Source organism: Anabrus simplex, chromosome 14, assembly GCF_040414725.1.
Source record: "Anabrus simplex isolate iqAnaSimp1 chromosome 14, ASM4041472v1, whole genome shotgun sequence".
NCBI lineage: Eukaryota > Metazoa > Arthropoda > Insecta > Orthoptera > Tettigoniidae > Anabrus > Anabrus simplex.
Genome location: NC_090278.1, coordinates 56,820,291 through 56,964,469, shown reverse-complemented (window position 1 = coordinate 56,964,469; position 144,179 = coordinate 56,820,291). Strand labels below are relative to the sequence as shown.

The 144,179-nt window shown below is 39.3% G+C and overlaps 1 protein-coding gene across 1 annotated transcript; it reads right to left on the bottom strand.

Moving 5' to 3' along the window:
• Positions 1-53,095: 53,095 nt before the first annotated feature.
• LOC136885436 (uncharacterized) lies at positions 53,096-110,102 on the bottom strand. Its single transcript, XM_068230282.1, has 5 exons — positions 109,988-110,102; positions 101,393-101,522; positions 95,810-95,905; positions 54,563-54,645; positions 53,096-53,213 (listed from the first exon to the last, which is right to left on the bottom strand). Exons 2-5 carry the CDS (start codon positions 101,456-101,458, stop codon positions 53,096-53,098), a joined length of 363 nt encoding a protein of 120 aa, XP_068086383.1. The 5' UTR covers positions 101,459-101,522; positions 109,988-110,102.
• Positions 110,103-144,179: the final 34,077 nt, after the last annotated feature.

Below are 144,179 nucleotides of genomic sequence, written 5' to 3'. Positions count from 1 at the left end.
TTACCAAGAGATTGAATGATTAGGGAAAAATAGCCGGAACTGGCCCAGGGGCTAATGCGTAAGATGGCCGCCACGTGCTACGACCTCTGACACCTTCAGACAATAGGATGTAGTCATCTTACGGAATATTGTCGAATGAGGCAACTAAAAGAGGCGCCTGACGTGAGAGAGCAAGGGTTAGCCAACTCGGGGTATTTAGCTGAGTCGAGGCGTGATGTGTGTTCTAAGCTGTTGTCTGTTTAACCTCCTTTGATCAACTCTTGTAGGACACTTCATTCTGATGTGGTGGGATTCTACCAGAGTAAAGCTCCTCCAGGAGCACCCTTGTCTTAGGTAGGAGGGAGCAACCTGTGCTGTTGTTGTGTCTGCATTGGTGAATACACGGGGTCTTTAGCTGAGTCTAGAAATGTTGTGTGCTAATCTGTTGTCTACCTAACCTCTTTAGCTAACTCTTGTAGGGGGTACTTCAGTCCTAGAGGGGCAGAGTAAGTACCACTCTGAAGGATTCGAACGAGGAGTTGACATAATTTCAGAACTAAAGATCTTAAGTGCAGTTCAAATATCCTCACCCTGATTGTACGATGAAGGTGTACTGACTACAGTAAATGTGGAGATATTACAAGTCAGTAGAAAAAATGGCTGCGAGCTAGGCTGTATTCCGATCTGGTGTTGTAAAGGAATGCAAGAGTGTGTTATGACGCAAGACACCTGACTTGAGAGAACTCGGAGTCTTCAGCTACAGGTCAAAGCTTGTTAGCGATGACGTTACTACAACTCTTGCAACTATGATGATGTCATTCCACTCAAATCCTTATTTTATGAGGTGGGTTGGAGGGGTAGAATTGCATCAGTGGTATACTACCAGTCGTAAGGGTGACTAAAATGGAGGGCTAACTCAGGGGAGAGCTGTGCTAGGACACAGGGGTAAACTGTCATACACAGGGCCTCATAGAGACATTCCCTAATTTCTTCTTCATCATTTTTTTTCTTTCGGAATCAGCGAGGGATCCTACCTCTACCGCCTTAAGGGTAGTGTCCTGGAGCTAAGACTCTGGGTCGATGGATACAACTGCGGAGGATTACCAGTACCTTGCCCCGCCTGCCCTACGTCTTTACCGCTTGAGACCTAACTGCTGACGTGATTATGGTCAAGACGAGGTGGACGAGAAAGACAGGCCGTGGCACGCACGTCATACATTGAATGTCACGTGACTCGACCAGTCTTACTGTAGAGAATACATCCCAAGGCTCAAGCGAGAGAGACTATCGTAGGGTGGTAAATAAAATACATTTAAGTGCATTTCAACCCACTAAAATAACACTACCAGTACTGAACTACAGATCAAATGAAACATCTCTTACTATCCTTGGTTGAACAAACACTAAAAATCTTACTGAAGTAAAGATATGCTCACCCAATAATGTTAATGGTTAATGTACAAGTAATCCTATATTCGCAATAACATTCATGTAAGAAATATCTTATTGAATCCAGGGTGAATGGTAGGCCTACTGTAAGCTATTTACAAGTCTTACATTTGTTCGACTCCATACCTGGCTTCAGCATCACATCTAATACTTCAATTTTGCTACCTTCCTGAAAGTTATCTTGGGACCACCCTATTCAATTAGAAATTAAATGAAATAGAGTGTATCTTACTAGCCTTGGTTGACAAAATCTTACTGCAGTAACGAGATGCACACTCAGATAAGTCAAATATTACTAATTAAAGTGGTTAATGCACAATTAAGGCTATATTTACAATAACATTCATGTAAGGAATATCTTATTGAATCCAGGGTGGAATGTAGGCCTATTGTAAGCTATTTACAAGTCTTACATTTGTTCCACTCCATACCTGGCTTCAGCATCATATCTAATAGTTAAATTTTGCTACCTTCCTGGAAGTTATCTTGGGACCACCCTATTCAATTAGAAATTAAATGGAGTGTATCTTACAAGCCTTAGTTGATAAAATCTAAAAATCTTACTGCAGTAAAGAGATGCACACTCAGATAAGTCAAATGTTGCTAATGAAAGTGGTTAATGTACAATTAAGCCTATATTTACAATAACATTCATGTAAGGAATATCTTATTGAATCCAGGATCAAAGGTAGGCCTATTGTAAGCTATTTACAATCTGGTATCAGCATCATATTTAATAAATTATGCACCCTTCCTGAAAGTTTTCTTGGAACCACCCTGTTCAGTTAGAAATTAAATGAAATGGAGTGTATCTTACTAGCCTTGGTTAACAAAATCTACAAATCTTACTCCAGAAAAGAGATGCACACTCAGCTAAGTCAAATGTTGCTAATGAAAGTGGTTAATGTACAATTAAGCCTATATTTACAATAACATTCATGTAAGGAATATCTTATTGAATCCAGGGTGGAATGTAGACCTATTGTAAACTATTTACAAGTCTTACATTTGTTCCACTTCATACTTGGCTTCAGCATCATATTTAATACTTATATTTTCATTTTCATATATCTGTAATTAAATAGGATATGAATAATTTACCTCTAAATCCTCAGCACTGGTGTTGTAATTTATCCAACTCGTGTACTGCAGCCCAACATTACTGAATGATGTGAACACCGTTGAGGTTATATACATATTTTTGTAAATAAATACTTACTTACACTACTGCACACAACACTACGAATGTAAGTAACTGTTGCACAACACCAACATATTCACATAAACATAAAATCTCCATTATTTCCTTCCATAATTCACAATAAACTAGCAATAACACCGCAAGAACACATGTAATAACCGGCTTCACTCTACCATTGCTGGGACTGGTCTCGTCACGTGACTATAACGGGCCGTGGCCTGTCTCTCTCGTCGGCCTTGGGTCAAGAGTGCTAGGTTAACCCATGCATATGTTGTCAGGCTTAACTTTACAAGGGCGTTACATTCTCGAGTTTGAGATTCGATCCTACGCTCAACCTAAGTAGACGAATTGAGACATGATCCAAGGACTTTGATGCTGAGATTGGTGGAAGATTACGGCTACACACAGGACAAGGGATATGGTGTAAGGTGTAATACAAATTGCTTTATTCATAAGAGGCGTAATATTGGGAAGCATCTTTGAAGTTCTAAAAACGAAGAGCCAAGCATGCACATATCAGCCAAAAATAACTGCACATGCAAGTTGAATAGCTGTCTGTTTGTCAATAACTTGAAAACTACTAGATATATTTCCACCAGAGAACGGCCAATATTGTTTCTAAATCCCTGAACTGACTGGGGGGAGAGGTTATACAAAAACAAAAACATGATTTTTGCACTCCCACAAAATATACTCAAACTTGATTGAAATCTGCCTGCCTTAATGGAAATCAATTGTTAAACCTTTTTTTCTCATGTGCATCATTTTAATATCAGGATTAATAAGGGAGATATCATTAACAGACCATTTCTTGGTGCAAGTCCCACCGGACTTAACTCAAGAGCGGGTGCAAGTAGGGCGTATTTCTTATAACTTGAAAACTAGTGACGATATTTCAACCAAACTTTATATTTGGTATCCACCTGTCCAAAGGTAGGTTTTAGGGTCCATATCATTTCAAATTCCTGGAATGGTCTGGGAGTTTATAGGGAACCGAAACAGTGTTTTTCCTCTGCCACAATATATACAAGACCAACCTGACTGGAAATCAGCCAAACTTGATGGAAATAAATTTCTAAAACTTTTTTCTCATGGGCATTTTTTGACAGGAGGATCAATAAGTGAGATATCTTGAACAGTCGCTTTTGCAGGCTAAGTTCAGTGGACATAATTAAAAAGGTGTTGTACATGGTGCAGATTACTTATACATATAAATAAAATTGTAATGACCGTGTGTGTGTACATTTACTATTTTGGCCATATTTCCGTACAGTTATCTATTCCAGGTGTAATAATAACCATCTGCATATTTTTTAGCATTAGGTGTCTGTTTGTCTATAACTTGTTAATAATAATAATGTTATTTGCTTTACGTCCCACTAACTACTTTTTAAGGTCTTCGGAGACGCCGAGGTGCCGGAATTTAGTCCCGCAGGACTTCTTTAACGTGCCAGTAAATCTACCGACATGGGGCTGTCGTATTTGAGCACCTTCAAATACCACCGGACTGAGCCAGGATCAAACCTGCCAAGTTGGGGTTAGAAGGCCAGCGCCTTAACCGTCTGAGCCACTCAGCCCGGCTATCTATAACTTGAAAACTACAGGATATATTTCTACCAAACTTCATATTTGGTTTCCACCTGTCCGTGGGTAAGTTTTAGGGCCAAATTTGTTCCTGAATTCCTGATATGACTCGGGATTTCTATGAAAACAAAACTGTGTTTTTGCATCCCCACAAAATACACACAGCTTAACTAAATGAAAATCTCCCTGCCTTAACAGAAATCAATTTCTAAACATGTGCATTATTTTGATATGAGGATTAATAAGGCAGATATCATTAAAGAACCATTTCTCGGTACAAGTCCCACAAGACTTAACTCACGAGCAGGTGAAAATAAGGCGTATTTCTGTTTTTAAGTTGAAAACTTCTAAAGATATTTCAACCATACTTTATATTTACCATCCACCTGTTCAAAGTTAGGTTTTGAGGTCCATACTATTTCAAATTACCAGAAAGGAGTGGGGGTTTATAGGGAACCAAAACAGTGATATCCTCCCACAATGTATACAAGTCCATACTATTTCAAATTACCAGAAAGGAGTGGGGGTTTATAGGGAACCAAAACAGTATTATCCTCCCACAATGTATACAAGACCAGCCAGAGTGGAAACTGACCAACCTGAAATCCACTTCTAAAACTTTTTTTCCTCATGTGCATTTTTTGATGGGAGGATTACTAATTATCATGAATGGTCAGATTTGCAGGCTAAGTTTAGCAGACACAGCCCACAAAGTGTTGTACTATCGTGATCCCAAGAATTCTGGGTGGAAGAAGAAATAAGTAAGGTTAGGGCAAAGATTTTGGCCAACCCTGAGGATGAAGGAGAAGTATCCAAGGCAACGTCACATGTGTTCATCTTCCAGGAGGTGGGGCTTGCAACATTGCACAATCAGAGGTCACTCCCAACTCCATCTTTTTGGGAAATAATTAAGATACTTCTATGGTTATACATTCTGGCTATACTAGCTTTTCCTAATCAAGGAATTCTATTAATTCACAGTAATTTAATAGCGATGAAGTGTTCACGATGTAATCCCACCCCAATACACGGCATTTTATTGTTTGATCAGCGCTGACAATAATTTCATAGGAACGGTTTTCCAAACGCCCTTTCATAACTGATAATTATAATTATTTAATGATAACATTATACTTACTTCTGTTTTTGAGGATAACAACCATTATTATTATTATTATTATTATTATTATTATTATTATTATTATTATTATTATTATCATCACGATTTGAAAGGACCTATATTGACAACAATAAGGTCATTCTTCCTTACAGTGGTTGAGCATGAACCCATTTGATAATGAAGCCATAGCCGTGACCGCTAACATTTCAGAAAAACTCCGCAGACAAGAATTACAAAGAAACTGGGGAATTTGACCCTCAATGAGTTGACATACACATCATGCCTCTTGCCTTGAAGGAGCCATGTGGTTCCTCCCTTCATCCCCTCTGCCTTCAATGTCGAGCCAGTGGGACTTCAGGACAGGCAGAGAAGGAAGTAACGCGTGTGTATGGTTCGTGTTAGATATCCTCGTACTTTGTTTTCTCCACCTTCCCTCACTTTTCATATGTGTGCATGTGTTAACACATCTAATGGATGTGACGTGTAAGCAGGTACTGCATGGTTCTGAAGGCTGTACTGATTTCTTGCCCGAAATGAATATTTCTGGCCATGAGACACTAAAGATTTCCAGTTTACGTAAAGCAGATTCTTTATCTATAGAAATAAAATCGTAATGACCGTGTAACTGTATATTGACTATTTTGCAGAAATTGTTATACAGTAATCCAATTCAGGTGTAATAATGGCTAACCTCAAATTTTTTTAGCTACAGTTTCCTGAAAGCCCCAAATTTTACCTCCCTCCCCTCTCCTAGCCCACAATCAAGATTGCGGCACAATCTGCTAGGTGAGCTAGAAAATAGAAATTAGTCAAAATTATACGTTTTAACCTGTAACTGTTAGAAAACTCCCATGATCTTTAAATTTTTCACTTTTATCCCCGAAGAATATCGAAATATGCAGGCTATTTTAATGACGGAGCAGACAATCGTTTCGAGCCATTTCACGGCTAAACGGAAAGTCCTATCACAAAACAATGGAAGTGTTTCACAGAAGCCCTATGCTCCAGGAGGAGCAACAGGAAGTAAGTCAAGTATCACAAAACGGATGGCACAATCTCTGCTCAATTTGGAGTGATCTACAACTCTGGTCCTATGACATTTCATCGTATCTCTATTCCTTACATGTTACACTTTTCTCAATTTCTCGAATATACCTACATTTACCTCATTGTACACGTACTTCGCAGTTCGAATAACTTAAATGAAAGATAGAACCATCTAATTCAACTCGAACATTGGCTCACCCAGTATCCACATGTGAGCCAAATTCTATATTAGTAGCTGTCACATTAGTACCAAAAGGTGAGAAAGCCTTATCCAAATTTCATCTTATTTAATGTTTCTAACTCAATTTTGCCCATATATAGATGAGAGAGGAGAAAATATCTTAAGACCAAACATTTCAACCACTAAATGAGGTGTCTTATGGTACAATCACTTTGTCAATATGAAGTATTGTACACCAGTAGTTAATCTGTAAATGAAAATTTGCAATATTGTAAACATGCAATCCATCTATATACACTGACTTAGCAAATGTCATGGGATAGTCAACTAATAGCGTGTGGGGCCTCCTCTGGCCCTGCAAACTGCAGTGAGATGCCATGGAAGTGAGTCGACAAGTCCCTGGTAGTCCTCTGAACGCAGCTGACACCAAATAGTTTGCAGAGCGGCCACCAATACTGGTCTGTTTGTGGGTGCGGGATCCATAGCACAGAGCCTGCGTTCCAAGACATCCCAGATATGCATGATAGGGTTCATATCGGGGCTTCTGGGTGGCCATGGCAGTCATTGGACCTACGCTGCATGTTCCTGGAATCATTCACAGGTGATGTGGGAGAAATGGGGCGGCTCGTTATCATCTTGAAACACCGCAGAACCGTCTGGGCGCTGGAAGTCCAAAAATGGGTGGAGATGGTCTCCGAGCAGCTCATCATACCGGCGTACCATTCAAAGTCTCTTCCAGAACAACTAGGGAGCCCATTCCATACCAGAAAAATGCACCCCAGACCATAACAGACACACCAGCGCCCTGGACCACACCTTCGAGGCAGGCAGGATCCATTGCTTCATGTCATCTACGCCATACATGGTGCCTCCCAACAGCATGGTGTAGTTGAAATCATGATTCGTCCGACTATATCACATTATGCCATTGTGCCAGTGTCCATACCTGGTGACTGGCGACAAATGGGCGTCGTCGTGCCTGATGACGTTGGGTTAACGGTGGCACCCGTGTGCGGTGCCAGCTCCCATACCCCATAGAACCAATGTTCCTACGGATTGTCCAATGGGAGACGTGTCTAGCATGGCCTGTGTTAAACTGAGCCATGATCCGTTCCACGGTTGCCCGTCTGTCGCTATTGACAATCTGTCTCAGATGTCGCCGGTCATGGTCATCGAGGGTGGCTGGACGGCCAGTCATTCATCTGTTGTGGACGGTGACACCCGCATTCAACCATTCTCGATACACCCTGGACACGGTTGATCATGCGAAGCCGAATTCCCACACCACTTCCGAAATCGCACTTCCCATCTGTCGGGCACCGACCAGCAGACCCCATTCGAACGGTGTCAGCTCGCGACGACGTTCCATGTTACACCGGTCACATGCACAGCCACTGCTCACAAGGTCTCCTATACAACTGCCGCTGGCACAGGTGCGCAGGCAACACACCTGCGTATTAGTGCTCCGCTATCCCACGACATTTGCTCGGTCAGTGTATATTCATTAACTCGCCAGTCCACGGGTTGCGTCTGTGAGACCCATGCACTGCTATTTCCTAGATTTTCCAATAGACGGTGGGAACTGCATATTTTGGCTTCTGCTACCTTCCTGTTTTCACTGGTGTTGTACTCCTGCAGACAGACAAGGAAGTGATTGCATTAGTACCTGAGCTGTGGCAAGTTGTAGTGTTCTGTGGGCCTGTGAGACGCAATTCGTGAAGTCATGTAAGTTTTTGTATCATAAGCATTTTGGTCTTTCAATTTTAATCGTGTACATAAAGAAGATTTAATGTTAGTTTACAGGGTGATTATATTGTAGTATCTTGACCAAATCTGTGGTGTTGTGGTTAGCTAGCCTGGCCGTCTTTCACCTTAGTTCCTTGGGTTTTTAGTACAAAGGAAAATATTGAACAAGTATCAGAAGTGATAGCTCTGAAAAAAGAAGCCAAGTCAGAGTTAACAGAGCCAGAGTCAACACAGGAAAACTCTCTTGAGGTAATGTACATAATTTAATAAGCCATCGTGAGGTAATGAAAATAGTTAGAAAATGGCTCAACGGATATCAGTGGTTGACCCTTAATTTCATACTTTTTTATGAGATTGACTGTTTACTTAGCTAATTTCCACTTCTTCTTCAAGTTGTTCTGTGTTTTTGCTTTAACCCCTTAACTGGGCATTGCGCCTAAATGCGTCAACAGCTATCACACGAGTATTGGTTTTGACGCCTTTAGGTTTTCTTGTAATTCTAAATGTGTTCTTACCTAGGGTTAGCTGCCCATAGGTGTCTGGCTATTCTTAATCACTTCTGCCATTCGCTATCGTAATTTTAAAAATTCCATTCATATTATATGTGATTATTGTTGTCCTATTCATTTTTATCCGGTCTCACGCCAGCCGGGTAGTTCACGCCTAGGCGGCAGTCCGAAAACTGCTTCGTGTTGCCTCGTACTTTTTCTTCTTCTGTGTGCCCTGCCCAGTCTCCCGGACATTGGCGATCAATGTGGAGAGTGCTTTTCTGTCTTCAGCAACACGGTACAGTTCTTCGGTACTTTCTATGCCTGTCCAGTCTTTAATATTCTTAAGGCATGTTGTTCTCCTTCTGCCTACTGCATGGCGCCTTTCAATTTTGCCTTTCAAAATTAGACGTAGAACTGCATATTTTTCACCATGCAAAACATGCTCTAGGTGTGCAATTTTTACGCATTTGATGGTGGTTACCAGTTCTTTTTTGCTGTTTGCTCTCTGTAGTACTTGTTTATTGGTGGCATGGTCAATCCACGAGACTCTAAGCATTCTTCTATGAAGCCAAAATTTTAAGGCTTCCAGTCTTTTGATGCTGGCCTCTTGTTAATGTCCAAGCTTCAACCCATAAAGGAGAGTAGACAAAATATAACATTTCACCATATGCTGCCGAAGTATTAAATTTAATGCAAACTCAAAGCAACTACTGTACAAATGAAAACGTTTTACCACTACAAAGATGTTATGTAGTGTTGTGTGAAGAACTGTGGGGATAAGAACACCATCAGTGGAGAGTCAGCAGTGCTGCAGTGTACATCTACAGTTTCCGAAGCTCCTTCCTGATCTACTACGAGACCTTCAAATTTCTCACATGGATTCATAAAATCTTGTTGGCACTAAAGGTGTGGGGGAGGAACTGTAATCGGAACCTTACATTCTAATATAAGTTCATTTACTAATAAAAGTGAATGAAAGTATAAATGCCTAGAATATACCGACTTAACCCATTCAACACAGAAGAAAGAGAACAGTAGCCATACTAAGGAAAGGATGAAAAAAGATGCTCAAAACGGAGAGGAAAATAATAATAAAGAGGAAAGAAAAGTTAATTTTTAATGTGCCTTAAATCCCCAAAGTATCAGTGCCTACTAAAGAAAATGTTCTCAGAAATCATGAATTCTAGAGTACTTAGACATGGTTCCCTATGTAACATAGACACTGGCCTGTAATTGCAGAATAAAATGAGCTTATCACTACTCTGCCTTTCTAAATGAATTCAATGTCTGAGCAAAATTTTGACAGAAATTACATTCGAATTTTGAGCTATTTTATCCCTCATATGCCATAGGCAAGTGTGCTCTTTCCTTAACACATATATCTCCCAGCAGATTGTGGATGTGAGGGTAACCCCGAGTAATCACGCCTGTGTTGACATTCTGCTTAGCAGACTGGTATATCCAGTCCCAAAAAACACTGACGAAAGTTTATGATTTATCTCCTTCTACACTAATAATAATTTCGTGTGGCTATTTCTAGCTGAGTGCAGCCCTTGTAAGACAGACCCTCCGATGAGGGTGGGCGGCATCTGCCATGTGTAGATAACTGCGTGTTAATGTCGTGGAGGATAGTGTTATGTGTGGTGTGTGAGTTGCACGGAATGTCCCAGGCGATTGGAATTAACCAATGAAGGTTAAAATCCCTGACCCGGCCGGGAATCAAACCCGGGGCCCTCTGAAATGACGGTCAGTATGCTGACCATTCAGCCAACGAGTCGGACTCTTCTACACTAATTAAGATAGGAGTAATAATTTTTAACAAGTGATGCTAACGGGTGTGTGGTAGTGTTTGTGGATATCACAGTTTTAAAATACTACAATGGGGCAACCATCCACTTATATAATCAGAGTAACCAAAGCAATTTCTATACTGACAGTAACATGTACAGTCTAATCCTACCCCAACATTAACACACTCACTAACAGTTTCCGGTATTGGCACACATTTCATTAACATAATTTTCATATCTGTACAAGTTTGATGCAGTGACATTATAGGAAACATCAAAGCTAAAGTTCATGATCAGTATTGTGCTCATATGTCAGGTTCAAGTTTGACACAGAACATAAAAAGAAAAAAGAAAAGCAGTACACTCACATCTCTGTTATGTTCAGAAACCATTCTCTTCTGTAGCGCATGTAACTTAGAACTAAACAAGCACATATTATTTCTGAGAAGAGTGCACATATATTGCAGAATTTTTGCTTTAAGCAACTTTTGGGCAATATCTCATCTATAAATTAGCAGTTCACTGTATTTGCAATAGATTATTACTGTCAAGTCACAGTTATTCATAGAACATCCATCTTCCAACTTTCAAGTTTTTCAAAGACTCTCAGGTGCCATAATGATGTGCAGGAAGTCACTTTCATGCTGGTATCACTACAGATACGAAGTGTGTTCAAACAAAGACCGAACTTTGTAAATTGCGCGCAAACCGCAACATTGAGCGAGTTGTGACTGTGGCGGCGCTTAGCGGCAACTTCTGACAACAGACCGCTGCTTTCCGCATTCCATTGCCTGCATTATCAGTTGAGTTAGAGCCTCTGAAGTGATTGCGTGTGTCACATGTTCGTCGAAGTCTATAATGAAACAGCTTGAGGAACAACGCGTGTGCGTGAAGTTCTGCTTCAAAGTTGGGAAAACGTTTGAGGAAACATTTGAAATGTTGAAGCTAGCATACGGGGAGGAATGCATGAGTCGTACACAATGCTACGAGTGGTTTAAACGTTTCAAAGAGGGTAGAACGTCTGTCACTGAAGACCCTAGGCCTGGGCGACCTTCCACATCAACAGACGACTGCCATGTCGAGAGAGTTCGTGAAGTGATTCGTGGAAATCGTCGTTTGACAGCCCGAGAGGTTGCTGATCAGGTGTGCATCAGTGTAGGATCATGTCATGCAATTTTAACCGAAAAACTTATGATGCGGCGCGTCAGTGCTAAATTTGTCCCTCGTTTGCTGACTGACGATCAAAAAGAGAACCGAGTCAGCATCAGTCAGGAAATGCTTGCTAACGCAGATGCTGATGAAAACTTCCTGAAGAACATCATCACTGGAGATGAGATGTGGGTGTACGGTTACGATGTCGAAACCAAAAGGCAATCATCACAGTGGGTGGGGAAAGGTTCTCCTCAACCGAAAAAAGCACGAATGAGTCGTTCAAACATCAAGGTGATGCTGATTGTGTTTTTTGATTGGAAAGGCATTGTCCATCACGAGTTTGTACCCCGAGGCCAGACAGTGAACAAAGAACTGTACCAGAATGTTTTAACGCATTTGAGAGATGCTGTGCGCAGGAAGAGGCCTGAACTGTGGGAAAACAAATCCTGGATGTTGCACCATGACAATGCGCCAGCACATGCCTCTCTCTCGGTCCGCAGTTATCTGGCATAACACCAAATTCCTGTTGTGCCCCATCCACCCTATTCTCCCGACTTTGCTCCAGCAGACTTTTTCTTATTCCCCAAATTGAAAACCACCTTGAAAGGACATTGTTTCCAAGACATTGAAGAGATCAAGGAGAATGCGACGAGGCAACTTCGCGCCATCAAAGAAAGTGCATTCCAGGAAGCATTCCAAAAGTGGAAGAAACGTTGGCAACACGCTGTTGATAGTGCAGGGGACTATTTTGAAGGGGACAGTCTGTGAAATGATGTAAGCTACATAATAAAGTTTTTTCTAACCACAGTTCGGTCTTTTTTTTTTTAACACACCTCGTATGTGCTGGGAAAATTCAGCTTCTTCAAATACCTCTAGACCAAACCCGAATCACACTCACCAACATGAAATCAGCAAGTCACCAGTTTAATCTCTGAGCTGTCAAGTGAAGTCACTGAACTGAAAGCCTTACACTCAGAGGATTGCAATGAACTGTGTATATAGTAGGAACAAACAGAGCAAGGAGAGATGATGAAAATATCTCGCTTCTTCTCCTAAATATTCCACTGCATTTATGCCTTCATCAGGGTGTTAGTATTGGGCGAGCTATACTCACAATAAACTGCCAAGGCAGAATTTTATTACGTGCTCATCCAACATTACTAACATTGCAAAAAAGTTTAAATGATGCAAATCTTACCTGGAATTTCCTTTTGAGGAGAAATATATTCACCACGAGAGCCAGGGACCTACTGGCCATAACCTACTTCAATCTAGCACCCACCATTTTCTGTCACCTCAGTAACTACTAGCACTGCAATTGGCTGACATATGATAGGAAATGATGTCAATCACACAAAGATTCCATTACCAAGCCATGCAGAATAAATTCATAACCCTCCAGACATCCATTTCAATAACCACCAGAGGTAATCAATTAACAGACAGTCATAAGTTATGAATTTCATTATGGTACATATTGACAATTAATCACTATCAAAGGGTAAGAAGGGTCCACCTATTCAATACTATTAGCCTCAATGGTATCTGTACCAAGTGCATGTAACTTACGAACAACATAAGGACATTCACCGCCAAATAAATTAAACAATAGATCACTACACTGATGATAAGGAAAACCTCATCAAGGGCTGAATGTTCCACTTAAAGCTACATAAGTTTTTACCCATATTACTATTGAACAAACATGAATATCAATCAAGTAGCTCGTCTACACAGAAAAGGATACCAACTCCTAGATCAACTCGAAAACAATGGCTGCTGTAGAAACAACAAAATAGTTCGCCATCAAACACAAAATTCTTGATGTGTTATTTAGTTTAAAGTGTGGATATGTTATTCACTCTTCATCAATGGTTTAAATTAAGACTATAAATTGTGTCTTATCAGTGTTTATATCATTATTGGTTATATGTGTGCTTATATCTTCCAAATGGAGCTTGGCTGAAAATGACCCAATATATATATAGGGTCGAAACTAATCTGATTTTTATAAGATAATATACAAGCTAATAGTATTCAATAGGTGGACCCTTCCTACCATTTGATAGTAACAAACAGTCAGTCAATGGGTACTTAACACATGAAACGCCCTGAAACCTCTATCTTCAGAAAATGCCTTCACAACTTTGTCACAAGCTGGACCTAACCAAGGTTCCTTCACTATCAAGTCCACAACATTAATTCAGCTTTTTGCCACTACAAAACATATAATGCACTGCCATCTCCCTAGCAAGTGCTACAGGCCTGTTGTCCAATCAGTGGCCCTAATCTGGGGGCTAATGATATCAGAACTTCTTTCCTTGTCCCATGAACAATGCTTTGTCACTAGATGAACCCATAGATGTACATCAACAATATTGTTTATAGTTATTAAGAGTTGGCAGCTTTGTTTAGCATGCTGTGGCGTATTCCCAGACAAAGAAACAAAACACAGACAAACCACCCCTAGAAGCCCATGCAGCAAATGGTGACTGCTGGTGTAAATATTGGGTAAGCTCATAGTAAACTTTGCCCCTGCCAAACTTATACAGCTACTAAGGGTTAAATTCTGATCTCTATAAAGTTATCTGGATCAGACTTACAAGTAATACACTTGTTTCTTCAAGCCAGGCTGGTTCTTCCTTGATGTTCACTTCCAGGTCCATTTCACACTGCAACTGAAGTACTTAGAAGGTACTGGGGTTGATGATTAATTCAGAAGACCCTACAATGAAACACAGGTCAGAAAATATATTACCTTATTGCTGTCATTGCTAATTAGGTAATTTTTTCAATAGACTAAACAACAAGCTTGTAATTTTAAATGGCTGTCAATAATATGATATTAGAGAAAAGACCCAAAATTTTAGGTGACTGATGATATTGTGACCGTACCTATAGGACTTCAAGTTTTCTATGACTGATACTACAATCATAGCTAAAGACTTCCATTTTTACATGACTTACAATACAGTGATCACCCCCATATGATATCTAATGTAACATAATTTCGTTACTGAGATCATAGCCAAAGGATCCCTAGTTTTACATGACACCTTATTATCATATTCAAAGCTATATAAGATACAGTTTTATATGGAACTGATCCACAGCAAGATAACTTTCATTTTCAAAAATCCAACATACATTGATTGTGATCGAAACGAACAAAATTCCTTGAAAATTCAATAACTATTCCATTTGCATATCACTCTGATCACTCAGTTCTGTACCTTTGAATCTTCTTACCATTTTTATCCTCTGCACTTTGCTTCAAAACTAACTGAACAAGTTCACAGTGCCATGAGATTTGTTCTATCAAACTCTTCATTCCTAGGATCAAATTCTCACAAACCATTCTCCTCTCTTCAAGCTGATTCACTATCTCCTTTTCTGAGACATGTTCTAACCATCTGCTCTTCAAAAACTTCCGTTAAGATGGTATTTCAAAGGCTTCAACTCTGCTTTCCTTGGCACCAGTTATTATCCATGTTTCACTTCCATACAGTGCTGTACTCCACACTCTGTGTAAATATAATTTTTAAGTTCTTCAATCCATAGAATCGATATACATGATGAACAAAAGATTGTAGTTTAGGCAGGACTTAGTGATGACATTTTTAGATATTGAGGAGGCATTTGGCAGTGTGTCATAACAAGTTGACAAGTTGTCTTGGATGCATTGATAAAAAAGAAGGCAGGGAGAGAAGAACCATTTATAAAAGAGAAAAAAAATAGTATGAAGACTACGACAGAACAAACAAACTGGTTCAAAATAGAAACAAGAATTCAACAAGGATGTGGATTATCCCCTCTACTCTTCATTACAGTCATAGACGAAATCCACAAGAGTTTACAACAGAAATGGAAACCAAGGAGGCATAGTAAGATGACTTAGTAATATGGGGAGAAGATGAAATAGAAGTACAAGAAAAAGTTACTGTATGGTTTCAGGAAATAGAGGAATATGGAATCAATATAAGTGTGCAGAAGTGTACGATAGTAGTGATGCGCTGCAACGGTACTGAAATGAGCAGACACAAGTAATAACACAGAATGACAACAATAACAGAAATAAAACACCAGGCCCCCTCCCAAAAAGGAAGGAAGGAAGGAAACTTACCCTAAAACCCAGAGAGAGGCATGGAAGGAGTGGATCAGAAAACATACCTATACCATATCAGTCTAATACTCATTAGAAGAAAAATTCCTCTTAAAATTGAACAAAAAAATTGAATACAGGAAAAAAATTATGCTATAAAATTGAATTAGCAGAGAGCAAAATTAGGGTTTCAAATTAAATTAACAGAAAGCAAAATTTAAGGTCATCTTCAATTAAAATGCAAAAAAGTTATAAACAAAAACAAGTTTTAAATGAGAGCAAGATTAACAACTAGGAGACTAACCCTACTTGAAACATGATTGGCCGATGCAAGAGGAAAATAATTTAAACGAAATGTAAATAGTTGAAATGGATATCACATAACTTGTTAGCAAGCTTAAATTTTAGATTTTAAGTTACACCAGAAATAAATTTAAGAAGAAAACAATTTCAAAGATTTCCATGACACAGTTCAAAAGGATAACCACGAAAAGCTGATGTCTTTGTCCAGAAGGATTTTTGAATTGAATGCCAAAACACATCAATATTTAATTCAAAGCATTATTTACAGTTAATGGGACAGCCGTACTACGATACGTAAATCACTCACACATGATAGAGATATGTAGCCGTGCATTCCTGGAAACACAAATTTCCACAATGTAATGCATACCTAAAAATGTTAATGAAGGGAACAACATTGTAATCGTGGTTACAGCTGTGACAAGAGGTAATAGAGAAGGAAGAGGGAATATTGAAGTAAATGGAAGAAAATATGAAGTTGTGGAAAGCTTCAAGTATTCGGGGAATATAACTGCAGAATATGGGAAAATAAACTAAGAATGTGGAAAGAAAATTGAACAAGTCAATGGGTTTTGCCAATGTCTGAAAAGTATAGTCTGGAACCGGGACATTCCACACGAATACATAAAAATATTGCACCCACTGTATTACACACCAATTATGACATATGCAGTGGGCACATGGATAAAAACAAAACATCATGAAGGCAGAATCCAAGAGGCAAAGATAAAATTCCTTAGAGGAATAATAGGGGTGATAAAGGGATAAAATCAGAAACATAGAAATCGAGGAGCGAATTGGATTCCCTAAACTGCAAGAGAGTATAGAGACCAATAAGCTGAAATGGTATGGACACTGGAAGAGGATAGAGTTCTGAAGTGAGTATTTACAGAGAAACTGATAGGAGAAACACATAAGGGAATGCAGAGGAAGAGGTGGATGGATACGGTATAGGAGGGTACAGAGAAGCTAGGTGTAAATGTAGAAAATATATTGGAGGAAAGAAGGGAGTAGTGGAGAGATAGAAAACTGAGGAGGTCCTTGATTCACAACTCTACCCAGAAGACTGGAAATGGTAAATGAAGAAGAATAATCTGTTCAAGTGAAGACTAAAATTTATACAACACTGCCATCAGCTCATTTCATTGAAAAATGCCACCAACCTTTATTTAAGTGTCCTATCTTTACTTGTCTGTGCATGTCATAACTAATGACATAATGAAGGGTTGCTTACCAGACCGCCCCTTGAAGGGAGTACCGTGTAAAACAGTTGCTTTAAATGTTTAGCAGTTTTTATTGTTCCCCAGGTGGTACAAAACTTCTCAGTGTTGCCTGTGGTGCCTCACAGAATTCATTTCAACCAAGAGTAGTGTTTGTTAGTCACTTTGTGATATTCTACTGTAACAGTAAACTTAATGAACTAACAGTGAATACTACAATTCCTTACACATGTAATATGAGCTTCGTTCCTGTCGCCAAATGCATTGATCCTTACTCATTGCCAGGAAACAGATTTCTATGTAAAAACATATCTATTCAGGAAACTATGGTTAATTGTATTTTGTATATGTCAACATAGGGGACACTACTTAAGTGTGCCACGTTTATTATCCGCACACTTTATCTTGGTGCATTTGTGTACGGGGTTGAGGAGTAAGGAGGGAGCTGTCCCGGTATTGACAGTGCTGCCTGATGCTGCCAACTGAATGAAAATGAAATCTGAATTGAATCGAGAATTCAAATTTCTAAACCGTTACCATCTTAAGCCAACAACTATGTCACATACACATTATATAACATTATAAAACATTTCTCGATGCGAATCTTGTTCCTAGCATGAATTCTATACTTTGGCTTTCTTGTCTAAACAACAGTACTAGTACATAAAGTGTACACCAGATGTTGCACAACGATGCTTAAGCGATTCATAGTTTGTGTTTCAAAGGTTGCCAGTACGAATCTCGAAGATCGCTGAGGTCGACCGATTCAGCACTAGGGTGTGAATGCACCAAGATAAAGTGTGTGGATAATACTTGTTCTGGCCATCACTGGTTACTCTGTTAATATAGTGTTGGTTTTACTTTCAAGTAACTGCATTTTATAGTGTCCAGAACCAGAATTTAGTCCTGAAGATTGCCCTAAGATTAGGAAGATTAAGGTTAATTAATGAGAAAATGGGGAAACCATGGCAACGATTTGCAGGGCAGCCGACCATGGAATTCGAACCCATGCCAACTCACATCCATTCGCCCCTGAAGAAGATCTTTTACACATCAATAATTATCAAGAAATATGTTACAAAAGAGAGGCACCCTACTCTTAAGTAAAACATGAGGACTAAATACTTGATATAGTTGTTGTGGCGTAATGATGTGATGCAAAAGAATCTCCATAACAACACTGATAACAAGAATTCTACATATTCAGATAATGTTACAGGTATCCTAAACGGAACAACTCTCAAGATTTAGAATCCTTCTTTTACAGCCTACATTGTAGAGAAAAACTCAACATTCACAGCGTCACTTTTAATTCGCACACAGATGTAAATAACATATTACCGCAATAATTAAAACTGTTCACTACATTTTGTAATTTCTTTCTGATGCTACCATCTAAAAATAACATTTAAGAAAATTAAAAATATTAAATATACTAATTATGTAGGGTAGAATGCTGAAACTGAGAAATCTTAGTGTTATGTCAGTACGGTTCCCAATTGAGACCTACAAGTTTGGCAAAAGCAAATTACTGAAACTTGAACATTACCGACAATATGTTAGATGTTGTGAACACACTGTAAAATGCTGAAAATCACAATTCCTCAATGAAGAAAACCTGTAACACAATTAACAGTTAAGCTGTACAACGCGTCTTACATAACAACATACCCAACACTTCGAAACCAAACCGGATATTTTAATGTAGTTTAATCGCTTAAAACAAACGCGTAAAGAACAAATTAGAATTCTATCATTCCGTAGCACAGGCTGAATTTAGAAAATGTTGTATTACCACTGTCAACAAAGAAGTATTACTCGCGCAAAATTTGGTGAATATCCCACCAATAGGAATAGACCACTCACTCCCATTCAGCAATTGCTTCTGACACTCCGTTTTTATGCTACTGGCTCTTTTCAAATAGTAATTGGAGAATCAAATTGACTGTACAAGAGCACATTTCTTCTTCAAAATTTCAGTATGGCTTCCTACAGAAATACAGTACACTTTCAGTTGCTTTTGACATAGTGTCCCTTATACAGAATGTATTAGATAATAATAAAATAGCAGCTGGACTCTTCATAGATCTTGTAAAGGCATTTGATACAGTTAACCATATCCTGCTACTTAATAAACTAGCAAATGCAGGAATTAGAGGAATAGCCTTTGAGTGGTTTAAAAATTACTTAACTGATAGGAAGCAATATGTCAATATCAATGAAACTAAAGGGCCCATCTACAATGTTATACATGGTCTCCCACAAGGGTCAGTGCTGGGACCGTTACTGTTTCTAATATTGATTAACGATATAGGTTATCTAGAGTTTACTGGTAAGATATTCCTGTTTGCAGATGATATATTTATATTTTATGACAGCAGTTGCGAACAAAATATTAGGGAGTATATGCAAAAAGATCGGGACATACCAACATCCTGGCTGAACAAAATAATCTAGTAATAAGCATCTCTTAAACAAAGTACATTATATTCCATAAACCAACACAAATTATCAATACCTGTAATGTAGTAAAACTTGGCAATGAGCCCATCGCAATAGTAAAGCAGTTTTCATATTTAGGCCTGGCTTTAGACAATAACTTACTGGTAAGTTGAAGTGAGCATATCTCAAATGTAAAGAAACAAATATTAGTGTAATTGGAGTACTAGAAAGATTGAAGGACTATGGAATAAACAACCAACACTTAAGAAACATATACACCTCCCTGATACATTCACACCTAATGTACATGAATATAATGTGGGGAAATTTTACACAGGAAGCTGTAGAGGAACTAGAAACAATCCAAAAGAGAGCTTTAAAAATTATGTACGGATATGATTTACTAAAACCATCTGTGGAAGTTTTTCAGAAAACACACATATTACCAGTACAATGTCAGTTTAAATACTCTCGAGCTTTATTTATGTTCAGGTATTGAAATAATATGATTTCTATTAATACAGAACTACGATACAGCAAAGATATTCACATTCATAACACAAGATCAGCAAACCAGTTTTACAAAGATTCCACAAACACTACCAAATATGGTGTTAAAAGCATTTCTTATTCAGCAAGCACAGTCCTTAACAATCTACATCCAAAATTGAAACAAATCAATAAGTTGTACAAATTTAAAAAGGAAGTACCTGGTACTTCCTTGAACAATATGTTGGAGAATAAATCGATAACCACTGTGAATTTTTACACCAACGTTCAGTTTATTTTGAATATCTTCTTTTTTTCATGTAAAATAATGGTATCATGATGTAAATCAATATTTGTAAAACATTCCTTGTTATATGTCCTTATCTCTTAACTGAAACTGGAAGCTGCCAAGCTGTGATTGTAAAGGGAAGTCTCTCCTTGAGCCACTAACACACTGGGATATTCTATTGTCCCCTTCAAATTTGATGATCCTGAGAATATTTCCAACAATTTAATATTAAAAGTTTTATTGTCTGCTGGGAGCTGTATTTTGTCATTTGGAAAGCAGTCGGCGAGCTGCTCCGAACCAGTTTTTTCTTCATTCAGAGGGGCGATGTATTGATCCAACTTCGACCAAGGGCAAGGTAAATCACGTGACGAGCCCGTGTACTAGCCTGCCACGCGCGAACCGTCTGACTGCCAGCAAGCTACTCGAACAGTCAGAGCCAATTACAAGAGATCCGGTAGCCAATTATCGTCTTCGAAGAGTACACGCCTCCCAAGCCAAGGATATAAAAAGCCATGTTCTGAGTAAATAATTCTCTATGCTGCTCCTCTATTCTGCTCTTTTCTATGCTACTCTTCCTGCGCTACTCTACTCGACGCTAATCTACGTGACCACGTGGGAGAGAACTTTGCAGTACGAGCAGACGCCCGTTCTGCCAAATTTAGTGGAAATTAGTTACTAATTCTTATGGAGTAAAATTCAACCTAGAGAAGCCAAGTTAAGTGTAACTATCCAGGAGAACATTCAGTAATTCTGCGTGCGTGTGTGTGCCTATCTTAATATTTGTCTCTCAGTTACAGCTTACACGTCTGAAACGCGACAGAAGTCATCCCAGAGATCGCAGCACATCAAGATGAATAATTCTTCAATAATGTACACCTCAGCTTCATCGTGGGATGTCTGCTGCCGTGTCTCCATGAATTTGTAAGATGTGAGGCGTATCTGGACAAGAGGAGGTGACTAACCGGGGAAAGGCTGGAATAATTGACTACAACCTGGGATCGAACCTCATCTAAAACTTGAGTACAATTTAAAAGTTTATTTCTTTCTCGTCTTTGTAAAACTAGAGGCCTTTCTTCTTTAAATCGTAGATCTTTTAGTTTTGTTGTAAATAGAAGCATTTCATTTTTCCATTTCTTGATGTGTCATGGTAGTCGAGTTTCATGTGTGTGACTGAAAGTTGGAGCCTATTAGAATAGATGTGTAGTGAGTTCCCATGTATATGAGTTAGATATATCTAAAAATCACTGACCACGCGATAAATTTTATTTATTTGCCTGTGATATTGAAATTAATCGGACTTGAATTTACATGTACAATTTGTGAGATAGGGTCGAACCTAGAGTCATTTTAAGATCACTTGTATTCTTTAGGGTCGAGTCACCTAATTTTACGATTTTTCATGAGGATTGATAGATATAATAATCACTTCAGTAAAAATAAGATCAACTAAAGATCGGGTTAATAATGGAATTAAACAGTCGTGAGCTATAACTTATCTTAGATTCCTTATATGTGAGATTTAATGTGCTCTGTTCATGAAGTGCCTGGAATACGGCAAATCCTGCGGGATGTTAATTATGTAATGGATTATTTGGAGATTTATTTGTGATGTTTGACTTGTTCTTGTGTCTTTGGGAGCACAGTGGAACTTATTGTAAGTGGAGCACGTGTTGTGTATGTATTTCACGGATAGGGAATAATAATAGTGCGATTGAGGCTCATGAACACGATAGTTGCAGCTTGTAACCCACGTGATGGTGGTGATTATGGAATTTTATTGGAATCTTCAATTATATCTCAGAAATTTGGATGAATGTCCATCGTTGTGAGAAGAATATTTCAACCCAAGTGATATCCCTAATTTCGATCACTAGCCACTATTGATAAAGGAGTATTTTACGTACGCGAATTTATTCTCTGTGGAATGTTGACGTGACCATGCTTAAAATTAAAGAATAAATGTATAAGGGCAGGATTCGTTGTAAATAATGTATATATAAGTACGTGTTTCCTTGTATGTGAGTGTGTGTGTGTGTGTGTGTGTGTAAATATGAATATTTTCCATGTATTTTGATTGTTCCATTTGATTTAATCTGGTCGTGCATCTATGGCGACACAGATTATGTTCATCGTTGTGTGCCACCTTGAGAAGTTATTTTTGCGCACCTTAATGAAAAATTTAATAAGTTTTATGTCGAGGAAGACTAGAATAGGATTTTATTTTGTTGATTAATATGATTTAAGGGAAATATCATCTCGTTATTTTCCGCAAAGGCAAGCGATTTGTAAATTATTATTTAATTAGCTCACATGTGGATAAGAAAATTTCCAACACATTTATATTTAAATTTCAAAACATTTGAAATTAATTTGAAAATGTGAGAGCCATGCAAATGTCAGAATTAAATGTTCACAAACGGCATAATTAACTTGAATTCTAGTAATGATGAGTCTTATTAATTAATTGAAGAATAAATATTTTAAAATGTGAATAATAATTGCCATGTGGACAATGCAGTGAGATACACTAATTAGAAAACACGATCGTGTGATAATAAAGGAACATGTTACACAAAAAAGGCTAGAGATTATTACAAATAGTAATAATAATAATAATAATAATAATAATAATAAATTAATTATAAAATTTTGAAGTTAATTTTTATTTTTATTAAGGCTTCTACTGGTGTAATTGACGAATATTATACACTTTAAATGTTGAGATTTATCAGAATTCAGCTTAGACCACGTGTTGAGACTACTGTAAATTCATGGAACCTTTAGCAACTTTTATTGTGAAACCATAAGCAAGACAGCTGTCTAATAATTTTGTAAAAACCTTTATTAAAGTCGTTGAACAGTTTCAGCTAAATATTTTAATTTTAAAGGCAGTAGAGGCCTAACTTTTCTTCGATTTTTATTCCAGAACAGTAAGGCTGGAGGACGAGAAATACATGTGATTCTCAAATACTGCGGATGAATAAAATACTATGAAAGTTCATTGTAAAACAAAAACCATCAAGGATATTTTTTTGTTGTCAAATACTTATGTCAATAAATGTCAGAGTGTTGTTTTAAAAATTTTATTTGCCTGGTCATCAATCCCTTTACCCTTAAATGCCTCTAGAAAACGAAAGCCATGAACGAACGGTCCACCTAGGGATCTCTCGCTCACTGGCTGGGCTTAGCTAGGCAATAATGCGGGCCACTATAACCAATAAATAAATAACTACAACCAAGCTCATGTGGAGACAAGAAACACTGTGGGGAGACAGTATGGGGTGTGAAAAAGGTGGTTTCCTGCGCTATCTTTAGGATTAAGAACAAAAGTAAGAACTGCATCAGCCATCATCGTAGCCACTGGTATTATTAACAATATAGCAATACAAACTAGAGAAGAGCCCCCCCCCCCCGAGGATCAAGAGCTTTGTGAGTATTTGCAAGAGAAAAGAACCCATGACAGAAATTCCCTTATATTTGATGCGGTACCTGTCCCCGCCGTAGATGTTCCCCGTGACGGTGCGCCTGCTGCTGTTCATGAAAGGATTGCCGAAACTCGTTTCCTCTAAGAAAGTATTCCAGTTAAACAAACAAATTCGCAAGTTTTTTAATGAAATGTTCTTACACCATGACATGAACTTATTTTTATTACATTTTAAACCATTTGCTTTCAATTTACTCGCAATTTAAATTGTCTCTACATCAATGTAATTTTTGTTAGTTCACTTTCAGCGATATGTATTTTGTCACATAATTCAAAGATGCAGAAGTATTGTTCTCTAGCGCTTAGAATGATCCCTTGTATGGGACGAGAAAAAAACTAGCGATACTACATTATAAATCAATAATTACTTGTTCAAATACTTGGCAAGTTTTGCTTGCAACACAGATATTTTAAGCTTTTCATTTTCTTCTTTCATGTGTTCAGGTTCTCTCTACATTTCAAGGAACAGCATTTCTGAATCATATTTTTCTTTTAAATTCTTCAACGCTAGGCTGCATAGTTTTCGTCTTTCTTCAGACAGTTCGCAAAGTTTCTCACGGGCTTTGGCAGTTTCGGTCTTTTTCACTTTATTTAAATTGGGCCTATTCCTTGCACCCCACGGATTCCTTGAAGTAGTTGACACTGGTTTCTTTTCTTTTTGCTGTTTGCTTTACGTCGCACCGACACAGATAGGTCTTATGGCGACGATGGGATAGGAAAGGCCTAGGAATTGGAAAGAAGCGGCCGTGGCCTTAATTAAGGTACAGCCCCGGCATTTGCCTGGTGTGAAAATTGGAAACTACGGAAAACCATCTTTAGGGCTGCCGACAGTGGGGCTCGAACCCACTATCTCCCGATTACTGGATACTGGCCGCACTTAAGCGACTGCAGCTATCGAGTTCGGTGACACTGGTTTCGGCTGCGATATCAGTACTTGCTCGGTGGAAACAGCTGACGTCACTGATTCTTCACGAGGTGTGATCTCCAACATAGCAGAGAGGTTATGTGCCGTACTTGTTTCACCTCCACCGCATCGTTCGCAACCGGTGTTTCTATTTGATCTATATAGGAAGCGTCGCAGTCAAACTCGTTAGGAATGGGCTCCACTTGCTCACAGATAATAGATAATAATTGGGAAGAGGCTTCATCTAATGATGAGGTTTCAGCTGCTCCACCTCCTGTTTGATGCATGTTGATCTTATCCAGGACCTTCTGTTGTTTCGACCTGCACTTAAAATTGTCATAAAATGACTTCAGCTGCTTCGTAGATCTTTTTTAACAACATCTCTAGCATTAAACATGTCTGTTAATTGTTCCCAAGATCTTTCCTTCTCTTTTACAGTCACGCCATCAGTTCGCTTATATTCTATTACATCTTTCTTTTCAGCAACAAACCTTACTATTATTGCCTTCTCTTCCTTGAAGATTCTCTCCGCTTTTTAAACGTTTCTTTGGTGTCCATTTTTTCCTTATTTAACTTTCAGATACGAGTTAATTCGATAGAGAAACATTACCTACATAACTCGCGGGAACTGAATTATATTGCTTCCTAACCCTCTTTTGTTTTAGAGCTAATCAGAAAGGTTAACATACATTAATTTGTCATAGAAACCTAAATATTATTCTGATGAATCGTCATATTTGACGATACCTCAAATAAAGCCAATCTGCATTGGTGAAACGCTTCTCATTTTAACGAATCGTCAAGCCTTGATCGAACGTCATATTTAATTTTCATTAAGACATTTTGACGAAGGTTGGTGAAACCGGGCATGAGTCTTCCGTATATAAGTGGAGCAAATTCGAACGTGCAATATTTACTATTTCTTTTGTATACAGTGAAATGTCTCATTGGTTTTCATGAATGAATTAGGCCACATTTTAATGAAAAAACAACTTATCCTGGTATTGTGAAAATCACATTATATTTCGACACTGGGTGTAGCAATCGACATTGTTATTTATGCTCATACTGTATTTTTCCAATGCGGTTTTTAAATATTGCTAGTATAAACGTATAAAATCTGTAGAATGAAGTCACAATTTATAAGCCCACAAGTTGTTTCGTAGCGTACCTGTCTCCCGTTACATTTTATTTGCAATGAACATTTTGTGTTACTGTCCGACTCATCGGGTGAAAGATCAGCGTAGAGGCATTTGATTCCGAGAGTCCCGGGTTCGACTCTTGCTCGGGTCACCTCTGATTAGTTATTTTGGCTCGGGGACTGGGTGTTTGTGTTTGTCTCAGTAATTCATCTTCATATTCAGACAACACACTACACTAGAAATCACCACAGCAACACGCAATATTGATTACATCCTTCCACACAGGGTTGGCGTGGGGAAGGGCATCCTGTTGTAAAACGGGACCAAATCAACATATGCGATAGAGTTCGCACACTCGACCCCACAGGTGTGGGAAAAGTGATAGAAAAATAGGATGAAGGACATTTCAAACTACTGCTGAATATTATAGTAGTTTAAATAGGATAGTTTGGTCGCCACCTCCACTTCTGGCTCTCTTGCTCTTGTTTAGTAAACAAAGCCACGTGCTTTTTTGACAGCTGTCGCCTTAATGGACCCTAACCTCACTTTAAAGGACAATAGAGCGTCGCTAACCTCACTGCTGCCATCTTGACGGCGGTAAACATCAAGGCTGCCACCTTATCCATGTTATAGTGCGGAATTTAAAATCCAAAAACAGAACATTGCTAACCTCACTCTTGCCATATTGATGGGCTTAAACCTTACTGTTGCTACCTTGGTTATACGATTTTGTGTTAGTTTACTGTTAATCGCTAAGCTGTTCGCATCATCTAAGTAGAGAGTAACAAATGTCAAGTAGATTTAAAGAAGAATCTGTTAGCAGAAGATAAAAGTCCGTCATGGAAAAACCTATTTCTAGGTATATTTGCGAAGAGTGTGGAAAAGCATTTTCCCGAAGCTATCACAAGAGACGTCGTGAGATATCATGTAGGACAATTTTTCAATGCAAACATTGTAGAAGAGAGTTCAAGAACGCATACAACGCTCAACGTCATGAAGCCGCATGTAATGTAGCTTCATCGGGAACAAAATACTTAGAGCTCAATCATATTCAAGCGAACACTGATTTATGTTTAAAAAGTACACCTCTGCGAGAGATTTTTAATTCTCCCTTGTTGTCTAGGCCTGCTACAAGTTCTGTTACTAAGCACAAACTTCAAGGTAAAGAGAGGCAAGATCATGATTATGACAATAAGGATAATGATGTTGATCAAAACAGTAGTAAAGGGAAAGTAGAAGAAGAAGAAAATCTTAATGTTTCATTGCCACTACAGCTTGATGATTTCACTTCATTCCCTAAGCCTACTAAACGTTCTGTCACAGTGCAAACATCTCAAGAAGAGATGCAAGGTAAAGAAGAAGGATATTTCAACGCATCGTTGCTATCGAAACAAGTTAAGTTTGTACCTAGAAACGCTACTGCTGAAGCACGTATTACATCAAAACAAGTCCCTACACATCAACTGTCTGCATATAGACTCGAAGTTCGCAACAAGCGTCTGTTACCCTATGTAGATATAAGGTACTGTAAAGACCACAACGTACTCGTAAAACGTTTACAACTGCTAAGAGCCTATCATGATGCTGGTTACACACAGTACAAAGAAGATATTTTTGAAATAGAGCATAAATTACGTCGTGTAGGTATTATTAAGTAAGCGCTTACCCTCACCTAAATCATCCATCTGTAGTATATAGTCGATCGAGTAGCTATATTCGTATAGATTATTTCCCAACATTCTCCCTTCCTTAGGGTGTTAACTTCGCCTCTAGTTGTAGAGCCGGTCTCAAGCCCGGATAAAGAGACGAGAGGCACCCTAGCCCTTTAGCCCATTAGCCCTTTAGGCCTTTTGCCCATTAGCCCTTGAGCCCTTTTGCCCATTAGCCCTTTTGCCTATTAGCCCTACAAGGAATGTGCGGTAATCTAATCTTCTTAGAACAAAGGTATCCTCTGACATGTTCTAAACACATGTTGTATCGAGTACAGCGTTCTATTTTAGTCTTGATCACTTATTTAGTGTTCTAAACACTTCAATCAATGTTCCGATCACATGATAAAGTTAACGGCATAGAGTGCAGTGTTCGATTCTAGTCTTGTTATGTTTCTTTTGTGATTTGCAAGTCTAAACATGCATAATGACGTCATCACTGCAGCACGTGCTTACTCTAGCTATCCCAATGCAGGTTTAAACTTGTTCGATAGAGCTATGCCTTGACATAAGAGGAGGCCTTAACAGCTTATGTATAGCCGCTATTGTTTAAAGATAGCTGCTGTTAAGAAAAAGCACGTCTAATTTTTCAAATTGCCCGCCACCACATTTCAAAGTTATGAGGTTTAGTGCTGTAAAGATACCTGCACGATGCAAAGCTAGCTTTCTTCATCAGAGCAGCCACCATCTTGTGTGAGCACCTCTAGGCCGTATCATAAGGAGCTGTGTATAGTCACCGTCTTGTCGCTGCTATCTTGTGCAAGCACCCCTAGGGCGTCTCATAAGAGCAGCAGCAGCCATCTTGTGCAAGTGCTCTTAAGCTGTCTCATAAGAAGCTATGTATAGCCGCCATCTTGTAGAATTAGATAGCTGCCAATGCCAAAGGGCCTAAGTAGGAATCGAACCGTCGATCTCATCATTAGACTATGTTTTCTTATGCTATCATGTTCCTGATACTGCAAACCTGGGTATTAGGTAGAAAATTTTGTCCGTTTTGCTCTACGATGCACCGTTTCCGAGATATTTAACATTTTGCATTTAAGCCCCAAATTTAATGAATCGAACTAGCATGACACGTTAGCCTCTAAGCTAGCTTTCTTCATAAGAGCAGCAGCCATCTTGCACAAGCACCCTTAAGGCGTCTCATAAGGAGTCGTGTATAGCCGCCATCCTTCGCCCGCCATCTTGCGCAAGCATCCGTAGGGCGTCTCATAAGGAGCCTTGTATAACCACCATCTTGCGTAAGCATCCCAAGGGCGTCTCATAAGAACCTATGTATAGCGGCCATCTTGCATAAGCACCTTTAAGGAGTCATGTATAGCCACCATCTTGTACAATTAGCGTCGAGAGATGGCTGCTGTAGAATTTTTCTTTTTAAATTATCCGCCACCATATTTCAAAGGTATGTACCTAAAGAGTGTAGCACTGAGGTTTGCGATATAAGATGGCGGATGACAGCTGACAAAAAGCGCATGAGTTTGTTTACTAAACAAGAGCACGTGGAATTTTTCAATTTGCCGCCACAATATTTCAAAGGTATCTAGCTAAAGATGGCATCACGGTGCTCTGTGGATTAAAGATGGCGGATGACAGCTGACAAAATTGTCCGCATGACAGCAGCACAGTGCTCTATTGATTAAAGATGGCGGATGACAGCTGTCAAAAAAGCACGTGGCTTTGTTTAGAAACAAGAGCACATAGAATGTTTCAAACTGCCGCCACCACATTTGAAAGGCATCTAGCTAAAGTGTGCAGCACTGAGGTTTGTGATGCAAGATGGCGGATGACAACTGTCAGAAAAAAGCACGTGAGTTTGTTTCCAAACAAGAGTACATGGAATTTACCACCGCCACAAAGAGGGCAGCACGGTGCTCTCTAGATTAAAGATGGCGGATGACAGCTGTTAGAAAAAAAATCATCTAGATTTTAAATTGCTAAGTACTACGATAAAGATAGCAGCACGGTGTTCTGTAGTTTAAAGATGGCTCCTTGTCAAAAAAAATTTTTTCAAATTATCCGCTACCACATTTCAACTAAAGAGTGCAGCACTGAGGTTTGCGATGCAAGATGGCGGTTGACAGCTTGTCAAATAGATTTTTTTTCAAATAGTCCGCCTCAAAGGTAAGTAGCTAAAGAAGGCAGCACTGTTCTCTCTGGATTAAAGATGGCTGCTTGTCAAAAAGATTTTTTCAAATTATCCGCCACCACAAAGAGGGCAGCACGGTGCTCTCTTGATTAAAGATGGTGGATGACAGCTGTCAAAAAAGCACATGGGTTTGTTTCCAAACAAGAGCACGTAGAATTTGCCGCCACCACATTTCAAAGGTAAGTAGCTAGAGAGGGCAGCGCGGTGCTCTCTGGATTAAAGATGGCGGATGATAGCTGTCAAAAAAGCGCATGGGTTTGTTTCCAAACAAGATAATGAAGAATTTTTCAAATTGCCGCCACCATATTTCAAAGGTATCTAGCTAAAGAGTGCAGCACTGAGGTTTGTGATGCAAGATGGCGGAATACAGCTGTCAGAAAAAAGCACGTGAGTTTGTTTCCAAACAAGAGCACGTGGAATTTGCCACCACCACAAAGAGGGCAGCACTGTGCTCAAAGATGGCTGCTGTCACGTGGAATTACCTGCCACCACATTTCAATGGTATCTAGCTAAAGAGGGTAGCACGGTGCACAAAGATGGCTGCTGTCAAAAAGCATTCTTCAAATTATCCGCCACCACATTTCAAAGGTAAGTAGCTAAAGAGGGCAGCACTGTGCTCTATAGATTGAAGATGGCGGATGACAGCTGTCAAAAAAGCACATGGGTTTGTTTCCAAACAAGCGGTGCTCAAAGATGGCTGCTGTCAAAAAGCATTTTTCAAATTATCCACCACCACATTTCAAAGGTAAGTAGCTAAAGAGGGCAGCACTGTGCTCTATAGATTGAAGATGACGGATGACAGCTGTCAAAAAAGCACATGGGTTTGTTTCCAAACAAGAGCACGTAGAATTTGCCGCCACCACACTTCACAGGTAAGTAGCTAAAGAGGGCAGCACGGTGCTCTTTAGATTGAAGATGGTGGATGACAGCTGTCAAAAAAAAGCACGTGGATTTGTTTACCGATTCAAATCTCGCGCTAGTGAGGTTAAGTTGGTAGCACTGAGGTTTAGGCCCGTCAAGATGGCAGCAGTGAGGTTAGCGATGCGTTGTTGTCGATGACAGCTGTCAAAAAGCACGTGGCTTTGTTTACAAATTCAAATCTCGCGCCTAAATTCAAATTTCCCGCGGGAGGTGGAGGCCTCTCCCGAGAGCCAGAGGTGGAGGTGGTGGCCGAACTGTCCTATTTACACTACTTATTATTATGAGAAACTGTCACAATTACTACGTTTGTTTCCATCACTGCTTAATATTACTTAAGGTTTACGCATTAGTACAATTGTATTTTGTCGAAATAGTAGTGTGATATTATGTCATAATCCCAGTAGAAGATTTGATTTGTTTACAATCCATATAATTTGATTAGTTTCAAACAGAGAATCGTATTTTCTGATCGAATTACAGTCGCATTAGAGTATATAACTCCAGGACACTACAGTGAGAGCAAGGACGGCTTGTAAAGAGACCTGGTTATAAACCAAAACGAACTCACATTACAGAACAAATTCGTGCAGCACCTGTTTACGTATCTGCATCGTAGATGTTGCTACTAGTTCCTCGGAATCGATTCCGGAATCGGTTACCCGATTCCCCAGGCATATGGAATCGACTTTTCGCTATTCCAGTCGCAACCCATCACTAGTAATGTGCCGCCATGTCTAGCCCAAAGGATATATATATATATGCAACCTCAGCCTATGTGGTTTTCCCTGACCCTTTATACCAGACCTTAATACCATCTTACCAACACAAATCTCGCCGTGGTAGCGCGTCTAACTCGGAAACCGGCAGATACTCCTTGTATCACTTCCCACTTTTCCCTGCTATCTCTTTTGTTCTTAGAAATTAATAGTATGGCGGAGGCAATGTAGATTGAGCTGATTGCCACGTGGGATGAGCGCCCTTTCGGGTCCCCCGAAAAAATCTCCGGGTATAAACGGACGGAAATACGCAATTTAGACATCGATTGCTTCAGGGGAGAAAAATAATACGAAAGCGGGTCCTTAAGTGGTAACGTATGTGGACAGCCATGGAAGGAGGGATCAACTTACTCAACTTTACGATCCAATTCTTCGTATAACACAAATTACATATTATTATTATTATTATTATTATTATTATTATTATTATTATTGAGAGTGTGATTACCTCATTGGCTTAGGTGCTGACTTCCCACCTGGAAAGCTGAGGATCGAATCTCCGTCGATACTGGGTTGGGATATTCATCTCAAAAATTACACGGCATCTGGCCCTGAAGACTCGGCCTTAGTAGCTCCAGCGACCTCAGTTATAGCCGGGTTAAGCTGAAAAGTTACATATTGTCGGTAATGTTCAGGCCTCAATCACTTACTATACAGAGTAGGTGTACCTTCTTATTTTGCTTCTGCCTCTTCTTGTTTACTGGACGCCAAAGTGCCCGTAACGGAAACTCAGGATTGGCTCTATGATCCAAAGAGTGCTGGTAGGGAGGCAAAAGGGAAGGGAAGACAGGTGGACAAATATCTTAAGATCAAGGAAAACAATAGGTAAGGGTTATCATTAGGGAGTTGGCCCAGGTAAGGTTGGTTCGGGTCACTGCAGGAAGATCAGCAGAAGGAAGTGTTACAGAGGAGCGGTGTGGCAAGAGGAAAGCAAAGTGTAGAGTAATGGGTACGAAGGAAGAAAGACCGGCAGAGGAGGGGATCAAGAGAGCGTGGGATTGAGACTCTGGTCAGGTATGTGGGGGAAAGGGAACCAGAGTGGAGTATTATGGCAGATGTTGAGGAAAATAGAAATGCGGAAGGGGAATAAGGAGAAGGTGGTAATTTCCAACGTAAGGCAAGCAGGAGATTTGTGGGATCTGATTACTGCAGAATGGAAGAAATTTAAGGAAGCAATACCGTGTAGGAGGGATAAAGAGCTAGAATAACACAGAGGGGCTGTATGGCTGACGTCAGCGCTCCCTACTGAAGCAGGTTGATAAAGGGCAGCAATGTTAACGGTTGTCAAAACAAAGCTTGTTGGCGCGGGAACATATATTGAGGTGACAGGGAGATAGTGCATAGCAAATTAATTTCGTAGGTTTTCGTAAGATTTTAGGAGTCAAAAGAGAGATTCTTGCTTTCAAGAATACCAGCCGAATGCTCAGAGTTCGGTTGAACTGATTGGAGTAATAAAACTAAGGATATGTCGTATTTTAATAAGTAGGCAATTGCTGAGTGATAGCCGAGATTACATTTTTGATATTTCTGTTTGCTATTAAATCCATTGTAATGCTTACACAGCGAAAATACTGATAGCCACAGTAATTATTTGTCGAATTATGCTTCATGTTTCCTTTAATGAACGAGGGATTAACTCAACAGTGTGTTGTGAGGACGAAAAGAGGTAAATGGTATCCCACTCTATAAGTCACTTATGCTCTGTACATTAAGTACATGTATGAAGCAAATGACCAATAGCGATTACTGGCAAATGCCGTCCCAACTCTGTTTAATTTTCCTCCTCATTTACAGACAAAGAAAACGGAGCGCCCTCCTCCAAGCGAAACGTGACCACAGAAACTTGCCTGAGATGAGTGGTGAGGAACCCCCTGCTAAACGTGTAACTATATATGGCAGGGACTTTGAAATAATTAAAAATTATTTAATTCTTAATCACTTTCTACTCCTATTTATTATGCAATGTTAAATGTTATTGTGCTGGATGACATTTGCAGAAAATAAAAATTTGGTTTGTGATACTAATTATACTTACTGGTTGGGTACTTCATTACTGGCATAATTTTGTACCTCATCAGTACACACAACCTTCGGTCTTGTAACTCATATGTATGGTAGCTGATAGAGTCACATACTCGAATTAGAGATCCCGATAACCTGACGGGAGAATTTTGAACATTGTGGAATAGTGAACAGCATATTTAAAACCGACTTCTAGCATGCATTTGACTCACCACTCCTTAACAGCCACATTCAAGACCTGTCTTAGAAGTGTATACCTTGATTTTGAACATTTCATACTGAAGATCCATTTTCTGCTCACTCATAGACTTAGTCAGCATCACTTGAAAGTATTTCAAAGTAAGGTTCCACAGTAAAGCATGGCTTGAAACATAAAAAATTCACAGTGTGTGGATACAAAGTTCACAGGAAAACTGGTCCCTTCAGGAACCAGTAATGCATGGTGAAGTATTGTTTAGCGTATGAGTGCAAGAAGACTTTCAGAAAAGAATCTGGAAATTCTTTTCACAGGTAGATTTTGACAGCAACATGCCATTGATATGGCTTCTTTTAGAGTAAGAACATTAAGGTTTAGGTTCACTATATATTTCCTTAGGGAAATTCGGCCCTTAGTATTAAAGTGGCTTCATTAAAGCGTTCGTTAGTTTTAGGTAATCCAGAAGTAAATAAGGTCAGAAAGAGAGAGGACAGATTTTATATCACATCTGAAGTGTGGGACAGACCACTCACATTTGTATTGCTGGGACATAGACAACCAATAATAGCTTAACGAAAATATGATTGTAATTTAAACTTCGGTCCGCCTCTGTGGTGTAGTGGTTAGTGTGATTAGCTGCCACCCTCGGAGGCTCGGTTTCGATTCCCAGCACTGCCACGAAATTTCTAAAGTGTTCAAGGGCTGGAACGGGGTCCACGCAGCCTCGGGACGTCAGCTGAGTAGAGGGGGTTTCCAATCCCTCCTCAGCCATCCTCGAAGTGGTTTTTCGTGGTTTCCCAATTCTCCTCCAGACAGTTGCCGGGATGGTACCAAACTCAAAGCCACTGCCGCTTCCTTCCTCTTCCTTCTCTACCCCTTCCTGTTTTTCCATCCCCCACCAAGGGGATAGAAAGGGCGGCCGCCTGGGCGAGGTACTGGCCATCCTTCCCAGTTGTACCCCGATCCAAACTCTCACGCTCACGCTCCAGAACACTGCCCTTGAGGCGTAGAGGTGGTATCCCTCGCTGAGTCCAATGGAAAAACCGACCCCGTAGGATTAGCGTGTTAAAAATTTTAAAATTTCGAGTCTACTAAAGAAGAAATACAAATACTTGAAAAGAACCTGGCAGACTTTTGAACAGTAATCGTAAACACGGAAGTGTAAAATGAAGTGACAAGTTATCAGAAAATAAAATTTGAGTTTAATTTATACCGAATGAAAGTAGCACATGGGTGGGTGAAAATAAATACGCTAGGCTTGAACACAGATACATGAAAGGAAATCGCAAGGTAAGGGAACACATAGAGTACAATGTGGTAAGTGTGTATATTGATGATGAATACCGGAATGCAGGGGCACCACAAGGGTGAAAGATGTACGGCAGGCAAATCGTCACTCTTCAGTCTGTGGCGACCGGACACTGAACCGAACGGACTTCGAAGAACACAGAGGATATATCATAAGTGAATTAATTCACTGTGAATAATACCGAAATATCTCTTATCTATCGGGATAACTAATAACTGGATACTGTAAAATGTCAATTCTTCGAAGTTATTGCGAACACATATTGAATATTTTAACGCACACATGAACAGGAAATGGCGATTCCCTTCCTTAACGTGGTTTATTTCTCCGTTCACAAACGAACACTCAGATATACATTATTTTGTTCAATTAGGGTATTTGAATTTTACAGGATAAAAATGGACAGAAGTAGTGAAATAAAATCATAAAATCTACAACAGGGTCTGATAACGGATGTCATTAAGATATCACTAAGTAGTGTCGTCAGTATGGAAAATTACGGATGGATAATATAAACATTCAGGAACTCAAAGAGGAAATGTGATGAGTAGTCTACGAGTGAAAAAATACATATGTGTTGGTATCAGTGATAATGGCTGTGGTGGTTCTAAATATCTGAAGAACAATAGTAAGTCCCAATATACTCTAGTACGCATGTGTGAGCATGTGATCGCTTACAACCAATCAGTAACAAGACCCATATCTTGGACTTCTGGTCTGTTGATAAATGTAGGTCTAAAGGCGGGCTAGTGGTTGGGAACACGCCGAAGGCAGCGGTCGGTCAACCTCAGAGGGGAAACGGAGCCACTTCCCAAGCTGTCTAAAATACAGGGAGGACTCTATGTGGATTTGTTTAAAAGTAGATATTTCACCCTTGTTGTGCGGGTTGTCTACCTGAAAGGCGCTACATCGAATCTCAATCCAACCCTGGAACACCTTCCCTTACTCATATCGCATTTTTTCTTTACATTGTCCTTGTTCACAATTTCTTAGTAAATATTTTCTCATCCGCCACATTTAAGATAATTGCTACTAAGTTTGTGAAGCCATCCAATTCACCGCCATGACTCCTTCCACGCAGCTGTTCCTATTGGCTGCTCTGCACCTCTCACTTCCTCGGTACTCTGTTATTGAAAATTATATTCATTTAATATTTAGTAAAAATTCTTAGCACGACCGGGAATCGAACTCCAGTGTTCTGCATTAACACTCCAGTGCCATTCCCGGAGACCAGACTTCACTATCGAGCAATTACACAGAAATCATGGTTAATGAAGTGCAATAAATAAGAGGCTTTCTACATGTAAAATAATGGTGAACTTTGTTTAGCATGTACCGCTCTATACTGTCATTGATACAGTGGCCTAAATGAGATCGAATTGTTTTAAATATAGTAATAAAATCTGCAGCAGCTTATATTAGTACCCTGAATCTTATAACAGTAATTACAGTTTATTGTTTTTATTCCTTTAAGTGAACATTGTCCCCGTTGTTTTAATAATATTTGTGTAACTTCCGAATTGATTGCCATGAACTATGATACTTTCCTCTTACATTTACAAATTCCAAAATTTATACTTCAGGTCATCGTTGATAAATGATGTATGGTTTACGAACTGACACTTTGGTGATAGGAACATATGGGGGACACGTTGTATGGGACAGATTTCTTAATCAATTTGCGACGAATGACATAAATTCCAACTGCACACTTATCAAATATCGTGAACATGTGCCATCGAACAACCAAATTATAAATCCTGGTGTTCTAGTTTGCTCTCTCGTGCACGGTAGGAAACACGTGGAAGACAACGGTGTCGGACCTCATGATCCTCAGCTGTTAAGATTCAAACGTCGTTAGTTCGTATTGAGCTGTTGCTGTGCACCTCTCACTTCGCTGACCCTCTGTTGTTGAAAGTAGTGTCAATTTACTGTTTAGTAAAAACTATGTATCCGATTGTGAATCGAACTCCTGTGTCCAGTACCCACAGTCCAATGCCTTGCCCCGAGACAACACATTCCCGACAAACGGTGATGTTAAGGTCTCGCGTAATAAACTGCAATAAGGAACACATTAAAGTATACGTTTCGTTCAGTAGTACATTACTCTCACTGCTCTGAATTATGTACAACTTTCTTTCTATCTTAGTCAGTTTAACATCAAGTGTTGGTCCTTCCCCCTAACTGAGCGGGAGACCCACCTTTAACGGCAGTTTCCTGGAGAGTGAGACTTTGGGTCAGGGGGATACAACTTGGCAGGAGGACGAGTACTTCGCCCAGGCTGCCTCACCTGCTATGCTGAACAGGGGCTTGTGGGGGGATGGGAAGGTTGTAAGGGATAGGCAAGGAAGATGCCTTAAGTTAGAATACAAGATACACTTAGCAATGTGAAGTAATAATGGGACCCACCTCGGCCCTACAATAAGGCATAACCAGCACCAGAGAATTCAACTTGTTTTCGGCCAGCAACGCTCAACGTCATGAAGCCGCGTGTAATGTAGCTTCATCGAGAGCAAAATACAAACAGCTCAACCGTATTCGAGCGAACACTGATTTAGTTTTAAAAAGTACACCTCTGCGGGAGATTTTTAATTCTCCCTTGTTGTCTAGGCCTGCTACAGGTTCTGTTACTAAGGACACGCTTCAAGATAAAGAGAGGCAAGATCATGATTATGATAATACGGATAATGATGTTGATCAAAACAGTAGTAAACGGAAAGTAGAAGAAGAAGGAAATCTTAATGTTTCATTGCCATTACAGCTTGATGATTTTACTTCATTTCCTAAGCCTACTACACGTTCTGTCGCAGTGCAAACATCTCAAGAAGAGATGCAAGATAAAGAAGAAGAAAATTTCAACGCTTCATTGCTATCGAAACAAGTTTGTACCTAGAAACGCTACTGTCGAAGCACGTATTACATCAAAACAAGTACCTACACATCAACTGTCTGCATATAGACTCAAAGTTCACAACAAGCCCCTGTTACCCTATGCAGATATAAGATACTGTAAAGACCCCAACGTACTCGTAAAACGTTTAAAACTGCTAAGAGCCTATCATGATGCTGGTTACATACAGTGCAAAGCAGATATTTTTGAAACAGAGCATGAATTACGTCGCGTAGGTATTATTACTAATCGCTCTCTCGACAGTACAGCAGCTTAAATGCCTTCCTACAATCCCAGCGCTTACCCTCACCTAAGTAATCCTTCTGTAGTATATAATCGATCGAGTAGCTTTATTCGTATAGATTACTTTCCAACATTCTTCCTTCCTTAGGGTGTTAACTCCGCCTCTAGTTGTAGAGCCGGTCTCAAGCCCGGATAAAGAGAGGAGAGGCACCCTAGCCCATTAGCCCTTTAGCTCATTAGCCCTTTTGCCCATTAGCCCTTTTGCCCATTAGCCCTTTAGCCAATTAGCCTATTAGCCCTACAAGGAATGTGCGGTAATCTAATCCTCTTAGAACCAAGGTATTCCCCTCAGATGTTCTAAATACATGGTGTATAGAATACAGTGTTCTATTTTAGTCTTGATCACTTATTTAGTGTACTGAACACTTCAATCAATGTTCCGATCACACGATGAAGTTAACGACATCGAGTGCAGTGTTCGATTCTAGTCTTGTTATGTTTCAGTCACTTCTTTTGTGACTTGCAAGTCTAAACATGCATAATAATGTTATCACCTCACACACCTGCGTTCGTGATGCAGGTTTAAACTTGTTCGATAGAGCTATGCCTTGACATAAGAGGAGGCCTTAATACCTTATGTATAGCCGCTATTGTTTAAAAATAGCTTCTGTCAAGAAAAAGCACGTAGAATTTTTCAAATTATCCACCACCACATTTCAAATATATGAGGTTAATTGCTGTGAAGATACGTGCACGATGCTCTGTTGATTAAAGATGAGAGCTGTAAAAAAATAGCACGTAGAATTTTACAAACAAGAGCACGTGGAATTTCAAATTGCTCTCCACCCTATGCACAACAGCAGCCGCCATCTTGCGCCGTAGACTCTAAGCTAGCTTTCTTCATAAGAGTAGCCGCTATCTTGTGCGAGCACCCCTAGGCTGTCTCACAAGGAGCTGTGTATAGCCGCCATTTTGTGTCCATCATCTTGCGCAAGCATCCCTAGGGAGTCTCAAGCCATCTTGTGCAAGCACCCTTAAGCTGTCTCATAAGAAGCTATGTATAGCCGCCATCTTGTGGAGTTAGATAGCCGTCAATGTCAAAGGGTCTAAGTAGGAACCGAACCGTTGATCTCATCATTAAACTACTTTCTTCTTATGCTATAATGTGTCTAATACTGCGAATCTAGATATTGGACAGAAAAATTTTGTCCGTTTTGCTCTACGATGCGCCGTTATCGAGATATTTAACATTTTGCATTTAAGCCCCAAATTTAATGAATCGAACTGGCACGGCACGTCATACTCTCTACCATAGCTAGACCTGATCATGTTACAAAAACTTGCTTCAATAAAAGCTAAAACAGAGCAAATGCCAAAGGGCCCAAGTAGGAACCGAACCGTTGATCTAATCATTAGACTATGTTTTTCTTATGCTATCATATTCCTCATACTGCGAACCTGGGTATTGGGCGGAAACATTTTGTCCGTTTTGCTCTACGATGCACCGTTTTCGAGATATTTAACATTCTGCATTTAAGCCCCAAATTTAATGAATCGAACTAGCACGGCACGTTAGCCTCTAAGCTAGCTTTCTTCATAAGAGCAGCGGCCATCTTGTAAAAGCGCCCTTAAGGCGTCTCATAAGGAGCCGTGTATAGCCGCCGTCTTGTGTCCGCCATCTTGCGCAAGCATCCTTAGGGCGTCCCAAGCCATCTTGTGCAAGTACCCTTAAGCCGTCTTATAAGAAAAACCGCCATCTTGCGCAAGCGCCCTTAAGGAGTCTCATAAGGAGCCATGTATAGCCGCCATATTGCGCAAGCATCCTAAGGGTGTCTCATAAGAACCTATGTACAGCAGCCATCTTGCGTAAGCACCCTTAAGGAGTCATGTATAGCCACCATCTTGTGCAATTAGCGTCGAGAGATGGCTGCTGTAGATTTTTGAATTATCCACTACCATATTTCAAAGGCATGTAGCTAAAAAGTGCAGCACTGTTTGTGACGCAAGATGGCGGATGACAGCTGTCAAAAAAAGCACGTGAGTTTGTTCCTAAACAAGAGAATGTGGAATTTTTCAAATTGCCGCCACCACATTTCAAAGGTATGTAGCTAAAGAGGGCAGCACGGTGTTCTCTTTAAAGATGGCGGATGATAGCTAACGGAACTTTTCAAATCGCCCGCTACTACGTGCTTAAGGAAGTAGCCCATAAAAAGGGCGGCACGATGTTCTGTTGATTAAAGATGGCGGATGACAGCTGACGAAATTGCTCGCAAGATAGTAGCACGGTGCTCTGTTGATTAAAGATGGCGGATGACAGCTGTCAAAAAGAGCACATGGGTTTGTTTCCAAACAAAAGCACGTGAAACTTTTCAAATTGCCGCCACCACATTTCGAAGGTATCTAGCAAAAGAGTGCAGCACAGTGCTCTCTTGATGAAAGATTGCTACTGTCACGTGGAATTTGACGCCACCACAATTCAACTAAAGAGTGCAGCACTGCGCTCTCTCGATTGAAGATGGCTGCTGTCAAAAAGCATTTTTCAAATTATCCGCCACCACATTTCAAAGGTATGTAGCTAAAGAAGGCAGCACGGTGCTCTGTTGATTAAAGATGGTGGATGAGAGCTGTCAAAAAAGCTCGTGGCTTTGTTTACCGATTCGAATCTCGCGCTAGTAAGGTTAAGTTGGCAGCACTAAGGTTTAGGCCCGTCAAGATAGCAGCACTGAGGTTAGCGATGCGTTGTTGTCTGTCAAAAAGCATATCTGCATTGCTGCTAAAGCTGAATGTCCAGTTTTGTTATGCAATTTACAGCTTCATCACTGGCCTCGTGAATGTCCTTTATTGTCCCATTGAATCTTCGGAGTGGGCACTCTGTGATATGTCGAACGGTCTCAGGCTGAAATCTAGGAACCCTTCTTGGTTACTAGGAAAGAGGTTAGTCCAAGATGAATTTCATACTAACACTGCCTGACGCAATGGGTGGGCAGCTTCAAACCCTGACAGATTAGGTCTAATTTTGGATCCAGTTGTGCAACCTCCTGGTTTCAACTTACCCAGAAAAATTTGGTCATCACTTAATTGGATCAGAACTCAACATGGCTATAGTAGTAATTGTTGTGTATTTTATTTGGGGTAGAGGTAGGATAAAGTTCTTTAAGCGCAAATGACATTATAGCGAGAGGTAAATAATGACAATCACACCTCGTATTACTCCTGCAGGACGATGTGTCCCCTTCAAATGCCAGGGACCCACTTCAACACGCAAATATTTATATTTACTTTCACAACGTAAGGCAGGTTTGTCTGGCTGACAGACAGCACTGCATACACGATAAGCAGCTGTTAGCCCAGGACATCATCAGCTAGCTGTGTACTCTACCGCACTGCGTAGTATTTCATATAAGGACATCCATAATTAAATGTGTTCAACACAGCGTTTGCACAACATGTTTTGTAATCACCGTGTACTAGAAAAATAAACAATTACTTTAAAGGTTGCCATAAAGTATGAAGTACAATACAAAAGGCTTTTTTGGGTTTTGCATACCGAAGTCTCCTATTAAGAGAGTTATGACGCAGAACAATACCGAGTACTATGCTGCTTCTATATCGTTTCTATAGCAAAACATCATGATTTTATAAAGTGAAACAACGGAGAGCAGAATATGATAAATGTACCATCTCCCCAAGTAACCTATTGATACAAAAGTACACAAATTACTTTGTGAATCCTTACACCATAGCCTATGTTTCAACCATTACTTGTACACCAAAACAGGCATGCGCGTAAGCGCGTCATCCTCCACATTTCCTGCGGCGACTACCACTGCTGTTGGTTCATGCAGTATGACGTCACTTCCAGACACAAACAAAGCCAGATTTAGTTACCAACTACCACAGAAAGAATATTCTAAACAATCTGGGCCAGTGCTTGACAAGACGAGGAGGAGGCGGAGCACTGCTACGGGTATGAAGGTATCGGCCAAAGGAAGACAAGGGCCACAAAGGGCATGAAAATAAAAGACTCTGTAGGCTTCTAGTGCTCTAACACCGTCGGCGTCGGAAAAGAACAAGAGTTGTCCAAAGAAGGTCAGATAGGATAGATGAAAGTGAGGAGCCCAGCACAAGTGGAAGCATTGCTGGGACTCAGCAAAGGGCCCCGTGGTCGCCAACCCACGCTCCATAGTACAGAGCCCTGGGGCCCCACTTAGTCGCCTCTTACGACCCACAGGGGAAGCAGGAATGTTGAGTATTGCATAAACTCACGGTCCTTGGACCCAATAAATTAACCGCCTACCTCGATGCTACCAGGATTCCATCCGGAGTCCTGAGCACAGAAGGCGACATGGTGACCATTCAGCCGGACGGTCGGTGTGTTGATGTCTAAATATGTCTCTTTTTACATTTACTTGGAATTTGCTTAAAGTTTCATAATATTTACGTAGGGTTAGTGTGGTATATGAAATTTTGTTTTGTCTGGTATAATTTGTATATACTAGTACCAACAATTTACAACGTTCTGTGTGGCTTTGTGAATTTGTTCCATTATTTTTAGCTATAATTCGCAAATCTACAATACGTTTGAGCTAAATACAATTTGATATAATAATATGTTATTTGACCCTATTATTCCGGATCTTTAAGCTATTGCGATTTAAAAAGTGTTCAAGAGTCTCAAGTGCCTATCTTTGCGTTTGAGATGCCCTTCTATTCCTTCACCTTGGTAATGACAAGACTGAGATGGCCGATCTTTTAGGATTTCAATGGCACTGGTGATCTTCCCGATATGGCGACTAGCACAAAACTCGGCTTTGGAGTAAACATCGCCATTTATCCATTATTCATACATGCGCTGCAATTGCGAAATCTAACAAGTATAATGAGGGTCTTTTATTCAACATTTGTCTTTATCTAGTAATAACAATGGCGTATGCCTTTTAGTGCTGGGAGTATCCGAGGACAAGTTCCGTAGGCAACCTGCATGTCTTCATCTGGTAACCACTGATAATTTAGTGACTAAAATTTTAAGTTCTTAGAATTATTTTTTGACTATCAATGCGGTTTTCTAAATAAAAAAATATTATGAATGCAATGGTTGATATTTTAATTCAGCTGCAAGATGCCTTAAATAAAGATTATATAGCCATAAGCTTTAATGCAAAAAACTTGATACAGTGAACCAGGAGTTGCTAATGGGATAACTAATCGATATTGGTATATGTGGAACAGTTTTAAGATGGTTTTTAAAACACAGGGCACAATATGTACAACTTTAAAAATTATAAAACTATGAGTGCCCAAGGAATCTCTTCTGGACCAAAACTGTTTCTAATTGTTTTAAACGATATAGGATAATTGGATCCGGGATGTAAGATGACACTAACCTCTTTCGTACCCAGAAAACAGTGAGGTATTTAGAGAATTACATCATGTACGATTCTGGGATTCTTCTTCTTCTTCTATCCTGGTCGTATATGTACCCATAAAATGGACATTGAGCTCACCTAGGGTCGGCTCGTCTGATGCCATGGATTATTTTAATTAATAATAATAGGCCTACTGTTTCTTAGAACTAATAGTTAACAAATTTCTGGAAATCAATCTTTAGATCTGGTAAGATTTCGTGGTGGTGATTATTGTTTTAAGAGGAAGTTCAACTAGGCAACCATTCTATATAGAACACTAATTAGAGGGGGAAAATGTGGACGGGATCCGACATTTAAAAAAAGGAAGACAGCAGCCGATGTAAGACAAAGGCCATGAAGGGTGTGAAAATGAAAAACATTCTAGGCCTCGAGTGCTCCAATATGTTGGGCTCTTAAAGGAAGAAGAATTGAACACAGGAGGTCAGATAGGGTAGGTGAAAGTGAGGAGCCTGGCACAATTGAGTGGAAGCAATGCCGGATTGAGATCAGGACCCCGTGGTTGCCAACCAACGCTCCTAAGTTGAGACCTACTGGGGCTATTTTTAGTCGCATCTGGCAACAGGCAGGGGATGCCGTGGTTGTTACCACAGGTGGATTACATCTGGTAAGAAAATCCACACAAAATTTTGTGTGATCTAAATCCCTTCAAACTTGTAACCGAACAAAGGAAAAGAGCGGGTTGTCCAAATATAGCCTAAAGATGTGCAATTACTTGTACGTGTATAAACAACGGTGGTGAACTGTTCTGTGCCCTGCAGGTCAAACGGCACCATTAAAAGGGCCGTTAGCTCATGGCAGCCTCCTCGCTTCCAGCTTTCCTACCCAACCTTTACTATGTTTCCTGAGATGTCAGGATTTTGTTGCACCGAGGTTCTTCTATCTCTGACGTATGGGACTGGTGGTAGTAGACACTAATCAGAGGATGTCCGCCATTTCCAAGAATGAAGGTGTCGGCAAAACACCCTAGTCCTCGCAAACTGGACACTTTAAACAATTAGCGAATGCGTTGCCATATGGCAACGATTTTCGCACCTTTTTCTTTTAATACTTAGGCAACAAGAAATAATCTGGAACATTGTAGTGTCATCCGACAGTTACAGAAGAGTTTGTAGAATCTAGTAATCACATTTATTTCATTTTAAAATCTATCGTTGAGACACAAAGACTGGTGGACTCTGGGTTATTTTAAAATTCCTGCGAAATGGCAGCCGACTCCACGTACGAAGGATATAAAATCTCTAAGTGAAGTCTTTTTATTCGATTATGTTTACAGTAGTGTTGTACGCACTTCATTATATATGTTGTAAGCATTTGTAACGGTACGGGTGCACAATATCGTAGTAGTGCTTGTTGAATCATTAGCATTGCCATATGGCAATGCTAGGCGTTTATACTCAGTAAAATCGCTGCAGCGGTCAGATCATGCTAGGCTACTTTATACTGAATCGTACATCTTAATTGCAGGAAGGGATTTTCCCTTTTAGAAGCACTGGATATGCTACTGACTGAAGATCTTGATGGTGATATTTATGTGGAACTGCCCTATGTAAATGTACTTACAGATGAGGGCTCCTAATGATGATGGTGGGCTTATTGATAATCTCTATCGACAGTTATGTGTCAGTGCTGAAATGAAGCTTGTAAATAATGAAAGAATCGGGATTAGTTACAATGGTGAAGGTGTGTTACCAGAGGATGAAGTGCCTTTACTGTCTACTGATGCAAGATCTGTTTCAATAACCAATGCTGTGAAGGAAAGAAAATAATACATCAAATAACAAAACCAAGATAGACCTATGGGGCTGATTTGAATATTGGGCGACTGTTGACATTTCTGGAGCCTAATTATAATAAGTGAAAATCCATGACTGTTGTTGACATTTTTGAATTGTTTACATATAACCAGCTGATTGAACAATTAGTTCGAGAGACTAAAACGTATGCAGTGTTTATAAATTGTACGGACCCACAAATAAGCTCTGATGAAATTCGTTGCTTTATCGCCATACTTTTCATTTCTGAATATAAAACTCCAAGCGTTCTTATTGGGACACACAGGATATGAAGACAGTGAAAGATTGATATTCTCTATCTCTGTGGCTAACGCGAAAGTATTACGGGTAGGCTTTTATGTGCCTCTGAAAATATAGACTGCAGGAGTTACTCTATAGTTTGAAACTACATCTGAAGTTCTTTGATTCTTCATATTCTTATATTTGATTTTATTCTATTGTTCCAGTGATTGTTTTATTATGACAGGCAACCAACTGTACATATGTGTCTACGTGCTTTAAACAAATATTTTCTCCTTTGTTCAATAATTCTATTTTTCTTTTTGCTGTGATGTGAATAAAATCAGATATTCTATATTCTTACAATAAATAATGCTAAGATATTTCAACATTGTTATTGCACGAAAAAACACTTTGCAACCTAAATTTGACTTTCAAAACTCATTGTTTACAAATAGGTAGTGCAAGCGCCTAGCATTACCATATGGCAACATCAAATATTCTATGACCTAGCGATTCAAAAATTCTGAAACTAGTTTTATTAGTTTATTTTGGTCTCAAACATGCGGCAAAACACAGTAAGTAAATCTCAGAAAAAAATTAATTCAGGCACTGCTGGGTTAAGTTGGTTCCAATCTCAGCTAAGGGAACAGTGGTCGCTACCTACAGAGTCTTCCAATGCTGGTTGAGGACTGCTGGTACCTGGCAACTCCTTTGCACCAGGACTTGCTATATCTTCCAAGTAAAGCATCGCTCTGAAATTCTTTATTTGAGAGTAACTTTGTGCACAGCGATCTCGCGAAAATTAAGTTCCCTTGCACTGACGTGACCTTCATGAACTGCTAGGGGCAATGAAGTTGAACTTTCAATTTGCATTCAGAACAGGTTGACAGACACAATATTCTCGTACAAGAGCCGAGGGCACAGGTAGAGTTTTGAACTACTGGTCTATTTATAATTAATGGAACACGCTAGTGACATGTAGCAAGGGGGAGCACAAGTGTGCTGAGTCTTCAGCAACAATTTCTTCAACTGCATACCCTATTATGACTTGATTTGACAGTTATTTATTCCCTTGAATTGTTTATTCAAACATTTGAATATTTTTCTCCTGCGCTTCTAGTCTTTTGCTGCTTGCATTCAGCGTTGTCATATGATTCTTCCGTGTTCATTCGGATTACTTCCTAACCTCGCAGCTAAATGGCCCCTCAATGAGTCCTGTTGACCACACTTCTACTGAAGTCCAGAATCAGAAAATGGGTCGTCCTGGACTGAGAACATGTAGCTGTAAAAGATCTGGGATTGATCAGGAGAAAGCTCGTGAAATATCCTTCGCTTCTTTCACACAGGGGCCAGATATCTGAAATCTTGCTACCTGAAGATTTTGTCTCAGAGAAAATGGTGTAAAGGGATGGACCGCTAACCGGTGTACATCATGAGGGGCTGTACTGGATGAAGAACTTACCCTTCTACGATGTATGCAATCGCATGTGCCTGGTTGCATGTCCAGAATTGCAGGTCTTGTGGTATTCAGAACCCTCGTGTAGCAGTTAGTGGAAAAGCAAAATGGCATTATTAATTCTCATGCAGCTTCAGCCCGGTGTCACATGAAGGTCGTGCGCCGTCTCACCATGGTTGACCACATGATTCTCTGAACATTTTACAGCATTACTGAGCCCACTCTTGCCTTAACAACCCTGTGTGTTCGGATGTTAACTGCTAGTTTGCCTTACTGGCTGAAGTATTTGCCTCAGGGCCTGTACTACGACAGCCAGATAAAAGTGCGGTATAAATTTATTTGGCAGTTTGGACATTTATCTGGAAGTTCGGTTGAAACCGCGTACTACGACTTTCGTTTATGTGCTATCTGGGAAAATATTCTCGAGTATAGCTATGCCGAAGTTGGAGAGGCTGTTAACGCTCTTATCTGGGACTTAGCTCTTATCGGGGACACTTCTGTAAAGAATCAAGATGGCTACTCATGAAAATGAATCTACATCTGCATGATGCTGTGCGAAATTAAGTTGTTACAATGTAATTTATGTATATATTTATAAAGTATGTCGTGCTTCCTGTCCAGCTATCACAGAATTCTTAAAGATTTCCCAAGGTAACAAGTTGTTGCTATTGAGTATATCAGTAGTACACAAGCCGTTAACTGCAAGTTTCATGGGTAGCCGTGGTCGTTTGGGCAGGAAAGTTTGATGATAAACAGTTTTTCGTGGGTTCGAGTCCCAATAGTCTAACATTTTTTTACTTTGTAAATGGTAGTCGGTAGGGTACTAGAGGTGATAGTACACATTTTCTAATCATTAAAATGCGTGCCAAAAGTGTGGGTTCTATTCCAAATCTATCCGCGACGCACATATTGAGTAAAGGTATACGACGCTGTTCATGGCGATTCGTTCGTCGAATGAGGATGTTAAGGAGGTTATATTTCTTTTACTTCATAACAACTTGCTACAAAAGTATTTACGCTAAAGTGAGATAAATGCTTGCCAGTTACTATTCTCACGTTGTATTGAAAAGAAAGAAACTAACTACTTATTCAATGAGCAAACAATAAATTTAATTAATAATCAAATTAATGATCCCACGCTGCATCAGTGGCATTAATTACGAATATAAACTTCGCGCAACCTCGTAAATAGTACTAGACAATAAAGATACATAACCTGAATCTTAACTTTTGCGTCCAGGTTACATTTTCAGTCTTTTTATTTTCTAAAACAGTTTCGTTATACAGTTAATTAATTTTTACATTTCTTCGTATGTGTGGATTTCAGTCCTAATTCTGTTCTTGACCTGGACTTCCACATTATAGCTTAATAAGAGTCTGATATTGGATTCTAGTAATACAATTTCAAAAGGAATAGCGCTAAACAAACGAAAACACCAGGGAACACGTTTACCACCGCGCTAAATTTCACTATATTTTCAGTAACCTTATTACCAACCCAATAAAAATGTTACTACATCTTCCGCCTTACAATACCGTAGTTAAAATCCGTTGGTAGTACGCAAGAAAATATTTAACTTCTAGTTTGCAAAACTGCAGCCTACGTATCTGGCTGTTTATCTGACAGTCGTAGTACAGGCCCTCAGACCTTTCAGCAGTATGGTTTCTCGCTTTTTGTGTCTTTATGTGTATCGAGAATGTACTTCTATCAGTGAAGGATTTGCCACAGATATTGCATCAATAATGCTTCACGCCGGTGTGAGACCGAATGTGATAAAGAAGGCGTTCTTTGCGGCTGAAGGATTTACCACAGGTAATGCAACAAAATGGCTTCACGCCTGTATGAGTCCGTACGTGACTCGAGAGCGAGCCTCTATGTGTGAAGGTCCTGCCACAGAAATTGCAACAGTATGGCTTCTCACCTGTGTGAGTCCGCAAGTGATCTTTAAGTCTGTCTTTAAAACTGAAAGATTTGCTACATACACTGCAACAATGTGGCTTCTCGCCCGTGTGTTTCGGCATATGCCTTGCTAAATGGATTTTCTGCCTGAAGGATTTGCCACAGACATTGCACCAGAAACGACGTGCTCCACCATCTGGAGGTCGATGATTCACGTAGCTCACGTCTGGTCTCGACCTGCAGTGACAAATTAGAACGACGTGACCAATAGTTTAACACTCAACTCCACTACATCTCTCACACAAAAGGAAATGATATTGAACATTCCACAAACTGATATCACATGCACAGAACTCATTACTGATGAAAATCACATTCCTGAGACTAAACATCATCTGAGATCAAATTCAGAGTGTAGTCGTAAATTTGAAAATCTCTCACTTGTTACGATGATGTGTTGCGTCTATTCTCTCTGATCGCGACATCACCTGCAAGAAACATCTGACGATTCAGGAACGTACGAGCTCGCAGACAACCTCATGTAATGAATGATTGAGAAGAAATGTTCCAGGCTTAAAGGTGAAATATAATCTCTTTAATCCGGCAGCATTTATAAAAATTCGTACAAGTCTGTTCTCCTACGTAAAGAACGGTATATGTCTTGGACAACGGATCTTGTTCAACCACTCTACAGTTTATGTGATGCGAGTAATACTTTCTGTAAGAGCCTTTGTTGAGTTGTTTGAGAGAATCTCAGTGTTGTAGATATTCATGAAGTTGAGAACATTGTTTGCCGACTGTCAGCGAGATCTGCTTAACTATGGGAAATCGTTTATAAATATTTTTTACTGTCGCGCAAACATACGTGTTGTATTTCCCCATTGTTATATCAGCGTAGCATTCTATTACGTCACAGTTGGGTTTATTATAATTACATAGCTTTAATGTGCAATTAAACAGAGCCGACCATCATACAGGATGGTGAGTTTATGCTAGGAAGTTCATACTTACTACCATGTTTTACATCAGTCCACGTCTCGATTACTGTCATAACAGAGGCCGTATGCAATATGGAAACCACTAATCCTGACGAAATCCTCAAAAAACTCAATGACAGCATAGAACCAAAATTTAAGATGATAGGACATTCAAATACACCGCAATGGATGTTGCTGCTATATAAGGGAAGGAATGAGATAACTTTCATTTCAAAAACTTCAAGGACCAAGTGACTATTGTTAGGGGAATGATTACATCGCTGGATAGCATCCAAATCTGTGCCTGTCTCCCCACCGCAGAGTGGTTCTAGATACTAGGAAAGAAGAGTGAGAAATACAAATATCTTGGTTAAAAGTGAGATTCGCTTGCAAGAGGAGCGTGGGAAAAGTCGAACAAGCAGGCCCTAAAACATCATAATATGAAGTGGTTACTTCCCAACTCATGGTCTATGCACTTAATTCACATGGCCCAGTGGAATGCATGACTTCCTCACAATTAAAGTAGTGGGAGGCTCGACAACGTGTTGTTACTGCACTCTTAGCAGAAAATGAGTGGACAAATAAAACGGGCACATTGATTCCAGATACGACACGCTAGACCATCTGATCACGAAATGAGATATTGATATTGCCACCGCAAGACAACAGGGGGCAGAAAATAGATCAGTGGTTTGTGTGTCATATGATCTGTGGCATATCATGCCAATTGAAAGGTGTAATAGTTTTCGGCAATTCTTCTTTATGTGATTACGTGATTTATGTGATAAGTGTTTTATCAGGTGCTCAATTAGTTTTTCAGTAAAATGGTATTTCATTTTGAATTGATGATGTTTCAACACGAACCAGTTACACTGCCGTAAGAAGTGGCGCGTCCCAGGTAACGGATACGGGTTCCCCACCGGTCTGCTGGCAGACTTGAGCAAAATAACCGCGGACCAAACACGCACAAAGTCTTTAGTGGCAACTTTGGCGGAGATGGAGAAGTTCGGTACAGAGCAGTTGGCAGAAGAGGTAATCTACCATCCTGGAAGTTAATGCAGAGATGAGCATAGGATTCCTTCTCCAGAGAAGCGGCTTCAAAAGTCGTCTGTTCTCCACGTACGGAGTGGCGTAACTACCTGCTGGCATGATCTCTAAAACTCTTTATAACAAGCCGGCCATAAAAGAACACTGTCACATCCTTATGGAAATATGTGTCACGGAATCGAAACCAAGGGAAAGGCCTCCCCTGGAAGGGATGCACGTTGGCAGGGCCCAGTCAGAGTGAAAAGTAAGCAAGGGTTACTGTCGCACGGGGTGTGACGGCTAAACAAGCGAGTACCCACATTCTGTATCGCATCATTGAAGAACGTCTTGACGATGTAGCGAATTAGCCACAGCACTTGAGAGAAGGCATATAGGCACCTGTAAGATGCAGGAAAAAATGGAGTGGAGGAGAATAAAGCGAAATAGGGTGGGGTTACTAAGTGATGTACAACGGAAATCGATGAACAACTAATTGTGTTGGCATTGATATATCAGCAAAATTTTGACTATTCAGTCACCGAGGTGCAAATGTATGACAATCGCTTTATGTTACTTGTCCACATTGGTGACAGGAAAAAATCCAACTTTCAGTGGAACGCTCCGCAAACTGGCGTGGGCGGGGAAACCAAAGATGCCTTCTGGGCACTGTTTAACAAGAAGACTGTTGAGTACCTAATTATTTCCGGTGATCTGAATTGACGTCGGACGGAGGAAAGAAGACCTCACACCCAACTGCGGCCACGGATAGGACAGAAGAACGATGACGACGGAAAACGAATTCCCGATTATGCACAAACTGATCATCGAACAGTCATGTGTAAACTACGAACAAAATTACCAAGAGCCCAATAATTCAGAGGAAATGGATCAAAATATATCAAATGTTGGCAAATGAAGGAGGCCGATGTTGTAGCAAAAATTACAGTGGCACCAACCACCATAGTTGAAGTGAGCGGGAATAAAATGTAAGACGCCGCATGCCCTATTTATGGAACAACTAACTGAGGGCCACGACGACGAAGGATTAACAATGACCCGTGGCTTCGGAATGACGATGTTAGGGATGCAGTAAGGTTGAAGGAACAGCTGTTCCACAAAATGTTTTGATCATTGGAATGCCTGCAAAGCAGCCTGTAACAATGTGAAGGAGGTCATTGCCACAACAAAACCAAACACTTATGCAGGTTTATATGTGAAACTTGACATGCGCGAATACGAGCGGGATATTCAACGGCTAGTCAAACCGAGATATGGCGAAACAGAAGAAAGCCAAATTTTTACGGTATCAATGAGGAAACAGACGATTTAGTAGTCGACTTGCGGGAAGCGCGAGTGCGCTGGCATAATAGCTTTGACAAAATTTCAATCTTGGAATTTCCGTACCTACCGGTCTCAATCACCTCCGTTGTTGAAGGCCCGATGAAGGAAACTGACGTCACTGAAGTCCAGCCTCTGCTGAAGGAAATGAAACCAGGGAAAGTCATCGGTCCCGATGATTTCCAGCAGAGTTTTGTTTTGCTCAACGGTGGAATGCAGTTGTGGCCGGCCAAAACAAACTATTCAAGCAGATCTCAAAGAAGCTCAAATACGAACAGACTGGTGATAGAGTATCCATTCAAAAATAAAGGAAGCCCTGCAAATTTTTATAATTACCGCAGGATGAGAATTCTGAGCTACGCAATGACAGATTTCGAACAAATCCTCGACAATAGGATTAGTGATTTAGCCCAACATACAACGAGTCAAGCTGGATTTGTATGAAATTGTGGCACAACCGTAGGAATCTACACTGCACGGCTGTTAGTTGAGAGACACTGTGAAAAGAATAGAAGGCTTCATCTCGACTTTCCGGACCTTATCTTGCCTTATCTGATCAAAGCTACAAGAGCATGGAATTCTAGAGCACCTCATTGAGAGTGTAGAATTGCTCTAAGTAGAACCATCAAGTTATGTACAAGCTCTTGCAGGAGCGTCTGATGACTTCCGCATAACTGTAGGAGTCCCCCAAGGCCCTGCCTTATCACCACTGCTGTTCATTCTTGTGATGGACACCATTATATCAGACCTGCACAAGCCAATACCATGGGCACTTCTCCATGCAAATGATATAATTTTGGCTGCAGAGAATAAGTTTGATCTGCAGCGCCAAACAGAAGATTGAAACAATAGACTAGCGCAATATTCCCCGGGCCTCTACAAAAGGAAGACCGAATGCATGACATTATATCATTGAGAAGCTGGAAACATGCATGTTGACGGTGGAGATATAGCACGAGCAGAGAAATTTAAGTATTTTGGCACCACAATCTCTGGCAATGACCGACTTACTGATGAAGTCATCTAAAGGATATACAAAACCTGGCTGAAGTAGAGAATGACAAGTGGTGTCCTTGCGATATCAGATGAAGGACCATCTCAAATCTAAGATCTACCAAACAATTATCCGTCTTTTACAAGTAAATATTATCATAGTTTAGCCCGTATTGAAAATCAATATAAATATCAAAATACAATTGTTTATTTGTAAGTTCACCTATTCAATACATAAAAATACTTTTTGATTAGGACGTCATCCTTGTTGTATATCTTATATTTGGTACATTTCTTGACGGTCTACCAGGCATCATCAGCCATAATAATGCCTCAAGGTTAGTTCAGGACCCCAATTTTAATCTATATAAGTTATTTGTACTTAATTATGGTCCTCAAACTAATTTACAAGAAACCATTCGGTAACTGAAGATCAGCTATATTGCACAGTATATAAAATAACAGCTTGTCTGTAATAATGAAAATGTATAATTCTGTACACTTCAATTAAATTACAGTAAAATTATTTAAATATTTCAAACACCGAATGTCTAAATCTCAATAATGGTGTTTAAACTTACAATGGTGAATGAAAACATAACATAAAAAACAGAACAATTTTGAATTTGTAGATTTAGTTTGTAATCTACAATCATGCCATTTTCAGTGTGTCACTGTTGGTATAAACATACAAGCTTACTGAGAATATCTGGAGGTAATAGTTGCAGATTGCATTTCAGATGATAAAAATGTGATGAACAAATGATGCTGTGAAGTGAAAGAATGAATAAATTTTTCATGTTTGCTTAAATGTATTTTAACAAATACACTTCAGAAATATCTAGCTGTACCAGAGTTTTTTGTAAATATATATTCAATAAAACTACATGAAGGGACATTAAATGTGATCTCATAGTTCCTGGACATTTTAGATAATTTTATCCAATAGAATTTTAAGATATCAGTGTTTAAATGTTATGTTTTTAAGAAAGGATTAAACCGATGAAAATGACCAGTTTATGGAGATAGAAGATCCAATACTCAACACAACTGTGAAATAGGTACAACATATTCAGTATTGTATAGGGTTTGTGGTGTACGTACTTTCTTTCTTCTTTGATGTACACCAGCAGCTTACCATCAGTATGTTCTTCAATGAATAAATCCTCCTTAATATCTTCGGAAGGCTATAAGTAAGAAATAGGAAAAGTAGAATTAAGAAGTAAGGGAATAAAAATATATAGGCCTAAATAAGAAACAGATGAGGAAATAAATTTCATATTAGTATTAATTTTACTCCCAATTTAGAAATGTAAAAATTTAAAAATTGAAAGGAACAATCAAATCAAATCGAATGAAAATCACTTTATTTGCAAACAAGGTGTCTACGCCGGTGGCAAATGGTACAGAATAATTCATTATTATCAAGAACTAAATTTTAAATTGACAAGAGAAGAAGACATTTTCCTAAAATACAGTGTTATACAATTTACACTAACAACTCTTTATTAATCACATGGCTCATCCTTAATAAACTGACATTATTTACAAATTCTATGCATAATATCTTCTGTACTTACAAACATAATCAACACACATACAGTATGTGGAATTAGTTTAATAATAATATACAACTGCTATAAGATTAGAATATACATTGCATTTATTTTATTTTTTTACTCATTAAGCATAGTGACCTGCTGCGTCTTAACCAGAGCCCCTTTTGCCACCACTTTTCAGATAAATGATAAGAACATGAAAAGGAACAAACAATAGGATAGCAGTAGACAAGGCAGTGATAGAAAAGAACGAAAATGAAAGGACAAGTACTATCTACAAATCCTTACCAATACCATTCCTTGCTTCTATTTCCCTTTCTGATGATCCTTATTTCTACACTGACTGGCTATTTTCTTTACCCTCTTCTATTCACATTCCCCTATTCCCATAGTTCTGTAGATGACTTGTTGCCTCTTTGTTCCTTTCATGTTCCTATATACAGTACTTTCTTTCTGAAAAGACCTCACTGTAATATCACATAATCCCACATTATTCCTATCACTTTCCCAACAGGAGGACAATGCTTAAATCATAACTAGAGAAATATCCATCTTCCTACCCTGTACATCACATTATGACAAAAAATCAATCAATCAATCAATCAATCAATCAATCAATCAATCAATCAATCAATCAATCAATCAATCAATCAATCAATCAATCATTAAATGCATCAATAACCACTTATCAGCCTGTAGGGCTGTCACCCAAGTAGCAGATTGTTTATCAGTTGTTTATGTAGAAAAAGATTGTGAAAATTCATGAAAAAACTCTCTTTGTAATTTTTTTCAATCATTAAAGACACTTCATATAAGCAAACATTTGCTAATATATATCCCCATAAATCCGAAGCCATCTCTCCATTGTCATCTCTGAATATACTGCTTAGTCGAACAGCTTGTCTCCTTTCTCCAGGTCTTCCTAGGGCAAATATTGCAACATCTCTGTAACACAACACTTTTATCAGAAATCACCCACAAGAAATGGAGCTGTTTCTGTTTATTATTTCCTGTTCTCTAACCAAGTAATCCTGGCGAGGGTCAAATACTCTAATTGTGGCTTTGCTGGAGATTTATATGCCTTCTCCTTTACAACCTCTAAATAACCCCATAACAATATTAAGAGATATGTAAATTTTATTTTTAATCCTGTGTATGTTTTTACCACAATGAAGATCTATCATTATTATGAATACCTAGGTACTTACAGAGATCCCTACGTGAAAAATTCACACCATCAACACAATAATTATAACAGAGGGGACTCTTTCTATTTGTGAAACATACAACCTGACTTTTCACCTTGTTCACCATCATACCACTGCCCAATGTCCGTCTCAAAATATTGTCAAGGTCATCTGCAGTCGCTCACAATCCTGAAATGTATTTATTACAAAGATTCCAGATTTCATCCTCCTATACACAGCAAATATTATCCTCATCACGACGCGCAGGTTGCCTACGGGAGTCAAATCACAAGACCTGCACGTGGCGAGCGGAACATGTCCTCGGGCACTCCCGGCACTAAAAGCCATACGCCATTTCATTTAGCGGACTACCATGATATAGCGTAAGCTGCTGTCGCTTATCTATATATAAAAAATTGGATGTTGGTATATTTGACGTTAATAGACTCAAAAACTACTGGACAGATTTCCCTGAAATTTTCACAATTTGTTATTACATCTGAAAGGGATTATGAAGTGGTTTGAACGAAATAGGTAAGGTAGTTTTATTATTATGAGTAATTTTACGTAATTTTATTAAATTGCAAATCCGCACCAAGATTGGATCGACTTGATGGACAGATTGTCGCTAGGCGACAGCAGCTTACGCTATATCATGATAGTCCGCTAAATGAAATGGCGTATGGCTTTTAGTGCCGGAAGTGCCCGAGGACATGTTCGGCTTGCCACGTGCAGGTCTTGTGATTTGACTCCCGTAGGCAACCTGCGCGTCGTGATGAGGATAATATTTGCTGTGTATAGGAGGATGAAAACACGCTGCATTGACTTACAAAGTATCTTTCTTGATACGAGGTGCATTCTTATGCCTATTATTTTGAAACAGCAGTCCAACATGCCGTGATTGAGATGTACTTTCATGTCATAGTACCAACATTGATAGGCCTGCCCATTTTGATGAATGTAGCTGTATATTAGACGTGTAAAATATTTAAGAAACTGTTAAAAGTATAGAATATCAACAATGGAATGACAAGTGTTATCACCCCGCTCCTAACGAAGAGCAACTGGGGGTTCCCAACGAGCAAAGGCGAGTCTATGTACTCTATAGGTCTATAGGTGGGTATGTAGGTATGTATGTATTGCATCTTCTCCTATACCACTCCAGCGATTTCAACCAAACTTGGTACACTTATGACGTAGTATCAGAAAACAAACCTCGTGGGGGAAAGACACCTCAAGCACCCTTAAAGAGGGGGGGGGGAGCCTTGGGGACCGAGTTACAAATATAATCGAAAATAGTGTTGAATTCATAGTTTTCGGGGTCGCTGAGATAAATAGTGACACTCCGGATTTTAAAGTCCAATTTCAGTCCCCTTTGGGGTGGGAGCGAGGGGGAGTGAGAAATAATAATAATAATAATAATAATAAAATATAGAGCCGAATTCATCATTTTTAGGGTGGCTGAGATGAATAGTGACACTCCAGAATTTGTTGAAGTCCAAGTTCTTCACACTTTGGGGAGGTGGGGATGAGGGGGAATGATATATAAAAATAATCGGAAATAGTGTCGAATCCATAGTTTAAGGGGTCGCCGAGATGAATAGTGACACTCCGGAATTTTTGAAAGTCCAAGTTCATTACCCTTTGGGGTTGGGGGGCGAGGGGGAATGAGATATAAAAATAATCAGAAATAGTTACGAATCCATATTTTCGAAGTCGCTGAGATGAATAGTGACACCCGCGTATTTTTAAAAGTCCTTTGGGATAGGGGACGAGGAGATGGTGAGATATAAAAATAATCGGTAATAGAGCCAAATCCACAATTTTCGGGGTCGCTGAAATGTATAGTTATTGTCCGAATTCTTAAAAGTCCAAGTTCACACCCTTTGGGGTGAGGGACGAGGGGAGAGTGAGATATAAAAATAATCTGAAATAGTATCGAATTCATGGTTTTCGGTGTCACTGAGATAAATAGTGACACTCCGGATATTTTAATGTACATATTCAGCACCCTTAGTGGGGGGGAGGGGGCGAGACGGGAGTGAGATAGAATAATAGAAAATAGAAGTCTAATCCATAGTTTTCGGGGTCGCTGAGATGTATAGTGGCACTCCGGATTTTTTTAAGTTCATATTCAGCACCCTTAGTGGGTGGGGGGGGGGGACGAGGCGGGAGTGTGATATAATAATTATAGTAATAGAAAATATAAGTCGAATCCATAGTTTTCGGTGTCGCTGAGATGAATAGTGGCACTCTGGAATTTTTTAAATTCAAAGTTCATCACCCTTTCGGGTGGGGGGAGAGGGGTAATGAGATATAAAATCAACAGGAAATAGTGGCTAATCTATAGTTTTCGGGGTCACTGAGATGTGTAGTGACACTCCGGATTTTTAAAAGTCCATGTTCAGCATTAAGAGATAAGGATTTCGTAGTGTTCCCTATTGAAGTGAGTTCAGCAACCTGGGGGGGGGAGGGGGCGTGGTGAGGGGTGGGTGGGGGGAAGAAGTGAGACATAAAATTAATCAAAAATAGTGTCGAATCCATATTTTTCGGGATCGCTGAAATGAATAGTGACACTCCGGATGTCGTTTAAGTCCAAGTTGAGCCCCAGTAAGCAGGGATGTGAGAAGGGGTGAAAAGAAAATGTGCAAATGGGTGTTTGTATGTATGTTCCAGCATAGGTGTCAACTAAACATGGAACAAATATTATGTACTAATTGTAAAAAATACTGCGGGGGCAAGAAACCCCTAGAAACCCAAGGGAAGTGGGCGAAATATAATTATAAGTAAAACCAACCGATATTAGTGTTGAATCCATAGTTTTCTGGACTACGGGAGAGATTTCAGCCAAACTTGGTACACTTATGACTTGCCATCGTGAGAAAAACTGCGAGGAGTTATGGTAGACCTAGTACGCCTAGGGGTGGGGTGGGAAGGGCTGAGATGTAAAAATAATCGAAAATAATGTGGAATAGTGAGACGAATTTTGATATTTTCTTTTTTTGCTAGGGGCTTTACGTCGCACCGACACAGCTAGGTTTTATGGCGACGATGGGATACGAAAGGCCTAGGAGTTGGAAGGAAGCGGCCGTGGCCTTAATTAAGGTACAGCCTCAGCATTTGCCTGGTGTGAAAATGGGAAACCACGGAAAACCATTTTCAGGGCTGCCGATAGTGGGATTCGAACCTACTATCTCCCGGATGCAAGCTCACAGCCGCGCGCCTCTACACGCACGGCCAACTCGCCTGGTAATTTTGATATTACGGGCGTCATTGTGTGTATGTTTCTTCCAACATAGCCCTCATACAAAATTGGTACACATACGACATACTATCTTTAAAAAAATACTACTGGGTAAAACACCAGTAGCATCCTCGTGGAGGCGGTGAAATGTAAAAATAAACGAAAATAACTGATATTAATGTTTACAAGTTAGCTGAGTTGAAATGTGACGCTCTGGATGGATAAGTCATACTTCACCGCAATTGGTATGGAGGTTGAGAAGGGGTGAAAATGAATGTAAAAATAACCGTCATATATGGGTGTATGTGGGTGTATTCCAAAATAGCTCTCAACAAAACTTGGTACATATATGACTTACCATCTCGAAAAAAAGAAATACTATGGAGATAAAGCACCAATCCCCGTTGGGGGTGGGGAATGGGAGGGCATGACATTTTCCATTATTTAAAAATAATAGAAAATAGCCGATATTAATGTCGAATTCATTGTTGTGACTCCCTGAATATAGTTTAAGTCGACGTTCAACCTCCATTGGGACGGTACACTGAAAAGGGGTTTTGTAGTGAATAGTACAAAATGACCAAGATTAGTACTGAATCCACTGCGTTTGGGGTCTCAAGGCTGACTGGTGTGAGTCTCAATGACAGTTGAAATCGTGTAGGTCATATCTATACCGTGACTGATAAATACATGAAGTTATCACTTATTCTCTTTTTGAAACGATCAAATATTTCCCAATCAGTTCGAGCTTCCACAAGGATAAAAGTTTACTCAAAAATGAAATAATTTAAAACTTGAAATCAAACACATCTAAATAACTCTAAAACTATATAATAGATGGGTAAAAATCCATATCCCAGAAAGGAAGTCTATAAAAATTCACTTTATCATAACCAACTGGTGATACTAATCTTAAAACTAAACATCCTAAACCAACCGGGCTACGCCGGGTAGTACAGCTAGTATATACATAAGAAAATAAAGGTATCATCATACTTCCCTGTGGGACCCAATTCCACAATAATTGTTACAGGATCAAACAGAGCTTCACTTAGTCTAATGCTAAGAGTTCTTTTTCCGAGAAATGTAGTTACCCATTTAGTCACTCTTTTATCTTGCCCCATTGCACTAATTGTCAGTAGTCTCCCTAGATCTACTCTATCAAAAGCCTTAGATATATCAACCGTGATACATTTGACCTCCTGAATTTAGAACATCTGCTATATCTTTCTGGAATCTACAAGATGATCTTCAGTGGAATAATGTTCCTAACCCTGAACTACATTCTATCGAACCAGTTAGTAATTTTGTAAATGTGTATAATATAATCAGAAACAATGCATTCCAAGTTCTTGCAACGAACAACAGTCAAGATGAATAGTGTGCAATTATTGGCTTTATGTTGATCACATTTTCTTTATACACAGGGTGCTACTACATCAATTCATCATTAATTTGGTATAGCTGCTTCATACAAACACTAATCAATATAGCACTACAGACTTGGTTCTGTCTCAACCAATTGACTTTAGTATATCCCAAAAAATTTTACCAATCGCAGCCACATTTCTGGTTTCAAATTTTTGTATCTTATTTTCAGTGTCTTTTTTTTAATCATAGGTCCATGTGGACATTGCAAATTAATTTTAAAGTATCAGGTGAAACTGTCAAATTCATCAGGAACTGAAAAAGGACATGACCATGCCATTGGTGACATGTCCTATGCCTCAGGAGTGATGGGTGCGATGCCCATTTGCTGGTGAATGGTGTCTTTTTTATGTGATGCAGGACTGCGATACCCATCGATTAATGGAGTATACACATTCCCATATTGCATAATTGGTACTCAATACCTTTCTCAGTCTGTCTACATTCAACACTATACACAGCAACAGGGCGTACTAACATGCAGTATATTCTGGACTTCAAATGAAGTGGCATCCTTCAGTCACAGAGTATGCATGTGACTTCCCCTCCATTGTTGCCTTTATTGTAATTCGCACTTCAACAACTACCCCATTATCAGTCTGTAAGAGAGATCCTAGATACCTGAATCAACTTGGATGGAGCCATTAGATCGTTCGGATGAGTCCAGTTATTCACTCTTCTTTATGTTCATTCTATGGTCGTATTGTGAGAAACAGACATTCTAATCTTCACCTTGAAGCCGCAGTCCTGTTATGGGTCCGTAAGAAAGTGCAATATCATAGGCATATAAGAGAGTCCTAGGAACTCTCCTTTTCGGGTCCCATGTGATGTTGTCTATGCTGAGAACAGAGTTGAACATTGGTGTACACCAACTTTAACCGAAAAGCACTCCGAGATGCTAAGAGCGCAACGTACACAACCTCTATTGTTGGTGTACAGCATCTTGTTCCAAATTATAAGCATTTCTTGGTACACCATGGTCATGAGAGAAGACCAGATCACACGGTGTGGATCACGGTAGAAAGCCATGTCAAGGCCAAGGAAGGCAACAATTCCTTGCAGAGCATGCTTTCCTCCCTTGAAGTCAAGGTGGGCTACATGCCGATGCTCTTCGGTTCTAGGATCGAGGTAGCCGTTAAATCTTCGAGGCTTCTGCGTATGTCGTTCATCCAGTATCTCTTTAAGAGATCTATGAAGGATATTGCCATTGTAATTACGATAGACCATGCTTCCAAGTTTATGCTTATATTCTTGCATGACTGTCTGAAGTAACCACACACAAGCATCCCACTCAGAAAAACCACCAAAGACACAATTCTTGAGGTGATCTTAACAGAACTTCAGTTGGTGTAAACATTCAAAAACAATGCACTTCAACTAACATTTGTTCACAAGGTGAACAATATGTACCACACGATACAACAATCAAATTCTCCCACGGAGGAACAGAGAAAAAGAGCACAATAGTTCTATGAACTTTAAATGTCCAATATCAACACATATCCATCCGTATTAAGAACTGAAATGTACATGTGTTTGATGTTAAACAGTCATCCAGATTAATCGCATGGAATATTTTGAAGCTAACACTCAGAGAAGTGTACGAAAACACCAGTAAATTGCAGGGTATATGCCGTGAGAGGGAATCATGTATCAAATGTATCTGGGCATAGAGAAATGCACATGGCTCAATTTATCTCCAGAGGGAACAGATTGCATTGCACGAAACAAATTTCAATGACACTTTGATGAATGATCATTTAACAAATGTAAATTTAATGATTATCATTATTTTACTATAAAACCAATTCATTCATTCATTCATTCATTCATTCATTCATTCATATCCTAAGGCCCTCTACACACGGAGCTACTCATCAGAAAAGTGACTAGTTTGTAACCGGGGTCACAAGCTGGTTAGTAACAGAATAGCGACTCGGCTCCACACACGAAGCTACTGTACGGTGATGGATTCTTCCTGATTAGCCATTTGTAAAGTTTGGTGCGGACTCGCTAGATCGCTTCTTAACTTTGCTAGAATGTCAACCATTCACTCAAGTGACGAAGAAGACATGATCGTGTTTCATTATTTCAGGAGAAAAGATAGAAAAAGGTATTGGGTTCACCCATATCTTGAAAAGAACATCAGCTGCAGATTATTCATAATAGTAAAGGAGCTCGAGCAAACGGATGCTAAATTTATTTCTTTTTATCCTATGACAAAACACAGTTATATGGACTTAGTGCAGGATATTGCGCCTGCAATTCGACAGCGAAATACAAATAAAAGGGAATGTGTGAGTGCTGAGGAAAGAGTGCTAATAACTCTCAGGTAAGAAAAGTGAACTTTATTTTTACAAAAAATCTAAAAGCTTAGAAAACAATTCCATGCTTTCTCCGTAATGTCCTTTCTTGCGTAATCCTTCAGCGTACAATTGTACAGTACGGGTTGTTTTTTAATTTCTCTCACTAACTTTATGTTGAAAACTTGTTCGCACGCTATCGTAAAAAGGCACTTGGTCACTGGGAACTGAGAAACTGAACTCGCTGGTGAATGGCTCCGCGAGTCACCTGGAAGTGATTACAAACTATTTACTAACAGATTACTAACTGTTAGCGGCGTGTGTGCTTTCCATTGAAATACACAGGAAGTGACACTCAAGAAATCGCCCGGAAATTTCAGTTACCAATCAAGTACTAATGAGTAGCTCCGTGTGTAGATAGCCTAAAGGCAAGGCCTTGCCGCTGCAACCACATTTGTCTCTCCTCTGCTGAGCGTTTCAGGTCAACATATTTTTTTCAACTTCAGCCTGTCCATCACGGAATCCAGATTCTTCTTCCTCGGCCTTCCTCTTCCCTTCTTACCCAGAACTTTTCCTTCCAGAAGAGTCGTGATGAATGTGTTATGTCGAAGTGTGTGGCCAAGGTTTTTGGTTTTCCTCTTTACTATAGTGTTGATCAATTCCCTTGTTTCGTCTATTTCCTTAAGGACCCTATTGTTTGACATTTTCTCTGTCCAACTCATCCTCCATATCCACATTTCCATTGCTTCCAGGCATTTTATATCCTGTTTTGCTAAGACGCATGTTTCGCAACCATACAACAAAACACTCCACACAAACATTTTGGCAAATCCTTTCCTTAATTTAAAGTTAATGTTCCTGCTTGTCAGAAGCTGTTTCCTGTTACTGAAGGCTTGTTTACCTAGAGCAACCCTCCTCCTGATTTCTGTGGTGCACCTGTTGTTCTGAGTGATAATGCTTCCCAAGTAGCAAAATTAACTTACTTGTTGTACATTTTCATCGCCTACCTTAATGTTTATTGGTATTTCCTCAGTTGATTTATTGACAACTAATACTTTTGTTTTCGAGGTGTTCAGTTTCAATTTTGATTCTTGTAGTGTTGATGTTAAAACTCGTAGCATTTTATTTATTTCCCTCTCTGAATCTGCAATTAATGCAATGTCATCGGCAAACCTTATACAGTGGATTTGTTGTCCGTTAATTTTAATTCCTTTGGTTTTTTGCTTAAGTTTTGATATGCCCTTCTCAATGAACATGTTGGCCAAAAATGGAGATAGCGCACAACCTTGTCTCACTCACATAACTGTTAATAATGTAGAATGACACTGCGTAAGCATTGCACAAGTCTACAGATTGATTCACTTTAAATTTCTACACAACAATTTATACTCAAAATGAATTTTCACAAAAGAAGTAGCATTTCCACAAGCCTATTTTACTAATTCATCAAGACATCAATTTATTAGAATATTACATTTTTAATACTTCTGTATCATTTATACAGTAGTATGTACTGTTGAAAGAAATCTTTCATCTACAGCATATTGTACCCTATATTTCGGCATAATTGAAGTTAAAATTGAGATTGCAGCTAGATCTTAATTTAATTCGGTCAGTGGGTAATTTGTAACAGCTGTGGTGAAGGCCAGGATCAGATAACCTTGCAGCAAGTCGCGTTTAAGTTCATAGCTGCATGACCGCATGGGGATCCGTTCCTTTCCTCTTATTGGACAGGAGCTTGGCATGCGACAGACACGAACAGTTAACATTTTCAAGGCTAGCACCACGCAGCAAGTTTTCAGAACTCTTCACAAGACTAGTTTTGAAACATGATATTTTACGAAGACGTGAAGAAAATTTATGATTGGTTTCCAAGTAGTCATACCTTCTAACTGAGAACTGATAAAGGCAGTGAGTAATCGACCCTCTACTTACTTAGCTCTTACTCTACAGCTTTAATACTGCTCTACTTTAGACCACAACTTCAATTCAATTTCCCACTAAAATTCTACAAGATTTTCTGTGTAAAGCGAAATTTATCAGCCATGATGTCTTATAAAGGGAACACTTTATTTCGTCCTCTGATTTAAATATCATAGATTGTGTAATTCCCAGCTAGGTCGGGGATTTTTTCATGATTAATTCTGATAAGATGCGAACTCCTGCAGGACTAAATTCTGGCACCATATAACATTTTCTTTTAGGATATCTATCGAGTATTCAGTACATAGGTGGGTTGGATCCACCAAATAACGATTATTATTGGGTGTGTGTAATCCAGGCTGATTTAAAAATTCTAGATTTTGTAATTCCCAGCTGGATCGGGGATGTTATTCTTTATTAGGTGATTCTGATAAGGCGATAACACCTGTGGGACTAAATTCCGCCACCAGATTTTTTTTTCTTATTCGGTATGCATGTTGAGTATTCAGTATGAAGGTGGGCAGTATCCTCCAAATTATTATCACTATTATTTTTATCATTACTATTATGTCCGCCTCTGCAGAGTAACAGTTAATGTTATTAGCTATTGTTCACGTGCGCCCGGGTTCGGTTCCCGGTACTGCCAGAAATTTCAGACCGGCAGGAGGGCTGGTGTGGTTAAGATATTACATGCAGCTCACCTCCATAGGGGGTGTGCCTGAAAATAGCTACACCAACTCAGGATGAGGACACAAGTCTACTGAGTATTAATGTGTGTATTCGGCACTCAATAGTTGAATTGTCGGGCTGAGTAGCTCAGACGGTTAAGGCGCTAGCCATCTAACCCCAAATTGGCAGCTTCGATTCTGGCTCAGCATGATGGTATTTGAACGTGTTCAAATACGTCAGCCTCGTGTCAGTAGATTTACTGGCACTTAAAAGAAGAGTTGCAGGACTAAATTCTGGCACTACAGTGTCTTCGAAAACTGAAGTGGGGGTATCAATTTCAGCACATAGCAGATTAATTACCAAGCTGGGTAGCTCAGACGGTTCTTAGTGTGCATGTATGTTGAATATTCAGCATAAAAACGGCATGAATCTTCAATGTTATAGTAGCGGGGGGTTCAGCTCAACCGCGCGCATTTATATCAAGCACTTTGAAGAACGCTATCTATCACAGCAAAACTGAACCAACTAGTGCAAGAATTTGGGACGTTACTCAACAGATGTCACCACTAAAGTGATAGAGTAATGTGTTATTTTAAGGTTTCATAAACTGACTCATTTTTCTTCTTTTTTGGTGTTTGCGACAAGTATTTCAAGAAGTTCGGACGTTTCTCCACAGACGTCTCGATTCAGAAACTGAGGTCATGCACTCTGGTGCAAAGTGGAATAACTAGAAATTTAAAGATATTTTTTGTTTATAGGTTTTCTGAACTGAATTGACTTTCCTTGTTTTTGATACTTCAAGGTTTTCCACACTTCTTACTCATCCCGCCAGCTTGGGAGTCTGGCCAATCATAATTTTTGTGTATTTAATTTTCAGCCAATCATGGGCTTCCTGTAACATTTTGTCTTTCCTATCAAATGATAGGGTGTGTCCGGATTTAGTCCAGAGCCTTCTCGAACCTTCCTCTCGGGTATAAAAGCTGACGCCTTTTCGTGTTAACTTGTCTCATTCATCATCGTATTATTGAGTGTGCGTTAAGAGAGGAGGCGGGGTCCTTTCTTCGGCAGGCACAACACCAGCCCAGGTAATGGTCACCAGTTTTGTATCTCTGTAGTTATCTCCGCAAGCTGAACTCGAGGGGAGTTTCCAATCTTGAACTATGTAACAGTCAATTTCCTAAAATGTAAACTTTCTTCCTTCTCATATAAAAGTTCATGTAAGTCCTAAGGACGTAAACTGTAAATCGGGGATAGAGAGTGCGTTACCCTCTCGAATTCCCCTTCAAATTATCTTGAGGTGACTACAATTTTGTAACTGCTTTTCTCTTGTAAATTGTAAATTAACTTGTCCATCTAGTCACCTCAGTAGTTTGGGGTTAGCCTCTGCATCATCAGGCCACGAGCCCAAGTAGGGTTTTAATTTCTGATTTCGAGGAGCTTAAGTGTTCGCCTCCATACATTTTGATTTCTGTGCCAGTAATTGAACCTGTTATTATCCACGAAACCCCGGTAGAATGGGTACTCAATACCCCTGCATTGTTTCTTAAATCCAACTGCTACAGTCTTGTCAAATGTAGGTTGTGCGTAGATAGGCCAGAAATTGTTAAGTATTATACAAAGGTAAAGGTTGCCTTGAGTAGGCCGTAAGTGTTTGGAAGCGCAGTCTCCTTGGTAGAGCCTGTAAGCTCTTTTCTTGTAATGTAATAGATATTTGTGTGGTGCCTTTGGAAGGCCGTAATTTGTAACTGTTGGAGCAAAGTGCTCTTGAAAATTGAGTTTTGGGAGATATCTCTCCTCGTCTACCTAACTAAACGCAACATTAGCGATGTTCTGACCTTTGTAAATTATGAGCTTGAAGCTCAAAATTGTAAATTACCAATTCTTAGTTTTCTGTATTGCACCAAAATTACTCTGTACCTGAAATCTTGTTCGTTCACCAAGTGAAGAGTTTTGTTAAAATTTAAGATCTGAAAAGAAATATAACCTCTATTTTAAAGTTTTAAATTAATCTATCGTAGATAGACCCATTCCAGTCCGCACCTTCTTTCACCTCTGCGTTTTACAGAAAACCCCGGAACAATAATAATAATTATTATTAATATTATTTTCGAACTTTTCAAACATTGGATTGCAGTCATTAACACATAAAACAAATATTATTTTTGTCCTCGCCTCAAAAGCAAGTCGAAGAAGCATTTCAGTTAAGCACGCAAGACTTTCATGCAGAGTCATATAGTTAGCATGCTTGTTTCCTTCGTAAGTAAATGAGACACCGGTCTGATTCCTAGTCAAGTCGGTGATTTTTAATTTCCATAGCTCAAAGGTTGGTGTTTTTTAATTTAATGCACAATCATTTCGTTACTATTATAGTCGAGCAGTCAAATCAAATCAAATCAAAATCTCTTTATTTGCAAATGAGGTGTTTACCTCGGTGGCAAATGGTATACTAAAATACATTATTGTCAAGCATTAAATATTAAATTAACAAGAGAATAAAATTTTCCTATAATACAATATTATATAATTTACGCTAACAATTTTTTTCTATTAAACACACAGCTCATCCTTAATAAATTTACATTGTTTACAAAATTCTACATATAATATCTCCTGTACTACTTATATAGTCATCTGATATACAGTATGTGGAATTACTTCAAATGATACTGTACAACTGGTATATGATTAAAATTTACATTGCATTTATTTACTTTTTCTTTTTTTTTACCCATTCTGGAACCTAAGTAGCATAACGACCTGCTGCGTCTTAACCAGAGCCCCTTTTATCACCACTTTTCAGAGTTCCTGAAGGGCCTTCACAGCTACCGTAGCAGTCCCAGGGCCTTCTAAGTCCCCACTGTACTTCACCTCTACAGGCAGTCCCCTACTTTGGCTGTCCAAACTCGTTAGACCAGGGGATGGAATTAATTTATTCACACACATTCTTAATTTACATTAACCTGCACTGGTCGAATGCCCTCTTTAACATTTCATTTATTTTCTCTGTTGCTGTTTATTCTCTTTTTGAATATCTGTACAGATTTTGAAAAAGAATCAAACACTATTCCTGGTAAACTGTTCCACTCCACACCCTTCCCAATGAATGAAAATTTACCAATTGCTTCAGCTAAAATTCCTTCTAATTTTATATTTGTGGTCAGTCCTGCCGATATAATTATTTTCCAACTGAAGCCTCTCACGGATATCTCCCCATGCTGCTTCTCCTGTATAGGCTCTATATAAACCTATAAGTCTAGATCTCTCCCTTCTCTTACTTAAAGTTTCCCACCCTAGGTTCTTTAACATTTCTGATACACTACTCTTTCTCCTGAAATCCCCTGTTACAAATCTTGCTGCTTTCCTCTGCACACTATCTATTTCATTTATTAGGTATTCTTGGTGAGGATCCCAAACACCGTTTGCATATTCCAATAATGGACGAACCATACTTAAGTAACTTTTCTAATTCTTTGTTGCATCCTTTAAGTAGCCTCATTATGACATGTAACGATCTGTATGCTTTCTCAACAATGTCATCCACATGACCCTTCCAGTGCAAATTACTTTCAAATCTTACACCTAAGTATTTGCACTTGCCATCTTTTGGGATAACTACCCCATCCAAAGTATATTCAAATTCAGTTTTAAAACTCCTGTTTGTAAATGTTGTAACAGTTGATTTGCCTCCATTAACCTTCATGTTATTCTCTTCAACCCATTGTTGGATACTCTCAAGGTCCCTTTGTAATTCTGAACAATCCTCAATGGTATTTATTTCCCTATAAACAATTATGTCATCTGCATACAATCTTATTTTTGATGTTATATTGTTCCTTAAATCATTTACATATATTAAGAAAAGTAACGGTCCGATTATACTACCCTGTGCATTTCCCTTCCAAACTTTCTCTTCCTGCGAAACGTTAATTCCTATTTTGACTTTCTGAACCCTTGAATTTAGAAATGTTTTTACCCAACGTGTAACCCTTACGTCCAATCCTATTCCCTCCAATTTCTTTAATAATATTCCATGTTCCACTCTATCAAAGGCTTTGGAAAGATCTATGGCTATGCAATCTAACTGGCCTCCTGAATCCAATTGATCTGATATGTCCTGCTGAAATCCCACCAGTTGTGCCTCACAAGAAAATTTCTTTCTAAATCCATACTGGCTCCTCATGAACCAATTTTTATCATCACATATCCCTCTGATGTACTTTGATATTAAACTCTCCAGTATTTTACAGACTATACTGGTCAGGCTAATTGGTCTGTAGTTCTCTGGTTTCCTTTTATCACCCTTTCCTTTATAAATTGGTATTATTATAGATTCCTTCAATTCCTTTGGTATTACACTATTATTTTTGACATAGTCAAAGAGAAATCTTAAATAAGGCACTATGTACCACCCCATTGTCTTTATCACCTCCCCAGTAATTTGATCACTTCCTGCTGCTTTTCCTTGCTGAAGCAGTTGGATTTCTCTGAAAATATCTTCATTTGTGAACGAGAAGCTTCTTGTTTCCCTCTGTGTCTGTAACTCTGTAACTTCTGTTTCGGTTTCCAACTCCTGACAATCATCTACTGAATCTCTAAATTCCCTACTAAAGAGGTTTGCTTTCTCAGTATCTGTTAAATAGTGTTCACCCCCTTCTCCCACCATTGTAGGAATTTGGATTCCTTTTCCTTTTTGATTCCTGATATATGAATACAGCTTTTTCCATTTCCCTTTGTGGTCATTACACTCTTGAAGAATTCCATTCATATAATTCTCTTTTGCTTCCTTTTTCACTGTATTCAGTTCCCTCATTAGCTGTTTTCTACTTTCTCTACTCTCCCTACCTTCTTTGATTTTCCTGTTTACTATTCTACATTTTCTTTTTAATTTTCTTATTTCCCTTGTATAATAAACAGGGTCTGAGGTCATTTTACCCTTCTTAACAGGTACAAATCTCTTCTCTACTTCCCACACGATTCCTTTGAATTTAGCCCAAAGTGTATCCACATTACTCCCTTCACTTATCCAACAACTGAATTGTGATTTAAGGTAAGTCCCACATTCATCAAGTTTAGTTTTTCTGTACAATTTCTTGTCTTGTGTGACCCTCTTATTAAGCCTTTTTGGTACCAGTCCTACATCCATTATTACAGCCTTATGGTCACCTATTCTTTCAAATTACCTCAGTTTTATCAACAATTTCCCATGGTTTAACCAAGAATACATCTAGTAAGTTATTGAGACGAGTCGGTTCTTTTACTACTTGTGTAAATCCTCCCTCCCAAATTAACTTATTTGCCAGTTTCTGTTCATGGGCTTCACTTGCAGCTCCATTCCATTCAACCTCAGGCAAGTTTAGATCTCCCCCAATTATTACCACATCATTATTATTGTTTTTATGAGTATAATCTATTATTTTCTCAAATATTTCCATGTCTCTTTCCTCTCTTCCAGGCCTGTATGTTCCTATAATTCCCACCTCCTTCATATTATCACAAATTAATTTTATCCCTAATATTTCATCCCTTTCATCGGTAAACTATTCATGTGAACAATATGTTTCCTTCACCAGAATAAACACCCCCCCTCCCTTTTTACCTCCTCAGTCTCTACGATAGACTGTGTACCCTTCTGGAAATACTTCTCTATTACCCACCCCTTCTCTCAACCACGATTCCACTCCTATCACCACATCAGTCTCATAAGATTCCATCAATATACCGAATTTTAATTGTTTATTTACTACACTCTGAGAGTTTACCAAGAGCAATCTCAGACCCCCTTCCTCCCTAAAACTTGACTGTTGCAATTGGGTAACTTGAAATTCCTTACTTTCCTGAGTTTAATTTTTTAGTTGGCTGAGCCAGCTTGAAGTACAGCTGGCTCTTTCTACTAGTTTTCCTGGTCAGTGATATAACTCAAGGGAGTTGCCTTTTTTACAGTACATATCTTATGATTAATAAAATCTAGAAGAATATTTGCTATCTTTTGTTTGCCTGAATTGTTTAGATGAAGGCCATGCTTTGTGTAACAGTGTCTCTCGAAACTGCTGCTATCAATTACCTGTGTATTATGAAAATATTTACAAATTTTAACCATATCTGTGTTAACTTTGTCCACTTCAATGTTCACACACGAGTCTCTAATCAAATCATGCCTGTGGGGCACGTTCATTACAAAGATGTTAGTGTGAGTCAGCTTACCTAGTGTACATTTAAGTTCAGAAATAACATTCTTAGCATCGTTGTGAGCTACGTCGTTCGTCCCGCCGACGATCACTACTGCATCTTGACTTCCAAGATTTCTTGCCGCCTGCTCCGTGTTTTCCAATACCTTCTTCAGTGGGGTCCCAGGATAGATGACTGCCGATGCTGTAATATCTTCATTGACCATTTTCTCCGCAATTCCCCTCGCCTGGCTATCACCAAATATAAGAATGTTCGACACTTTCACCGGTGCACTGTGTGGGATTTTAGGCCTAACTTTGCCGCTTCTCATAACGGATTTTGCGCTATACTTTTGACTGCTTCCTATACGGATACCTTGCGTATCGCTTACTTCCCTCAGGGCTGAAAATCTATTTTTGGTGTCAATTACAAAGTTGTCCTTATTAAACTGTACATTTTTCCTCCTAGAATCTGAAGCAACTTGACACCACACGCTAGAATTCTCGGAGCCACATGTGTTCTGAGTGTTTACTGGTACCGGTACTTTCGATTCCAGTAAACGTACCTTTTCCTTTAAAATCTCATTCTCCGCTTTTAATGCTTGTAAATCCTGTTGCAATAAAGAGAGAATTACAAGTACATTATCATTACCTCCATCCTCCAAGTAATGAGACGCCAGCGATTCGTTGACCGTTGTAGGCCTAGGTTTGTTACCGCTATTCAAATTGCTCTCGCCACAGCTAACACAAGTCCAAGTATCTTCATTTTTAGCAAAACCAGCACTACATATACACTCAAAATGGTACCAAATTAAACACTTTTCACACTGGATACCATTCTTCACTCGCTTCTTGTTTACACCACATTTATTCCCGATTATTTCGCGAGAGAACCGGGAGCTATCTTCACTTACATCCTTCGCTGACGCCATCTTCCTTTGCTGAAAGAAGGGAAAGAGTGCCAAATTCGATTCCCAGTCAGGGTGTGGATTAGTTAATTTCTTCCAGCTGAAACATTAAGTGTATTTAATTAAATGCATGCTTTCAATGCGCAGTCCTTTACTTAGCACAATACTCAGGAATGAAAAAGGGAAGAGCCCTGGGTTCCATTCCTAGGCATTTGTTATGCAAATTTTTTTCTGTTCTGAACACAAAGTTTTATTTTCTGAGTGATGTCAACAATACTGTAAACTAATATAAGTCTCTAGATTTCAAATCTATAAGCTCGAAATGTTACAATAAAGAATTCAGAGTTCCAAAAACCAAAAGCATATTATGCATCAGCTCACACGCTAGCGTCTTAGACTCTACAGCCTCTCGACTTCAAGAACTTCAATAGTTGTATAAAAGGTATATCCCAATGAATAATGCACATGTAATAAACGTTTCACTATCTCCCCAGTCCCATACCACTATCTTGATCCAAGTTCAGCTCTGAAACCTAGATCGTAGCTCATTTCTTTTAGATCTAATGCCCTTGTCCCCTTTAAATATTTAGCCTTTTAGCCCTTTTCCCTTTAGTCCTTTAGCTCTTCAGTCATTTAACCCTTTTGCCTTTAGACCTTTGACCCTTTTTCCATTGCTCAGCTCTATGACCTAAGGTTTCCTTGAAGGTTATGGCCCTATGAATAAAGTGAATGTATTAAGCCCTACACAATCTCCCTAATCCTATTAAAACAAGGTGGGTAGCTGCCATCTTGTTCCAAGATCAAATCCAAAGGCCCCTGCACCATGCTCATCGTGCCTAGTTAGGTTAAGCTTCGGATTGAATCTCAAACTCGAGGCTGTCACGCTCTTGTATTGTTAAGCTGGGCATCAAATTAACGTCTGTTAGCTCTCGTCCCTAATAACGTTGGCAGGTAGGTTAAGCTAGCAATCTTGGGAATCAAACTTTAGTCTGTAAGGCGAACGCCCTTGTAAGGATAAGCCTAGGGTTGAATCCAGGGCCTGTGAAGTTAGATCTCGAGTCGAAAATGTGCCCGTCAGGCAAGGAAAGGTCATGTGAGGTGAAGCACGCATTTTTAGTCAGCACATTACATGTGGCGGAAGCCTCTTCCAGGTACGTGTGGTGGCGTTGGTCGGCGATCCCGTGAATAGTATCTACTATCCTCCTTCAGTGTTACTTGAACCACGTTGCATATTGTACCAGGAAATGTTTTAGCTAGGTAAATTACTTAAAGTTGCCGGAATATTTGAAAGAGGACGGCAGTAATATGTGTTCACGTGCCCGACATCTTATGTGAGCTCAATGCGAAGTTCCTCGTGGCAAGCAGGACACGTCACGAGCGATGAACCTCCGGGTGATGTCAGTGCCACATGTTGTATGCCTTTCTCTCGAATGTACTGGAATAAAAAATTTACTAACTTTTTAACCGATGAAGATACAGAAAAAAGAGACATACCTCGTCATGTAGCTAGTGTTTTGAAGGCAAACATATGCCAATCTCAACAAATTCCATCAAGGCGTTCAAGAGATAACAAGCGAGAAAGAAACCACATTTTCCTCGTGACCTGGCGAGTAATCTTGGCCTTACGGAATAAAAGCCGCGACCAGGCCGAAGCAAACCAGTTCAAATCCTTCGCTCACAGCTGGCTCGTATGTCATGCTGCACGTGACAAGTGAAGTCGAACTCAGTGTTCATTCCACGGGAACGTCGTGATACCTGCAGCAAGTTGACACTTAGGGTACGTGAAGACCAGTGAGTAACCAGTGATTTTCTTGAGAAACTGTTGGACTTACAATTCGGCAGGGACATTTGAACATCGGAAATTAACGTGTTTAGAACATCGAAGTTACAAGACTTGTAATATTCCGCTAATATTGGAGCTTATAAAATATCTCGATTCCGTGTGAATAACTTTAACAAACTTGAAGCTAGCATGACTACTTTAAATTTTAATGATCATTACCTGTTCCAACTTAGAACATCGTGAGGGTAGGCATTGACTATTTTGAATATTATCAAAGTCTAAAACCACTTTAACTTGTGCATAAAGACTGTTTACAAATTTTCGTAACAGACTGTACCATCTGAAAACCACCCGTGTGAATAGACTGTTTAATGAACTGTAAATACGCTATTACGCATACTTCGTAATTCAGTGACATTGTGAATTATAGGATTCGTACACGAATACTTAAGGAAATGTGATAGTGAGAAGGAACATTACGATATATTACGAGAGAGAGATATTTCTTTATTTCTTTGCTGTGAAAGTGAGCCATGATAAACTGTGCTTCCAATGAGAGCTATTTCTGACAAAACTAGGCATAGAAATGTGTTTTTTTCATTTTCCAATTATCGCACTTACGGAAAGAAACAGTGCTTCGACATATTTCTCGTCTACTGAATGGTGATTATTTCTGAAACAGTTATAATCAGTTCTAACAGCACAAATCAAATGGTGCTCGTTTCAACATAGGACACTATCAGTGGCCTAGTCAGATGGACTTTCTCGTGTTAAAGCCACTCTTTTATTAACATGAGAAATCCTGACTCAAGACAACGCAGATCGACGGAGATTGATGCCGACCTACGCGGAAAGAGGACTTGGTACTACTAGGGACGGCTCCGGGGACGTGGTACTATGTAACATCGTGGTGCTTGCTGTTAGCCGAGTTCCAGAATGCTCCCTGCAATGCAGTAATCAACAGTTCGAGCTTAACAAGAAGACATAATTCAGGTGATATAAGTGCCTTTTTATTCTGAAGCATATGTCTGCTTTCAACAGAACTCTTATAGACGATGTCACTGCTGACAAAGAACTTTTATTCAATTCAGATGCTCACTTACCTAATATTTTGACGAACATTTATTAGCAGATTATATACTTCAAAAATTAACGTTTTACAATACTTAAAAATTAGACAGACTTTTGGAAGGCACTGTGCTCTCGTAATATCGTATGCGCGAGATGGAATTACAAAATTTACTTTTTTATTTTGCGTTGAAAACATACTCTGAAATCACGAGTTATAATTGAAAGGAATGTAGGATTTCGATGAAGTGGAATATTAACTTACTTTCAACATGCTTTATTACTTTACATCAAGAAAATCATGATGGACATAACTGGTTGGAAAGAACATTATTCATTTGGAATTTTACACGATGAACATAACTTTTTCGATATTTTGTTGTTTGAATTGGAATATATTGTCCAATAAATATCTATGATCACTACAATTCAGCGATATAATAGGGTAACTTTTCATAGATTGAATAAATGGGAGAATGTTATGATATCTATTAATTCGTCTTGCGATTCTCCCGCTCTGTACCCTCTCCTAAGGACTAGGAACTCCTCAGAAAGACTTCATGCTCTTCGAAATAAATTTTTCCTGGTACAATACCTTTCAAGGACAGTGACGAAAGTTTGCAAATTATTACAAACTTATACTGCAGAAATTTGCGAGTGCTGATTTCCAAAAGACTAATATTAATAATATCTAGAACATTTTTTAAAAAATTCTTGTGATCTTTTGAGCAGTGATGTTTTAAATTAAATGTAGTCTCCTGTTGTTCTTTGTGTGATTTGAGAGACATGTTCCAAACCCCGCCACATCTATAATTGCCTGAAGTATTAGCGTTGCCAGCACAAACTGTCCACCTCTCGATTCCCTGTGTCCACCAATAGGGTGCAGAGTAGTTTAGCAGCAATTCATAAACATGCAAGCTATTAAGATAACATTCTATTAATACAAACAACTTAAATAGTGTTCCAAATCATTCATTTTTAATGGTGTGGAAAACTGTGTATCAATAACAGGAGTTACGTGATGTTTTGATGTCTCCACTGAGCATCTTACCAAGTTTTAATACAATCTGTATCTTTTTTTTTTTTTTTTTTTTTGCTAGTTGTTTTACGTCGCACCGACACAGATAGGTCTTACGGCGACGATGGGACAGGAAAGGGCTAGGAGTGGGAAGGAAGAGGCCGTGGCCTTAATTAAGGTACAGCCCCAGCATTTGCCTGGTGTGAAAATGGGAAACCACGGAAAACCATTTTCAGGGCTGCCGACAGTGGGGTTCGAACCTACTATCTTCCGAATACTGGATACTGGCCGCACTTAAGCGACTGCAGCTATCGAGCTCGGTAATCTGTATCTTTGTCACTCCAGGTTACAGATAAAAGTCAATACTCTCTTCAGTGATCATCCTAGCATTTTCCATTGCATTCGGTCTGGTCGCACCCAATCAGTTCCTTGTCATATGATCACATGGATGGGGACGTCCATGCATATACCGAATAGTAGAGGAAATTTTACATAATGACGATAACTACCTCAATTTGTAACAGCAAAGACTGAAAGAACAACCAGTACAAAATTCACACCACTGTCCTAACAACATGATAACATGCCACTGCTTGAAATGGCCAATTCCTGCAATACACCACAAGTAGCAATGATACCCACTGCCACATATTATGTATAATGCAAAGAATCATGGAACGGTACCAGCTGTTGTATGGCCTTGGAACAAGGTCAGATGTCATACAAGACCTAGCGGTTCACTGCAGTACTCTGTGGAAGACATAGGAACTATTTGAAAAATGAGAATATTCGTATAAACACTACGTTTCTAAGGAACTTCAGAATTAGTGCCTTAAAATAAGGGGTGCAGTAGTAGTTGTGAATCAGTTTTAAGAGGAACTACATAACCATTCTCTAAAAGAAGGGGTGTCTCACTGACATGGACATGGCATATATCAAAAAGGCTTCAAAGATCTTTACGACTTACTGGAGGCAAAAATGATAACCTCCATAAATCCAGTACCTAGTGACACCGAGGTGTCATGTTCTTTCACTTTCTCCTTCCTAACGTTTTTGGACCTGGCGCTAATGCTCGTAGAAATAGGTATTTTTCCACCTTAATTTACTTTGAATTCCTGTCGTTGCTCTCCCTAACTACTTCAAGTTCTAATACTCTCTTTGACTCCGAGATGGCGCGAGTATCTGATCCTTATACAAGCTGACATCTAGTCGGAAACTTGGTACTACGTTGCTCCGCCCACTGGCCAATGGGAGTTTCCTGCCTCAGCGAGGCCTTTGTTGCATTAAGAAGGTGGCCATTTTTCTGTAGTGACTGGAAGAAGATGTATGATGTGTCGAGTGGCTACTTGGTACTTAAGTATCTTCCAAAAAACGTGATGGACAACGGCTGAAGATTTACCGGTGAGAGGGCTCACCTATTAGCCCTCGGAATTTGCTGTTTTTTATTTCACCTGGGGAACGTCCACAAACTGTATGTATCTTTGTTTATTAAACTTCTTTTGGAAAACAAGAAGATAAAATGGTGACCGGCGTCCTTTCAAACTTCTGATCTTTTGATATTGGGGAACCGAAGTAAAAAGGAAATAAATCGCACGGAAGAGGTGATGTGTCTAGAAATTGTCTGCGTAGAAGCGATCACTCTCTTTAAAAAAAAAAAAGAAAAAAGAAAAAAAACCCTTGGTATAAAATATATTGCAGTGCGGGTTGGATTTATCAAATACTATTATTGGCACTGGATCCTTGTAATGTTTCGGTGAAGGACTAGTAAATTTCAATCTAAATTGTTTTATAAGAGAATTGAATACGATACTAAACTAATTTTAATGACGCTGTTAATTTCATGGTAATGTGTCTGATTTTGAACTACTTGGCTCTAGTCAAGGGGCAGGGAACTTATTTGATTGTTTCCCGGGTTTCCTACTTATTTTTCTTACCCTTTGGGTCCTTTGACCTAAATTTGATTTTTATTTCTGCCTTTGATTCCGGTGGGATTTGATTTTGCGATGTTTTGGCGTGGGTCCGTCGGCATGGCAACGGATGTTGGTGGTGATTGTTGAAAATAAACAGTCCTGACGGTGGATAACTTTGCTTCCTGGTTCGTCCTTCTGGACTTGATTTCTTGAGTTTCCTTTAATTTATTGTATGTTTTGTCGGTCCCCCAACTCTTGCATCCGTGTAATATGTTATTCTGATTCATTTGTTAATTTTAACTCCCTACGTGTTGTGTTTTTAGTGGATTAACTTACAGGTCTCCCTGTGAGGACTGCCCTTTGATTGAACTGGGTAGTTCATGTGACTTGGCGTTTTAACTGATGTTTGTTCATTTTATACTAATAATATTTTCATTAGTTCTAGTTCGTGGAGCCCCCTTAATAACCTTAGCATATGATTAGATTATTTTTCTTGCTATTAATTCAATTTTATCTTAACTGTTAAATTTTCAATTTTACGTCATGGGCGTTTTCTAATTTCTATTTGCTGATTTTTTTCCTTTTTAACTAAATAAATCATTTGTTTTGAATTCCCCTATGAAAGTGTTGTTCTTTCTTAAACTAACTAGTTGGTACCAGGTACGATTTTCTTTCTTCTAGTTCCGGGTGGGTTTTCTTGGCCTTATTTATGGTAAATATGTTGTTCTTGTTTAGTTTGGTGTTGATGATATAACTCTGGGTTCGGTTCCAGCTTGTACTCTTTATTCTCTTATTTGTGTTCCAGTTAATTTTTCCTTTCTTTCTTGTTAATTTACTGCCGTGAACGTAGAGTGTTGTGTATGATCTACCTCACGGGACACTAGTAATAATGGAACCTAAGCAAAGTATTATTTAAATCAAGAGAATTTATCAATTATACAATTCCCAGAAAAAATACCAAGTTTCAATGGAGACATAATATTGTGACATTATTTCAAGGGCACTTTTGAAAATATGATCAATGAAAATTAAAGCCTAATTGGAATCAGAAAATTGCAATATATCACCTCGTCCCTAAAAATTTAGGCAGAGAAAACCATAAAAACACATTGCCATCATTGAACCCGATGTCCCCATACTGTACAAATTAATTCATAACCGCTACCACTGCTTTAAGCTGATTGCATCGGAGTATGTGAAGTGCATCCTTGAATCGACAAATAAGCTGTGCTCCCCTTGTAGCATTATAATGACGTTAGAAAATATTATCAACATCTGGACAAGTTCATTAAGGCTCGTCACTGCGCCGTTTAATATTTCTACTCTGAATGGGTCGAATCGACACGGATTTAATTTTCAATTGCTATTAACTGATAAAATATGGACTGTATATGACAAAGCATTGTGTGATTTTCATCTCCTTTGGTAGTTATTGATAAGATTTTAAAATATTTTTGATTGCTACCTGCTCTACATGTTCAATAAATTACGTATACGATTAATGGGTCGAATGGATCAACCATTAATTTCAATGCTGCCCTACCTGCTGGTCACTACAGGAACAATGTTCAACTACCTCCACGACTAGGGAGTGCTGCATTGTTTCCGTGTTTAAATATGGCTGGTCATCAGCTGTTATGTGAGAAATCTATACGAAATATATTGAATGAAATTAGTGAGAGTGAACATGAAGAGGAAGCTGATGACGCACTGGCTGATCCTGAATTTGTTTCCTGAAGAAACTGATGATCAAATCACGTTTCTCTGGAGGAATAAGAAAATGACCCGCTTGAAGTATCTGACAATGAACTACAGGATGAGGTTGACTCTGTACAACAAGAAGTGTACATATCTTGAAATGGGACAGAATGGAAAAACAACAATCATCACGTGTAAGGTACTGAGACACATCATATATGCCCCATGAATATTTATATAAATATTGCGTAACACTGTGGGTTCGTTATATCGAAAAGCTTTGTATGAGGCAGATTCATTCTGGACCATGCGGAGTTAGAGAACTGTCAGTAGCAAGCCTTGTGATGAAGAGTATCTTGAAAGTTTGAACAAGTCTGCAGTATCGCCTGATGTGCGGCAAGTTTAAACTAGACCAATCCGAGCTAGAAGAGTAGTAGGGCATTAGGTTTCCCAAGACCATAGCGTCAGCACATTTTCTGCACCTGAGGTTATTGACCCCGGGTGACCATGTGCTCCTGTTTGTAAACAAAGCCACGTGCTTTTTTGACAGCTCACAGCTACCATCTTTAAACAAGAGAGCATCGTTATCCTCAGTGCTGCCATCTTTACAGCGCTAAACATCATGGCTGCCACCTTAGGCCGCGAAATTTTGAATTCCATATGCTTTTTTGACAGCAGTCATCTTTAACCACGTGGGTATGGTAGGCTAACCTAAGTAAATGTTTATGCTTTACTGAATTCAGGGGAGTAGGAGGGGCTTGAAGAGGTAGTTCTCTTTTCCCTACCTAACTTTAACAAAAATAAGGGATGGGTGAGTGAGAGATGTGCTCTCTCTCTCTCTCCCTTACGGTCCACAGCCATATCGATGTCTCCTCTACAGAAAATATTGCGCTGGCCAGGGCACGGCCGCCTCTTACGAGGCAATGGAGGACTTGCACTTGTATTTATACCTATGTTGAGTGGGTGGGGGAATGCATAGATCCGCATTATAGCAGATCGATAAGCAGTGGATATGGGAAGTGCGCGCAGACACGCGATGTTGCCCAATCTGGTGGAAGAAGTCCATGAGTATACATATCGACAGGCGATCGATGCAAAATCTGGCGGGAAAAGTTTAGTACGATAGTCGATGCATGCATAATCGATAGGCGATGTGTATACACTCTAGCGGTTTAAAATAGAAACTTACTGCTGCTATGTTAGCGGCATTTTAAACATGGCTATTCTCAGTGCTGCTACCTTGACAGATCCTAACTTTATTGCTGCTACTTTATGCGGGACAATTTTAAATCCATGTGAGTAGAGGAGCAAAGTGGCTCGCACAGCGGGCCATTCAGAGGCCGCGGAGCAGGTCACGAGACTGCTGACTCAGCAGTGCGGGAAATTCCTAGTAGTGTAGCAATGTCGATTACCGACTGAGGTCATTTACCCCTAGTATAGTAGGTGTACAATGCCGATTTGTGGATTTCTGCATAAGAGAGCGAGCCTAACCTCACAGTCGCTAACTTGAGGGGACCAAACTACACTTTAACGGCTAGTTGCCCTTCACGACACCTAAGAGAGCAAGCCTAACCTCATGGAGGGGCCTAACCTTAGTTTTAAGGCTAATTGTCCTTCTTGACGTGGACAGTCGTTATCATGGAGGGGCTTAACCTTACAGGACGTAGTTTTACGGCGAGATGCCCTTCTACACGCCATCTTGAGTCGTAGAGCAATGATGATTCTCCCGACGTTGTTTTAAGTAGTAGCGCTTGACATAAGTAAGCACAAGGATGAGTCTAACTACACAGGGCCGTAGTTTGACGGCAAGATGCACATCCCGACGCCAAATGGCGGCTATACACAGCTCCTTATGAGACGGCATAGGGGCTTACTGTACAAGATGGCGGCTGCTCTTGTGAGACGCCTAGGGGCGCTTGGCAAGATCGCGGCTACACACGGCTTGTATAGAGAAAGATGCCGGCCATGGACGATTGCACAAGATGGCAGCTATACATGGGCCCTTAAGGGGAAAGATGAAGGCTATGGGCGATTGCCCAAGATGGCGGCTATACATAGGCTCTTATGGAGAAAGATGCTGGCCATGGGTGATTGCACAAGATGGAGGCTATACATGGGCTCTTATAGAGAAAGATGACGGTAATAGGCACTTGCGCAGAATGGCGGCTATACACAGGCTATATAGAGAAAGCTAGCTTAGAGGCTACTGCACAAGGTGGTGGCTATACATAGGCTCTTATGAGACCACTTAAGGGCGTTTGCGCAAGATGGCGGCTATACGTGGGCTCTTACGAAGAAAGATGACGGCTATGGGCATTTGCGCAAGATGGCGGCTACATATAGGCTCATATGAGGCGGCTTAATTGCGCTTGCGTAAGACAGTGGCTGTTCTTATGAGGCAGCCTAGGGGCGCTTGCGCAAGATGGCGGCTATACATGGGTTCTTGTGAGAATGCCTAGTGCTAGAAGAAATACATTGGTTACATTTAAGACTCTAGCAGTCGAAGAAGTTATTGCATAAACATGTAACATGAAATATCAGTTCGGAAACATATTACTTCAATCTGTTGCCATAGGTTATAAGCTTGTAGCTCATGCAGGAGCGAAATTAAACTGAACGCCTAGCACTATAAGAAATACACTGGTTAGATTTAAGCCCCTAGCAGTCGAACAAGATTTCGGATAAACATGTAACTTGATATTTCAATTCAGAAATATACTATTTGAGTGTGTTGCATGGATTATAAGCATGAAGCTCATGCGGAAAGTGAAATTAAATAGAACGCCTAGTGCTATAAGTTATACATTGGTTACATTTAAGCCCCTAGCAGTTGAACAAGTTATCGCATAAACATGTAACATGAAATATCAGTTCGGAAACATATTATTTCAAGATGTTGCCAAAGGTTATAAGCATGTAGCTCATACAGGAGCGAAATTAAACAGAACACCTAGTGCTATGTAAGAAATACATAGGTTACATTTAAGCCCCTAGCAGTCAAACAAATTATCGGATAAACATGAAACTTGAAATTTCAGTTCGGAAATGTACTATTTCAATCTGCTGGCATGGATTATAAGCATGTAGCTCATGTGGAAAGTGAAATTAAACAAAATGCCTAGTACTAGAAAAATACAGACTATCGCATAAACATGTAACATGAAATTTTGGTTCGGAAACACACTATTTGAATCTGTTGGCGTGGGTTGTAAGCATGTAGCTCATGCGGAACGTGAAATAAGAAATAGATTGCTTACATTTAAGCACCCGTGCTATTATTCTGTTTTTAACTTTGCAGTGATGACATTATAATAGATATGCATGTTTAGACTTGTTTGTTATCAAGATCACTTACTGAAGTCTTTATAGATGGAATGAGTAGGTGTAAGGAGGCAAGGGAATGCAATAAGTATAACATTTTGAATGCAATGGAATACTTATTGTATAATGATTTACAAAATTAAAATAATGTACTACAACAGTTTTCGTTTTGCTGTTGACAAGGTTGCTATACTCCTTAACAGCTTTCTGCAGAAAGGTAGCAAGCTTAAGAAATTATAATGCCTCCTGCAACATTCAATTTAAACAAAGCATTTACTGTTCATGAAATATATTATACTATGTATTGTGACCGTTCGTGGATGTGAGTGGCTCGAGATGATGTATTTTCTTCAATTAGGCCTCGGCTAGAATTCAACGGTTTGCAAGAAACTCCACTCACGGGCATGGCCATTTGGCGAGTAACGGTCACCTCTTTCCAACGTCAGCTCTGACAGTGTGATTTCTACGTCCTACTTAACCATGTCAAGGCTCTTAAATAATGATTCTTAAATAAAAGATCGCAATAAAATTCTGGAAGGATATTCCATTTAATTAAATAATCATGAATAGAAATATAATAATAATAATAATAATAATAATAATAATAATAATCATCTGATCAAACAACATGACAGAGTAATACCATTAGCACTCATTATCAATTTTTTCTGGTTCACTAACACATTACAAGAACAAAAAAAAAATATTATCTGACGTTAACTTAAAACTCGAAACAATCACAATATCTGAAATATTCTCCACAAATACTGAAGTTATTAACAGTCCCAAAAATCTGCCAATCATAAAATCCTTCACTTCGTTCATTCATATGAGTCTATATTTGCCCATAGTTTGCCTTCCCCAGTTCTATCTGTTTCATCATTTAAATGTCTAGCTATCTGACATACAACTTGAGTATCCTGACGGTTAGTCTCCCTAACGTTGCAAGATAAAATAATATCATCTGTCAATCATCCACAAGACACAAATAAATCATTAAATGAACAATCATGGCGCTGTCACACTCATCGGGATCAACCAGCTTCACCGTACCTGAAAAATCAACAACATCTAACTACTGTTATGTTCAATGAAGCAATAATATCAAAGGTCTGTGCTGCCACTGCTCTCATCCAGTTCCTGGAAAAAATGCTACTGCCAAATAACTACAGCAAGCAATTACCTTGAATGCCTACGCATTTCATCAGGTGACATTACCTCTTAAGAACTCATTTTACTATTTAACTATGTCATTTATCGAAGATCATAACAAATCATCTGCTACTATATCCATTTCACCTCTCTACTGTGCCGAAAATTTGTATTCCGATGATTCCTACATATTTAACACTCAACCTCTCCGAAATACCGTTTAAAATACTAGCACCATCTTATTCCGCTTGCCTATTCAAAATCTTAAAAATCACATGATGAACATCTCATTTCACATCACTACCTTAGGTTCATTGACATTTTCGAAGATTGACCACGTTACCGTAGTCGATTTCAACAAACCACAATCTTATAATCATCACACTACTTACCATAACATATTTGACGACCCTAATTATTTGCATCTCATAAAAATGTGCATCATGTCCACATCATTACTCACATATACAAGCGTAAATATCGAAGAACCTCACTATACAAATGCAAACATAATCACTTACAACATGTACGCACTTCATCAAATTATCCTGCAGCACAAATTATTCTAAACCGGGCGAGTTGGCTGTGCACGTAGAGGCATGCGGCTGTGAGCTTGCATCCGGGAGATAGTAAGTTCGAATCCCACTATCGGCAGCCCTGAAAATGGTTTCCCGTGGTTTCCCATTTTCACACCAGGCAAATGCTGGGGCTGTACCTTACTTAAGGCCACGGCCGCTTCCTTCCAACTCCTAGGCCTTTCCTATCCCATCGTCGCCATAAGACCTATCTGTGCCGGCGCGACGTCAAGCCCCTAGCAAAAAAAAAAAATTATTCTAAGAGGATCTCGACATTAACATAAAATTACGCACAATTGCTCACTGAAACTTATCTACACAGCACTCGATATTATCTCACCACAAATAGATCACGATTATTCAGACAATATCAGAACATTAGATGAAATATAATCGCGACCGTATATCTTTACTACATGACACTGACGATACAACGAATTTTACTATTACCAATGATTAGATCAACACTTCACACCGATACATAATGATTGACACGTTAGGTTACTCAAGCCGTATTTAAAAAGAAGTCACCCATGTGATGACAAATCTAATAATACTATTAGCTTCTACAAACAGAATAAGGGAAGACAAGCTTGGGTACTTAACGTTTGAAGTATCTATTGTTCATCCCATCCTTAGGTTGTGGTAGTTATGGACATCTGTTCTCATGTAATTGTGGCCATTCCAGCAGAACTCGGATCCATCAGGATCCCATTTGACATAATCACCCAAATAATAAACCAGATCTGTTGTTCTTCCATCCTGAAACTCGTAAAGATCAAATTTAAAATAGTGCTAAACGGAGTTTTGAAATTCACAATATTGTTTACTAACTCGCCTTCGTATATCGGCACTAGATAATTAGTTATTAAGCTCTTTAAAATGTTATAATATCCTAAAACTCTTATAATCTCCTCAATTCTTTCAGTATGTGTCAGAGCTATTCTTGAAATCAACCTTCTTCGCCGTTTTTCCTTCATATATTGTCATAAAACAAAATCCCATCTTTAGAACATCACAATAATACTTGGTTCGCATTTTCTGATTCATATAAAATTGCTATGTCGTAATCTCTGTTACATATGTTTTTTGACATTTTAGGAACTTTGCCTAACATAATCACTCTCCACATTCACGGGACTGCACAAAGGAACACATTCTACTATTCATTTATTTCCTCAATGCACATAATATGTCATTCCGCATACGCCTTCTTGATGGTAGAACTTGCACTGCTCCAAACTGTTCCATGGCCATCTGCCGCATGATGTTTCCGGACCTGAACGTTACGTATGACATTTCTCCTTCACAGCTGTTAATACGATCTTTCCTCTACTGGTCTTTATTGCATCCTAACTTATGTTCATAATTCAATCCTCCGAATACCACGGGGTTCTGAGCTTGTGAATTCCTTGATTTTATTCTATTAAATTCTCTTTTAATGAGCGAGTTGTCTCGTTTTCCGTATGTAGTTGGACGTATAAACTGGACGCATTCCGGCTGGTTATGTATTTATTTACCATTTCTGTTGATTTATTTACTTATAAGTATCAATGGCTCCTTCGCACTTAACCTCAAATCCATTGAAAGGTTATAGTATGTTATACTTTACAAAGAAGATAATGCAGTTCTTACCTTGTTGTTATTCATGTGGTTTGTTCATTTTCTGAATCATTGTCATTATGTACTGAAATGAATGGAAAAAGTTCATCCATACAATGTGTACAGTGTGCAATCCTCGGATTTGGTCCATTCCAATCATCATCAATATTTTGCCCTTGATGCTTGTAATGACGTTGAGAGGTTCTGCATTAAGCTACATCGATTGACATCTTACTGTGCAGAGGAAGGATGTCCCAAAAATCATTTACGTAAGGGGCAGCGTACGTAGATTAAAATCCTGGCGGTATATATTGAATGAGATGTTTTGGCATCTCATATAAGGTTCTATGTTTATAGAACATTTTAATAGCCTCACTTACTAGTGTGAGATAATTAAGGTGTTGCATGTGAGCATGCAAACAGCATGCACTTCGACAGTTTTCTTTGTTATTAAGGCAAATGTCTGTAACCGTGTAGACTTTTTCTTCTTTGGGAAATCCATTTATAAAACTGTTTTCTCATGGGAATTTTTCAACAGGGTGATTCATAAGGAAGATATCCTGAATGGTCCATCTTGCAGGCTAATTCCAGTGGACATAGCCCAAATTTCGTTGTGTGTGGAGGAGATTCTTATCTATCTATATAAATAAAATCAAAACTAACATGTGTCTGTGCATTAACTACTTTGGTGAAATTTATGTACGGTAATAATGACCATCTGCACTACTTTTAGCTTTAGTTTCCTGAAAGTCCTAAGTTTCCCCCATCGCCCAAAATCAAGATAGCAGCATCATCTGCCAGACGAGCTCGAAAACTGAAATTAAGCAAAATTATACGTGTTAGCTGGTAACCGACAGAAAAATTTAAAGTTAGAACATTACATTTTCACTTTTATCCCCGAAGAATATTGAGATATGGAGCCAATTGTGATAATGGAGCAGACCCTCGTTTCGAGGTATTTGGTGCCTAAATGGTAAATCCTATCACGAAACAGTTGACACAATCTTGATTCAACATGGAGTGATCAACAACTTAGTTCCTATGAACTTTGTCACCTATCTCCCCCTTATATGTTAGATTTGGCTGTATATCTCGACTGTTCCTAAATTTTGTGCTCTTTACACGTATATTACATAGTTTGATACAATTCATCGGAAAGACAGAGTCACTGAATTTGGCAAGCACATTCACAAGACCAATGGCTAAATGCAAACCAGATTTCATGACTCTAGCTTCCACATAAGTTTGTGAAAAATAACGTAAAATGTTAAAAATGTACCCAAATTCACCCCATTCATATATCGAAACTCAATGAAACACTACAGCAATAAAAGGGGCGTCTGATGGTGCAAACTGTTTGTTGATATCATGTATCGTTTAGGAGAAGTAGATCTCAAAATGAAGGTCTGCCCTTACAAACATGCCCATTCTTACCCGTCATGTACATAAATAAAATCGTAATGACTATGTGTCTGTACATTGAACACTTTGGCCAAATTTCCCTACAGTTTTCCATTTTACGTGTAATAAAGACCATCTGCATATTTTTTGGCTGTGTTGACTGTTTGTCCGTTTGTATATAACTTGAAAACTACTGGATATAGTTCCACCAAACTTCATATTTAGAATCCATCTGATGTTGGGTAGGTTATAGGGCCAATAATGTTTCTAAACCCCTGAACTGACTGGGGGTGTTTATAATAAACCAAAACTGTGATTTAAAAATATACTCAACCAAACTTAATGGAAGTCTACCTGCCTTCATGAAGATCAATTTTTAAAATGTTTTCTCATATGTATCATTTCAATATGAGGATTATTAAAGGAGATATCATTAACAGACCATTTTTGGTGCAAGTCCTACCAGACTTAACTCAAAAGTGGGTGCAAGTAAGGCACATTTCTTATAACTTTGAAAACAACTGATGATATTTCAACCAAATTTTATATTTAGCATCCACCTGTCCAATGATAGGTCTTAAGGTCCAAATCATTTCAAACTCGCAGAATGGTCTGGGGATTTATAAGGAAATGAAATGGAACTATTACTCTGCCATGATACATACAAGAACAACCAACTGGAAATCAACCAAACCTGATGGAATTCCACTTCTAAAACTTTTTTCCTGATGGGCATTTTTTGAGAGGATAATTATTAAGTGAGATATCATGAACAGTTGGTTTTGCAGGCTACGTTCAGTGGACATAACCCAAAAGGTGTTGTACATGTAGCAGATTCCTTATCTATGTCAATAAAATTGTAATGACCGTGTGTCTGTACAATTACCATTTTGGTGATACTTCCGTACAGCTATCTATTCCAAGTGTAACAATAACCTTTCTGCATATTTTTTAAGTTTGGTGTCTGTTTGTCTATAACTTGAAAACTATTGGACACATTTCTACCAAATTTCATTTTTAGTATCCAACTGTCCTTGGGTAGGTTTTAGGGCCAATATTGTTTCTAAATCCCTGAACTGACAGGGAAATTCTACAAAACCGTAACTTTGCACCCCCACAAAATACACAGACTAACTTCATGGAAATCTACCTGCCTTAATGGAAATCAATTTCTAAACCTTCTTTCTCATGTGCATTATTTTGATATGAGGATTAATAAGGTAGATATCATTAAAGGACCGTTTTTTAGTACAAGTCTCACTAGACATAACTCAAGAGCAGGTGCATGTAAAGTATCATTTCTTTAAGTTGAACGCTTCTGAAGATATTTCAACCATATTTTATATTTACCATACACCTGTTCAAAGTTAGGTTTTCAGGTCCATACTATTTTAAATTGCTGGAAAGGGGTTTATAGGGAACAGAAACAGTGCTTTTACTCCCACTAGGTATCCAAGACCAGCCTGACTGGAAACTGACCAACCCTGATCGAAATCCTTTTCTAAACTTTCCTCATGTGCATTTTTTCAACAGGAGGATTACTAAATATCATGAACGGTCCGTTTCACAGGCTAAGCCCAGCGAACAAAGCCCGAAAGGTGTTCTATCGCGATCCCAAACCGGGTGAAAAAGAAAACAAGTAATTTTTCGGCAAAGATTTTGGCCAACCCTGAGGATGAAGAAGTATCCAAGGCAACGTCACATGTGTTCGTCTTCCAGAAGGTGGGACTTGTGACATTGCACACTCAGAGTTCACTCCCAACTCCATGTTTTTGTGAACAGACAAAGATGCTTCTGTGATTAAACATTCTGGCTATACTAGCTTTTCCTAATCGAGGAAAACTATTAATTAACTGTAATTTAATTGCGATGAACTGTTCACGATGTAATCCCACCCCAACACATGGCATTCAATTGTTTGATCAGCGCAGACAATACCTTCATAGGAAAGGTTTTCCAACTGCCCTTGCGTCTCTGATAATCATAATTATTTAATGCCAAGGTAATACATACTTTGGTTTTTGAGGAAAGCAATGATTATTATTATTATTGTTAGTATTTGACAGCTAACATTTCAACCAGTCTTCACACACACATAAATTACAAAGAAACTGGAGAATTTGACCGTCAATGAGTTGTCATACACATCATGTCTTTTGCCCTGAAGGACCCGGGTGGTTCCTCCCTTCATCCACATTGCCTTCATTGTCGAGCATGTGGGACGTCAGGACAGGCAGGGAAGTAAGAAACTTCCCTTGTGCGTTGTGTTTCGTTCATGCTAGATATCCTCGTATTTTGTTTTCTCCACCTCCTCACACTCTTCAGATGTGTACATGTGTTAACACATCTAGTGGATGTGACCAACGAGAGTGTGTGTAAGCAGGTACTGGGTGGTTCTGAAGGCTGTACTGATTTCTTGCCTGAAATAAATACTTTTGGCCATGAGACACTACAGATTTCAAGTGTACGTACAGCAGATTCTTTATCTATAGAAATGAAATCGTTATGACCGCGTGTCTGTATATTGACCATTTTGATGAAATTTTCATAGTTATGCATTTCAGGTGTAATAATGGCCATTTGCAAATTTTTTAACTGGCATTGGTAAGGAAAAACTACCATTCTAATGAATAATTGCCTTCTTGATTTGACTGGCAAAAGTCCAGGGAGCTTGCAATTTTGTTCAAAACTCCCTTAATTGATTGTGTTTGACAGACATTAAGAAAAGGGGGCTGTCATTATAATGATAACAGCAAAAAATCAATTATAAAAACTCGTTAACTGTAATGTGTCTGAAAGTAGGAAAGGTCACCTGCCATTGTAATGAGAACTCCCCAAATCTACTGTGACCGTGCAGTACGCAGAGGTGCTAACCTTTGAAGAGGATAATCAGTAATCACTCTCCTCAGAAAATGTTCAACTTTAGGTCCAAAGCATGTCCTCCATTGTCGAAAATAACACCACCCTTTTTCCTTCCCGACACAATCTATTCTTGAGTATATCATATTACACAATAACATTTGCACACTAACTGTTAATTCAATGATAAAACATTCTTTGTAACTTGTTTTGCATCCTGCAGATGCTTTTCAGTGTAGCTACTCTTCAAACATCATTCCCCCTGTGATGATATTTTCGTCTTCTAAACCATAAACGATTCCAGTGTATGTGTGCTTAATGTGGCCCTCAATTCTGTAAATACAACATTACTTAAGGATTTGTACTGGAAAAGAGCAGAGAATCTCCTTCATTAGTACAATGAATTTGACAATGCCTCGTAATCTATAATCTTCATTTCCGTATTGACGAATTACACAATTAGAAATGGGAAAGGATTTCCACCTATCAATACTTATTTATTGCACTTAATATGCTACAGGACCGGTTTCGACCCCTACCATAGGGTCATCTTCAGCTGAACCATACATTCACATCTATGTCATGAAGCTATGATTAAGATTACATTGTCTAGGCAATGCCATATGACAATAAACATTTGATCACATCGAAATGGGGCATGTGATCTGGCATGTACGTAACTATGTGCGACGATGCAATTGTATGTCTAAATTGATATGTTTTAGGTCTTAAAATTAGTTTATAAAACACATCTCTACTTAAAACTAATATGTATATAATATGAATACAATATATATAGGAACACTTCATGCACGTGAACGTTTGTGTCTACCATGTTGTTCAATTCATCGGTTGACTTCTGTGTTCCAGTCTTATTTACATAGTTGTACACTTGGTTGCTATTCCTGGAGTTGATATGAATTGCTTGTAAAATTGTCACGTTGTAAGGATAAAAGATTTTATCTTCATGTATATACAAAGGATAAAACACTTTCCAATTTTTAAAAAGGAGCCAGACATATGGATAGAATTAGGCTAAAATATGTTCGCTGTGCTTTGAATCTTGTTGCTATATGTTAAAATCGAACATGTTGTCCTGTGGCGTCCATAAAATTTGGGTGACATTGGGTTCAATGTAGTGGCTCCATTCCCATTTGTAGCTGTGCAGTGATGTTATATTATCTGTGGAAGATAAGGTTAAGCTACGAGTGATATTTTATGTTGGAGGAATGTCTAAGGGTTGTGTGTGCTAATTTAGATATGTACTTACTGTTAGTGGTGTGACTGAGTTGTGTTTGATATGTGAGCTTGCTGTGTACAACTTTGTGTTCTTCTTGGGCTCATACAAGCTGCTGTGAGGGAAAGGGAAGGAGGGGTAGGGAGAGTTGCTGTTGTGGGGATGGGGGTGAAGTTAGGTGTGTTGTTTGATGTTTCTCTGTCACATATCATGTTCTGTTTATTGATTATCTGAAGGTAAGAGTTTTTAGGGCGGGGATAACTGTATTGAAGATGATAGCTTTTTCTGTAATTTCATTTATGTTGTAATTCGGATTGGTATACTGATCTAGAGTGATGTAAGATTCTTCTGTTATGTTGAGCATGGGGCCTTTGTGGTTTATGTTCAGGATTTGCGTGTCATTCTCGATGTTTGTGAAACTATGTTTATAGTCTTTGACATGTTGGCCTATATGTTCATTGTATCGGGTTAGGAAGTTTTTACCGGTACGTCCGACATACCTTGTCTCACAATTATTGCATTTAATACGGTATACCCCAGAGTGGTTGTATTTGTTGTTGCTGTTGATTGTCCTGACGTTGTGTATGATGTTGGTACTGTTGTGTGTAGTTTTAAATGTTATTCTTAAGTTATATATTTTTTTAAACGTTAGTTATGGGGTATATGTGTACATTATTGAAGGCGAATAGTGTGTAATCTTTCTTGGATTTGTCTGCTTTTGTTAATTTGGTTTTGGGTTGGGATTTTATTTTGTGAATGATTTTGTTGACTATTTCTTTTTTGTATCCATTGTTTTTAGCTATGTCATGAATTAGTGTAATTCTTTGTTTAAATCTTCTTTTGTTAATGGTATATTGAATGCTCTGTGTATCATGCTGTAGTAAGCTGCTGTTTTGTGTGTGTTGGGGTGGACGGAATCTATTTTGATTGTACTTGAGGTATGCGTGGGTTTTCTGAATATTTTGTAAGAAAGGTGGTCTTAATGTCTTGTTATCGCTATGTCCAAGTAGTTCAGATTGCAATTGTTTTCAGTTTCTGTGGTAAATTTTATACCGGTGTCTATTGTGTTGAGTTTATCTAATATATCGGTTTCATTTGTGGATCTATTGTCGATGATGATGAAAATGTCATCAACAAATCTACACAAAAAACTATATTGTATATTTTACCAATTGATGTGTGCTCTAAATGATCTATGTAAATTTCGGCGAGTATACCAGAGGCGGGCGATCCCATCGTTAAGCCTTGTTGCTGATAAATAGTATCATGAAATTTAAAGTAGTTGTTACTAATGGCAAAATCAAGTAATTTAATGAACTCTTCTATTTCTAAAGTGCTTAGAGTGCTGTGACTTTTTAGATTGGATTCAATGATTTCTATTATTCGTTTTGTGGGAATGTTGGGGTACATGTTTAATACTTTTGTTCTATTACAAAAATCTATTGAATTCTGTACTGTTTTAATAGCTGAGAATACGTAGTGCTTTTTGAGGAATCTTTGAATAAATTGCGAGAGTTGCTTTGTAGTTAATAATAGGTCTCATTGGTATGTGTTCTTTATGTATTATGGGATAAGCTTTACCAGTTGGTATTTGACGATTCATTAGATAAGTTTAGAGGATTTTACTTCAGTTTAAAAAAGTATGTATTTTTTAATAAGGCTTTGAAGTTTCTTTGTATGTTATTACTTGGATCTTTACGTTTGAAGAGGAAAGTGTTATCTTGAAAACATTCTTTAGTTTTCAATATGTATTGTTCTTTGTTGATGATAACTGTGGTATTGCTTTTGTCGGCTTTCGTTATTAGATTATTTTATTTTAGCTTTGAGTTTGTTTATGTGTGTTTTATTGGCCGAGTTATTGTTTTGGATGTTACTGTGAATTTTGTCGATGTATTGTGGGGCCTTTTTTTAAATTTCATATCTGACTTCATCTTGTAGCTCGTGTGGGATTCTCTGTATGGTGTTTTCTATTTCGGTGATGGTGGTTGTAATGTTCTGGAAGGTCGATGTGTTACCCCAGTTGTGCTTGGGTCCCTTGCTCAAGATAACAGTTTCCATTTTGTTAAAAGTCATATTTGTGAGATTTTTTATGGGTGGGTGGAATTTGTGTTCACTGATTTCGTTGGGAAGGGTTGAAGAGTTCGTGTTCGGAATTTCGGTTTGTGGGTTTGGTTTGGATGGTTGTTAAACTGCTTCTAATTTCTCATTTAGTGTATTCTCTTTGTTAGTGCCTAAGTTTTTTATTTTTTCTGTCGTGATCTGTTGAAAATCATCCCAGTAGCTGTGTGGTAGCTCATTGGATGCTTTTAAATGTATTCAGTATAGTTCGTTGTTGAGATGTTGTTTTTTATGGTATAAAATCTTTATTTCTTCTTTTAGCCAGATTTTGTTTGCACTTTTTTTTGCATATTACGAGTTTGTGTGGTGGGCCTGTGTTTATTGTTATATTTTCTCAAAAATTTAGGCGTTACATCATATTTTAGACATTCCTTCAGAAAAGTAACGCTCTTAATCGCATTCGTAAGTTTGATCTTTAAGTTTCAATATTTATATGCGTTCCATTTTGTCTGGTTGGCTACAGTATCGTAATCTACAGTCTTCATTTCCGTACTGACAAATTACACAATTAGAAATGGGGAAGGATTTCCACCTATCAATACTTATTTATTGCACTTAATATGCTACAGGACCTGTTTCGACCCCTACCATAGGGTCATCTTCAGCAGAACCATACATTTACATCTATGTCATGAAGCTATGATTAAGATTACATCATCTAGGGAATGCCAAATGACAATAAACATTTGGTCACATCAAAATGGGGCATGTGATCTGGCGTGTATGCCACTACATGCGACGATGCAATTGTATGTCTAAAATGATATGTTTTAGGTTGTAAGATCAGTTTACAAAACACATCACTACTTAAAACTAATATATATATATATATATATAAGACGAATACAATATATATAGGAACACTTCATGCACATGAACGTTCGTGACTTCCGTGTTGTTAAATTCATCGGTTGACTTCTGTGTTCGAGGCTTATTTACAAAGTCAAAAGAATTAGTAGGAATGACATCAGCACCCAAATGATATAACGTATAAGTCTTTGCATCAATCGTAACTGCTAGACAATACTTAATGCAAGATCATGGAGCAACTTGAAGGAAAAGTGAAAATTAGATAAGTAAACAGTCAATCTCATAAAAAAGCATATTTTCCATAGGACTATCGATTGTATGCATGGAAAGTAAGGGTCAACCACTGATATCTGTTAAGCCATTTTCTAACTATATTCATTACCTGACGATGGCTTATCAAATTATGTACATTACCTCAAGAGAGTTTTCCCATGTTGACTCTGGCTTGGTTAACTCCGACTTGGCTTCTTTTTTCAGAGCTATCACTTCTGATACATGTCCAATATTTTCCTGTGGAAAATAAGATATATTAGGTATGCACATGAAACACATCTACAAATATAGTCAACAACAAATGGGCATGATAATTCATTACCTGCCAGTATTACAATTACTTTGAAAATTTCACTAAGGTTTAACACGTTCAATGCTGAGGGACCAAATCCGGCCCCTAGCGTGCTTCCCGCCAGTGCGCGTGACCCGGATCCGGCTCGCGTTGCCATGCTATTTCTAAGCAGTCAGTGCGAGCTCAGCTCTTGACGAAGACACATTGTATGTAGTACGCACCTTGAGTAGTAGTGGCATGATATATTTTCGCTTGTCATTCGTTGCTCACATCTTTTGGTGATTTTGTGATTGTGGCAGTAGTGGGCCTATATGTTATAACTTTGAATTATATTTAAATATTTCTTTCATGAGTGTGTGATGGCTCATTAGAGTGTTGATTTGACCGGCAGTGAAGATGAGTTTACGAGTGAAGGAAGTGCTGATTCTGAAACGGAAAGTTCGGACGAACAGGAACTCAACCCAACCTCGTCAAATCGAACATTAGGCTTGAGGAATATACCATTTAGCAAAGAAAACAAACTGCTAGTGCCGATACCAGGAAAAAACAAGCCAATTGACCGGTTTCTATTGTTGCTTGATAACAATTTTTTAGAATTTGTTTGTCGTGAGACAAACTATTATGCATTAGAGTTGTGTTGTGGGCCAAGCACAAAGGAGAAATGGCGCATTACGCGATGGAAGGATGTTGATGAACTAAGGACATTTATGGGTTTGCTGATTCATACAGGAACATTGCGAACGAGCAGACTCGAAGATTATTGGAAAACTCACAGGCTTTTCAACGTTCCTGCGTTCTGACAGTATATGAGCCGGGATCGTTTTCTACTTATATTATGATGCCTACACTTTTTCCCGGCTAGACCTATCAATGATCCCAAACCCCAATCATTAGACAGGCTGGAAAAGGTTAGACTAATTATTGAATTTTTCAACAATAAAATGTCTAGCATTTATTATCCTTCACGGGAACTGTCCTTTGATGAAGCTATGGTAATTTGGCGAGGTTGCTTGATTTTCAAGCAGTATATAATGGGGAAACGTCATAAGTACGGTATAAAACTTTATGTTCTCAAACAAACCTGAGGGCCTCACTTTCAAATTTATTGCATATGCCGGAGCCAACGACCAGTTATCTGGGAAAGGACACTCTACAAAAGTGATCATGCATCTATTGGAGCAACTTTTGAGTAATGGCCATGCAGTGTTCATGGACAATTATTATAATAGTTTTGCCCTAGCATCTAAGCTGCTGTCAGAAAACACATACAGTACAGGAGCACTCCGAGCTGACCGGCAGCACAACCCTCCAATTGTGAAGATGGCAATACTGCCTAAAGGTGGACTATCGCTCAGTACGCTGAGGGAATAATGGTGGGCAAATGGAGGGACAAGCGAGTGGTACAATACATTTCCTCGCAATTTGAGAACACAATGGTCATGTTACAAATAAAAGGGCCCAAGAAAAAGAAAAACCTTTCCCAATAGTGCAATATAATGCACACATGAAAGGGACGGATCGGTGTGACCAACTCAAGGCGTACTATTCTTCCGAAAGGAAAACCCTTTGCTGGTACAAAAAAATATCGTCCACATCATTCAATTGATGATCATCAATGCTTTCCACTTATACAATATGCACAATACAAGGCTTGGAAATCCGAAAATGGTTTTATATGACTTTTGCCTACAAATAGTGGAATCACTTCTGCCACCATGTCAAGCAGAGCTAGTGCACACTCCCCTGAGAAAGAACAACTTGCATTGGTTGATGAAAAATGATGAGCGAGACTCCAAAGGAAGAACCAAAAGCAAAAAGTGCAGGGTCTGCTATAAAGCAGGAAGCAGAAAACATCATAATCAACATTTGTCTGTTGTGGCTGTCCAGATTTGACGGGACTTTGCCCGGTTGGTTGCTTTGACAAGTACCACAAAGACATGTAAGTGGACCAAACAGTGGTTGTTGGGTGGAGCTGTAAATTATTGTACATAGTGAAAAAAAAAAACACTAATAAAGCTAAATGTGGTTTTTACGTTTTTCCGATCTATAACATGTCATAAACAGTAATTGTTGTAATATATTTCATTATAACATAAGATTTTCAACAAAATAGTGAACAGTGGTGTAGCGCACGGTGCTGAGGGGCCGAATCCGACCCACATACTTAGACGTCTTCAGAAATTTTAATTTAGGCATGTATCATCCTTATAGGCACATGTTTGGATTTTTGACAACATTTGGTAAGTTTTATATCATTTTTTCATTTTCAGTTTTTGGGGGTGGGGATGTATACTTTGCATAGCAGTGAACATGTTCAGGAAGACTTCTACCTGCAGAGGATTGTTAAAACCAAAGGCACTACTGAGAATGGTGTTACAATCCTTGCTTACTCCTTATATCAGAGAAAGGATGAGACTGAGAACCAAATATAAAATGAGAAACATTTTCTAGCCATATCAGAAGATATCCTACCAGGGATGGAATTGGGGCCATCTCGCACAGAATCTGGAAGGAAGCTGCCACAGACATAAACACTGAATCTTATGAACTGTTTCCATATGTTCAATCATTTCAGTCAAGTCTTAGAGGTTGTTTGAAACACTTCGAAGTGTTAAAACTGTTCTAAATCTTTTTTATTCTCAGCATAGAGTTCGTTTAAAGATGTCAAAATACATTGAAATATTTTAAACACATTAGCCAGTCTGGTTTTGCCAAGCTTACAGGGGCTACATACTGCATTCAGAGAGTTTTGTTTTAAACAGCATATTTCAGTGCTTCCAGGTGTAGATATAAAAAACTATCATGAAAGAAGCAGGCTCATCACAGTCAAACACCAGAGAAAGATATGATGTAGTCCAAACTCAAAGCAACTACTGTACAAATGAAAATGTTTTACCACTACAAAGATGTTATGTAGTGTTCTGTGAAGAATTGTGGGGATAAGAACACCATCAGTGGAGAGTCACCAGTGTTGGAGTGAACATCTACAGTTTCAGAAGCTCCTTCATGATCTACTACGAGACCTTCAATTTTTTCACTTGGATTCATAAAATCTCATTGGCAGTGAAGGGGAGGAGGAGGGACTCTGGTCAAAAGCTTACATTCTAATATAAGTTCATAAGTGAATTAAAGTATAAAAGTCTAGAATATACAGACTTAACTCATTCATACAGAAGAAAGAGAACAGTAGCCATACTAAGGAAAGGATGAAAAAAGATGCACAAAACAGAGAGGGAAATAATGATAAAGAGGGAAGAAAAGTTCATTTTTAATGTGCCTTAAGTTCCCTAAGTATCAGAGCCTACTAAGAAGGGGCATATTAAAGAAAATGTTCTCAGAAATCATGAAGTCTTAGAGTCCTTAGACATGGTTCTCTATGTAACATATACAATTGACATGTATTTGAGGAATAAAATGAGCTTATCACTATTCCGCCTTTCTAAATGAATTCAACGTCTGAGAAGGTACTTATTTTGAGAGAAATTGCATTTGAATTTTGAGCTATTTTATCTCTCATACGTCACAGGCAAATCTGCTCTTTCCTTAACACACATATCTCCCAGCAGATTGTGGATGTGAGGGTAACCCTGAGTAATCACACCTGTGTTGATATTCTGCTTAGCAGACTGGTATATCCAGTCTCAAAAACACTGATGAAAGTTTGTGATTTATCTTCTTCTACACTAATTAAGACAGGAGTAATAATTTTTAATATGTGGTGCTAATGGGTGTACAGTACTGTTTGAGGATATTACAGTTTTTAAAAAGTACCTTGGGCCAACCATCCTCTTTTATAATCAGAGTAACCAAAGCAATTTCAGTACTGACAGTAACATGAACAGACTAATCCTACCCCAACATTAACACATTCACTAACAGTTTCAGATATTGGCAAACATTTCTTTAACTTAATTTTCATATCCGTACAAGTATGATGCAGTGACATTATAAGAAACATCAAACCTAGAGTTCTTGATCAGGTGAGCAGGTTCATGTTTGAAATAGAACATAAAAGAAATATCAAAGGTTGAGATCTTGAACAGCAGTATGCTCACATCTCAGATATGTTCAGAAACCATTCTCTTCTGTAGCACCTATAACACAGAACTCAACAAGCACACAGTAATTCTGAGAATAGTGTGCATTCATTGCAGAATTTTAGCTTGAAGCAACTCCTGGGCAATATCTCGTCCAGAAATTAGCATTTCACAGTATTTGCAATAGGCTATTACTGTCAAGTCACAGTTATTCATTGAACATCCCTCTTCCAACTTTCAAGTTTTTCAAAGACTCTCAGGTGCCATAATGATGTGCAGGAATTATCGTTCATGCTGGTATCACTACAGATATGTGCTGGGATAATTCAGCTTCTTCAAATACTTCTAGACCGAACCTGAATCACATTCGCCAACATGAAATTAGCATGTCACCAGTTTACCCTCTGAGCTATCAAAAGAAGTCACTGAACTGAAAGCCACACACTCAGAGGATTGCAATGGACTGTTTATACAGTAGCAACAAACAGAGCAAGAATGATAATGAAATATCTCGCTTCTTCTCCTAAATATTCCACTGCATCTCTGCCTTCATCAGGGTGTTTGTCTTAGGTGAGCTATACTCACAATCAACTGCCAAGGCAGAATTTTATTTTAATGATGCAAATCTTACATGCAATTATTTCTTTTCAAGGAAAAATATATTCATCATGAGAGGTAGGGACCGACTGGCCATGACCTAATTCAATCACCTCGGTAAATACTAGCACTGCAATTGGCTGACATATGATAGGAAATGATGTCAATCACACAAAGATTCCATTACCAAACCATGCGGAATATATTCATAACCATGCGCCCTCCAGAAATACATTTCAATAACCAACAGCGGTAATCAATTAACAACAGACAGTCAGTCAGTGTGTACTTAACATATGAAATGCCCTGAAGCCTTGATCTTGACACACTGTCTTCACAACTTTGTCACAAGGTGGACCTAACCAAGGCTCCTTCACTATCAAGCACACAACATTAATTCAGCTTTTTGCCACTACAAAACATAGAATGCACTGCCATCTCCCTAGCAAGTGCTACAGGCCAATTGTCCACTCAGCAGCCATAATCTGGGAGCTTATGCCACCAACATTTCTTTCCTTGTCATATGAACAATGCTCTGCCACTAGCTGGATCCATAGATGTATATCAATAGTGTTGTTTATAGTTCCTAAGAGTTGGCAGCTTTGCGTAGCACACTGCGACGTATTTCAAGACAAAGAAACAAAACAGAGACGAACGACGCCTAGAAGCCCATGCAGTAAATGGCGACTGCTGGTGTTAATATTGGGTAAGTGCATAGTAAATTTTGCCCCTGCCAAACTTATTCAGCTACTAAGGGTTAAATTCTAATCTCAATAAATTTATGTGGATCAGACTTACAAGTGACGCATTGGTTGTTTCTTCAAGCCAGGCTGGTTCCTCCTTGATGTTCACTTCCAGGTCCATTTCACAATGCAACCGAAGTAGTTAGAAGGTACTGGGGTTGTTGGTTACTTCCAAAGTCCTTACACTGAAACACAGGCCAGACAAATATATTAAGTTATTGCTGTCATTGCCACTAAGGTTATTTGTCAACAGACTAAACACCGAGCTCGATAGCTGCAGTCGCTTAAGTGCGGTCAGTATCCAGTATTCGGGAGATAGTAGGTTCGAACCCCACTGTCGGCAGCCCTGAAAATGGTTTTCCGTGGTTTCCCATTTTCACACCAGGCAAATGCTGGGGCTGTACCTTAATTAAGGCCACGGCCGCTTCCTTCCCACTCCTAGCCCTTCCCTGTCCCATCGTCGCCATAAGACCTATCTGTGTCGGTGCGACGTAAAGCAACTAGCAAAAAAAAAAAAAAAAAACAGACTAAACAACAAGCTTGTAAATTTACATGACTGTCAATATTATGATAATACAGAAAAGACCCAAAATTTTAGGTGACTGTTGATATCGTGATCATTCCTATAGGACTTCAAGTTTTCTATGACTGATACTATGATAATAGCTAAAGTCCTCCAGTTTTACATGACTTCTAATTCAGTGATTACTTCCATACGATATCTAATTTAACATAATTTTGATACTGAGATCATAGTCAAAGGATCCCTAGTTTTACATGACACCTCATTATCATATTCACAGCTATACAAGATATAGTTTTATATGGAACTGATCCACAGCAAGGTAACTCTTCAAAAATCCAACATACACTGATTGTGATCAAAATGAACAAAATTCCTTGAAAATTCAGTAACTATTCCATCTGCATACAACTTGGATCACCCTCTGCACTTGCTTCAAACTAACTGAACTAGATTACAGTACCATGAGATTTGTTCTATCAAACTCTTCATTCCTGGGATCAAATTCTCATAAACCATTCTCCTCTCATCAAGCTGATTCACTATCTCCTTCTGAGACATGTTCTACACATCTGATCTTCAACAATTTCCAATAACACGGCATTTTTAACGCTTTAACTCTGGTTTCCTTGGCACCAGTTATTATCCATGTTTCACTTCTACACGGTAGCTGCCTCTGTGGATCAGCAGTAGAGTGTCGGCCTCCGGATCCCAAGATAGCGGGTTCAAACCCGGCAGAGGTAGTCGGATTTTTGAAGGGCAGTAAAAAGTCCATTCGACACTCCATGTCGTACGATGTCGGCATGTAAAAGATCTCTGGTGACACATTTGGTGTTTACCTGACAAAATTCATTAAATCTCAGCCATAGACGCCCAAGAGAGTTTCGGTTTACTCGGTCTGCCACCTAGTGGGGGCCTAGAGTAAAACGGAACGTCAAAATTGACGAGCAGACAGCTAGATGGTGTCAAATTGAAATGTCTGCACATGGTAGCTGAGGCCATACAATTATTATTATTATTTCTACACGGTGCCGTACTCCACACTGAATGAAAACACAATTTTCAAGTTTTTCAATCCATTGAATCTAAAGAACATGATGAAGAAAAGATGGGAGTTTAGATAGGATTTAGTGATGACATTTATAGATAATGAGCAGGCATATGGCAGTGTACCATAACAAGTGGCCTTGGGTGCATTGATAAAAAAGAAGGCAGCGAAAGGAGAAGAACCAATTATAAAAGCCAAAAAAGAAAAATACGTAGAATGAAGACTAGGATAGAACAAAAACAAACTGGTTCAAAGTAGAAACAGGACTTCAACAAGGATGTGCATTATCCCCTCTACTCTTCATTACAGTCATGGATGAAAACCACAAGAACATACAACAGAAATGGAAACCAAGGAGGCATAGTAAGATGACAAAATAATATGGGGAGAAGGTGAAATACAAGTACAAGAACAAGTTACTGCATGGATCAGGAAATAGAGGAATATGGAATCAAAATAAGTGTGCAGAAGAAGTGTACGATAGTAGTGGTGCGCTACAACGGTACCGAAATGAGCACACACAAGTAATAACACAGAATGATACAAATAACAGAAATAAAACACCAGGCCCAAAAAAACAAGGAAGGAAACTTACCAGAGAGAGACCTAGAAGGAATGGATCAGGAAACATACCTATACGGTATCAGTATAATACCCAATAAAAGAAAAACACCTCTTAAAATTGGACAAGAAAATTTAATTGAGGAAAAGAATGAAGCTTTAAAATTGTATTAGGAGAGGGCAAAATTAGGGTTTAAATTTAAATTATCAGAAAGCCAAAATGAAGGTCTTCTTCAATTAAAATACAAAAAAGGTATAAACAATAAAAAGTTTTTAAATGAGAAAAAGATTAACAACTAGGAGACTAACCCTGCTTGAAATGTGATCAGCTGATGCAAAAGGAAGATAGTTGAAAAAAATGGAATCAGTTGAAATGGAAATCACATAACTCTTTAGCAAGATTAAAATAAATTTTAAGTTACACCAGAAATAATTTTAAGAAGAAAACTTTTTCTAAAATTCGCAACGTAGACATGATATTCACAAGCTCCATGACAGTTCAAAATGACGACTACGAGAAGCTGATGTCTTGGTGCAAAAGGATTTTTTAATTCAATGCTGAAACACACCAATATTTAATTCAAGGTATTAGTCACATTTAATGGGACAGCAGTACCATGATACGTAAATCACTCCCACAAGATACAGACATGCAGGTGTGCACTCCAAGAAACACAAATTTTCACAGCGGAACGCCATATCTAAAAATGTTAATGAAGGGAACACCAGTGTAACTTCAGTTACAGCTGTGACAAGAGATAATAGAGAAGAAAGAGGGAATACTGAAGTAAATGGAAGAAAATTTGAAGTTGTGGAAAGCCTCAAGTATTCAGAGAGAATAATTGCAGAAAATGGGGGGAGGGACTAAGAAAGTGGAAACAAAATTGAACAAGCCAATGGGTTCTACCAATGTGTGAGAAGTACTGTCCGGAACTGGGACATACCACAGGAATACAAGAAAATATTGCACCCACTGTATTACACACCAATTATGACATACGCAGCAGGCACATGGACAACAACAAAACATGATGAAAGCAGAATCCATGAGGCGGAGATAAAATTCCTTAGAGGAATAATACAGAAGACATGAAAGGATAAAATCAGAAACATAGAAATCAGGAAGGGACTTTGGATTCCCTACATAGAAAAAACAGTATGAGAGGAAAGCAACGGGAAACTACCTTACTCCTCATTTCCCTAACATGCCTCTTCAGTGATGCTTAGGCCATCTATGACGGCTGATGGCAGAGCTGTTGAGGATCCCACCAGCGGAATCTGTGACGGACTGAACATACATACAAACAAAACAGTATAGAGACCAGTAAGCTGAAATGGTATAGACACATGATGAGAATGGAAGAGGATAGAGTTCTGAAGTGAGTATTTACAGAGAAACTGATAGGAGAAGACATCAGGGAATGCCCAGGAAGAGGTGGATGGATACAGTGTAGGAGAGTACAGAGAAGCTAGGTGTAAATATAGAAAATATATTGGAGGAAGGGAGTGGTGGAGAGATAGAATACTGAGGAGGTCCTTGATTCTCAACTCTACCCAGAAGACTAGAAATGGACAATGAAGAAAAATAATCTGTTGAACTGAAGACAAACATTTATACAACACTGCCATCAGCTCACTTCATTGAACAATGCCACCAGCCTTTATTTAAGTGTCGTATCTTTATTTGTCTGTGCATGTCATGACTAATGACACAACAAACGGTTGCTTACCAGAGCTGAAGGGAGTACTGTATAAAATAATTGGTTTAATGTTTAGCAGTTTTTATTGTTCCCCAGGTGGTATAAAAATTGTCTGCATTGAATACTATGAGTGGTGCCTCACTGAATTGATTTCAGCCAAGAGCAGTGTTCGTTAGTCACTTTGTGATATTCTACTGTAAAAGTAAACTCACTGCAATAACAGTGAATACTACAATTTCTTACACAGGTAATACGAGCTCCGTTCCTGTGGCCAATTACATTGATTCTTATTCATTGCCAGGAAACAAATTTCTGTGTAAAAACATATCTATTCAGAAAACTATGGATAACTGTATTTTGTATATTTAGCATAGGGAACACTACTTAAGTGTGCCACGTTTACTTGTTCTGGCCATCATTGGTTATTCTATTAACATAATATTATTGGTTTTACTTTCAAGTAACTGAATACAGTTTCCAGAGCCAGAATTTAGTCCTGAAGATTTTACTCCCTTTCTTGCTAATAGTTTAGTATCGCACTAACACATCGAAGGGAAAGGGCTAGGATTAGGAGGAATTAATGAGAAAATGGGGAAACTATGGTAATGCTTTGCAGGACTGCCGATCGTGGAATTCGAATCCATGCCAACTCACTGCCACTCGCCCCAGAAGAGGATGCTTTACACACCAATAATTGTCAGGCTATTGTTAAGTAAAACATTAGGACTAAATACTGAATATAGCTGTTGTGGCACAATCTTGCCTAGTACACCTCATTTTGGTGCTGCCATTGTTTTTTGTGGTTTCCTTATAACCCCACAACCTTTACTGGTGCTATTTGAGGATCTAACCAGCCTCTGGGCTGTTGACCAAACAGAACTTTTGCAATCTACATTGTAAAGAAAAACTTAACATTCACAGCGTCACTGTCAATTCGCACACAGATGTAAAAACATATCAACAAATTAATGAAAATTTTAGACTACATTTTGTAACTTCTTTCTGAAACTACCATCTAAAAATAAAATTTAAGAAAATTAAAGGTATTAAATATACGAAGTATGGGGACCAGAATGTTGAAACTGAGAAATCTTAGTGTTATGTTAGTACGTTTCCCAATTGAGATCTATAAGTTCGGCAAAAGTAAATTATTGAACTTCAACATTACCGGCAATATGATAGAGGTTGTGAACACACTACAAAATGATAGAAACCACAAATTCTCAATGAAGAAAATCTGTAACTCATTTAACGGTTAAGCTGTACAACTGACTGATACTAGTGATGGGCGATATTTCACGAACTGTGATTTTTTCACTGATATCTATAAATCACAAGTAACGACTGTTACTTTCTATGCTATCACTGTGATCAGCCGTGATTTCAAGATTTCACTTCAAGTGATCACCGTACGCCCTCCTAACGCCATATACCAAACTAGAATGTTGCTACCTAAACTGTGACTGTGATCGATGTTGTGATCAGTCGTGATATCACGACATGTGCTGCCGCAACGGTATCCACGCGAAGCGATGCGTTCAAGGAAGCAGCATCGCCATGATTACCAACAGTATGGACATTTGTTGATTTCATTTTTTAAGGACGTCAACATATCGTTGAGTATATAATGTATTTGTAGGAATTGAGCACATTCCTCCCGAATATATTAACAACTGAAACACTTATAATCCTCGGCATCGCTTGCAATATCAGTTTCAGGAAACTGTCAGTTGACTCGCAGTGTGGTATTATTTTTAAGCGCGCGTTCAAAAAATCGTGGTACACGGGACTCTCCTAGAATAGTAACAAACATGTATTTCTCCTGTATTTTGGAATGCCCGGGGGCATATTGTCACTGGAGCTCAGTATTAGGAGGCAAGTTGACTGAAATGGCGTTTTCTAGAAAAAGGAAGAATAGTGACCTGTAGCAGTCCTTTAAAGAAGTGGATGAAAATTCACATTATGTAATATGCGCAAACAGAAATTGTCTTAAAAAGAAGTACTTCAAATCTGAATAAACATTTGGAATGCAAGCACCTCTCACTTGCTTTGCCAGAAAGCAGTAGTCAACAATCAGCATGTATCTGATGATACAGACCTGGGATTTTAGACTATAAAAAAATGTTTTAGGCACCTAAAATGGCCTTTTAAACAAGTAAATAGGTTTTTAAAAGAGAATATAGGCACTTCAAATATGCTTTAAAAATAGGCAGAAAATAAACTTTAAAATATGATAATATAGACCTACACTGTAATGTGATATATATTTTTTTTTTTACGTTAAGTACAGTAATGTGGTATAGGCTACCCTTTCTAAATCGGAATAGTTGCAAAATGAAGGCATAATTAAACAGGCGTTTATTACAAACAGCTATGGATTAGGAAACAAAAAATTTTCATCAGTACTGTACTAAAATTAAATTAAATGTGGAGTACTGGTATGCGTATTTATTTGTGAGGAACATTCCTACTGCACTTTTCAGTCGTAGTTTGCTTTACAGTACATAACAATAATCTTCTCCAAATTTTCCACAGTCAGGCTGCATCTTTTGTCTGTTAAAACAATTTTAAAATCAGAAAAAATGTGCACTACACTCACAGATGTTGGAGGGACATAGCAAAATTTACCTACATTTTTCAGTTCAATTTCACTAGGTAGGTCTACTTTTCCTCATCCATTATCTGACGTACCCTTTCCTGCACTGAATTACCTAGATTCTTCTACAATACACTAGCCCACCTGTCTTTTATTTTATCCCTTACTTTACCCCTAGTACTTTGTATACTATTCTCAGCTTCCTCAATTACAAAATATATCTGTTTGAGACTCTACTTTTTTTTTCTATTTTTGTAATGATAGACTGGAAGAAATGAAAAATTTGCCTGAATATATGCAATGTCTCTCTGAACAGTGGAATAATCCTTTAGCAGATCTTTGCCCATACGACACACATGCAGAGTTGTCTGTTAAAGGCATATTGTCTATCACAGATGTTCCATATAATACAGGGCAGCTTCCATTGAGGAACCCCAACGGCTGATGATTGGCTGTGGTGGAAATGAATAGAGGGGAATTTCTCTCAGAAGATGGCTATTCTTGATGGAAGCTTACAGAACACTCTCTTCGTTATTGAAATCAGATTATTTACTGCAGGCAACTTGGCCCTAACTATTTCTGTGAGTCTGTGCAAGGCATGGGCCATGCAAGTAACATAAACATTAAAGAAGGGTAGAAAGTTTTAATGAGAGGTAGAGTAGCAATCATGTAGGAAGCAGCATAGGAGACAAGGAGAAGGTCTTTATAATCATCAACACTCCCAGGATACAACAACTGGAACCCCTTGTTGATGATGTACACAATGCTTTGCTCTATTTTCTGAACCTGCTTAGAACAAAGGAGAGCAGTAAATGCCAATTGGGTTCCAGTTTTCCTACTATAAGATTAGCAATGTACCTGCCCACAGAGTTGCTGGTTTTGTCCACATACAACCCTATGTAAGGACTCCCAAATATCCTCTGCCTGGCAAAAATACCTCCTATATCTAAGTAGTTTTTCTTTAATGTGGATGTTGAAAGTATGTGTTGTTGGTGTATTTCTGTAAACAAATCTCTGAAAACATAACTATGCACAGAATTCCAGGGGATATTTTCAGCAACTAGGGCTCTAAACATATGAGCATAGAAACTACTGTGGATCGTGAGAGGTATACTTTGTGTGAGCAGAGTCTGTCCAATGTTACTTTTCATGGTTGATTTTGCTTTGTGACTCGCACTATCAGCATGCTCTTGTGAAATCTAAAACACAATAATGTGATGAAAATTACAGACTAAGATAAGGAATAGCTAATGAATAAAATTTGTAATTTTGAATTATTTCATTTAAACCACAATTACTCTAAAGTTAATTAAGAACAAGAACACTCCAGGCCTCGAAAGGTCTTGGCTTTCATTGACAGCTGCTGCGCAGCTCTAGGCTTACAGATATTAGATAGCCGTGTGGTCAGCACGTCACATCCCTCAAGTGTATTGCCGTGCCTCTGAGACCGCTGCTCATTGTAGCTTCCCAACTGCCCTCACGCAGCTGGGTCAACGCCTTTCCATACCATACATTTTTCTAAATTACTGCCGGTACTGGTATCTAGGGAAAGGTGCACTGGTATCGTTAACCTTACATTAGGTGGCTGAGAATAGTCATTCATCATTATATTTTTCACTTGTGCCAGATAAATGTGTAGAATTTCATTTCCTAGCACATACAAAATACTCTGTTACAGTATAAAACACGACTGTTGCCAATACTGATCCTATTTTTTCCCTGACATATTGGTTGAACTTCGGCATGTCTACAAAAAACGAATGTAAATAATAAAATGATTATGTTTGTACGCCTAGAAGTAAATTGGCAACGACCGTGTCTGTAATGCAACCAAAATGTAGGCTGTTTATAAAATGCAAAACCTTAGGTGGCTGATTTTCTTATAAATGTTTACACAGAGATAGCCTAGTCACAATGACAAGGCATTGTCTACATCACAAGCTACAAATAACAAGCAGCACGGACGATGCGGTGATTGTGATCACGTCACGACTAAAAATCACTGATATCAGAAAATCACGATATCAAATCACGCTGTGACTCACAAATCACGGTATCGCTCATCACTAACTGATACGCGTCTTACAGAACAACATACCCGACACTTCGAAACAAAACCCGATATTTTAATGCAGTTTAATCACTTAAAACAAACTCTTGAAGAACAAAATTCATTTCTATCATTCCGTAGCACAGGCTAAATTTTGAAAATGATTTATTACCACTGACAACTACGAAGTATACGACACATATTGAAAAGAGCACTCTGTGGTATGTGTAGTGATGTGCGCGAATGACGCATGGAATAGCGAAAATCGGTTCCTAGGATTCTTTTACACTGCCTTCGGGGAAGGCAGTGCTTTTACTAATCCGAAGTCGCACTCAATGTCGCATAAGACACGGCCGACTGGATCCCTCGCTACGCTCCTTATACCGTTGCCAACGAGCTACACAAGGCCGGGAAATACAACACATTATACTGGTCCTCGAGATACTTCCGGCAAGTGCCGCTAGAAATCTCTTTACTGTTCTGTCTCGCCCAGCCATTGCAACACGTTCGAATATGAAAAACTATAAAAATTCATTAAAACTAGTAATTTCAGAAGGCTGCAAACAGATATGAGATCAAAGAAAGACCAAGAGCAATTGTTTGTCTTATTTTCTACAACGTATTACTTACAATATGCTTAAACGAAATAAGTAATTCACGAAATAAGCAGAGAAATCTGATAGCGAGTTTGTCACTTCTTACCGATTCCTTTAATTATCAGCGATCCAATATTTTCCTCCGCACATCTGATACTTTGACATTCGTATTGAAGCCGCTGATTGGTGAGCGTAAAATTAAATTTGTGTTTACCTCTGTGGTGTAGTGGTTAGTGTGATTAGCTGTCACCCCCGGAGGTCCGGGTTCGATTCCCGGCTCTGCCACGAAATTTGAAAAGTGGTACGAGGGCTGGAACAGGCTCCACTCAGCCTCGGGAGGTCAACTGAATAGAGGTGGGTTCGATTCCCACCTCACCCATCCTCCAAGTGGTTTTCCATGGTTTCCCACTTCTCCAGTCAAATGCCGGGATGGTACCCAACTTAAGGCCACGGCCGCTTCCTTCCCTCTTCCCTGCCTGTCCTTTCCAATCTTCCCATCCCTCCACAAGGCCCCTGTTCAGCATAGCAGGTGAGGCTGCCTGGGCGAGGTACTGGTCATCCTCCCCAGTTGTATCCCCAGATCCAGAGTCTGAAGCTCCAGGACACTGCCCTTGAGACGGTAGAGGTGGGATCCCTCGCTGAGTCCGAGGGAAAACCGACCCTGGAGGGTAAACGGATGAAGAAAGAAGAAGCAAATTAAATTCGTTCTAACAGGAATAAAGCTCCGAAATGACCATTTTTAACATGCTTTTCAATTTGGTTTGCTTTTTGGTCAAGTTCAGATACCGTAAAACTTTTTTGCTGATTTCATTACCCGTATCCTACTTCTCAATTTACAGAATTTTTTCTGTAATCTGGTATTTGATTTTCTCATCCGTATATTTTTTAGATTTACCAGAGATACTCGTAGACTTTCCTTGATATAGAAACGAGACTTATACTCCTTTTTTGTTTGTGGCTGACGTATGAAGATATGGTATGTTTATCGTTATCTGAATCGGAACTTTTACTAAATTTTGATGGCAGTACACCATTTTTGGGAGCTAGACGCTTCCTGCGTTTGACATTTTCCTGTTTCTGAACAGGATACGCAATGAAAACAGAAGGAATTTTGATTGATGTGCATAAACTGAAATCTATTTTATGAGAAGAATTGCTAAGTACCTAAAGAGATCCTGCCATATCACCTTGCCTAGAAATAGTTGGCTTCCATTTCTCCCTTAAACCGCACTCGGAAGGGAAACCATGGAACGTCAATTTTCATGCTTTTTTAGTGTCATCCGAAATACAGAGTAGACAACAGTGCACCTTCTTCTCAACCTCAGAGACACTCACCGACAGAAAAAATATTCACAATAAATTGCACAAAATGAACACATCATCACAATTACTCCGCATATCACAATGTTAAAGTCCGTCAAGAACAGAACGGAAACCTGACATCTAGCGGCCAAACCGTGAACACGGTCGGGCCGCTTTTTCAGCGACAAATTAGTAGCTATGTCCCGGCCTTGTATATCTCGTAGGCAACCCTTATACCGGCCTTGACAATCGCTTGTGAAGCCCAGCATAAAGCTGTAATTGGAAAGTTACACCGTAATGCCGCTGGAGCGCTGGCCTACTACCCACTGACAGGAAGCTGTATATCGCAAATAGCCGCATTTCCAGTTTTATTTATATGGTTTTGCTGTCGTAAATGTTGGCAATGTGTTCGCAGTTTGCTTGTTGAGTTGATAAAGAGATCTGATAGTTATGCCCTAGTGAGTTTATTTTTTATTGTGTAGTGTGGTGATCATATTTTTGAAATTGTGTTTACAAATCTTGGAATTTGTGACATTCTTGTGCACCTTTTCGTACTTCGAGCAGAAATTTTATGGAAACCAGAAAAAAGTGATTTCTCGCTGTATCTTCGTCCTGAACAAGGATTTAAATTTATGCGCTAATTCGTTTTCTAATGGTGTGGTGATCTGCTTTTCTTTAACTGTGTTAGGAAATATTCGAATATATATTACTGTGTGCCTATTTTGTATTCCGAACAGGAAAAAAGAACAAAGGGACACTATCATATCACGAATTCTCTGTAGACCAGGACAAAAATACGGAGTGGCTAAAAGCGGGTAGCACTCTCATCTTAGTTTTCCGTTTCTGTTTCGGGCATTTACCTTCGTTCTTTCTTTCTTACTCTGTTTACCCCTCCAGGGTTGGCTTTTCTCTCGAACTCAGTGAGGGATCCCACCTCTACCACCTCATGGGTAGTGTCCTGGAGCGTGAGACTACGGGTCGGGGATGTAACTGGTAAGGATGACCAGTACCTCTTCCAGGCGGCCACAACTTCTATGCTGAACAGGGGCCTTGTGTTGGGGATGGGAAGATTGGAAGGCATAGACAAGGAAGAGGGAAGGAAGCAGCCGTGGCCTTAAGTTAGTTACCACCCCGGCATTTGCTTGGAGGAGAAGTGGGAAACTATGGAAAACCAGTTCGAGGATGTCTGAGGTGGGAATCGATAACTCCCTCCCCCCTCTGCACAGTTGACCTCCCAAGGCTGAGTGGACCTCGTTCCAGCCTTCGTACCACTTTTGAAATTTCGTGGCAGGGCCAGGAATCGAACCCGGGCCTCCGGGAGTGGCAGCTAATCACGCTAATCAAGTATTTTTACCTATGAATTTTCTTTCGTAGAATAATCCTTTAGGCGGTGTCGTAGTTGTCATATGACAGCAAAACAACACATTTTTATCCAAGACTAGCGAATGTACCCGTGCTTCGCTACGGTATTCTACATTGTATTCGAATATCGAAGTAAATACTGTACATGCAGTAAATAAGATTGTTTTAAAATTGCATGTCTCTTAGCGTTATCCGAGAAAGAGCATGCGGAGGTCCCCGTTCGTTGTTTCCAATGTAAAGTGTTTGTTACGGATTTGTGATATAACGGCAGGCTCACTTGCCTGCTGGCATTCACAATCGAGTTGGGAAGTTTACATTATAATTGCAGGCCCCATTGCCTACTACGCGGACAGAATCGATTTGGGGAGTTTTCGTTAAAATGGCAGCCCCCCTTTTCTACTTCCAGACAGATTACAGTTGAGGAGTTTCTATTATAATGGCAGGCAATTACCCAACTATCACTCGAAATTGAGTTGTGCAGTTATCATTATAATGCCAGGCCCATTTTCCTACTACTAGTCACACCAAGTTGGTGAGTTTTCATCAAAATAGCAGGCCACTATGCCTAATGCCAGTCACATTTTAGATGAGGACATTTCTTTATAATGACGGGCACCCTTGCCTACTGCCAAACACAATCGGGTAGGGGAGTTTTAAACAAAACTGCATGCTCACTTGCCTTCTGCAAGTCAAATCGAGAAGGGAACTATTCATTACCATTGTAGGCCTTTCTTACTAATGACAGTTACACAGGAGTTGGAGAAGGAACCCTTTCCTACTGCCAGTCAAAGTCGGTGTGGGGAGTACTGATTACAATAGCAGACCCACCCTTTCTCGATCGCTAAAAATCGACATCAGTGAATATATATAGATCGACATACGAAAGTATATGCGTGTTTACAATATTGAAGACCTTCATTTACAGATTAACTGCTACTAAACGTACGTCATATCGACGAAGGATTATACCATAAGACACGCCGGATTTAGTGGCCTAAATGGCTGGTACTATGATATGTCATCTATTCTTGGGTCAGATTGAGTTAGAAACGTGGAACAGGGTAAAGGTTTTGTAAGATTATCTCACATTACATTACTTTTCCGATAATTATGTTACAGCTACATACATAGCATTTGGCTCACATATGGCTACTGGGTGGGCCAATTTTCGTGATGAGTTTGATGATTCTGTATTTCATATAAGTAATTGAAAGTATGAATTATGCATGTGAAACTTCCAAATTGACTTAACATCGATTAATAGAGAAAAATCAAACCTAAAAGGGATACAGATACGGCAAAAAGTCGTAAGAACAAGGTTGTAGATCATTCCAAATTGAACGGAGATTGTGTGTGTTATGTGATAGGAATTTGCGAAGGTCTGCAAGATCATTAAAATTGCCTGCATATTTCGATATTCTTCGGGGATAAAAAGTGAAAAATTTAATGATCTAGGATGTTTCCGTTCGTTACAGACTAAAACGTATAATTTTGTCAAATTTCAATTATCTTCTTTTCCTTCTGGCAGATTATGCCGCAATCTGGATTTTGGGCGAGGCGGGTAAAAATTAGAACTTTCAGGAAACTAAACCAAAAATTATGGAGATGGTCATTATTACCCCTTAAATGGAAAGCTGTACGAAAATTTCGCCAAAATAGTCAGTGTAGAGGCACACAGTCGTTACGATTTGATTTATATAGATAATGAATTTGCTCCATGTAAAGCACCTTTTGGGCTATGTCCGCTGGACTTAACCAGCAAAAGTGACCATTCATGATATTTCCCTTGTTAATCCTCCTGACAAAAAAATGCACATGAAAAAAAAAGGTTTAGAGGTGGAATTCCATCACGTTTGGTCGATTTCCAGTCAGGTTGGTCTTTTTCTGTATATGTTGTGGAAGAGTAAAATCACCATTTCGGTTCCCTATAAACCGCCTGTCCATTCCGGAACATGAAATGTTATTTACGTTTAAAACCTACCTTTGGACAGGTGGATGCTAAATATAAATTTTGGTTCGAATGTCTTCAGTAGTTTCCAAGTTGTAAGGAATACGCTTTACACGCACCCGCTCGTGAGTTAAGTCCGATGGGACTTGTACAGAAAAACGGTCCGTTAATGATATCTCCCTTATTAATCCTCGTATCGAAATGATGCACAAGAGAAAAAAGGTTTAGAAATTAATTTCTACCAAGGTAGGTAGATTTCCATTAAGTTTGGTTGTGTATATTTTGTAGAAGTACAAAATCTCTGTTTCGGTTTCGTATAAACCCCCAGTCAGTTCAGGGATTTAGAATCAATATTTGCCCTAAAACCTATCAAGGACAGGTGTATTCTAAATATGAGTCTTGGTGGAAATACATCCAGTAGTTTGTAGCACTCGCGTACATACGGCGTAATTAAGGAAGAAAATAATACAGTTAAGAAAGTTGAAAGTAATAGAAAATGGATTATAACTGAGGACAGCCGTATAAAGACAAATATGTAAATGCCAAGTGAATGTATTGGAAAATCAAATGCCCCTCAATAAATTATGCTAGTGTGAGTTATGGATATAATAAAGCGGTAACAGAAGAGAAATTTAGGTCCAGTGATTCTTAGGTAAACAAATAATAAGAAGATGACTAATGGTGTTATTACTTAATCTATTCGAGGGCGGTTATAACATCCAACGATATTCCGCCAATATCCCGCAGATAGGCCGATTGACGCCTCTCTTGCTTTCTACCCAAGGAACAACCACGAATTTAAAAGCATGATGAGGAAAATGGCAATACGTTACTTCCCTGCTGACATGCAGAGACGTTGCCATGGTAACCTGTAGGTTCGTTGTCGGTCTGTCGGTCACTCAATGCAGAGCATGATACCAGCGGAAAATTGTAAATTTCTCCGTCATGTGAAGAGTAAGGTAAATTATGAACATAACGAAAGTTGTTCATAATGAAGAGACAATTCACTTACGGTAAACTAAGTTTACAGAAAATCAATAGTATAAGAGAAAATGGAGGAAAACCATTCAGGTTTTCCTATAAACCCCCGTCTATTCAAAGATTTTAAAATGATATGCATATCGAAACCTTCCCCGGGATGAGTGTACTCTAAATATGAAGTTTGGTTGTGATCTATCCAGCCTTTTCGACGTGATGGTGGAAAAACCATTCTGGTTTTCCTATAAACCCCCGTACATTCAAAGATTTTAAAATGATATGCATATCGAAACCTTCCTCGGGATGAGTATACTCTAAATATGAAGTTTGGTTGAGATCTATCCAGCCGTTTCGACGTGATGGTGGAAAAACCATTCTGGTTTTCCTATAAACCCCCGTGTATTCAAAGATTTTAAAACGATATGCATATCGAAAACTTCCCCGGGATGAGTATACTCTAAATATGAAGTTTGGTTGAGATCTATCCAGCCGTTTCGACGTGATGGTGGAACAGACAAACAGACACGAAACGTAAAAACCACCGATTCGGTCTTGAGTTGACCTAAAACGGATAAATATCTGAAGAATTGGCAAAACAAAAGAAATTACAGACAGCGGAACCCCTACAATTTTATTTATATAGATAATATAAACTTTAACGTTTAAACATTGACAAGTAAGAATCACTACTGCTATGACGGTAAGGCCAACGTATGAAGGGTTGTTACATGAGCAATGGGGCTGATGACCTAGATGTTAGGCCCCTTTAGACAACAAGCATCATCATCATCGAGCAGATAACAGTTGACAATTTATTTACTCTACTTTTCTCTCACTGACTTTTTATTTAAAATTCTTCTTCTTCTTTTTTCGCTGTTTGTTTTACGTCGCACCGACACAGATGACGCCGGTGGAATAGGAAAGGGCTAGCAGTGGGAAGGAACCGGCCGTGGCCTTAATTAAGGTACAGCCTGATGTGAAAATGGGAAACCACGGAAAACCATCTCCAGGGTTGCCGACTGTGGGGTTTATGTTATGCATACAACGAATAGAGAAAAAGTAAGACTTTTATGTTTTGTCCAGCCCCCTTCCTGAGAGCAGCGCTTGAAGAATTTTAAAACTAATTGAACAATGACTCTTAATGTCAATATTAACATCAGAAGACAAAAGTATTGTGGTAAGTTCTGCTATGTATCTAAATGCCATGATAGTAAAAACGATTACTAGTCTATTATTCCTCACAATTAAGGAACGTAAGTTGGACTACTCCATCCTCCGCAGTTTCATTTCACGACGTTATTTTGGCACATATCAATGAAAGTAGCCTTTAGGATTAATCATTTTAACAATATTAGTCAATGTAACATACTATTTTATTCCCTAAATTAAGATACATCGGCAATCAGAGTCAACATGAGAACGTCAGCTGGACTAAGTCATCTCCCCGCATTTTCATTTCACGACTTAATTTTGGCAAATATCAACGATAGTGACCTTTAGGATTAATAATTTTAACAGTATTAACCTATGCGAAATTCTCCATAACTGTAAATTACGATAAATCGGAAATCAAAGTCAATATATTTTCCATAAAGAAGTATGAAATTTTATCGCAAATAGGTCGGCCGCCAGCGCCACGTGTCGAGCTGAAGTACTCCGATTACAGTGCGTGGACCCGATTGTCAAGGCCGGTAAGGAGCTAGCTAGAGCGACGCATCAAGTCGGCCGTGCATGAGAGGAATCGGTTCCCGATGACGTCACCAGAGTGAGCTGGGTGCACTCACTAGAGTGAATCTTCCGTATATTTATTTATTGAACCTCACATGTTTCCACCCAATACATGGTTCAAATTTGGTATAGCCTAAGCGACATACATTAAAAAGTCAGCCAATTAAAATAAACTGACAATAAAATGCAATCATACCCCATTATTATATATTATTATTATTATTATCATCATCATCATCATCATCAAAGAAATGGAAACCCGATTCACCTTGGACATGCCATGAGGTCCTTCGGATACTCCGGAAACGCGGCCTTCAAGGGGAGGGACACAACAGTAGTCATCTTGCGTCCCTACATGGCATGTCCAATGTCAACGACCTTCTTGTCCCTCCTGTCTAGTCACGCACACTTTTCCACATTTCATTCCTCATACAACTTGACCAACGTTTGCTAGCTGAGGCAAAACTTACACTGACTTAGCAAATGTCATGGGATAGTCACCTAAAAGCGTGTGGGGCAGTCTCTGGCCCTGCGAACTGCAGTGAGACGCCGTGGAAGTGAGTCGACAAGTCCCTGGTAGTCCTCTGGACGCAGCTGACACCAAATCGTGAGCCACACCCACCCCATCTATCACAACATAAATCAGTGATCCGGGCAACACCGTTGTTAAATATTCATGAGGTACAATATTTGAGGCCCGGATCGTGTCGACTGGGCAAGGCACATACATAACCCTGAGCTGAAACCCCCTTGTAATTAGGTAACAAGGGCAAGACTACATCTATTAGCAATAAAAGAAGAAATGGTTTAAACCAGGGGATTTATTAAATAAATACGAAAAAGAAAACATTTAAATCAAGAGAAGAAAAATCACACAAAATAAACGGCAAAATTAAATCGTAATAAACATGGACATACCTTATTCATGCTCACATAGTTGTAACATTGCATGAGCTCGAGGCTAATTCTCATCAAACGTATTGATACGTAATTTAATATGCTCACTGCCCCTCAACACATCACTATTACATTACCAGCAGCTTCATTTCCATCATTAATAATTCAACCAGGTCGCCCGTTTTACCAGGATTCACATATCCAAGCCACTGCACCACATATGACACGGGCAACTAACAATGAGAAACCTCAACACAACAATAAGCCGTGCCGGAGAACAAAAGGCAGATAAGAATAACGACAGATGAGATTGAGCACAGCCTCCATGGACCAATCAAAGCCAAGACAGATACAAAGAATACAATAGGTACGCCCATGCACGAATATGAAACCAACATGGCGGCTACTCAAGCTGATTATCAGCCACGGATAAGAAATAAATATATAGCTCTGCGCTGAGAACGAAACAAGGCGCAGAATTAAAAAGACGAATACAACCGGTCGATCGACATATCATCCTTTTCTCCCCCACACATCCCAACTCATATGCATACCACATTCACGAACACACAATGAGGATATCGGGAAAATAAAATACTAACGGCCGTTCAGATTTCGTAGTCAAATACAAACCATAAATTATGACTCCACGGTCATTACCCGCGGGGATCTCGAGTATTCAAATGTATGCGTGCAGCGTGCAATTACACATAAGGTCAGAATTGAACATTACTTTATCCATGTCAATGGCATGTTGCGCCTCGTACAACCTGGATTGTACCTTCTGTGGTCGAGACGAGGGACACATCATGAGGATCACGCAGTATTAAAGCACGCAGTGCACCAAATCATAACCACAGAGACCCTTTTTCAATTACTACCACAAGACCACAAACAAATTCATTCAAAGCACATCGTACGACGGAGCGGAAAGATGTATGCCATCGACCGTAACATACGGGAATAACTCGTCACCAAATTTAAATATAAAAACTACCACATACCTGTGATTATCAATGGTAAAATTGAATAGCAGTAAGCGTGAAAGGTCCAGGCTTGAACACATTAAATGAATATTTAAAGCATAAAAATGCCACACCATACATAGCGGCAGCCATTGTTAGTATCCGCCACACATAGAACATAAGTAGAACTTCACAGAGTAAAAATTATCGCTCTAGCAAAACGAACGACCTCACAGATAAAAACATAGCGTGTGCTGCTCCCTACTGGACGTCATTAGACTGACACGTGTAAATATTGAAACACAAAGCTGAAGGAAGCCATTTGCATAATGAAATGTCAAATAATGGAACATGCGACAAGCACGGTTCAATCGTTTGCAGAGCGGCCGCCAATGCTGGTCTGTTCGTTGGTGCAGGATCCATGGCACGGAACCTGCGTTCCAGAACATACCAGATACGCTTGATACTGTTCATATCGGGGCTCATGGGTGGCCATGGCAGTCGTTGGACCTACGCTGCATGTTCCTGTAACCATTCCCGGGCGACGTGGGAGCGATATGGCGTCGCGTTATTATCATGAAACACCGCAGAATCGTCTGGGCTCTGGAAGGCCAAAAATGGGTGGAGATGGTCTCCGAGCAGCCCAACATACCGCGTACCATTTAAGGTATCTTCCAGAACAACTAGGGGGCCCATTCCATACCAGGAAAATGCACCCCAGACCATAATAGAGACACCAGCGCCCTGGACCACACCTTCGGGGCACGCGGGATCCATCGCTTCATGTGGTCTCCGCCATACACGGTACCTCCATGCCACGACATGGTGCAGCTGAAATCATGATTCGTCCGACTATATCACGTTACGCCATTGTTCCGGTGTCCATCCCTTGTGACTGGCGCTAAATGCGCGTCGTTGTGCCCGATGACGTTGGGTTAACAGTGACACCCGCGTGCGGCGCCGGTTTCCATACCCCATAGAACCCATGTTCCTACGGATTGTCCACCGGGAGACATGTCTACCAAGGCCTGTGTTGAACTGAGCCGTGATTGGTTGCACGGTTGCCCGTCTGTCACTACTGACAATCCGTCTCAGATGTCGCGGTCACGGTCATCGAGGGTGGCTGGACTGCCGATCGTTCGTATGTTGTGGATTGTGACACCCGCATTCAACCATTCACGATACACCCTGGAAGCGGTTCATCGTGTGAAGCCGAAACCCGCACCATTTCCGAAATCGCACTTCCCATCCGTCGGGCACCGACCACCATACCCCGTTCGAAAAGTGTCAGTTCACGACGACGTTCCATGTTACACCTGTCACATGCACAGCCACTGCTCACAAGGTCTCCTATACAAACTGCAGCTGGCACAGGGAGCATGTGGTGGGCAGACAACACACCTGCGCATCAGTGCTCCTCTATCCCAGGACATTTGCTCAGTCAGTGAACATCACCAGCCGCTTACGTGTACCTCGAGTCTTCCGTATATAAGTGGGGCAAATTCGAACATGCAATATTTACTATTTCTTTTATATACTGGGAAATGTCTTATTGGTTGTCATGAATGAATTATGCCACATAATAATGAAATAACTTATCCTGGTATTATGGAAATCACATTAAATTTCGGTACTGTTATTCTTATTTATGCTTATACTGTATTTTTCTAATGTGGTTTTCAAATATCGCTACTATAAAAATATAAAATTTGTAGAACTAAGTCACATTCTTTATAAGCCCACAAGTTGTTTCGTAGCGTACCTGTCTTCCGTAAAATTTAATTTGCAATGTATATTTTATGTTACTTCCTACTCATTGGCTGAATGGTCAGCGTTGAGGTCTTCGGTTCCGAGGGTCCTGGGTTTGACGTCTGGCCGGGTGGGGTTTTTATTCACCTCTGATTAGTTCTTTTGGCCCGGTGAGTCGGTCTTTGTTCCAATATATCCCTCTTCATATTCAGACAACACACTACACTAACTACCACCACAGGAACACGCAATAGTGATTACATCCCTCCACATATGTTTGGCGTCAGGAGGGGCATCCTATTTTAAAACAAGGCCAAATCAACATGTGCGATACAGTTCGCACCCACGACCCCACAGGTGTGGGAAAAGTGGTAAAAGAATAAGATGAAGTACATTTCATACGACTGCTAAATATTATTATGTGAAACTGTCAGAATTACTATTTTTTTTTTTTTGCTAGGGGCTTTACGTCGCACCGACACAGATAGGTCTTATGGCGACGATGGGATAGGAAAGGCCTAGGAGTTGGAAGGAAGCGGCCGTGGCCTTAATTAATGTACAGCCCCAGCATTTGCCTGGTGTGAAAATGGGAAACCACGGAAAACCATTTTCAGGGCTGCGGATAGTGGGATTCGAACCTACTATCTCCCGGATGCCAGCTCACAGCCGCGCGCCTCTACGCGCACGGCCAACTCGCCCGGTATATTTTTGTTTTCATCACTGCTTAACATTAGTTAATGTTGTCTCTTTAGTACAAGTGCATTTTGGTGAAATAGTAGTGTCATATTCTGTCATAATCCCCGTAGAAGTTTTGATTTGTTTACAATCCATACAATTTGATTAGTTTCAAACAGAAAATCATACTTTCTGATCAAATTAATTACAATCGCATCAGAGTATATAACTCCAGGACACTACAGCGAGAGCTGGCACGGCTTGTAACGTGACCTGGTTATAAATCAAAACGAACTACATTAGAGAACAAATTCGTGATGCACGTGTTTACGCATCTGCATTGTAGATGGTGCTACTAGTTCCTCGGAATCGATTCCGCAGGCAAGACCAACTACAATATCTCAGACTTTAACCGACCTATCGAAACTGTCCAAAATGGTGGCAGCTGGAGTGCTAGCATGCGTTTGTTTTGATTTGTGTAAGCCGTGTTGTTACCAAATATTTACGGAAATAAGAATATTATTAGTCGTACATTATATTTATTTATCGTCTTAAGAAGGTTATGGATTCTCTTTCAGTGCCGTAAGTAGCTGTTTGTTCCCAAGGAGCTTATTTATTCCAACAATATCGGTGGTGATTAGGTTAATGTTGATTCTCGTGTTCTTCTCTGATAGTATTTTCTTCATGTTTAGATACCTATGCATAATGTTTATAGTTTAACAAGCTGCGTGCCTGGACTTGTGTTCAGTGTTCCCGTTTCCAAAAGACCCAGAATTAAGGCTAAATTGGGTTAAGAGCATTCGTAAGAAAAACTTAGAACCGAATCATAGGACTAATAATGTTGTGTGCATTAATCATTTTATCATTTTTGAAATCAAATGTATTGTGAGGGAGGACTTTGTATACCCATAGAAGGTGGAGATATAATTCGAGTGCCACGCAAACTTCCGAAGGTAAAACTAATGATGCCTATCCTAGCATTTGCCCTATCAGCCAACTTGCCTTACTACACAGAAAATTAAAGCAGTCCCAGAAGTATCCGGAAAATCATGACCAAGATTTGTGATTTAGAGACTAAATTAATCTTAAACGGTGGTGCAAGAATGATGTAATTAATTTTCAACGTTTTACAATGAACATGCGTAAACTAAACCTAACCTCATTTCCCGTGGGCGAACGTGAGGATTATGTTCTTTTTAATGTAAAATACAATTATGCCATTAACTCTGGCAAAAATTAAGGCGACGAGTGCTTTAGATGGTCAGGCGTATCATACAAATATCGCTCATAACATTTATAAAATATGTTCTATAGCTTAGACCTAAACATCCTACCTCTAAATGCTACTAATCATCTACATACAGTAAACCGGACGACTCATATTTTGATTGACCTGATCATAACTAACAATCCTCAGAAAGTTTTAAATCATGGACAGCTTGCAGTGCCAGGTATTTCTACCCATGAATTAATATATGTCTGCTATTCATTAAAGATGCCAAAATATGAAACTAAATATATAACACGTAGGGATATAAAAATCTGAACAAGGAGAGAATAAGACACGAAGCATATTATCTGCCGTGGAACGATATTTTAAACATGGATGATATTGAGGTAAAAATAAATAAATTATCTGTTCTCGTGTTAGAAGTGTATGACAGATTTGCTCCCAAGAAAGAGATCCGGGTAACTCGACGACCTTCTCCGTGGCTGACTAGTGAGATTTAATCAGAAATGGCAAAGCGTGACTCATGGTACAGAAGGTTTAAACGAACGGGTAATGCTAAAGACTTTGAAAATTACCGCGTTCTCCGCAACAGGGTTAAACAGTAAATCAGAAACAGTAAATATGAACACATATGTCAAGTATCAAAATGCAAGAACTCGTCAGAAATATGGAAACAATTACGAACGATGGGTATAGGTCGAAAGTTATTCAAGCAGGCGCCGAATGTATCCATAATGACTTAAATTTACACTTCACGTCGGACAAATCCATGGTAACAACAACAGATGATAATAATAATAATAATAATAATAATAATAATAATAATAATAATAATAATAATAATAATAATAATAATAATAATAATGTTTCTTCTATGCCAATTCGAGACACATTTGTGTTTAAAGAGGTTGGTATAAATGACGTAAAACGAGTGATGTATTCTCCCAGATCAAATGCTGCTGGACACCATGGCATACCTCTGTCTTTCTACAAATATATCATTGGCGCCATTCTGCCGATCGTAACACACATTATTAAGAACTGTTTAACCCAAGGAATTTTCCCTACAGCGTGGAAGGATGCCCTGGTCATCCCAATCCCGAAAAAGGATGGGCCCAGTATTCTTTCAGATTACCGACCAGTTTCTATCCTACCACTTCCGTCCAAATTGCTGGAACGCCTGATACATGAGCAAATCCTTACGTACTTACATAAATATGCTTTACTCGACGCTTACCAATCAGCGTTTAAGAAAAATCATCGTACGATGACAGCTCTGCTGAATGTGACAGATGCCATTAGATATGCAATGGACAACAAACAAGTGACAATACTTACTCTTTTAGATTTCGTAGCGCAATTGATACTGTCGATCCTAGGTTGCTTCTTCCCAAATTACAGTCCTTAAAATTCAGCCAGAATGTGCTGAAATTTTTCTATTCTTACCTCACGAACCGCCGGCAGTGTGTGGTTGCAAATAATAATACATCAATGTGGCGAAAAAGAAATACTGGTGTCCCACAAGGGTCAGTCCTTGGCCCTCTCCTGTTCACTTTATATATAAATGATATCACAAGATCAATTAAGCACTGCAAGTACCATCTTTATGCTGATGATCTGCAAATTTATTACCACACTAGAACTACTAATATACAACAAGCAATATGTAATGTAAATGCTGACCTTGAGCAAATTAATGGCTATGCAATTAAAAACGACCTTAAATTAAACCCCCATAAAACGCAAGCCATTATCATCGGTACATCAAAGAATCTTCACATTTTAAAACAAAACTGCATTCCTCCCATAACTTTAAATAATACTGCCATACCTTATTGTGAATCAGTTTCTAACTTTGGAGTTATTATAACGCAAGCTCTAAACTGGTCGGCGCATGTTAAAAATATCTGTGAAAAGGTTTATTGGGGCTTGCACCCCTTAAAACGGTTCAGAAATGTATTCCCTCGATCACTAAAAATTCAACTTGTTTAGTCATGATTATCTCCCATTTTTGACTACTATGATGTATTTTTTACGGATATCTTGAAACTACAACGCACTCAAAATGCTTGTCTTAGATATGCTATGGATTTACGGTAGGACGCTCGGGTTTCTCCCTACTATAAACAATTATCTTGGTTACGACTAGATGACAGGCGTAAACTACATTCAAATACTCTTGTGTACCAGGTACTTTCGGAAGACATCCCTGCTTATCAGTCCAGCAATTTTCGTCACCTTGGTTCTTTACATCTCCATGATACTCGCTCAGTGTCCCTCCTAGAAATACCTGTCCACCGAACAGCCACATACCATAGATCATTTACTATCCCCGCTTCGGGATGGTGGAATGCTCTTCCCAAAGACATCAAGGATGCCGCATCAAAAAGTATATTTAAAACCTCTTACCAGCAGTTCCTCGTTAAGTGTTTCCAGCAAGGTACCTGTATGAGTGGAACGAGTGATTGTGTATGAAAACGATATGAGATTATTGTACAATAAATAAAATATTGGGTTAATATGTTCATTTAAATTAAATTAAAAACATCTGTATTGTATTTACGAAGTAGAAGTAGCCTAAACATAGCTATTAATAACTGTATTTAACTTAGATGTAGTACTGCAAGGATACCATTAGTTGAATTTCATTTACAATTTTTACTAAGCTTACTAGTATTTTTACGTTTGTATTTGTTTCGTTGTGTATTGAAATAAGTATTTTTTCAAATCTGTATTATTTAGGCAGTTCCTTTTCCTTTCTTTCATCTTTGAGTGTATATATTCATATTTTTGTCTTAAAAATTAGTGTTATTTGTAGTTTTTAGTATTTTATGCTAATCAGTGCCATTGTATAAACAAATAATATGTGTGCGGTTAAGTGTAAGAAAGGGCCAAGAGCCCTAACTTCGCCACAGAAAATAAAGGCTTTTGTGTATCTATCTATATATCTCTCTTTTACCTACTCAACAATACAGGTGGATTTTGGTGGGTTGACATTTTATTGAAGAAATGTGTTTGCGTGTTTTACATAATGGGCTGTGGTTAATGGTGGTGTTACATAGTATTTAATGTAAGGTTAATAATGTTCTTAGTTGACATCTATATATCGTATTTGCTGACCGGAGATTCATATGTGAAATATTCTTATACCCTGTGTCTGTTTCAACCTGACGTTGATACAATAACTCTCCCTTGGTTATTTTCCCCTTTGAAATTTCATCTAGACTTACAATACGCGATAACGCTACTTTTGGTGTTGAATTATTCACATTTTGAGTTAGTGAGTTGCATTTCATGACGTTCGACTTGTGATGATTTCTTTAGGTGACACGGAATAAACATGCATAACCTTTCCCACAACCTCTCATATCGCACACAAGGTCTGTCTGGGGAGGTCTGGTCACGCTACCACAATCCTTTGCGGTGGCGGCCATATTGGGTCTTAAATATCGTTGTTATGTGGGCTTGCCCGATGTAATGATGTGAGTTATTACTTGTGTTTTGAAGAAAAATGGGATACTGTACCGCATCATATTTTCAAAATAAGACAACTGACGGAATTAGTGTGTTTCGCTTCCCGAGAGATAAGCAAAGGAGAGCTCAGTGGGTTCAAAACTGTAGGCATGACAAATGGCAACCTACAGGTAACTCCGTCTTGTGCGAGGTTAGTGAAGTTATACATTCGTATTATTCTTGAATAATAATATATTTATATGAACGATGTTTTATATTACTTCTAGCACCATTTTGAAGAATCGCAATTTGAACTAAGGAGGGCGGATGGACGGAAACTACTCAAATGGAATTCCATCCCAACAATTTCCAACATTCCTAATCCACCCAAGTCTCTGACTTTAATAGGAAAACTCCCAAAGAAACAGAATAATTGTCTTTCAAAACAAGTAAGAAAAGTAATAGGAAATGTGTGATAGTAGGATTGATGTTTGTGAAAATTTCCGTTTCATGTGCTCGGCTCCATGGCTAAATGGTTAGCGTGCTCTCGGGTTCGATTCCCGACAGGGTCAGGAATTTTAACCATAATTAGTTAATATCGCTGGCACGGGGGCTGGGTTTATGTGTCGTGTTCATAATTATTTCATCCTCATCACGACGCGCAGGTCGCATACGGCCGTCAGATCAAAAGACCTGCACCTGGTGAGCCGAACTTGTCCTCGGACGCTCCGGGCACTAAAAGCCATACGCCATTTCATTCCATTCCTTTTCATGTAAACTACAGACAGTATCTTTCTAACCCTACATGCAACGTAGAAATGTTTCACAGATATTTGAAATGCTTGTTCCTGTTCATTTACCAATTACAATCACAACAAACAATAGGCCTATCACTTCAAACCAACAATTTGTGTCCAGCTTGCCATCATTACAACAATTGTTAATAGCAGTCTTATGCGGTACTGTAGTTACATTATTTTCAGCTTTATTTCATTCATCTTAAATGCTCTCTAAAGTACATTATATGGCTGGAAAAATACTTAAAAATCACAACACTCGCTTCACTCGCTCTAATGAACTACTGTAATTTAATGTACCGTAGCCCAACATAACATCAATGTAATCCCTAAAATAGCCTAACCTAGGTTAACTCAACTTAATAGTGACTGAATTTATCATTCTTATGGAATCGTGTTTATCAATGGCTTTAAATTTCTTAACTATTATTATTATTATTATTATTATTATTATTATTATTATTATTATTATTATTATTATTATATGTATGAATGTTAGGACTCAGCTAAGAGCCCCGTTGTCGCCAACCCACGCTCCCTAGTTAGGAGTTCCTGATGCCCCTTTCAGTCGCCTCTTATGACAGGCAGAGGATATCGTGGGTGTTATTCTATCCCCCACACAGGGGGAAATCTACTTTGGGTTGTGACTACGAGGCCCTTAGCTGAGTCTTGACATCGCTTTCACTTACTTGTGTCAGGCTCTCACCTGTTCTAGCCCATCCGGCCTGCCTTGGTCAACACTTGTTCTTTTCCGACCGCGACGGCATTGGCGCATTCGATCCCTAGGAAGTATTTAATTTCCACGCACTTTGTGGCCTTCATCTTTCTTTTGCCGATACCTTCATTTTTCGAAGTGTTGGACCTGTTGCATTTGTTTTCTTCTGATTAGTGTTTATAGAGGATGGTTGCCCAGTTGTACTTCCTCTTAAAACAATCACCGCCACCACTTTGTACTATATAGCTGCATGGGTTATCAATAAACGAATTAAGAGTAGCTGAGAACACTCTTGTTGCGTATGTGCAGAGTATTTTTGCCTTAGAACCCACAGAAATTCAACATGAGTGGATAACAACAGCTACCATACATGATTTAATGCACTCAAATCAACAGGCATTCAGTATTTGTCAACATACTGGGATAACATTTTAGAAACGCAGTATCGGTAATTACTTTCTTGATAAAGAAAACGCTGAAGGTAATTTATTACAACTGTCTTTTTAGTACTTTAAGTACAGTACTTCAAGTTCAGTATTTCATGTACCGGTAATCATAATATGACACAGGTATTGTACAAATTTCTATTTTTCTGTCAATTAAGATTACGTGTTTGACAGATGATATTAATAAGAAACACAGTAAGACCAAGTTATAAGGAAGTAAAAGAGTAGGAAATGAGCTTTTCTGTTGATTCTTGTTTGTAAAAAAATCAGGCTCTGTTAATTATCTTCCTATTCAAATAGCTGTGAATGTATTAATATCATTTAAGTGTTATATATACAGTAGCTGCCCAATTAAATTCTTTATGAAAAATAGTTGGTATTTTGTTTTTATTTCAGTGTACGGTACCGAAATCCTCTAAATTCGAACACACTTGCCTTTGGTTACGCTCGCTTAAAGACCCAATATGGCGGCTCCAAAAATAGCATTCGTGACTTGACCTCTCTAGACAGATCCAATGTCCGCCATGTTTTCTTCTGGATTACGGTCTGATGTAATTGTAGTTGGTCTTGCCCCAGGCATTTGGAATCGACCCTTTGCGATTCCAGTCGCAACCCATCACTAGTAATGTGTGTGTGTATGTCTGGTCCTAAGAGAATATATAAAAGAGAAGGAACCTCTGCCTATGTGGTTTTCCCTGACCCTTAATACCACACCTTAACACAAGCTTATCAACACAAACTCCCGCCGCGGCAGTGAGTCTAACTCGGAAACCAGCAGATACTCCTTGTATCACTTCCCACTCTTCCCAGCTATATCTTTTCTTCTTTGAAATTAATAGCATGTTGGAGGCAATGTAGATTGAGCTGATTGCCACACGGGGGGAGCAGGGTTCGGAGGCCCCCGAAAAAAGTCTCTGCGTATAAACGGACGGGAATACATAATTTGTACATCAGTTGCTTCAGGAGAGAAAAATAATACGACAGCGGGTCCTTAAGTCGTAACGAATGTGGACAGCCATGGGATGAGGGATCAACTGACTGAAATTTACGATCCAATTCTTCGCATAACAGAAATTACATATTATTATTATTATTATTATTATTATTATTATTATTATTATTATTATTGGGAGTGTGAATACCTCAGTGGATTAGGTGCTGACTTCTCACCTGGAAAGTTGAGCATCGAATCCCCGTCGATACTGAGTCGGGATTTTCATCTCAAAATTACGAGGCATCCGGCCCTGAACCCCGGGCTCCAGCGACCTCAATTATAGCCGGGTTAAGCTGAAGAAATTACCTAATGGCGGTGATGTTCAAGCCTCAATCACTTACTGTATAGAGTAGGTACCTTCTGCATCTTTTTGTTTCCTGGCCGCCAATGTGCCCGTAACGGAAACTCAGGACTGGATCTTATGATCCTCAGAGAGCAGTTAGGGAGGCAAAAGGGAAGGGAAGACAGGTGGGAAAATTAATAAGATCAAGGACAACAATAGATAAGGGTTATCATTAGGGAGTTAGCCCAGGTGAGATTGGTTCGGGTCATTGCAGGAAGATCAGCAGAAGGAAGTGTTACAGAGGAGCGGTGGGGCAAGAGGAAAGCAAAATATAGAATATTGGATAGGAAGAAAGAGAGGGAGGAAGAAGTGACCGGGAGAGGAGGGGATCTAAGGAGGGCGGGGTTGAGGCTCTGGTCAGGCATGTGGAGGAAAGGGAACCCGAGTGGAGTATTAAGGCAGATGTTGAGGAAAATAGAAATGCGTAAGGGGGATAAGAAGAAGGTGTAATTTTCAACGTAAGGCAAGCAGGAGATCTGTGGGATCCGATTACTGCAGAATGGAAGAAGTAAGGGAGGTCATACACTAGTCATGCCATGTTTAGTTACCACTGGACAAAAGTATGAATATTTCGTACATTATTTCAAGTAGGACATTGAAAACCAATATGATGATATATAACATCATAGCCTATTGTTTGATATAGTACAAATATAGTTCCACATTATTAATTAATAAATTTTGATTAAATTATTAAACACATGGTACGACAAAAAACATGATAACTCTTTAAATATGAGCTTAAAGGTTGTTTTCTATCTTTTGAATTGAAACTGACAGAATATTGTAGAGGATGGACTAAGATGAAATCTCTAAGTGCTTTCAAATTAATTTGGCTGACTTTTTAAAAATATACATAGATTTTTTACATTTTTATGACTTGTTTATATCATGATATTAAGCAGAAATTTTGTCCCAGTTCCATTATTTTACATCATCCTCAATAGAATTACCATTTGACCAACTGTGCAAAGTTTAATTTAGATCAGACAAATGGTTATATTGATATTGATATTACGTTTCTTGTTTGAAAAAGTAAGTTTTCAGGAAATCGCATCTAAAGTTGTCACACAGTTCCACTCACCGTTCACCTTAGAAGGCTCCACTGCCACATGTTATGCCCTCTGTCTGGATGTTCTTCTTCAAGTCTGAGTCTTCGCTTAGTCCTTCTAGCCTCTTCAACTGAATCCACGCGTACCTTGTCAAAATTGCTCAAAGCTTCCGCAGTATACTTCCCAACTTTGATTCCCAATGCCTTCAGTACTTTTAGACTATTGCTAGCTCCATCGTTAAAACTGGCCACTGCAATGTAGGTTGCTATTTGAACAATTTCATTACCACTGCATGCTGTTTTGGTACTAAGGGACCAAATTTACAGTTGAATGACTCATTTGCATTTCGGTTTCTACCTTTCAGACATCTTTTCAGTAACTCTGTTTTGCCAACCCTGATACGTATATTACTTCCAGTTAATTTCACATTTCCATGACACCATTTGCAACACAAATGTTTACTTATATTATCCACTAAAGAAAATCTTTAATCCTATACGACAAGCTGTCAGTATCCTTAGCATCACTGACAGGTGACCTAAGCTCTGACCCAAGTTTCGTCGCTGATGCACTAGGCCTACTGGTTACGTCAATAATGATATTGCCCTTGTCACCTCTCTCTTCATTAGAAAAGTTATTTCCAGCAAATCTCCTCATTTTCCGTCTTGCAACGTTCCCTTTCTTAGGCATTATGATCACAATTAACAACACATTGTAATAAAAGCACGTGGAATGCTTCAGAACAAACTGCTACTACCGCCAGGGAGTACACAACAAAAACCTTGGAAAAAGAAGTTCAAAGTTTTCCACTCTCAAAGACAACTCACTAAACCAAGGATACAGGCATGGCCTACGTGTGTACTAACCATACAGCCAGTGATATAAGAAACTGACGAAAAGAAAAACCACATAACCGTCCGGCGCTGTACATTTGCATGCATTGCTATGCAGCCACGCCCATCACTATGTGCAAGCTGTCACTAAAATGCAAATATCTCTAAAATTATGAGGAATGTTTACAAAAAACTTAGTATCTGTGTTAAGAAAGCCTCAACCTTTCGTATGAGATTTATTTTTAAAAATGACATTTTTAGTTTAATCTACTGTATAACCCCCCTTTTAAGGAAGCAGAGGTAGTTACCAGTGCAATACCGTATAGAAGGGATAATGAATGGAGCAACGAGCTATAGTAACATAGAGGGACTGTATGCCTGACATCAGCGCTCCCTGCGGAAGCAAGTTGATAAACGGCAGCCAAGTTAACGGTTGTCAAAACAAAGCTTGTTGGCGCGAGAATATATGTTGAGGTGACAGGGAGATAGTGCATGGGAATTTAATTTTGTATGTTTTTATAAGATTTTAGGAGTAGAGAGAGATTCTTGCTTTCAAGAATGCCAGCCGTATGCTCAGCGTACGTTTGTACTAATTGAAGTAATAAAACAAAGGTGTATCACATTTTAATTTAGTATCGCTGAGTGATAGCCGAGATCACATTTTTGTTATTTCTGTTTGTTATTAAACGATTGTCAATGCTTACACAGCGAAAATACTGATAGCCACGGTAATTATTTGACGGATTATGTTTCATGTTTCCTTTAAAGAACAAGGAATTCACTCAACAGTGGGTTGTAAGGACGAAAAGAGATAAATGGTATCTTACTCTAGACAGTCACTTATGCTCTGTACATTAAGTACATGTATGAAGCAAATGACCAATAGCGATTACTGACAAATGCCGTCCCAACTATATTTAATTTTCCTCATTTACAAACAAAGAAAACGGAGCGTCGTCCTCCAAACGAAACGTGACCACGAAAATTCACCTGAGGTGATTGATGGGGAACCTCCTGCTAAATTATGTAAGTACATAACGTGGGAACTATTAAATAATTACAAGTTATCTACATTCTTAATCTCTTGATACTCCTATTTATCACGCAATATAAAATTTGATTGAGCTGGATGACATTGTTTAAAAGTTACTTTCATCTTTCAGATCATCAGACCGATGACCACAACAACAGCTTCTGTCTCAGTCCTAAGAAATTAAAGCAGCAATTGGTGCAGACTGTCAGGAAATTAAAATAGCTGAAATAGAAGTATAAAGTCATTAAACAGAAAGCAAAAAGGCAGAAGAAGAAAGTTTTAAAACAGGAAGAAATCATCATGGTCTTAACAAAAGGGTTCAGCTCTGAATGTTTTAGGTAGCTACTTCCAAGAGGTGACCCAAGACCTGATCAGACTTCAGGCCAATACAACTGTGCATCAGTACCGGTATCCCCAGTCTGTGAGGAAGTTTGCTTTGACTATAACCTTTTATTCATCCCAGGCATACCGTTATCTCAGGAAGTTATTTAAACTACCGTATTCTCGAACTCTTCGTCATTGGGCAACATCTGTTGATGGCAGTCCAGGTTTTACAGAGGAGAGTTTTGAAAAAAATTCAAGTGAAGTTGGGGATAGTTCAGAAACAATCCTGGGAACTTTAATGTTTGATGAAATGGCTATTAAAAAGGACTTGGTTTCGGACAGTAAACAGATTTGTGGCTATGTTGACTTCGGTGAGGGGTATGTAGACACTGAGGGGTGCGAAGTAGCCAAAGAGGCATTAATATTTATGGTGACAACACTGAATAGAAACTGGAAAATACCAGTAGGTTAATGTCTTATCATTGGAGTGCCCAAAGAAGTGAAGTAAAATTTAGTGAAACAATTCTTAAGAAAACTGCAAGAGACAGGTATAAAAATTGTTGCAGTAGTGTGTGATGGAACTGTGACTAACAGGTGTGCGATTGACGGCTTAGGAGTGAAATTTGATGAACTGAACTCTCAGTGTTGTTTTCCCCTTCCAGCAGATTCTGAAGAAAATGTGTTTGTTTTACTTGATGCTGCTCATCATACAAAACTTGCAAGGAATTTGCTGTCAGGAAAGCTGGTTCTCATAGATGGTGGTGCTCCACAGCAAGAAAATAAAACTGAGTGGAACTACTTGGAGACACTTGGAAACTTACAGGAAGCAGAAGGCCTGCATGCTGGTAAAAGCTTATGGAGAAAACATTTAGAGTGGGAGAGCCAGAAAATGAAAGCTTCCTTAGCTGCAGAAGCCTTCAGTAATTCTGTGGCTAATGCCATTAAATTTTGCAGAGATCTGGGCCTTGAAGTGTTTCTAATTGTAAAAATACAATTCTGTTGATCATGATGCTAAATCTTGCATTTGATTTATTGAATTCATGCCATCCTATGGGTAAAGAAACCAAGGCTGCAATCAGAAACGTCTGCAAGTCCGAAATCTGTGCTGATGTTGAGAAACACATAAGTTACCTACAATACTGCATTAACCGATGGCTCTTCCCTCTGTAACTAGGAAAAAATACATGGATGGTAACATTGTTGATTTGTTAAGTGTGCAAGGCCTTGCAGGAACATATGTCTGGGGAGATGGTTCTGCACTGAAATACCTCCATACACAGAGGTTGATCCAGGATCACCTGCAATTATTCTTTTCCTTTGTGAGGAACAGAGGGGTAAATAGAAACAATCCCAATGCTGCTCAATTCAAGGCTGCATACAGTAAGTGTCTCATTAGTCAGATTGACCCATCTTGTAATTCTAATGTGTCTTTGAATGATAGTGTTATCTTGAACCCAGATGATGTACAGACAGTTCCACAACAAGTTTATTTTACCAGATTTGATCATGATTATGTCACATATTATGAAGCCCATTGTTGTTGATTATATTGCAGGCAGTGTAGTGAAAAGCATCTCTAAATCAGTTAAATGTGTGCAGTGTTTGTGTGTCTTGCACAGTGTGAGCACTGATGCAAAAATGTGGATTGATAAAGTGTAAAGATGTAAATAATTCACTTTTGAACACTTCTGAAGATATGAGACAGCTATGTTAAGTGGCAGAGAAGGTCTTTAGAAGTAGTCATTCTACTTTGGGGAAAAACCAACAAAATATAATGCTGAAATATCAGTCAGATGTATTTTCAGTGTTAGACAGATGTTTATTCACAGGCCATGAACATTTGTTTTCTGCTACTGAACGCAGTGAGGAACGTCATTATTTTGCTCTTATCAAACTTATCTTACAGAAGTATTATTCCTGCAGACTCCATTATGCCGTTAGGGAAAAATCACACATATTGAGAGGAACCCGAGTAAGGCAAACTCTCACTAAGTTCATCCTATTCAAGGGCCAGTGATGAACACTTGAGGTGCCTAGTATCAAACACGGACAAAAGCCATTTTGTTAATTTTTCAGTAGAGCCACATTTTTGTTTCTCTATGTTAAACCCCCGTTATATGTGTGAAAATTTGTGTGTGTCATATTTCCAGCCCTATGAGCAAGAAAATCATGGTCGACACTTAGGAATTTCAGTCTAAGTCAATGTAAAACACGTTCAAATATGATGTCCATTTCTGGAACCGAGAATGGCTTTTGTCCATTTTTGATACAAACATCCATGTAATTGTCCAGTTTTGAAACGAACTATCCCAATATTTGGAAAAAAAGTTGCAGGATGACACGGAAGTATACTTCCATTTTAAAAGAAATGTAATTAAAATATGAAAGAAATAAGGCTATTCTTAAACTTTGTTAACATTTTAACATTCATTTCAGTTCTTGCTTCACTGTATTTCTGGGCAAATAACCTCTGGTTCATCACAAGGGTCTTCAAAACAATCACATTCATAAATAATCATTAACAGCTTGTTCATTTTCACTACAAATGTTCTTATTGATGACTTCGACATACCACTTAAGAGAGGCACTAATTTCCAATCTTTTCCGAAGTGCTTTCCTAGTAGTTTGATAACATCTTTAAGTTTCTATGGGTTTACATTCATGCCAATATCAGAAGTAAAGGATTCATTAACATTAGACTTACCTGTCATGTTTTCGTGATCTTACGCTCAATACCTGTTTCCAAATAGTTACCTACCTCATCTTTAACTACAACACTGCCTCTTTTCGTGCTCCTGAGTACAATTCTTTTACACTGTGAAATCTTGAAATGAAGTTGACTAGCAGATTTCAGATAAATCTGTGCTTATTCTTTCCAATTCAGTGGTTCCAAGGTTTGTCCAATCACTTTCACTGTAAAGTACATTTTGAAGACCTCAAGACGCTCATCAGGACTTACTATGGCCGTCACCTTCTTAAGGTCTTTCTCAATGAGTCCCAAAATCCTATCTGAAGGCAAATACGAGTGTCCAGTAACTAGAAATTCCAGTTTTAATTTGTCAACAGAAGTTGGTGCATACGTTGTAAGCCACTTTGCACACATCGGCAACATATTACTGTTTTTATTTTGGCCGGCGCAGCCATCAGCAATCAACTTGACTGAAGTGAAGCCTTGTAAATCATTAGATCATAACTCATTGACAACCGCTGATGCTATTTCGTTTGATGATTTCTTTCCCTAATTCTCCAGCCACGTATAAACAGACACATTATCATGGCGCAGTTTGCTTTGAGATGTGCCTATTACAACAGACAGATTGTAACAGTAGAGTTGTCTGGAATAATAAGCCGACTGGTCACTTAATTTAGGCAAAACGAGGGTCTTCTGGCAATCATAGGGCATAAAAAACGGTCCTCCTCTTTCTTCCTTAAGATGTCGATAAAAATTCTCTGGTCGCCATGACAGTTTGATGTCATTTGTAGCAGTATGATTGGCTGAAACGTTCATGTCCGTTTTTGATACAAACTACGTTTGGAGGTGTCCGATTATGAAAGAAACTGCATATTTCTATGTTAAAAATTACGTACAAATATTCGTTTATGAAAGACACCGACCACTAATTCAGAGGGAGCATTAAAATGCTATAAGGATCAATCCTTAACTCAAGTTGGATATAGGTGGCGCATGTCCATGTTTGATATTAGGCACCTCACTTTATCCTACAAACAGCATGATTTGACACGGTATATAACTCTATACCTTCTTGCATAACTGCGATTTTCTTTCTCTTGTAATCATCCTGTAAAATTGTTTATGATGTTGAATTACTATCCGTTTCCCTTCCCCATCCCTTCCCTTTTCTTATTGCACAGTGCCCTTGGTAGTGTTATCCAGCGGTTTTTAATCATCATTTACCCTGCGTTGCTTATAATTGTGTAAAACTTTTGTTTCAGCCTAGTTTCTCTTTCAGGATTTGTTGTCAGACACTTTAATTTTCATTGTTATTGGATAATATTTTGTTCTTATTCATGGGATGGATCGTACGACGTTTTAAAGACGTTATATATCGTATTCTTAGAGTTTCCTGAGGAATGCCAATCGGTTAGCACCATACGAAGGAGCGAACTCATTGACTAACAGGTAATCGGAGACTGGTTGCGAACTGATCAAGGAGTAGTAATAACACCCTCAGCTGGACTAGGAGACAAGTGACGATCGCTAAGCGAAAAAGCACGAGGAAACACAATGTGTGGAGGAAGTGATAATAACCTTCTTCCTGTTGATGTTAACTGTCATGCTGTACGCCAGAGCAAGGCAACTTTTGCACTCATGAACGAAAGAAGATTTGGAAATTGTTCCATGTTATTTTTTTAAGATTGACAGAATTAGCGTGAATCGTGTGCGTACAGTTTACTTGGTAATCTGGTAATGCGATTTACAAGATAAGGTCAGTAGAATTCCCTACGGAAAGAAACTGACGTACGTTACCGGTACTCATGATTGTATTGTGATTGTACGTTATGATCATCACAGTGTAGCATTCTGTTACCGGTACTCATGAATGTATTGTGATTGTACCATTCTGTTACCGGTACTCATGAATGTATTGTGATTGTACGTTATGATCATCACAATGTAGCATTCTGTTATGCCAATATTTGGTCATATCAAATTACATAGTATTCATGCGCTGCCCCAAACATAGGACAGTAGTATTATACAAAGAGGTTCATACTCGTTACCATGTATTACATCAGTATATGTCTTAACTGCTTTCTTTAACAGAGGTCGTATGCAGCATGGAAACCACTAATCTTGATTAAATAATGGAGAAGCTGAAATATAATAAGCAGACGACGGCTCTTTCCCTAACCTTGACTCTTTCATTTCATCTCCAGGTAATGCTGTCCTAGACGTTATGATGGCGACAAAAAATATGGCTTATGCTGTAGTGTTTTATTAAGATGTTCTGATATCCTGAAATATTTGAACCCAAATGCAAGCTAATACGTCCTTGAATATTCTTACAATCGTTCCATTGACACTCACGTAAAACGAGCATGAAAATCAAAGCTTAAAACACAATTCGAGGAAACAGGACATTGAAATGCACCGTAGTGGATAATGCTGCTATGCAAAGGAAAGAAGGACGTTCAGTAGAGAAACAAAGTGCGTCCCACAGCCCGCTAATCAGAGGCCGCGGAGCGGGTCACGTGACTGCTGACGTCAGCAGCGCGGGAAATTTGATTTTTACGGGATAGGACTATTCCAACATCGCGGTCATTGACCCCTAGTAAAGTAGTAGGGCTAAGCCGATTGGCGAATTTTGGAAAAGAGAGCGAGCCTAACCTCACGGTTGCCATGTTGAGGGGCGTAACCTCACATTAACGGCTAGTTGCCCTTCCCGACGCCTAGGTGAGCGAGCCCAACCACACATCCGCCATCTTGAAGGGGTATCCTTAGTTTTACGGCAAGATGCCCTTCCCGACAAAATTGCACAAGATGGTGGCTACACACAGCTCTTTATGAGAAGGCTTAGGGGCGCTTGCACAAGATGGCTGCTATACATGGGCTCTTATGAGACGGCCTAAGGACGCTTGCGTAAGATGGCGGCTATCTAATTCTACAAGATGGCGGCTATACATAGCTCCATATGAGTCTGCCTAGAGCCGCTTGCGCAAGATGGCTGCTATACATGGGCTCTTATGAGACGACCTAGGGATGCTTGCGCAAGATGGCGGCTATACACGGCTTCTTACGAGACGGCTTACGGGCGATTGCGCAAGATGGCGGCTCTACACAGCTTCTTATGAGACTGCCTAGAGCCGCTTTCGTAAGATGGCTGCTATACATAGCCTCTTATGAGACGGCCTATGGATGCTTGCGCAAGATGGCGGCTATCTAATTACACAAGATGGCAACTATACACAGCTCATTATGAGACAGCCTAGGGGCGCTTGCGTAAGATGGCGGCCATACACTGCTTCTTATGAGACGGCCATGGGCGATTACGCAAGATGGCGGCTGCTTTTATGAGACGACCTAGGGGCGCTTGCGCAAGATGACAGCTATACACGGCTTCTTATGAGACGTCTTACGGGCGATTCCGCAAGATGGCGGCTCTACACAGCTTCTTATGAGACGGCCATGGGCGATTACGCAAGGTGGCGGCTGCTTTTATCAGAAGACCTAGGGGCGCTTGCGCAAGATGACAGCTATACACGGCATCTTATGAGACGGCCATGGGCGATTACGCAAGGTGGCGGCTGCTTTTATCAGAAGACCTAGGGGCGCTTGCGCAAGATGACAGCTATACACGGCTTCTTATGAGACGGCTTACGGGCGATTGCACAAGATGGCGGCTCTCCACCGCTTCTTATGGAGATGCCCGCCATGGGCGATTGCACAAGATGGTGGCTATACATGGGCTCTTATAGAGAACGATGCCGCGCATGGGCGATTGTGCAAGATGGCTATACATGGGCTCATATGGAGAAAGATGACACCCACGGGCGATTGCACAAGATGGTGGCTATACATGGGCTCTTATAGAGAACGATGCCGCGCATGGGCGATTGTGCAAGATGGTGGCTATACACGGCTTCTTTTGGAGAAAGATGGCGGCCATGGACGATTGCGCAAGATTGTGACTATACATAGGCTCTTATGAAAAAATATGGCGGCCATGGGCGATTCTACAATATGGCGGCTATACACAGGATCTTACGAGACTAAGTCCTAGAACCTGGGTCAGAGGTTACTGTGTAAGATGGCGGCTATACATAAACTCTTAGGAGACAGCTTAAGGGCGATTGCGCGAGATAACGACTATACACAGCTTCTTATGGAGAAAGCTATCCCAGGGCAATTGCGCAAGGTGGTGGCTATACATAGGCTCTATGGCCTCTTCCTCCTCCGAAGCGACACAGTCGCCCTCCTCCTCCTCCCCATCCGTACAGCAAAAGGGCAAAATGGCACCTCCTCCTAGAAAAAGGGCAAATGGGCAAAAAGGACACGTCCTCCTCATCTGTAGGGCAAAAGGGTTCCTCTTCCTCGCAAAAGGGCTTCTCCCTATCCGTTTAGAAAAAGGAAAAAGGGCTTCTCTTCCTGGCAAAAGGGCGCCTCTTCCTTGCAAAAGGGCTCCTCTTCCGGGCAAAAGGGCTCTTCTTGGCAAAAGAGCAAAAGGACTCCTCTGTACAGTTACTGAGGTTAGCTGAAGCCCTCCTCCTACAGACAGATGCTTTCCTGAATTGAACGTTACATTGCAAACAAATATACTTACGTTATCTAGCGTTGTCCTCGTCGCATAAGTTGTTCGATTAAGGAGGAAGCGGTAGGAGGAGGGGGTAAGGAAAAGGTAATACCTTTTTCAGCATGCCAAAATATTTTAGGATAAGCAAATACTGTATCCGACAAGACAAAACACTTTCAATCTAGTTACAGAATGCAATTGTAAAAATATAGATTTGACATGCTGTATGTCTTTATCCGACAAGGCAAAATATGTTGGCTATAAAAACAGAAATCTTTTAACGCTACTGTGCTGTATGTTTGTGAAGACAAGTTACAATTAGCACACACTAGAACTGATTGTAGAACAAGACAAAACATGTGTTCAGAACAGAAACGCTTATAACGCAAAACCTTACAAGATTAATCTCTCTGTTGATACAAGCGCACTCCTACGCAATCAGCACGCACACATAGAATTGCAAATGTTGTATATCTCTATCCGACATACTTCTTCTTAATCACTGCAGATAAAATGATTAATACTCAGCAGAAGATACCTTTGTCCTAAGGAGATGGATTTTTCCGGATTCGAACACTTGCAAAAAAATAATCTGTTTAGTTACCGTAACAGAAAAAAAAGTCATTCTACTGCGCAGAAAAAATTATTTTACTCGTTAGCAGGGGATACCTTTGTCTTACATCATATTGTGTTAAGGAGAAAAATTATGGATTCAAACCCTGTTTTAACACAATAAAAAATCATAGGATTGAAACCTTGTTTACAATGGAGAGGAATAGAAGTGTACATCCTCTTAAATCAATAATCACTACTATTATGCAGATAAGATGAGTGTAAGAGGGAACGGAAATGTACATTGTTAACTTACCTTTATTTTAGGGACGACTACTTACGCGACACTCTTTTAAAGTCGACAGATGTTTTGAATTGGTGTAACCTCGAACGATTTAGTTCTACGAATCGAACACTCAGCCTCATAAACTATGACATAGCAGGACGGAATGCTGACACTTACAACAGGTGTTTTTGTGTTTGTATGACTGATTGTTTGATTGAAATATTAAGAATATAGTTTTAAACACTATAGAGTTATTTCATGGTCTACTGTAATGTTCATCAGAGCCCATGTATAGCCGCCATCTTGTGCAATCGTCCATGGCTGGCATCTTTCTCCATAAGAGCCCAAGTATAGCCGCCATCCTGCGCAAACGCCCATAGCGTCAGCTTTCTCCATAGGAGCACATGAATATCCACCATCTTGTGCAATCGCTCATGGCCGTCATACTTCTCTATAAGAGGCCATGTATAGCCGCCATCTTGCTCAATTGTCCATGCTCGGCATCTTTCTCTACACGAGCCCATGTATAGCAGCCATTACGTGCAATCGCCCATGACCGGCATCTCTCTCAGTAAGAGCCCATGTATAACCACCATCTTGTGCAAACGCCCATGGCATGCATCTTTCTCCATAAGAAGCTGTGTAGAGCCGCCATCAAGCGTTATAGCCCCTAAGACGTCTCATAAGAGCAGCCGCAATCTTGCGGAAGCGCCCCTAGGCCGCCTAATAAGGAGCTATGTATAGCTGCCTTCTTGCGCAAGCGTCCCTAGGCCGTTTCATAAGAGCCTTTGTATAGCCACCATCTTGCGCAAGCGCCCGTAAGCCGTCTCAAAAAGAGCTTGTGTAGCCGCCATCCTGTGCAACTGGCGTCGGGAAGGGCATCTTGCCTTAAAAATAATGATATCCCCTTCAAGAAGGCGGATGTGAGGTTGGGCTCGCTATCTTAGGCGTCGGGAAGGGCACCTAGCCGTTAAAGTGAGGTTACGCCCCTCAAGATGGCAACTGTGAGGTTAGGCTTGCTCTCTTTTCCGAAATTCGCAAATCGACTTAGCCCTACTACTGTACTAGGGGTCTATGACTTCCCGTACAGTTGAAATTTCCCGCGCTGCTGATGTCAGCAGTCACGTGACCCGATCCGCGGCCTCTGATTGGCGGGCTGTGGGACGCACATGGTTTCTCTACTAGGTTTCTTTAATTACAAAAACTCCAAGGATCAAGTGATTAGTTTTAGTGCACATTTGCCTACCTTCGAAAGAGAAGTCCAGAAGATCCCAAAGCGGAAAATCTTTAACAACACGACCATGCGTCGCAAAGTCTTGAGACACAGTGAAAAAGGGCGGCAAGTGGGAGATACATGTTATGATCACCCCTGAAATTAAATATCTACAAAAAGTTACATCTTGATGAGTTTCTCTTAACACTGGGAACAGTTCACACACTACAGAAGCAGTGTTTATCCGCACTTTATATTCGCAGGTCACAACATGAATGTCACCGTCAAAATTAAACTAAATATGTACACTTCTTTTCAAAATTCGGTCACGTTCACAGTATGCAGGCTATTATCCGTCACAATTTGGAGAGGACAGATGGAGATGAGTTGCCTTTTTTTTTTTTTTTTTTTTTTTTCTTCAGAAACACTGTAGGAAAACTACTCAAGTAACATAACCAGTACGTCTGGTTTTCAAAACGAAAATAAAAGGCAAAATTTCGTTTGACATTGGGGACCTAAACCGATTTTTGTTCTCTTTTACCAAGCTGAACACATGTTTACACTCAGCATTGATATGCAGTAGAGTCAGAACAGAAAGCATTAGCCTGGATATCCTATCATACTTTCTTTTCTTACTACTGGCTTTACGTCGCATCGACACAGATATGTCTTACGGCGACGATGGGACAGGAAAGGGCTAGGACTGGGGAGGAAGCGGCCGTGACCTTAATTGAGGTACAGCCCCAGCATTTGCCTGGTGCGAAAATGGGAAACCAAGGTAAAACATCTTCAGGGTAGCCGACAGTGTGTTCGAACCCACTATCTCCCGAATACTGGATACTGGCCACACTTAAGCGACTGCAGATATCGAGCTCGATCCTATCATACTTAGGAACACCATCAGCTCCACGAATGTTCACCAAGCGAGCCCATTTTGTGTCACTCTCCATAGTAGCACAGTCATCAATCTCAAGAGCTACAAATTGATTCTGAAACAAATTCATTGCAACCTCAACCGACTCACTGTCCTTCCTCGGCAGCAATGATGGAAATTGCACGGAAGAAAACTCGGCATCCTCAATTTTCGCAAACTTTGTATGTTTCAGTACTTCATCATTGAGAGGGAACTTGTTAATAATATAATTACATGTTGTACAGAAGTAACCCTAGCAGATGAAAATAATGTTGATTTATCTCTATCATTAAGTCTCTTCACCATGTTCATTGTCTCAACAAGGATAAACCTCACTGTTGCCGTCTTATGCACATCGTGGCGGGCAATTTAAAATCCACGTGCTTTCGACAGCTGTCAGTTCCTATCCACGTGGGCGTTAGATTATTAACAAGTGAACGTGGCATAGAGCATTTGCTTATCCTACATTCAATTCTATATAGTTTCATGCGGCATGCATCCGCATCCTCCTCCTCCTTCCGCTCCCTCTACAATCGAAAAGTGTAAAATCATTTGCGACGAGATCGAGAGGATAACGCTACGCCAGTTTAATGACGTAAGTATATATATGCACTCATTCTATAGTGATGTGACGTTCAATTCTATTTGCGCAGGAAGGTATCAGTCCGTAGGAGGAGGGATCGAACTAACCTCAGTAACTGTGAGGAGGAGGAGGAAGTGTTGCCC

What these genes read in the sequence shown, in the direction of transcription:
- LOC136885436 (XM_068230282.1), bottom strand. Translation starts at nt 101,458, where the DNA reads ATGGACCTGGAAGTGAACATCAAGGAGGAACCAGCCTGGCTTGAAGAA. An exon ending in CATGGGAAAACTCTCTTGAG is followed by an intron (nt 54,646 to 95,809) that starts GTAATGTACATA and finishes TCTTACTTATAG; the next exon opens with CCTTCCGAAGATATTAAGGA. An exon ending in TACATCAAAGAAGAAAGAAA is followed by an intron (nt 53,214 to 54,562) that starts GTACGTACACCA and finishes TGGCTTGTGCAG; the next exon opens with GTCTGATATAATGGTGTCCA.